Source organism: Mustelus asterias, chromosome 4 (assembly GCF_964213995.1).
Source record: "Mustelus asterias chromosome 4, sMusAst1.hap1.1, whole genome shotgun sequence".
Classification (NCBI taxonomy): Eukaryota; Metazoa; Chordata; class Chondrichthyes; order Carcharhiniformes; family Triakidae; genus Mustelus; species Mustelus asterias.
Window position 1 is genome coordinate 33,578,206 of NC_135804.1, and position 110,746 is coordinate 33,688,951.

At 41.7% G+C, this 110,746-nt stretch overlaps 1 protein-coding gene across 2 annotated transcripts; it reads right to left on the bottom strand.

The window, feature by feature from the left end:
* Positions 1-49,856: 49,856 nt before the first annotated feature.
* Positions 49,857-108,553, bottom strand: uri1 (URI1 prefoldin like chaperone). Of its 2 annotated transcripts, none has more exons than XM_078210788.1 (11): positions 108,121-108,553; positions 98,760-98,794; positions 96,448-96,526; positions 92,183-92,318; positions 74,543-74,625; positions 69,564-69,639; positions 68,464-68,644; positions 60,531-61,563; positions 58,607-58,749; positions 58,254-58,500; positions 49,857-50,658 (listed from the first exon to the last, which is right to left on the bottom strand). In XM_078210788.1, the coding sequence occupies exons 1-11, from the start codon at positions 108,205-108,207 to the stop codon at positions 50,464-50,466; spliced, it is 2,295 nt and encodes a 764-aa protein (XP_078066914.1). In that variant the 5' UTR covers positions 108,208-108,553; the 3' UTR covers positions 49,857-50,463. The 2 variants fall into 2 exon arrangements, with proteins under 2 accessions (XP_078066914.1, XP_078066915.1); XM_078210789.1 differs by having other exon boundaries at positions 98,760-98,856; positions 108,121-108,521.
* Between the last annotated feature and the right edge of the window lie 2,193 nt (positions 108,554-110,746).

Below are 110,746 nucleotides of genomic sequence, written 5' to 3' on the forward strand. Positions count from 1 at the left end.
TCATCTGGCATCGTAAGAATTTAAAAATAAGAAAGCCACAGATCCCTGTTGATTTTTAGTCTTTCAGCATATGTTTATGCACAAACATAGTTGCTGTGTTAAATCACCAAACTGAGAAGAGGAATTTTAAAAGCATTTAATCATTTTTTAAACAAATAAAATCCAAAACTTCACAGAACCATTGTGCCATTACAAAAATTATGTTATAATTTTAAAACACCTTTAAAAATAGACTTTGTTATGCATGAACCTCATAACTGTGTCACTGACTTTGGTGGTATTTTTTGCAAGGGTAAACCTGTGGGTCCACTAAATATGGGGGGAGGGGAGTCTAACTGTTTTTTTTTGCTGAACCTGTGTTTAACAATACAATAACCCTTTGCCTATTAACTTGTGCCATGATGAGAAAGACAACAAATGTGTCCGATTTTTATCAATAATTCCTTAATGCTGATGAGTTTTGGGTTTAACAGACATGTAGGCAGGACAGTCAATGCAGGAAGTAATTACCATTAACAGATCTTATTGGATTTTGGAGAAAATAATTCCGACTGCATTTGTTCTTTTTGTTTGTCCTTTGCAAACAGCCACCATTTTCTACCATAAAATATAATGATCCATTTTAGTTTTGACATGTATTTTATATATGTGCAAAAATATGTGTGACATCTTACATAAATACACACATTTTAATTCCGCTGAAGAAATGCACTTTGTATTCTTTCATGTAAAATGTCATTCTGTTCTACATTCCGTCCACACATAATTCATTTTCTAATGGAAATATTTATTTTGTAAATCAAATATGTACTATGCACAGAATGCAAAGCACAAACTACATTATGTTAATGAAATGGAAGAGATATGAAATGCATATTTCATGGACAAAACAAAAACCTTAGCACACATGCTTTTCTTGATAGCATCTTTAAACAAAATCTCATTTGGTGGGTAACATATTGCAGAGGCAGGCAGTACCTTATTAAAATAGTTTCCTTTAAGATTGCTGCATAGTATATAGAGGACTGTAAATAAGCACTGAGGAGGAGGAAACAGTAATGAAACACTGTATTATCTGAAGCTTGGCACTTATGTCAGCAGAAATTAGTGGTATTTGGATATTGGAAAAAGGGTGTACAAAAACAGGCAAAGGACTGTCAATGATTGCATACTTTTATAGACAAAGCAGGCAGCTGACTAAGGCAAAGGTGATATGGATAGTTGTTATAGTCAGGAAATTGTGCTGACCTTACAATAACTACAAAGACAATGCTTTTATATTGCATCTCAGTTACGTTTTAATGAATAATATATTCTGCAGGCGTTGTTTGCCTGATCACCATGCCAATGAAACTGTACGTAGGTGTCTTTTACCCTACCATCTGACAAATAAGACAACTTATGGGTAGCTCTAAGATGACTTCTGTGTACATACAGGCCGATGCTATTTGCCAATCAATTTGCCTCACTTTATGCCTTTAATTCTCACATCAAGCTTATAGTCCATCATGAACCAATTGAGATGATGTAGGAAAATCATTTTCTGTTAACTTCAGAAAACCTGAAAAGAAGTCTGAAATGCAATTGAGTTAACCATCTTAGTTTCCTGAGGATTACTGCTAAACTAGAGAGAGGCCAGGTCCATTTGCCTGGGTATAATGAAACCCCAGTAAATCACACCCAATTTAAAAGATATTGCTGAGCAAATATTTTATTAAAAGGAACAAAATGTATAAGTGTTGTTGGTCGCCGAATACCCTCAAGCAATTGAGCTCTTTCACTGACAAGCAGGTCAAGTGTTTTGAGTCCCTGGGCTGCCTATCACTCAGAGCTGCTTATTTCAGACTGGTGAGCATTGTCAGTTTTCAGGCAGGCTGAGAGATGGAGTGACTCTTGTACTAAGGTGAACCAAAGCTTACCTCACTTGACCTACGTCTTAATGAAAGACCTACGTCTTAATGAAAGACCTACGTCTTAATGAAAGACCTACGTCTTAATGACCTACGTCTTAATGAAAGACCTACGTCTTAATGGCGGCACGGTAGCACAGTGGTTAGCACTGCTGCTTCACAGCTCCAGGGTCCCGGGTTCGATTCCCGGCTCGGGTCACTGTCTGTGTGGAGTTTGCACATTCTCCTCGTGTCTGCGTGGGTTTCCTCCGGGTGCTCCGGTTTCCTCCCACAGTCCAAAGATGTGCGGGTTAGGTTGATTGGCCAGGTTAAAAAATGCCCATTAGAGTCCTGGGATGTGTAGGTTAGAGGGATTAGCGGGTAAATATGTGGGGGTCGGGCCTGGGTGGGATTGTGGTCGGTGCAGACTCGATGGGCCGAATGGCCTCCTTCTGCACTGTAGGGTTTCTATGATTCTTTCTATGATTCTACGTGAGTGCCTCCTGCCAGTTGCTCTCCAAGTGGCACAAATGCTGATCATGGTACCATTTGTGGCTTAGACGTCTTAGTTCCTTGACTGAAGGAGGATTGTGTAGTGTTTAAGATTCCCAATAAAAAAAAACACAAAAAAGCATCACATACCTATCAGGCTGATCCCAACTGCTGTAATTAAATTATTTTCATTGTCTTATTGTCATTCCCTGCTATCCCACCCAGTGTGTTAAATGTTCTTAGTCCTTCAAGTAAAGCAAGTTACAAGTGAAGTCACAATACCAAATAAATCACAGATCCTACACTTAAAACATCTCCAGAACTGAGGCTATTCTTTCAGCTGTGGCAGCCTGCACCAAACATCAGCCTTCCCTGATTGTTGCAATGTGCCTTTATCCAGCTTTAGTTTTGCTACACACACATCTCTGCAACCCGAGTGTCTTCAAGCTTTATATCCATCTTTTCATTTGCCTTGTTTCAATAAATGAACAGACAGTGTCCGGAATTTTACCGTCCCGCCCGCCACAGGAATCGGAGCGGGTGAGGGGTGGAGCATGGGAAGGCCATTTACCTCAGGTGGGATTTTACGGTTTCAGGACGAGCGAGGCCATAAGATTCTGCCCAATGTGTTCACCCAATCCCTTATGAGTGATTTGTGCCTTTATAGCATCATGATAAAATGCCACCGATCACTCTTAACAATGGTTACAACCTTCCAACAGTCTACAGCTTCTTCCCTAGACCACTGCTCTCACTAAACACATCTGCAAAAGACCCACATTAACCTCCCTTGATCTTCTCCGATTCAGTTCCTCATCAGCCAATAACCCTGTTTTGGTCAACGTCATTGCAGATGTCTCAAATTGCTCCCTCTACTCATTTTTGGCCCCTTCACTCCTTCAAATCTGCTGTAATCACTGTGTTCCTAAAATTGCTCTCTTGACTCTTTGTACTTCTGCAACTAGCACCTGCCTCCTCTTCCAGGTAAGGTTCTGGAAAATGTCATTATCATCTAATTTGTCCATATCAAGCTATCGATAGGCAGATAGGCATCTCTGTCCACAATACCAAAGCTAGGAGTGAAAACCATACAGTCTCATCACCAGAGTGAAGAATTTCTCCGTTTTGTAGTGTGACACTAACACCATGTGAAGGGAACAGACTAAAAATAGATTTAGCATCCAAAGCTGGGCATCCTCGAGGTACTATGGGCCTTCAGCAGCAATATTGTAAATCACGCAATCTGCAAGCTCATGGCTCATGATGTGGAGATGCCGGCGTTGGACTGGGGTAAACACAGTAAGAAGTTTAACAACACCAGGTTAAAGTCCAACAGGTTTATTTGGTAGCGAAAGCCACACAAGCTTTCGGAGTCTTAAGCCCCTTCTTCAGGTGAGTGGGAATTCTGTTCACAAACATTTTGAGTCCTTTCTACTCTTCTACAGAACTGAAGAGAGGTAGAAATGTAAAGAATCATATAGATGGAGAGGTGGGCGGAGGACGTGAGGCCGAATAGAAGGATAGGGGTAGATCGGAGCAAAGGTGTCATTGGACATAAAACAAAGGGGTGTGTTAATGATGCCATTAAGGTGCTTTTCTGGTTGGCAGATGGAAACTAGTGGCGTGCCGCAGGGATCGGTACTGGGGCCTCAACTATTTACCATTTATATAGACGATCTGGAGGAGGGGACTGAGTGTAGGGTAACAAAGTTTGCAGACGACACAAAGATAAGTGGAAAAGTGAATAGTGTGGAGGGCATAGAAGGTCTGCAGAGAGATTTGGACAGGCTGAGTGAGTGGGCGAGGATCTGGCAGATGGAGTATAACGTTAACAAATGCGAGGTTATTCACTTTGGAAGAAATAATAGCAAATTGGATTATTATCTAAATGGAAAGAAATTACAACATGCTGCTGTGCAGAGGGACCTGGGGGTCCTTGTGCATGAGATGCAAAAACCCAGTCTGCAGGTGCAACAGGTGATCAAGAAGGCAAATGGGATGTTGGCCTATATCGCAAGGGGGATAGAATATAAAAGCAGAGATGTCTTGCTGCATCTGTACAGGGCATTGGTGAGGCCGCAGCTGGAATACTGTGTGCAGTATTGGTCCCCTTATTTGCAGAAGGATATATTGGCCTTGGAGGGAGTGCAGAGTAGGTTCACCAGGTTGATACGAGAGATGAGGGGTGTTGATTATGAGGAGAGACTGAGCAGATTGGGTTTGTATAAGAAGGCTGAGGGGGGATCTTATAGAGACCTATAAGATAATGAAGGGGCTGGATAGGGTAGAGATGGCGAGATTCTTTCCACTTAGAAAGGAAACTAGAACTAGAGGGCAGAGCCTCAAAATAAAGGGGGGTCGGTTTAGGACAGAGTTGAGAAGGAACTTCTTCTCTCAGAGGGTGGTGAATCTCTGGAATTCTCTGCCCACTGAAGTGGTGGAGGCTACCTCGTTGAATATGTTTAAATCACGGATAGATGGATTCCTGATCGGTAAGGGAATTAGGGGTTATAGGGATCAGGCGGGTAAGTGGAACTGATTCACTTCAGCTCAGCCATGATCTTATTGAATGGCGGGGCAGGCTCGAGGGGCTAGATGGCCTACTCCTGCTCCTATTTCTTATGTTCTTATGTTCTTATGTTCTTAAGGACTGAAGAGTGCAGATAGTACATGGCTGGATCGGATGTTCTTTGCCTGCCCATTCTTGCAGGTATGTTAAGTTTTGAAAAGGCTTTTCCAATTTATAGTATTTTTATCAGGAAAGTCTTAATTTTTCTCTTTTCTCACATTGAAGGAGAATGGAAAACCTTGGCACAAATGTCAAATATCTACAAGTCAGATGGAGTGCGGACAGTTACAGAATAGAATTCCTTGAACTGGTCAACCTTCGCCATAGCTGACCCATGTAAATATTTTCATTTCCAGTAATCCGTAGAAGCTTCGTGACATTGTCAATCAGGGTGGTTTTATGTACAATCCTAAATCAAGGCAATGCATTTCACCAATGAACCTTACAATTGGCAGAGACAGCAGCCAGAAGTTTACCGACACGCCCGCCCTGGAATCGGGGCAGGCGAGGCTCGCAGAATGGCATTCTCCGTTGGCCTTGGGTGGGATCTTACGAGTCTCAGCTGGGTGAGGCAGTAAAATTCTGGCAAGGAAGTTTTGTTATTAGCCTGGCTGTATTTGAACCCAGGTCACAGAGGTTAAAAAAAAAAAGAGATGGGGCTGGATTTTCCGGCTGCGCTCGCCCCAAGGCCGGAAATTCCTGGTCAGCGGACCTTTGCGTGGTCTGCCGAATTTTCTGTCCTGCCCGCTATGATTCCCGTGGCAGGTGGGATGGGAAAATTCCACCCCATCATGTGAACCATTAGGTTACCCAATGTCATTATAATTTAATTTCACAAAAATGTAATTACGTGATTTCTGCTAAATGATTCAGACCAGGAGATTGAAGATTTAATCCCAAGTTTGTGCAAAACTTGGTACTGCATTTGGCCTCAATACCCTTTGGTGAGGGAGGGAAAAATCTGTCATGATTCCAGCTTCTAATTGTTAAAGCCCATTGGAAGAATGCATGTACAGATCTCAGCTCAGGATTCCCTTCACAGTCAAAAAGCTGCTCATATTTCAAAGTACATGAATAATGAGCGTTTTGTGTCTGTGGAACAGGGGGAGGAGGGAAGTGAAGAAAATTTGTAGGAAAAATATATGTAATTCCCTCTAAACACTAAGTGCTATGTCGCTATATAAAATTCACCCGTCCTCTACAAAAAATGTATGCTATGAAGTGAATAATCTCTATCTTCCACTGCCAAATAATTTGAATATGCAAATAGTTTTGTTTTTAAAAAGAGAAAATTTGCATGAAATATTTAGAACAGATATGATACAATGCAATTTGTTTGAATTATTGTGTGGTATCCCTGTTTGACAAGGACAAATTTGGTAGATAAAAAAAGAATGAAGAAAGCTGATTCCTAGATAGGAATTATATAGGACAAACATAGCATATAAAACAGGTAATTTTAATCTTGGCTGAAACATAAAAACAAAACAATTCTTAATTTAAGATAAAAATACACACTGGAGCTGAATAGTTTGCAGGTGCTGTAATACTTACTGCTGAAGGTCTGTTGAAGGACTTGCATTCCATTAAAGTTTGTTACTTCTTAGTAAGATTTCTTGACTTGTCACCAAATTATCTCTTTGTTCGATATTCTTCAAATGTATTTCATGTTTTCAATGAATGGCCTACATTAAACCAGGCTGAGGTATATGCAGGAATTTTACCACCTCGCCTGCCCGAGGCTCGTAAGATCCCGCCCGAGGTCAAAGGAGAATGCCATTCTGCGAGCCTCACCCACCCCGATTCTGGGTGTGCCGGTAAAATTCCGACCTTAATCTTGATCGTTCTTCAATCATATTGGAGGGGAGGGTGAGTATCGCATCAGCATGGTCCGTCTTGGGAACAACATCATAGGGCAGAGTTTCCATTTGGAGAATTACAGGAACTGGGAGCTAAATTACAGAACAGAGTCGTAAGGATTATAATCGTTGGATTATTACCTGAGAAATGTGCAAATTAGTGTCGGGACTGACAGATTTATGGAGGTGAAGATGTGGCTGAAGGAGTGATGTAGGAAAGAGAAATTCCATTTCTTGAGTCACGACACCAGTACAGGGACATGAAGGAACTGTACCAGTGGGACAGGCTCCACCTAAATTGGGCTAGGACTGAATCCTAGCAGAAAGGATAAATAGGACAGTCAAAATAATTACTAAATGGGGGTGGATGCGATGGGGAGTCCATGTTTAGGCATAAATGGTATAAATAATAGTTCAACAACAAGCAAAAGGGAGAAGGGTAACAGTCAGAAATTGTAGTCCCGACACTATGGGTGGAGGGAAAACCAAAAGATTTGAAGTAATTAAACCAAGACAGAGAAATAAGAAAGGCAGAAATAAAACATTAGTCAGAAGGGCAGGTTAGAGTGTGTGATCCAAGCAGCTTTTATATGAATGCACACAGTACAGGGAACAAATTAAATGAATTGCTGGTCCAAATTCAACTTCGAGAGTATGACATGGTGGCCATGACTGATTGAGCTGCAAGATAGTCAGGACTGGGAATGAAATATACTAGGTTCTAAGATCTGTAGGCAAGACAGGAAAATTGGGAGTGGGGGAGTTGTGCTTCATGATTATGGATGAAATCACTTCAATGATGAGAGGTAAGCTGGCAGTAAAGATTTCATGGGTAGAATTAAGAAATAGAAGCGGAATTAAACTGCAGTTGGAGTTGTGTATGGGTCCCTTGGAGTAGCTGTGAAGGGATAGAATGTATAAATGAAGAGAATAGACAAACATGTAATGGGAGATTATAACATGCATAAATATTATAAGTATAGGTTATGAATCATGGAATCGTACAGCGCAGAAGAGACCCTTCAGCCCATCACGTCCGCACCAACACATTAGAAACACTTGAACTCCCACCTAATCCCATCTGCCAGCACTTGGCCCATAGCCCTGAATGTTATGATATGCCAAGTGCTCATCCAGATACTTTTTAAAGGATGTGAGGCAACCCGCCTCCACCACCTACCTAGGCAGCACATTCCAGACTGTCACCGTCCTCTGGGTAAAACATTTTTTCCTCACATCCCCCCTAAACCTCCTGCCCCTCACCTTTAACCGATGTCCCCTTGTGACTGACCTTTCAACTAAGGGGAATAGCTAGCTGCTCCTTATCCACTCTGTCCATGTCTCTCATAATCTTGTACACCTCGATCAGGTCACCACCCCCCCCTCAGTCTTCTCTGCTCCAACAAAGACAACCCAAGCCTATACAACCTCTCCTTATAACTTAAATGTTCCATCCCAGGCAGCATCCTGGTGAATTTCCTCTGCACCCCCTCCAGTGCAATCACATCCTTCCGACAGTGTGGTAACCAGAACTGCACAGTACTCTAGCTGTTCCACAGAACTTCCTTGTGTCCTACCATTCACTGAGTGCTTTCTTGTCAAATTACTACTTTCAAAGTGTACCAACTCACACTTTTCAGGGTTAAGTTCCATCTGCCACTTATCTGCCCATTTGACTATTCCATCTATATCTTCTTGTAGCCCAAGACACTCTGCCCCACTGTTAACCACCCGTCCAATCTTTGTGTCATCTGCAAACTTACTAATTCTACCCTCCCACATAGTCATCAATGTCATTTATACAAATGACGAATAATAGGGGGCCCAACACAAATCCCTGTGGTTCGCTATTAGACACTGGCTTCCAGGCACTATAGCAGCCTTCCATCATTACCCTCTGTGTCCTACAACTGAACCAATTTTGAATCCACTTTATCAAATTATCTTGTATCCCATGTGAACTTACCTTCTTCACAAGCCTCCCATGTGAGACCTTGTCAGCGGCTTTGCTGAAATCCATATAAACTACATTGACTGCACTAGCCTCGTCTACACAACTGGTCACCTCCTCAAAAAATTCAGTCAAATTTGTGAGGCATGACCTCCCTCTGATGAAGCAATACTTATTATCCCTGATCCCTGGAAACGTAGTGAATTTCTGGAGTATGTGCAGGGTAGTTTTCTGTAATAATGAGTTATTGAACCAACAAGGGGGCATATTAGAATTAATAATGAGTTTGAGATAGATGTGGTTAGCAGCATAACAGTGCGCTATCATTTATCTAATAGCAATCACAATATGATCAAGTTCAACATAAGCTAATAAGGTTTTAGATATATGTGAGTCTGACAACAATGTGATGAGCCTGTCTCTAGTAGACTGGGCAAATCTGTTATTTGGTAAAATGGCAGAAGATGAGTGGGAAGTGTCCTAAAATAATTAAATGTGACACAGAATCCGTTTGTACCACTAAGTAGCAAGGGCCCTACTTGCTAAAAACAGACATGGGTGACTAAAGAGGTCAGAAACAGCGTAAAACTAAAATAAAAAATGAACAAGAATACAAACAATAGCACAGTTCTTGATAAATGGGAGAGATAAAAAAAATACGAAACAGAACATGCTGCAAAAAGGGAGAATTGCAAGGGATGTCACAACAACACAATATTTTCCAATTATATTAGGAAAAAGAGGATGGTCAGGAGAACTGCAGGCCCGTTGGGAACTGGTGACAGTGCTGTTGTCATTGGAAATAAAGAAATGGCGGACATAATGAATAATTACTTTGCACCAATATTTACAACAACTGAAGGTGCCAGACATTCCAGGGAAACTAATCTGTCATTATTAACATAAGAAAAATAACAGTAATGAAGGAAATAATGGCACTAAAGAATGACCAACCCCAAGACATGGTGAACTGGGAAATGCTCCTTTCGATTAGAAAATTTTGCCTGTCACTTTGCTATTTAGGAAAGGTGAGAGGGGGAAATCAGGTGGTTATTGTCCATTCAGCCTAGCATCCATCCTCAGGAATTTACTAGAGTCTATAATCAAGGAGAGAGTGACAGAACACCTTAACATTTGCAGCTGACCAGAGACAGTCAGCCTGTATTATAAAGAGTTCATCATGTCTGATAAACCTGACTGAGTGTTGTGAAGAGGTGACTGGAGTTGAGTAGAGGTCAATGTCTGTGGCTGTTTTTATATGGACTTGCAGAAGGCATTTGATCTGATTTGATAAGAAACTAGTTGAAGCTCATAGAATTGACAACATGGTTAGGAAATTGGCTGAGTGACAGGAGGCAGTGAATAGGAATACTGGTTGGGTACTCTAACAGGCAATTTGTGACGAGTGGCAACTCCCAAGGATCTGTGCTGGACCCTCAACTATTCACCATTTTTCATAATGATTTGGATAATGAGATAGAAAATTACATATCCCAGTTTCAATGACACAAATATTGGCGTGTAGATGGAAGTATAACATTTCAAAGAGATATCAATAGATTAAACTGTAGCAAATGGGTTTCAAAGTTGGTAAATGTAAGGTCATCCACTTTAGACCTAAAAAAATAGAACAACTTGAAAAGGTGGAAGTCCAATAGGTAATGTGTACTAATTTTTGCAGAAGTTGGTTTTAAAAATAATAAAGCAAATTTATTCTATATCGGAGAAAGTCGATCTGTTTTTGTAAAGGCAAATTAATCTGACATTAGAATGAGCATTCATTTAACTCATACATTAACTCTGTAAGGTTTTTCACGGGATGGAAATGCAAATTCCATGAAAAGTATCCCAAAGCACACCATAGGCCAGGAAATTATGTCAATTTTACTTTTACTATTATTTCTTTTGAATGAAGGGAATTTTTTGGCCCTAGGAAAGTCTATATTATACACATGTGGTTTGTGTGTTTCAGTATATTTACCACAACACTTGGCGTCAAATATACTTATTTAATTTTCTTCCTGAATTTAATGCTGACAGATTCAATAGACCAGAGTGTCTTTTCCAGTCCTTTCTTATCTGTATGTCTGTATCTCATTTAGACTTTCCCATATCCCAAACTTCCCCTTCCTAAAAATAATTTCGAGCAGAAAGTGAAATTAACCTGGCTGGGATCTTCCAGTCCCACCAAAAGTCAATGGCTGGCTCGCTGTATACCCTGCAACTGGTTCTGCCATGGCGGGCCTGGGAAAACCCGACCATAGTTTCTTGGGTTGTAGCATGTAATATATGATACTTTTCATGCAGTTTGCATATACATATTTTGAAGGATTTTATGGAGTTAGCACTAGGAATTGGGGACTTATGGGGTCAAGGTGCACTTTATTGGACAAAGGTTTGGGATAGGCGAGTATGGTGAGTCAATAGTCTGGATGATCAATGAATGAAAGCAGAATTTGCACATTGCATTCCTTTTTGGGGATGCTGATGTGTGCAGTGGGAAGTTGGAACCTAATGGGTGGGATTGTGGTCAGTGCATACTCAATGATCAGATGTATGTGGCTGAGCCAGTGCAGATGTAATTGGCTTAGCAATCAGTGTATGCTGATGGAATTAGAATGCTCCAGGACTTCTGAGGTGGTGACCTTGTCCTATCAGGAGAAGTGAAGAGACCGCAAAGATGGAAATTGTTCAGCCTTTTCTCCGGCTTAGCACATGTTGTCCAGGTCACATTGCAGTAAAGGAGTGCACTGAAGACTCAGGTTTGATAGATTCATGGTTTGGTGTTCTCAGTCAGGTTACTCTTGAAAAAGAAATGTAAACATTTGTTGCGATGAACTGAGGCTAAGTAGAGAGGAGCCTGTTCAACCCTTCTCACTTGGTCATTAGCAACCATGACATTTGTCTTCCTGATGCTGATGGCTAAACAAAACTCTTTACAGGTGTGAGAGAATCTGTGCCATTGAAGGTGTTCCTTGGTATGAAGTTTTAGAGCGAGATGATTGGCATAGAGTAAGTCTCTGGTGAGGACTTGACGTAATTTAGTTTTAGGGTGGCACGGTGGCATAGTGATTAGCACAGTTGCCTCACAGCGCCCAGAGACCCGGGTTCGATTCCTGGCTTGGGTCACTGTCTGTGTGGAGTTTGTACGTTCTCTCAGTGTCTGCTTGGGTTTCCTCAGTGTGCTCCGGTTTCCTCCCACAGTCCAAAGATGTGTGGGTTCGTTGCATTGGCCATGCTAAATTGCCCCTTAATGTCCCGGGATGCATAGGTTAAAGGGATTAACGGGGTAAATATGTGGGGTTAGGGGGATAGGGCCTAGGTGGGATTATTGTCGGTGCAGACTCAATGGGCCGAAAGGCCTCCTTCTGCACTGTAGGATTTCGATGTGGGATGGGGTAAATGCAAAATACTGCAGATATCGGAATCTGGAACAAAAACAGAAAAATGCTGGAAAATCTCAGCAGGTCTGACAGCATCTGTGGAGAGAGAGTAGAGCCAACATTTTGAGTCTGGATGCCCCTTCATCAGAGAAGGGGTGTTCCATTTAAGTTGCTGAAGAAAATTGGCTGCCCTCTAAAGCTGTTTAGTGTCAACTTCTCTATTTGTACAATATGATGGGTAAGGTTAGCTACGGCATTGTGGGTTCAATATCCAGCTCTGGCATGACAGGCAGGTTTTCCATGGTCCCCAGAGCTTCCTCAGTGACTGTGTCTTAGATCCCTCTGAGCATGCATCGGGCAGGCCTATGGATGTTTTAGTAGGTATTGTGCTTGGATAGAGATAAATTGTCATTGAGGTAAATCCTGTAGAGTGTTACAATCCCAGGTTAAAGTCCAACAGGTTTATTTGGTAGCACAAGCTTTCGGAGCACTGCCCCTTCATCAGGTGGCAGCGTTCCGAAAGCTTGTGCTACCAAATAAACCTGTTGGACTTTAACCTGGTGTTGTGAGACTTCTTACTGTGCCGACTCCAGTCCAACGCCAGCATCTCCACATCATGAGTGTTACAATCTCAGCTGATAATATTGGAAAGTCAGATCCCAGAGTGAAATCTGGTTTGATAGATCCTAACTTTTATTTCTTTTGTAAGGAACCATGGAGGTGAGTAACTGGACAATTTCACACGAGTCTACTGATGAACTTTTAACACAAAGAATAATATATTTATTAAACAAGAACAATGAACTATTTTACACCAGACAAATAATTTGGAAAGATCTCAATACAAACACAAGAAAATGATTCAAATATTCACTATTCCTTCACCCAGCTATACTTTCATTGACATACTAATCCTGAAAGATAGAACAATTCACAGTATCTATCTCATACCCTAATATTATGATATGCAACTGATGAGCTGTGGTCAGACACACCACGCTCTGAAGTAAATGACAGATGTGACCAAAGCAGATTCTATGGATTTCTCAACAACCCACCCAGAAGCTTGTCACATTGTGAGCCAACTATTATCACTGAAACTATATCTTTCTCATGAAGGTTTCGAACCTCCCAGTTGAAGAACTCACCTTGGAAATTTCTCCAAATATCACACCCACTTGGATAGCTTTGACAAGAATCCACCTCCAGAGTTTCAATCTCACCTCTGAGATTCCTTTCCTGTGGATTTCTACATTCCTTTACTTCACCTTCCAAGCACGATTTCAGATCTTTGGCTGTGCCAAGCAGAGCAGCATTGCTCCAAAAGGGTACCTTTTTCCTTGTAGTTCACAACACGGAGTCACCAACCTTCAGTTGCCTTCTCGGATCTTCAGGAATTCTCTTGAGCCCTCTTTGCTTCAGGTCTGCTCCCCGCAGCTTTCTCTCTTTAATTCAGGGTCTATTGCTCTGCTTCTTTCTCTCAGCTTTGCTTAACAGTAAAGCTGATTGCTGACTGTATCCATTACCTGGGATTGTCTTCTGGGACCTGTTTCTGCTTCACTCCCTGGGGTTTGGGATTTTTTTTTGTTTGGGACTGCTCCCTGTCCTGCTCCATGGGACACCTCTCAAATGATTCTCCTCTTCAGGTCACCTGACCTCCAGTTTTGCAGCATTACACTTTTCCTCTTTTTCTTCTGTACATGTGCACAGGCCAATTCCCATACTGAGTGCAGAAGTGGAAGAACTGCACATGTGTGACCCTATCCAGCTGGCGCACACACAAAACAATGAACTGGGCATGTGTGGCCATTCCCCTGCTGGCACAGGTGCAAGAAGCCTGATGCCCACTGGGAACTGTAGTCCCCAAATTCCAAACTCCCAAATGAGTGAAGTATTCTTGGGTTTCCTAACACAAGGCATTGTTTCTCCTCTAGTAGTTTCTGGATCACCTCATATTTTTTCATTGAACCAATCTTAATTCTTCTGAGAGATTGGGCCAAGGGCCTCTAGAGCAGTGGAGGACAATATATCCCTGACAGTCACTCAGTCATCCTCAGTGCAGTGAGTGTTCATTTTTGCCACACTCTGGCAACTCTTGAGTTCTGATGTGGAGATGCCGGCGTTGGACTGGGGTAAACACAGTAAGAAGTTTAACAACACCAGGTTAAAGTCCAACAGGTTTATTTGGTCGCAAAAGCCACAAGCTTGTGGCTTTTACTACCAAATAAACCTGTTGGACTTTAACCTGGTGTTGTTAAACTTCTTACTAACTCTTGAGTTCCTCAGAGAGATTCCTTCAGGACTGCCAGTTTGAGCCTTGAGATATTGAGATGCTTCTGGACCTTCGTGTCCTGGTGGCATCTAGGGGGAATAGATCCCGATGTTTAATTTTGAAACGGTAAGACCATGGTCTGTCCAGCAGTTAGCATCACACATGGCTTTTGGTACAAGCACGTTCTGCCCAATGCAAGCTCAGAAGGAAGATGAACTTCAGTCATGGACCACAAAGACTGGAAAGGATTCTATGATGCTGTGTAATTTATCCACAGGCCCCGGCCTACTGGTTCACCAGAATCCTTGGTGCCAGCAAGTCAAAACTGCTCACAGAAAATGTCCAAAATCTAGAAAGATACGCATAATATTTTAAACACATTCTCAATCAGCCTTTGTTCATCAATAACAAAGCAATCAACTGGCTGGAAGAGGTTGGCATCAATTGCTCTCTTGGTTGACTCTATCACATTATTGGGAAAAACAAATGTAATCAAGCTCTTATCCCAGCTGAGGCCTACAAGGCTGGAGGTCAATGCCTGGTTAAGAAGCTCACTGAACTCTTTCAGTCTATGTAGAAGCAAGGAACATCTCACAAGAATACAAAATGCCTCCACTGTCCACCTGTACAAGCAGAAAGGAACGGGCTAATACTGCGAGAATCATAGAGGAATCTCACTCCTCTCCATCGCTGGCAAAACCTTTTCCAGAACCCTTCAGAAGCACTTAGTGACAGATCCCGAGTAGGATCTGCTGCCAGAGAGTCTGTACGATTTCAGAAAAGAATGAGGAACCACTGATACGGTGGTGTGTTCAGCGAGACAACTCCAGGGGAAATGTCAGGAGCAGAACATGGGCTTCTACACCAAAGCTGACCAAGGCCTTTGATGCAGTCAGCTGTGAGGGCCTTTGGAAGGTAATGAAGAAACTCAGCTGCCCTGAGAAATTCACCACAATAGTTTGACGATTGCATAAAGGCGTGCCTCCATACGTCCTGGATGATGGTGTACCTTCTGACCCGCCCCCATTAACGGATTGAAACAGGGCTGCTTGCTAGTGCCAATACTCTTCAGCATGTGTTTCTTCGCCATGCTGTCTGAAACTTTCCATGTTGATGAACCTGACATAGCAATCAGAAATTGCAGGAAGCTGCTCACTCTGAGATGACTCCAGGCAAATAACAAGATCTCCGAGGACATACTTCATGATTTCCTGTTTGCTAACTGCATTCTAGCTGTTGGTTCAGAGCTGGACATGGCTATGTGGTGTTAACTTGTTCTCCAAACACGTCAACTTCAGCCTCACGATTAGCATTATGAAAACTGAAGTAATGTACCAGCCTACTCCAGGAAAGTCCTATCCTGAGCACAAGATTTCAGTCCATGACCAGAGCATATCCACATAAGTTTACCGATCTCAGCAGCGCACTCTCTCAAAGTAGTATTGTTGTGTTATTATGAGGTTTAAAAGATTATAGATTTTTGTACTGTAGCTTTAAATTTATGATAAATGAAGAGGATCTGGTGGTCTGTTCTACAGTCTACCCAACAGTAAGCCTGGGTGTTTTGATTATTAAAGATCAAAGCCTTAGATTGTTTTTCTGAGAAGGTGAGATGTGAAGCAGGTTACACTTGACCACAATGGTGGCAGTTTCTGAGTTTCTAATGAGTAGCTTCTGAGTTCTCCCACAGTAACAGTTTTAACAACACCAGGTTAAAGTCCAACAGGTTTATTTGGTAGCAAATACCATTAGCTTTCGGAGCGCTGCTCCTTCGTCAGATGGAGTGGAAACCTGCTCTCAAACAGGGCACAGAGACACAAAATCAAGTTACAGAATACTGATTAGAATGCAAATCTCTACAGCCAACCAGTTCTTAAAGATACAGACAATGTGAGTGGAGGAGGGAGCATTAAGCGCAGGTTAAAGAGATGTGTATTGTCTCCAGACAGGACAGGAGGCAAGCTGTGGGGGTTACTGATAGTGTGACATAAAGCCAACATCTCGGTTTAGGCCGTTCTCATGTGTGCAGAACTTGGCTATCACCCTTCTCCCACAGTGCCAGGAAATTATTGAAGGCACTGAATTGTAAACAGTTGTGCTACAAATAGTCTCCATTTACTTCTAAGATGAAAGGAAGTTCACATCAAGAATAGCTCATCAGCATTTCTACCAATGTTTCACATTGCCGTGGGGAGAGGGCAGAGGAATCTGTATTTTAGATCAGGTTACAGGCTTCCTTACAAATCAGTGAAAATCACAGGTAGCAGAGGTTGTCGGTAGTCAGAAAAACAGCCACTTGGCTTTGTGAACTACCACAGCCAGATGCGAGAGGGAGATGGTCTCTACTTGAAGATATGCATTTTGCAGCTTTCTAAGGATTCCAGGAGATGTGTATGGCCAGAGGGAAGAACAATCAACAGAACAGGGTTTATTGCTGGTGGTGGATTTTAAAAACTCCAAAAACTAAGGACAGTGCCTAGAGAAAGGAACCCAAAGTTACTACTCGGTGAAAGAGGGATACAGGAACTCACTGGAAGCTGGGAGCAACTAATTGTGAAAAATTCGAGTAATATTGAGGCTGAGACACATGCAAGAATTGCCAAAGCAAGCATAGCCTTCAGCAGACTTTGAACATCAGTCTGGGAATGAAAAAGAGTAAGTCAGCCTCCAAACTGTGAATTTGTGGATCTGTACTGCTGCCCACGCTGTTCCCCACATGCAAGACCAGTGTGTACCAGTGTCATGCCAAAAAACTCAACCACTTTCACTTGAACAACCTTCAGAAGCTTCTGAAGATCAGATAGCAGGACGAAATACCAGACACTGCAGAACTCACCCTAGCACACACCCACACCATATCAAGACAGTCACAACAGAGTTGGGTTAGTCATATGGTCAGAATGCCTGACACTCACTCATCAAAATGAATCATCCATAGAGAGCTTGAGTCTGGGATGTGCATTCATGCAGTCAAAGGAAATGCTACAAGAATATTCTGAAGGCTTCACTTTGATATTAGTTTTGATATCAACCCCAAGTTCTCGGGGAGGTTCACCCAGGATCGGTGAGCATGATGCGACTAAATAAAAAACGTGAGGCAGCCCCTTTCAAAAGAAAGTGCATATCAGAGGTGAAAGAAAACTGAAGGAGAGGAAATCCTGAGCCAGCAACTTGCCCAAACCTCCTTCATCTGGTATCCTGTCCTATTTGCAGTGGAACCTTCCAGAAGCAGATTGGCCTTAGCGGTCACCTATATACCTAACCAGAACCATAACAAACATCCCAGCTGATCAACATTGTCATCTTTGCCTCAAAGGACAAACATGATTTCTTTGATTAACCTGTTGCCTTTTTGATCTCATTATACATGCCCCAATGGATTACCCATGTTAGAGGGTATCTGGATATTCAGGAAAATTTGTAACCAATAGTCATTAGTGCAGTGCCTAGCATTTGTTGGACTTCACCGCAAGCAGATCTTAGTGTATTTGGAGTCTTCTCACTTGAGTCCCATAATTAATGAGTGGATTGTTTGACTTCATTGTCAGGTTCCATTATGGTGATGCTAGCCTAGAACCAGTCATCATTTTTCACTCGAGTTTCCTATATGTTGAGAACACATTATTGCAAATGGTATCTCCCAAGGTGTTACATTTCACTTCTACATTTTGTGGGAATGTAGGCGAACGCCTGTTCAATTGAGTCAAGGAACGGTCAGTTCTTATCCGGGGCAGGCAGTATGGTTGACGTGGATACAAGGACAGCATTTCTGCTTTGAATTAAAAAGCTTTAAGGGTTGCATCCTAATCCTGGTGTACACCAGTGAGTGTTCTGTTTCGCAGTCAGTAGCTGTTGGTGTTGAGAATGCTGCTGAGAGAATCACATCAGTGATGATCAGGTTCAGCCTGTGTCGCCAGGACACCTTGTGGCAGGGTTTGATCTGAAAAAAGATGTTAGTTGTACAAAACGTGTGGTAGCAACAAAGCTCAAGTAATCTCTGCCTGTTCTTATTTATCTTTCCCAGGCCGTGGCGTCTGAGGATTTAGGGCCATGCCTCATTTTTATTTTATTCTTTCATGGGATTACTGGCATTGCTGGCAAGGCCAATATTTATTGTTCATCCTTAATTCATAGAAACCCTACAGTGCAGAAGGAGGCCATTCGGCCCATCGAGTCTGCACCGACCACAATCCCACCCAGGCCCCACCCCCACATATTTTACCCGCTAATCCCTCTAACCTACGCATCCCAGGACTCTAAGGGGCAATTTTTTTAACCTAGCCAATCAACCTAACCTGCACATCAATTGCCTTTGAGAAGGTGGTGATGACTTGCTTTCTTGAATCAATGCAGTCCATTCTGGTTTAGGTACATCTACAGTGTTGTTAGGAAGGTATTTCCATGATTTTGACTAAGCGATAGTGATGGAATAGCAAGATAGTTTCCAAGTCAGGATGGTGAGTGGTTTAGAGGGGGACTTGCAGGTGATGATGTCACCCTTGTCCTCTGAGGTGGTAGAGGTCCTGGGTTTGGAAGATGCTGTCGAAGGCACCTTAGTGAGTTGCTGCAGTGCATCTTCAATATGGTACACATTGTTGCCTCTGCACATCGGTGATAGAGGAAGTGAATGTTTACATTGGTACTGGGTGCCAATCAAATGGGCTGATTTGTCCTGCGTTGTGTCGAACTTCTTGAGTGTTGTTGGAGCCACACTCATCCAGGAAATTGCAGAATATTTGATTATATTCCTGACTTGTGCCACGTGGACAGGCTTTGGAGAGTCAGGAATGAATTACTCACTGTGAACTACCCAGCCTCTGATTTGTTATTGCAGTGTTTATATGGCTGGTCAAGTTCAGTTTTGGTTCAATAATAAGCTCTAGGATGTTGACTGTGGGTAATTCAGTGATGGTAATGCCATTGAATGTCAAGGGAAGATGATTATATTCTCTCTTGTCAAAAATGGTTTTTGCCTGCCACTTACATGACACACATGTTACCTGCCACATATCAGACCAAGACTGAACGTTAACAGGTCTTGTTGCATATGAGCACTGACTGGATCCATATCTGAAGAGTCACAAATGGTACTGAACATTGTGCAATCATCCCCAAACATCCCCACTTCTGACTTTAAGAAGCAAGGAAGATCATTGATGAAACAACTGCACATGGTTTATTCTTGGACACTAACCTGAGGAACTCTTTCAGCACTGTTATGGGGCTGAGATGTTTGGATTCCCAAAACACAACTGTGGTGAACCATAGATGGTTACCACTATGGGTACTTGTACATATGCTACTCTTGTTACTGTTGGGGTTAGGGTTTGGGTGTTCCACCTGTTATCATTGTTTATGTGATACACTCCGTTCGGCTCCGCCTTCTTACTGGAGTATAAAGGTCACTGCTACTTCCTAGTAGCCCTTAGTCTGGGATAGTATTGTTAAGTAGTGTGCCATCCAATCTTGTTGTGAATAAAAGCCTTTATTCCCGGGTACGTCCTAGCCTCCCGTGTGAATCAATCGCGTATCAACAACCATTTTCCATTCTGATAGATATGACTCCAGTCTTTTGTTATGATCTCAGTTGATATTATAATTGGACAGGAAGATCCCAGAATGGAAACCTGGCTCAAAAGACCGTGACTTTTGCTTTTTAAAAATCAAATGTTGATTTCCATTGAGTTAAATTTTGCTTGGGCCATGCTGAATTTGTCCTACTTTTTATGGATAGGCAATTTTTCACATTGTCAGGTAAATGCCAGTTTTGTAGTTGTACTGGAATAACTTGGTTAAGGGTGTGGCTAGCTCTGGAGCACAAGTCTTCAGTACTACTGCCAGGATGTTGTGAGGGCCCATAGCCTTTGCATCCTGTGCCTTCAGCCATTTCTTGACATCGCATTGACTAAAGATTGGCTGGCAGGAGGAGGCTGAGATGAATCATCCGCTCGTGGGTTGTCCCCATTATTGCGTTGAAATCCCTCAGTTGATAAACTGTTCTGACTTATGGATTCTGCTGATAATAATGTCAAACGTCTCATAGAACTCGTCTTTCAACTCTTTAGTGCAGCAGAGCGTTGAGGCATAGATATTCATGAGGTTAACTGGCTCTGTTTGAGTTGAAAGGTATATGGAGAGAACACATGTTGAACTATCTGTATTTGGGGTGGGTGGGTGGAGGTTCTATCATTAAGAGCAGTGAGATTCTTACAGCAAAGCCCACAGCGTGCTGACCCATTTCCTCTGAATCTTCCCATCAGATGAACATCTTAAGCTTTTCTTTCAGTAACCTGCTCTCAGTAAGTCTGGTCTTCTGTCAGGAGACTATGTCAAGGTTCAGCCTATCAGCTTCCATGCTGCCTTGCATGAGTTGTTAATCAGCTGCAAATCATCTGCCAGTCCTGTGCCCATGACTCATGCCAATCGAAGAGCTGGCATCTTCTTTCATCTATTTATCTGGTGCAATGAATTCTGCCACTTGTTGAGTAGACATTCTAAACTACAAGCATTTATTGAAGCAGGTGGACTGTGGCAGGTCAGCACCTTACTAGACAGGGGCAGCCCGAATTCAGGTGGGCCGTGGATGACCAGTGGGACATGCTGATCCCTCCCATTCTCGGAGACAGCCCGTAGCACCTGTTCTCTATGCAAACTGAGTTGGGCTTAAAACTTGTAAGTGTCGTCTCCCGTGTTGTTAAGTCTTGTTAACATTCTTCAGCGAGAGTGAAGCTGGAGTGTCCTCTCCAGGCGGAAAGCCTGGGCAAAATGTATGGATGTCCCAGCCTGCCCAAACATCAGGATCCCCCTCTTGACTTTCCTGGTTGATACCAAAGGAATTCAGAGCTGGCAAGGTTCAATATTTAGACATCAGTCTGTCTTTGGGCTGCACTCTGGGGATTTTTGTCAGAGTTTACTCCCTTAGCCTACAACCTCTCCCCCACCCAAAGAGCTCTCCACAAGGACAGTGGAGCTATTTGGCCATAGCTGGGAGTTTGAAAGATCAATGTCAGGGCATGTTCACATGCCAGTACCAGTGGGCCTACACACTGCATGTCTGGGAGCCAAGCATCCTCCGAGTTCCTCAGATGTTTTAGCCTGAGGAGTTAGAGGTGAGGACTTGCTGATGGAGAGGCTACATACTGACGGGGAAAGACTTGCACATTTGGCTCTCCTTTCCACATTACTGCTCGCCAGCAGTATAGGCTGAAAATGAAAAGCAAACGAACAGAGGGAAATATGCCAATTCTCTGTATCCACACAACTAGACACATCGCATTGACCTACTGGACAAACTTGGTTGCATGTTGCAAATAAATCATAGATGTGTTTATGGAGAAAGTTAAATAACAGTAGAAACATGAAGGGTGTGAAACTTTGTTTCTATTCTTCTACTCTCTTCCAAAAACTTTAATTCAAACTATGAGATTCTGAATTGCTTGACTTACCAAATAAAGTAATTAACCAGAGGTATTCCAGTCACACTAGTGACACCACATGGCCGTCCTTTGTAAAGCAAATGCAGAAAATGGAAGCAAAATTAATTTTGATGTTTATGGTAGACTTGCATACTTTCAAGGTTGATATGCAGGTCAGGACTTCTAAAAATGCATCATTGATCAATCACAGGAGAATACTGGCTGCTGTAGAGAAATAAATTATTGTTCACATCTTCATGGCAGTGAGGGTGTTAGACTGGAAGAATTTTGATTTGACATCCTCTGGCTCTTTTGAGAGGAATAAATAATTTAATTTTACAGGATTTATTGAGAAATAATCTCAATTTTATGTTCTAATTAGTGTTTTGCAGTTTGTTCCCCAGGTCTAAAGTGAAGCTGTTTATAATAAGAACCAATGTTCCTCATGCTTACAACCATTGAAAGTTTAGCATTCCAACAACAACTTTGCTTTGACTAAATTCAATGTACTAAACAGAACTATGTTTCCTTGTTCTTACCCATGTGTCTTCTTTATAGTTTTGGGAAGATATAATCTACAATGTGTTAATGCAGCATCCCAACAATACCAATAGAATTTTACTGTAGAGGTAAGCATGAGCAATCAGAAAAACAGTCGCACACAACTGTAGAATATTAGCCTTAAACCTTTAAAAGTGCAATATAACCTTTGAATTAAAAACATGTATATGCTTCACATGACTGTAATAGATGCCCAAACATTTGAAAAGCATTTCCTTTTCGTTTTTGCATGAAGAAATAGTCAAATCATTTGTAGGGCCCAAAAATGCTTTTTTTTGTGTGTCCAACACAGCTCCAGATTTCCATCAAGCCAATACAAAATTATGGCAGTATGGATTTTAATAAGTTCAGCAATATTTGTTCCTGCTTTGTATTAATAAACAAAATAGACAAAATAGCATCTCAGTTGTAGTTCTGAAGATTTGTGCTTCAGAACTAGCCACACCCTTAGCCAAGCAAACAAACAGGGGCCTGACAATATACCTTACAGTATGGAAAATTGTCCGGATTGGTCTGTCCTCAAAATGGAGGTCAATTCCCCCCCTCCCTTCCCCCCAACCATCATTCTATTCTTGATCATCATCAAAGTATTGGAAGGTATCATTGTGCGGTGAATTGGCACTTACTCACCAATGCCTAGTTTTGGTTCAGTAAGAAGTCTCACAACACCAGGTTAAAGTCCAACAGGTTTATTTGGTAGCACAAACCACTAGCTTTCGGAGCGCTGCCCCTTCATCAGGTAAGTCCCTTACCTGATGAAGGGGCAGCGCTCCAAAAGCTAGTGGCCTGTGCTACCAAATGAACCTGTTGGACTTTAACCTGGTGTTGTGAGACTTCTTACTGTGTTTACCCCAGTCCAACGCCGGCATCTCCACAGTTTTGGTTCTGCCAGGGCCAGTCAGATCCAGACCTCATTACAGCCTTAGCCAAAACATCATCAAAAGTGCTGAATTCCAAGGTGAGGTGAGAGTGACTGCCTGTGACTTCAAGGCAGAATTTGACCAAGTGTGGCATCAAGGTGCCTGAGCAAAATTGAGGTGAATGGAGATCGGGGGGGAAACTCTCCACCGGTTGGAGTCACATTTAGCATGAAAGCAAATGATTATGATTATTAGAGGTTAATCACCTCAGCCCCTGGACATCACCATACATGTTCCTCAGGGTAGAGACCTTGGCCCAACCATGACCTTCCCTCCATAATAAAGACAGAAACAGGGATTTTCACGGATGATTGAACAGTGTTCAGTACCAGTCACAACCCTTCAGATATTGAATTAGTTTGCGCCTGCAGGATACAGGACCTGGACAACATTCAGGCTTGGACTGACAAGTGGCTAGTGACATCAATGTCACATAAGTGCCAGGCAATGACCATTCATAACAAAAGAGAATATAACCATCTCCCACTGAAAATCAATGCCATTGCCACTGTTGAGTTCACCACCCTCAACAACCTGGGGGTTAACATTGACCAGAAACATAACTGTATCACTATACATTCACAGCCATTGGGTCAAAATCCCGAAACTCCCACTCTCACAGCACTCTGGGTGGACCTACACTGTATGAACCGTAGTGTTTAAGAAGGCAACTCAGCACCACTTTCTCAAGGGCAATTAGGGATGGGCAATAAATGTTCATCTTGCCAGCCATCTTCACATTCCAAGAATTTAAAAAAATGGAAAACGGGACCAAAATATTTACACTCATGTCAGCACACGGAGAATTTGAATACAGCTTTATTTTTTATAATAATCCAATTAATATTTCACAGAATTACAGCATTGAAGAGGGCCATTCGGCCCATCGCATGTGTATTAGCTCTCTAAATGAACAATTCAACTAGTACCATTCCCCCATCTTCTCCCAGTAGCCCCATACATTTCTCCTTTTCAGACAACTATCTAATTCCCTTTTGAATGCCTCGATTAAACCTGCCTCCACCACACTCCCTGGCAGTACATTCCAGATCATAAACACTTGCTGCGTGAAAATGTTTTTCCTCATGTCGCCATTGCTTCTTCTGGCAATTATCTTAAACCTGTACCCTCTCATTCTCAATCTTTTCACAAGTGGAACCAGATTTTCTCTAACTACCCTGTCTAGACCCCTAATGATTTTGGATACATCTACCAAATCTCCTCTCAGCCTTCTCTTCTCCAAGGAAAGCAATTGCAGCTCCTTCAATCTGTCTTCGTAACTGAAGTTTCTCATCCCAGGAACCACTCCCATGAATCTTTTCTGGACCCTCTGTAATGCCTTTCCTAAAGTGTGGGGTCGAGAACTAGACGCAACGCTTCAGTTGAAGCCGAACAGTGCTTTGTACAAGTGAAACATAACATCCTCCTTGCTCTTGTATTCAGCTATACAAAGCCTGCTGCTTATTTCAAGCTAGCTTGGTCTTTTAAAGCTGAGGTCAAAAATAGTATTTATTCTAACATAATGTCCCAGGCATTCAATTCATGCTGCAAAAACTGAATTCTTCCTTATTCAAAACCAAATAGATTAAGCTCACTTTTGCGAGCTACGATTCCCAGATATGGTTTGATCATCACAAACTCAGAATATATTATAGTACATGACCTATTATAAAGATGAGTAATCTCATTCTGCCTCCTGCAACTGATAGTGAATGAAAGATGTAAAATACTTTGCTTGCATGAAATCAGAACTCTGTTAAAGAGAAACCTTTCGAATGTAACGCAGGAGATATTAAATATACATTAAAATCAATAACTATCTAATCTTTCTGTAATGTACAGCCTGTGCTATTTATTTTTAAAACATCCCCAAACACTCTAAACGCTAATGTATTAAGAAATGTATACAGGTTCTAAGATTAACACCACACTATTGTCTTTATGTATCGAATGAAGGTCAATTGGGATGTGATTGTTTGGCACAGCAACAATGAGTTATGCCATCAAGGCAGCCATTTAACCCCACGCTTTTACTCTTATGGGAACCTGCAAGGATCTGCCCTCTTTTAACAGTTCTGCATTGAAGAGGATTCAATCATTCTAGTGAACTGAGGACCAGCCAGCAATTTAGTGGTGAAAGAATTTCAAAGAGGTTATAGAATTTTATATAAAATGTTTAACTCACGGGTGTAAATGGTTGTGTGGGTGAATCAATTATTCAAGGACACTGTAGTCATAACATTTACTATATGTCATTTTCAGGTAGAATAAAGCTTGCTGCTTTTTTTCAAACTAGCTTGGTCTTTGAAAGCTGAGGTCAAAAATAGTATTTATTCTGACATATTATCCCAGGCATTCTATTCAGGCTGCAAAAACTGAAATTTTCCTTGCTCAAAACCAGATATTAAGCTCACTTTTGCGAGCTACGATTCCCAGATATGGTTTGATCATCACAAATTCAGAATATATTATAATACATGACCTATTATAAAGATGAGTAATCTCATTCTGCCTCCTGCAACTGATAGTGAATGAAAGATGTAAAATACTTTGCTTGAATGAAATCAAAGCTCTGTTAAAGAAAAACCTTTTTAATGTAACACAGGGGATATTAAATATACATTAAAATCGGGAATTATCTTATCTTTCTGAAAGTGTAATGTAAAAAATAGACTAAAACCCATATTAAACTTAGTCACTCAGAAGATATAGCAGCCATATAATAGCAGCATTGTGTGCCCTGATAGGCTGAAGTACGTTATGCATGACTAACCCATCTCTCTGTATTTTATTCATTCTATTCACTTTACACCTTTGATATTTTAAGTAGTTTTCTCTACTCAGTAAAGATAAGTAAATGTGATATCAAGCTATTTCAAAAGTTTTAAAGGCCTACTGAGAAACGACAGTCAAAAAGGATTTTTATAATTCTTTACTTGGAAAGAAATATCATAGTAAAAGAAAGTCAAAAGAATAGTTGTCCTTCTTTCATTTAAGGCATAGAATATTTTTAAATTCTAATCATGGAAAGCGATATCGCTGTTGAACCCTTACATTATTTCTCTGACAACACATTAAAAATCAAGGATCCCAACAATGTCCTCGTGGGGCTGATATAAATGTTTACCAAATTGGGAGTTCCAATATAAATAATAATTAATACTGTCTTGGTATTATTGCTGACAATGATAGGATTGCATCCTTGAACTTCCTAATCATACTCCTGGGATTCTTGACCTGGTACCAGACATTTACTCTGGTGACAGCATTTGATAGAAGTAGCCACATCCTTTCACGAGTCTTGGTTTACAAATATAAGAAACACCCATTTTTTTTCCCTTTTCTGAAGGGGTTTGCTATTTCGGCAGCTCAATCCAGAAACATTTCTATTTCTGACAGCTTTTGTATTTATGTATAGTGTGAGTGGATACTTTTAATAGAGCGACTTAATTAAAAATATGAATGCTTAAAGTCAAGCCTGTGCAATGAGAAATATAAAAGTATGACTTTGCCAGTCAACATATGTATACTGCAGTTTTAATTTTGGCATTTTTAGCTTCTAGTTTCTATTTCATTGATTTTATTTCTGCTATCAAGCTGAAGAATCCAACTTGACACATCAAAGACATCTTAACAGCTTCATTGCACTTTCAATGATTCCCAGTTACCCAATAATATTCTCATGTTTATAAGTCAGGATTAACTACTAGGACAAAGTTTAACTAGAAAAAAAAGAACTAATAATAATATGTTGTAACAATATTTTATAAATCTGTAATGTATTTAAAATTGGAGGCCTAAAGAGCTAAAATGAAATGAGCAGGCATGGCATCTACCATTAAAAGCAATGAAATGGGAAACACACAACTTCATTTACAAGATAATGAATAACTGAGTTACTAATTGTCAAAACTATTTTGCACTCATCTGACTATCATGTGATGTTTTGGTTTGGAGATTGTGTTTGTGTTGTTGAAACTTCCTGGACAATGAAGTATTTCCCACAGTTGTCATCCATCATGGTGCCCACCCAACACAAGTGTAAAAGGAATCAGATACAAACTAAAGGTCATCCCCCTCTAGTTCACCAGATGAGAAAGAACTGCTTCATTTGCTCTACCTAGTAAAATTGTAAAAACATTGGGGTGGACCTTCAACCTTTCACCCAGGCATAAAACTGGCATTGTGGACCAGTACCAATCATAGGAACCATCCTATATTAATTTCCATTTAAATTAATCAGGCAGTTTCTATAACATGCAGCTGTTTAAACTTTACTTATTAGTGTCACAAGTAGGCTTACATTAACACTGCAATGAAATTACTGTGAAAATTCCCTGGTCGCCACATTCCTGTTTAGGTACACGGAGAGAGAATTTAGCATGACCAATGCACCTAACCAGCAAGTCTTTTGGACCATGGAAGGAAATCAGTGGGAACTCACGCAGACACGGACAGAACATGCAGACTCTGCATAGACGGTGATCCAAGCCGGGAATTGAATCCGAGTCCCTGGTGCTGTGAGGCAGCAGTGCTAATGACTGTGCCACCGTGCCACTTCTGATCAGTATGGTCAGTTTTATGTTGAAAACCTACCTCCTCCTTTGGGAATCTATTTATATAACAATCTTACGCACAATGATCAGACCAATGTTTTCTCCAATGTGCATTAATCCCAATCTCTAGAAGGTACCATGATGATTTTAGTTCCCATTTCTTACATTAGCCATCTTTGAGTTTATATAAATGTCTTTGGTAGCCCAGTGGTTTTGGTATTTCATAGTTTGTGAGTTCAAATCCATGGCAAGTTGGGAAACTGAATTCATTCACACCTGGCGATTTGTAGACTGGCATTAGATGAAATGTCCGAGAAATCTGCTATATTGTTGTAAACATCCAAATGCTTCACTAATGTCCTTTTGGTGACTACAGCCACCTCTACACAGCCTTGATGTGGAGATGCCAGCGTTGGATTGGGGTAAACACAGTAAGAGGTCTGACAACACCAAGTTAAAGTCCAACAGGTTTATTTGGAATCACGAGCTTTTGGAGCGTTGCTCCTTCATCGGGTGATGAAGGAGCAGCACTCTGAAAGGTTGTGATTCCAATTAAACCTGTTGGACTTTAACCTGGTGTTGTGAGGCTTCTTACTCTACACAACCTGGCTGACATAACACTCCAGTGTCAAGCTGAATGATAGATTTAATAATTTGGGGGTAACTTGGGAGGATTATAAACATGTCCTCAACCATATCCTGAGAACAGCTATAAAGAAGTATCAATTTGTGTCAAATTACCATCACTTTTGTGCTATAATATCAATTCAACAAATAACTGGCAAAGGCCAGCCAAGTACATTTCATACCCTTGCAACTGCCCATCAACTGGGCAGGTTTTAGGACAAGGTCCAACAGATAAAAGGTGAGATAAACATCAGTGGATGTTCTCTATGTGTTCGATCCAGACAGCAGAATGGGTGGAGACCTGGGAGGACAATTAAGAGTGGGCAAAACTCAAAGAATAATTGGAGGACAATGTACCTTCAAGAAAAGTCGATTGCCTGGAGTAACGTTTTATATGTTTTCTCCAGAGCTAACGCTTTCCCTGTACCCTGATCATGCCGCAGCAATATCTATTATGTGACTTGTTTTTGATTTAAAATAAAAACAAAAAAAGATAATGCTTGTGATCACATGATCTAGAGGGGAATAATATCAAGCTAGAATGTGAGCAGTGCGGAAACTAATATGTGATTGCTTTCAAATTTAATTTAGCCAGCTTCCACTTCCATATTTCAAAAGCTAAATTTGATTACTTTTTTGTTTGTTGCAGCTACCTTTTTGAAACAAATCTTGATTTCTGAAGAAAACACTATGCAGTTTCAAACTTTAGGCCTGTGCTTAATGGTTGTTTTAATCAGAGAGAAAGCACTGGGTACGTTAGTCAGTCTATAACATTTAAAAGTTTAGATGATGGGATTTTATCTCCTAGCTTCAATTTAATTGATTTTTTTGGTACTAGGCTATAAAAATAATCTGACTCAATGCTGCTATGACGCTGGACAAAAACCTAAAAGTACATACCGACGTACCGAGCTTTGAAATAAGACATGTGTTTATTAAAGTGGATATGCAAGTTGATGATGGCTGAGGATGTAAATTCTGAGAATGTAAATTCAGTCACTGTCTGAATTGCTCCGGTTTGGATGTTAATGAGAGAGAGGCAATGGAATATCACACCCTTTGTTTCAGACAAACATTTGAAAGGAAAAAGCTATGAAAAGAAAATGTACTGCCACCTCCTCTGGAGATAATGGAAGCTGATTATCATCTCAGCAGGAACTAAATCCTGTCGGTTATGTCCTAGACTGGTTTGTGGATCTTTGCCTTCCAGGAATATACAAGTGACTGGGATAAAAGCCTATTGCAAACCTGGTTAGTGTGGACTAGTCCTGGGTGTGTCGAAGTGTGTGACACAGAAACAAAAGATAGCAGAGCCTCTCCCTTTGTGAGGTAAAAATACAAGTCTCACTCTCTCTCTGTCTCTGTGATTGTTGAAGCAAGCCTAGGCAGAAAAGCCATAGCTGAAAAGGAAGCAGCACAACTTCTCAGCTAAACTGCAGGACCCGGGAATCTCGAAACCAACTACTCAACTGGTGGGGTCAGCACTATCAGAATCATGAATCTCAAATGGCTGTAACATTTCACCATCTATTCCTCACAGACAAATCAAAGACTGATTTGAATATCTTTTCTAAATTTATTTTTGGACTCACTCCTCATTTCTAATCTGTGTAAATGTACGTATATGTGTTTTATTATATTCCTCATGTTTAATAGCCAAAAAACTCAGTCCTTAACTCAAGAAAGCCTGGTTAAATTGGCTCCTTTTAAAATATAAATGTACTGGAACTGGTAAAATGGTATCCACAAAGGAATGGGCCCTTGTCGAGGTAACCTTGTTGTGGGCAATTGTGGGGTTTGAATAAATAAAGGGAGCCAGTTCATCCTTCCTCACTCAAGGACATAATAATTCAATGGGGCAGGGGGAGGGTGGGTGTGGCCCAGTATCCCATCCAGAATTTAACAAATTGGGGCTCATGCTGAGACCCTTCCCGCAGAGGGGGCGGAGGGTAACAAATTTGAGGACCTCATCTGGAGACCTCAGGCAATAATCCCTAAAAGACAGTTCATTAGCTTCATCGCTTCCTTGTGGGTGACCCAACTCTGCCCAATATCACCTACAGAGAGGGAAATGAGCTAACTGAGAAATTGACATGTGTTCCACTATTCTGTGGTGCCATCCATTTATGCTCAGGCAGTTGCATAACGTAGTATTAGAACCCAGTAATATATAGCACATTTGATGCATTAGTAGCCTGTGTAGTTTGCAGTAAACTGACTGGTCCAGTGTCATGACGTTGCAAAAAGAAAGAATAACTTTGTCATGGGGAGTTACACAGGAAAATCCGAAAGTGATGGGTGGTATTCCCAGAACATACAATTTGAAATGTCAAAACTCACAGATTGGAAAGCGTGGAAAAGGATGGATCCCCCACCCCGTTCCTCAGAAGATTATAAATGAGGCTATGGAAGTAGTTTGGAACGGGTTCTAGAGCATACTGAAGGCATTTGCACAGTATTCCTAACAAACCTATGTTTTGCTGTAATTTGTGACATCGAAGTATCACAGTTTTTTCAACACTGATCTGTTATTCTCTATAGGTATGTTAGATTTGAAGATTTTTGCTATTTACCATCCTTACAAACATTAAACTTTCTGGTTGAAGAATGGAAATCTGATCATTGCAGCTTTAAGAATAAAATAAACTAAAAACTTATCTGTGATTCTGTTGGAAACCTCACGTAAAACAGATGCAAAAAGAAGTGACCCCAGGATGTCCCAGTCTCACAAGTGAATGTCATCTCCCTTAGATTTTAGAATGTAATCATGCTAACATCTGACCAAATAAACTGCATTCAACAGCATAGACTGAAATTTTAAAAATTCAAACACCCTAATTTGTGTGAAAAGAGAGTATCAATGTGGTGGAATCCAAATCAAAGAATCCCAACAAAACACTCTACTAAACATTTGCATCGAAGGTGAGATTGTCAGGGGATGTTTTTCCCAAAAAGAAACTAAGTGCCCAACGGGTGGGAAAACGGGAGATTTTCATGGGGATCAGCTTCAATCCCCGTTGGTGGGAACCTCTCCTGGCGAGCAAACGTTAGCGAGCATGGACGATACCGTCCCAGGCTTGCGAATGATATTGAGATGCCAATTTCGATATGATAATCAACCTCGCGCTATTTTCCGGTGCGAGGCTGATTATGCCATCAAAAAATGGCCCGGGAAAGTCATGAACAGCTGGACGCCAGTTGTGAATCCTGTTACAGCACTCGAGCAGCGCAGCAGGCTGGGAAAATCTCGCCCTCAGTCTCATGTGGTCATCTGCAGGAGGGAAAGAAAATTGTTAAGAGGGATCTTCGCACATTTCAAAGGTTATACATGAGTTAAATCGATAAGATACAGATATGTTTAGAGAAATCTATAGGTTGGACCATCCCTCATTCTATTTGCAGAGAGTCATAAAAATGTGTTCACTTTGAAGGAAAAGGTTAATGCATTCATTTTTGCATAAGCTCTGCCACATAATCTTCAGCAGCAGAAAACAGCCCCCTTGATTTGTAAAAAAAAATTAGTACCATTGGTGCTGTACGTTGTAATTGTGAAAAACTACACAAGTAAAGCATATCCAATACAAAAACTGAATGCTGATTTTCAAAGTCATTCAGATTTCTTTATCCAGATATCAAATATTTCCTAATTATTCATGTGTTGATGATCGGCACAACAAATAAGGGTCACTCATGCATCTTACCTTTTTTTTTGCACATTAATAACTATTTTGAGAAGAGATTATTTTGCACAATGGTGTTTTCTTTGAGATTCGGTTAAAGCATGATTGATTAAATGAGTTGAGGCACATATTACAAACCTGATTCATGGCATATGCAATGGCACAGTTCAATGCATTGTGCCACACAGTGGAGATGTATGGGTTTGCAGTCATTTAATCTCTAAAGAGCGAGTTTACATTCTCAGGGGTACAGTGAGGAGGACAAGCCTTTGCACACAGAGAAAATCAGTTTGTGGCAAATTATGGCTAATTCTTGTATGTAGCAACCGGTTATGGAGCAAGCAAATCCTGACTGCTTGCTTCTCAAACTGAGGAGTGCTGCATTTTAAATGGCTCAGCCTTTTTCTATTTACGTAGACTATTTCTATAATTAACTAAAGGATCCCTTTATTAGAATTCATCTGTATGACAAAGAAAGGCTTATATTTATATAGTACCTTTCACCGACCATCAGATGTCCCAAAGCACTTTGTATCCAATGACATTCTGAGGAAAAGTACTAGCCAGGATACTGGGGACATCTCCCCTGCTCGTGTTTAAAATTGTGCCATGGGATCTTTTATATCTATCCATTACCAAGGACAGTTTAACTTTTCACTTAAAATTGGCACCTTTTGACAGTGCAGCACTCCCTCAGCTCCAAAGGTTGCACGCCACCAGTTGATTCGGAGGTGACGATCACGAGGGGTCACGGGCTCAAGGTGAGAGGGGCGAGGTATAACTCAGATATCAGAGGGACGTACTTTACACAGAGAGTGGTGGGGGCGTGGAATGCGCTGCCAAGTAGGGTGGTGGAGGCAGACACGCTGGCATCGTTTAAGACTTACCTGGATAGTCACATGAGCAGTCTGGGAATGGAGGCATATAAACGAATGGTCTAGTTGGACCAATGAGCGGCACAGGCTTGGAGGGCCGAAGGGCCTGTTTCCTGTGCCGTACTGTTCTTTGTTTGTTTGATTCCATATGTTACTTTAAAACCTACAATCTAATTAGAACGTACTGATATAGTATACCAAGAAAAGGTCAAATCACTTTTTAAAATAATATTCTAAAAATCCACTTACTTGATCTGCAAGTCTCTCTCTGAAAAGGTCAGTTGGAAGATTGCAATTGGATAAAGGATGGCATAGTGGCACAGTGGTTAGCACTGCTGCCACACAGTGCCAGGGACCTGGGTTCGATTCCCAGCTTGGGTCACTGTCTATGCAGAGTCTGCACATTCTACCCGTGTCTGCATGTGCCTAGTTTCCTCCCACAAGTCCAAAAAGACATGCTGGTTCGTTGCATCGGCCATGCTAAATTCTCCCTCAGTGTACCCGAACAGGCGCCGGAGTGTGGCGACTAGGGGACTTTCAGAGTAACTTCATTGCAGTGTTAATGTAAGCTTATTTGTGACACTAATTAATAAACTTTTAAAAAACTGCTGCTGGCTAAATTCTCAGCTGCAGATGTGCAAATTGGCTTACCTACAAACGGTAAATAAAAGGCAGGTAGAGGGATAGGTAGTATTGAGGAAAGTGTGAGGTTATGCACTTTTGGAACGAGGAATGGAGGTATAGACTATTTTCTAAATGAGGAAATGCTTAGGAAATCAGAAGCACAAAGGGACTTGGGAGTCATTGTTCAAGACTCTCTTAAGGTTAAAGTGCAGGTTCAGTCAGCAGTTAGGAAAGCAAATGCAATGTTAACATTCATGTCGAGAGGGCTAGAATACAAGAGCAGGAATGTACTTCTGAGGCTGTATAAGGCTTTGGTCAGACCCCATTTGGAGTATTGTGAGCAATTTTGGGCCCCGTATCTAAGGAAGGATGTGCTGACCTTGGAAAGGGTCCAGAGGAGGTTCACAAGAATGATCCCTGAAATGAAGAGCTTGTCGTATGAGGAAGGGTTGAGGACTCTGGGTCTGTATTCATTGGAGTTTAGAAGGATGTGGGGGGATCTTATTGAAACTTACAGGATACTGTGAGGCCTGGATAGAGTGGGCGTGGAGAGGATGGTTCCACTAGTAAGAAAAACTAGAACGAGAGGGCACAACCTCAGGCTAAAGGGACGATCCTTTAAAACAGAGATGAGGAGGAATTTCTTTAGCCAGAGAGCGGTGAGTCTATGGAACTCTTTGCCGCAGAAGGCTGTGGAGGCCAGGTCATTGAGTGTCTTTAAGACAGAGATAGATAGGTTCTTGATTAATAAGGGGATCAGGGGTTATGGGGAAAAGCCAGGAGAATGGGGATGAGAAAAAAATCAGCCATGATTGAATGGCGGAGCAGACTTGATGGGCCGAATGGCTTAATTCTGTTTCCATGTCTTATGGTCTTATGTGTACATGGCCTGCATAGCTAAATGAATTTGACAACATGGTTTGTGCAGACACCCAGTTATCAATGTCCATCATATTGCACAATTATGTGTAGCTAATCAAATGAATCTGTATCAGTATATTATCAATAATTAGCACATTTGAAAAGAGACAAAACAGAATCGACTTGGTTGCACTAAGAACAAGTCCAGTTTAAGGGGCTAATGTTAATGAAGCTTAACAGCCTCCACAAATGTGTTTACTGACTTCCTAAGCGTTTGAACACAAAGGCAAGTATGCACAAATATTTAGACTGCAGCAATAATCTCAACCATTAACAGTCGAGGCAATATTCTTGCAAAAGGTTTAATTTAGTTGTTGATTATGAAAATTTTCTAGAACGTTACCGTGCAATTTTTCAGACCAGAACCACGTCAAGGAATCATACAATGCTTTGAAAACACAAAATTAAAAATTAGGAAATTGAGTAGATAATGAGCAAGCAAAATCATGGCTGCTTTCTTCAGGATTCTGTTGCCTTCAACTGACTATTAGAATGCACTCTGTCATGCTGTGTACCTAATTTCACCCTCTGTCAATAATGTGAAAATATTGCAGAAATGCACATTCCCTGGCCTTTCGTTTCAGATTGGAGGTGCGAAGTAAAACAGTGATTGGGTGGTGCCAAAATGCACTCTCGTGCCAGCCTTAGCCTTTTACGCTGGAGTGCATGTTATAATGTTGTCACAAACCTCAAACTTGCAGCAGCAGCAGCAAGGCAACAAAACCTCAGAATACAATGGTTACGTTTTACGGGAGTACAATCAAGACGAGTATGAATGAGGCAAGAAAGGTTGCCTAGGAAACAAATCAGACTAGACAATTATTACAGTATTACATTCACATATCATGCCTAGACTAGAAATGGACATTGAATTGTCTCACTGACTGGTATCTGTTGACGGTGCAGTTACCCACTGCTGCCACCTAGCAGCAAAAGGCAGAACCTGCAGCATTTTTTTAAAAATAGCAGATTAATAATCTTCAATAGAAATGTGTGTAAAAGGACGCCGAATTGATTTTAACGTACTGGTAGATTTAAATATGGGAAATAAGTATCACCCACAGTTTCGCAATGTGTTTCATTTACAGAATGCAAAAATGCCACAAACTACATAAGTGAAATATGCACCCTTGTTACATCTCTGAGATGTGATGTTGCTGTGGAACACATTGCACAGTGTGACATTTCTTATTATACATATCTGAGGATTTATCTGACTAGTTTCCATCTTTTTTCTGTGGTAAATATCATGGCTGACAGATATAGAAAACCCCCCATAATTGAATTACGTGACTTGACAAAAAGTAATACTGTGCTACACGGTGCAGATCTTGGAAGGCTAGTAGCAGTTCCATGGAAGACTTTCTTGGATGGCACAGTGGCAAGCACGGTTGCCTCACAGCACCAGGGACCTGGGTAAGGTCACTCTCTGTGCAGAGTCTGCACATTCTCCCTGTGTCTGCGTGGGTTTCCACCAGGTGCTCCAGTTTCCTCCCACAGTCTGAAAGACGTGCTGGTTAGGTGCATTGGCCAAGCTAAATTTTCCTTCAGTGTACCCAAACAGGTGCTGGAGTGTGGCGACTAGGGGATTTTTTTACAGTAACTTCATTATAGTGTTAATATAAGCCTACTTGTGACACTAATAAATAAACTTTAGCTTAAACATGTAAATATGGAAAGATTGACATCCGAAGTGAAAAATGCACGATGGCAAAGTCTGGACATTTTATAAGAGAATTGTACATATTGAAAAAGAGAGATCCTTCATTTCTGTTTTTCGGCTGAAGTTTGCATGATGAGGGAGTCACCAGCATTTATCCTCCTAATTACTCTTGATGGCTCATCTTCTCAATCCGCTGCGATCTGTGTGGTGAAGATGCTCCCACAATGCTGTTAGTCAGGGAGTTTCTAAGGTTCTGGTCCAATGACAATGAAGGAATGGTGTGAATTGTCTGACTCAGAATGCTGTGGAACTTGGAAGTGATGGTTTTCACTTGAGTCCTTCTAGTTGGTGGAGGTTGTGGGATTGGGAGCTGCTGCAGTGCAAGCCAGAGTGCAGCGATGGTAGAGGGAATGAATGTTAAAACCAATGGATGGGGTGCTAATCAAAAGGATCTATTGCTTTATCCTGGATAGTAATGAGCTTGATGTTTGTTATTGGAACTGCAAACATCGAGGCAGCTGCAGAGGTGGTGGCTAGTGATATTGTCATTGGACTAGTCACCCAGAAACCCAGGGTTCAAATCCCACCATAACAGCACAGTTCTATTTAGATTAGCTGTACAATCGGGCAGACAAATAGCAACTAAAATTTAACATGGAGAAATGTCTAAATAGAAATCACTGCACTTCAAAGATATTTGTGCCTAAAAAAGTGTTTATTTTTGTGTAAAACACCCTGAGATACTTAAATGTAATAAGGTACCAAATCAATGAAAGTATTCCTGATTAAAGGCAAAGAACATACAGCAGTAGGCAGACCATGTGGTCTCTCAAGCTTGCCCCCGCATTTAGTAAAACCATAGTGGATCTTTTACCTCAGTTCTATTTTCCTGCCCTATCTGTAAATTCCTTGATCGACAGGTTCTCCACTCTGAATAGATGCACTAACTGAGCACCCACAGCTCTCTGGGGAAGAAAATTCCAAATATTCACAAAAGAAGTTTCCCCTCATCTCAGTCCAAAATAGCCAACACATGATTCTGAGACAGTGGGCCTGATTTTACCATTTTCATTCTAAGTGCTGAATCTGGGCGCAATTCAGGCGTCCCCATTAGCACTCAGCCTGAAAAAAAAATCGCGAGTCTGAATCGTGCTGTGGGTGGGGCTTAGCGCGCCCGAAACGATCGGAGCTCTGAACTGCGCATGCGCAGTTAGTAAAAATTTGAAAAAGCACGCTGCTGTCAGATCGCTCCCAGCAGCGAAAAGCGGGAGCGATGGCCCCCACAGACATCACTGTCCCCCTTATCCACCCACCTCCACGTTACCCAGAACAATCGCGACCCTCTGCCCCCTTCCCCCCCACTGATCGCCTGCAGAGTGGCAGTGGGCCCCCTGACCCCCCTGTCCCCCCCACCAGAGAATGATTCAGCTTGCCCCCCCCAACCAGAGATACATCTGACCCGCCTCTCTCCTCCCACCACCCCAAGAGAATGATTTGGCCTCACTCACTCCCCCCTCCCCGCCCCACCCCAGAGAATGATCTGGCCTCACTCCCCCCCTCCCCCCACCCCAGAGAATGATCTGGCCTCATTCCCCCCAAGAGAATGATCTGGCCTCACTCCCCCCCCCACCCCCTCCCCAGAGAATGATCTGGCCTCATTCCCCCCAAGAGAATGATCTGGCCTCACACCCCCCCACTCCCTCCCCAGAGAATGATCTGGCCTCACCACCCCCCCCCCCCCCCCCACCAAGAGAACGATCTGGGCTCACTCCCTCACCTCCCCCCCAGAGAATGAACTGGCCTCACTCCCCCCCAGAGAATGATCTGGCCTCACTCCTCCCCCCTCCCCCGCAAGAGAATGATCTGGCCTCACTCTCCCCCCCCCCAAGAGAATGATCTGGCCTCACTCTGCCCCACTCCCCACCGAGGTACACCTGGCCCAAATCCCTCCCCCCACAACCAAACAACGATCGCCTCTCCCCCACGCCCCCCCACCAGACAACGATTGGGCCTCCCTCCTCCTTCCCTCCCCACCAGAGAATGATCTGACCCAGTTCCCCTTCCCCCCTCCACTACGATCTGAGTCAGAGAGCTATTGGAAGCTCTGAACTCACCTCTTCAACAGCTGGAGCGCCCGATTCAGACTTTTATTCAGCAGGTCCGTTTCGGTGCGATTCCGGATCAGCGAACGCGGTGGTAAAGGGGGAAATGCTGATAAAGTTGGGCAAGTGCATGCATTTAAATTGCCTGTTAAATTGCCTGTTAAAGTGCCCATTTCAGGCGCGAATCGGATCATGGCCATTCCCAGGTCTCAGTAAAGTGGCCATCTGCGCGGGCGCGGATTGCATTAATGGCTCACACTCGACTTGACCACGTTTTCATGCCCGGTTGACGCAATGGTAAAATCGGGCCCAATGACTCCGGCATGGTGGCACAGTGGTGAGCACTGCTGCTTCACAGCGCCAGGGACCCGGGTTCAAATCCTGACTTGGATCACTGTCTGTGAGGAGTCTGCACATCCTCCCCGTGTCTGCTTGGGTTTCCTCCGGGTGCTCTGGTTTCCTCCCACAGTCCAATAATGTGCAGGTTAGGTTGATTGGCCAGGCTAAATTGACCCTAGTTTCAGGGGGATTAGCGGGGTAAATATGTGGGGTTACGGGGATAGGGCCTGGGTGGGATTGTGGTCAATGCAGACTCGATGGGCTCTCTGTACTGCAGGGAGTCTATGATTCTATTTCCAGGTGCTCCAGTAGGGGGAAACAACATCTCACCATCTACAGTACCTAGCCCCGAATAATTTTATGTTTTAATGAAATCATTTCCCATTCTTCCAAACTTTACAGACTAAAGGCCCATCCTTACACAGAATCACATAGCATACACATAGAAACAAGCCACTCAGCTAACCCAGTCCATGCTGGTATTTAGGTTTCACTTGAACTTCCTCCCACCTAACTCTATTCGCATAACTCTCACTTCCCTCTCCCTCTTATGCTTATCCACCTTCCCCTGTTTGAGAATAGCAAAACAGTGCTGTCCCATTCTACTCATCCTTAATCACTCTCTATAGTAGAAAATTTCACATTCTCATCACTCCCTAGTTAGAAGTTCTCCTGAATTCTCTATTTGATTTCCTGCTGGCCATTTTATATTGATGGCCCCTAATTGTGTTCTTTCCTTCAACTGCAAACACTCTCTGAATCTACTCTCTCGAAACCTTCCATAATTTTAAAGACCTCTGAACCAGATCACCAATCTGCCTTCAAGACAAACGAGGTCCGGCATTCATCCGTTCACACTCAACCTCTTCAACTTAGGTTGCCCTCATAGAATCCCTGCAGTGCAGAAGCCGACCATTCGGCCCATCGAGCCTGCACCAACTACAATCGCACCCAGGCCCTATCCCCATAACCCTATGTATTTACCCTACCTAGTCCCCCTAACACTAAGGGTCAATTTAGCATTGCCAATCAACCTAACCTGCACATCCTTGGAGCGTGGGAGGAAACTGGAGCACCCGGAGAAAACCCACACAGACACAGGGAGAATGTGCAAACTCCACACAGAGAGTCACCTGAGGCCAGAATTGAACTTGGGTCCCTGGCATTGTGAGGCAGCAGTGCTAACCACAATGCCACCGTGTTGCCTCCCCCAATCAATCAAATGAACATCTTTGCTCCCTGTCTAATGCAACTTTATCCTTCCTTCGACCTGGAGGGCAAAATTGTGCACAGTACTCTAGGTGTGGTCTCATCAAAGTCCTGTACAATTACAGCAAGGTTTCCTTAAGCTTATGTTCCCACCCTCTTCCAATGAAGGCTAAAAAACCACTTGCCTTCCTAATCGCTTGTTCGCCCTGCATGCTAAGTGTGGGAGAAGAGAGTGGGACAAAGCCTGACTGTGACAAGGTACTTTGTGCATATGGGAATCTTTCTCAAGATTTTTCTCAAGCTATAGTTTAGATCAGCAGTCAGACTCTGACTTCAAACTTTAGTTAAGGAGCCGAGTAAACATAAATTGCCTGACAATTAGCTGTCAATCAAATGAAAGTGGATAGGTGTTAATCGGTGTAGCAGGAAGCAGATTGAGTGAGGCATCAGCTCGCTGTAACTGTAGACAAGCTTTGCTATCACACAGAGTGTGATGAGGTATGAGTGCTAACTCAGGAACTTGGTGCACATGATGCGATTTATATTTCTTTTTAAATCAGCCTGCAGAGGCTTTAAGAAGGTGAGCAGGAAGGTAATTGTTTAGTGATTTAAGATTTTATCCCCCGATTTCTAGGCAGTAGTTTAAACGGGCACAAGGGAGATAGAACATTGCAGTAACTTTATAGCTTATCCAGTTAAAAGACATGATGTAATTACAGTCAAGCGTTGAGTGATATTTTCTAAACTCAAAATTTAGTTAGTTAAATTGAAAACCGTAGAGATGATAAAGTAGGTAATGTGTTCTAGCTGTAGCATGTGGGAACAGGTGGACACTAGTGTGATCCACAACAACCATATCTGCAGCTTGAGGAACTTCATCTCCAGGTTGATGAACAGAAGATTGAGCTTCCAACAGTGTGATGCATCTGGGAGGATGAAAGTTACCAGGACACTTTGTTCCAGGAGACATTCACACACCTCTTAGGCTGAGTACTTCTGATTTAGTTTGTGGTCAGACAGTTGGTTGTCAGTACAAGTGAGGCAGGTATAAGAATCAAGAAGGTAAAAATAGAAGAACCTCAGCTCTTGCACTTGTCCAAGAGGTTTGAGGATCTTTCAACTAATGTAGTTGAAAGCAGGGAAGATGAGCAAGCTCACCGCTAGATGGTAATGGACAAGACGATGAGGATCATCTCAAGAACTTGGATGCCATCTGTTATAAAGGGGAGGTTAATCCTCTCTCTGAGAGCTAACACCTAACCACTCAAAGAGGAGTACCTCGCTTTATAATCTGTTAAAAGTGTGTGAGAAGTCGTACGATCTGCTCCTCAGCAACTTTTAGTGGTCAAATCAAAATAACTACCTGAGACTCCGTAAAATCAACAAGGAACACTATTTATCTAACCGACGGTAAACAGAATAAATAAATAATTAACAAACCAAATAAAACACTACTCTAATGGAATGCTGTTTAGGTAAATACAATTCCCACTTATGAATCAAAAAAACATAGAATTTTTAGTCACTCTCAAAATTTCAACCAGGTTTGTTCATCTCCCAGAATCTTCTGTCTTTCTTCTGTCTGGAACTTCTGTCTTGTTTTGCTATCTTCACTAGCAAGATGAGGCTTTCTTTTAAGACATAAGTGAGCTAAAAGCTATTAGCTGCGGCAGAGAGCAGTTGCTGCCTCTCTCTGGAGCTGAGAGCTGTCTCTTATACCCCTGATGACATACCAACATCCCCCACAATAGGGTCGATTCTCAGGTTACCAAAACATCAAATTTAAATCTATTAGGTTGCTGTTATCCAAGTGCCTAACTTAAATCGATTGGCTAAAATTTAAAAACAGCCTGTTGTCTTGGCAACAATACTGTTTGGCCTTTGATACAGTGTTTCAGCCTGTGTACAGCATATGCACTTACACCTCTTTTTTTAAACTCCAAATACCGAAAAAGCACTGTCTTTTTAAAAGACAATTTTACAAACACCAACGTTGCAACACACCCCACAAAGGCTAGAGTGGAATGGCCTACAGGGTCACAAAGACAAATGTGAGTTCTTTCAGACTTCATATGAGGAGAGACTAAGTTGGCTAGGCTTGTATTCATTGGAGTTTAGAAGAGTGAGAGGGTTATCTCATAGAAAGTTATAAAATTCGAACTGGGTTAGACAGGGTAGATTCAGAAAGAATGTTCCCGATGGTAGGGGAATCCAGAACTAGGGGTCATAGTTTGAGGATAAGGGCTAAACCTTTTAGAAGTGACGTGAGGAGAAGTTTCCTCACCCAGAGAGTGGTGAATGTGTGGAATTGACTGCCACAGAAGGTAGTTGAGGCCAAAACGTTGTCTGATTTCAAGAACAAACCAGATATAGCTCTTGGGACTAAAGGGATCAAGGGATATGGGGGGAAGGGAGGATCAGGATATTGAATTAGATGATCAGCCATGATCATAATGAATGGCAGAGCAGGCACAATGGGCCGAATGGCCTGCTCCTGCTTTCAGTTTCTACGTTTCTACCTGGTTTTACAAAGCACCATTCAAGGTCAAGGCTATTGTGGATGTTCCAGCTCCTCGGAATATTAACAAGCTTCACAGACTTTCAATACAGAGAGTCAGTGTGCTCAAATCAAGCGTGAAGCACTGGGGACCATCCAGAAATCTCACCAGTACCTGTTTGATCTGGAAATTCACACTCTAACTGATCAACCACTCACTTCAATATTCGGTTTACACACAGGTATCCCTTCTTTAGCTGCAAGCAGGATGCAGTGTTGAGCATTGTTCACACATATGACATGCAATATTGAAAAGATACAGTGGATGGCAATGCAGATGGTCTTGAGGCTGCTCTACCAGTCAATCATAGGGACGCTATTCAGAAAGATACCTTTGACTTTGCACACGTGGTGAATGCACCTGTCACTTCAGTCCAAATCAAGAATGCCATTCGAGTGGGCCCAACATTGTCCAAAGTCATAGATCTTGTGATGCATGGCAACTCTTCCTCAGACTTCCAAGTCTCACCTGACCTTCATCCTTAGGTTTCCAGGAGGATGGAGTTATCAGTCATTTCAGGATGCTTGCTTTGGGGCATGAGAGTTATTATTCCACCACAATTGAGGAAACCAGTGTGGACCAACTGAATTAAGGACAATGTGGAATAGTTTGCATGAACGAGGTGGCAGGAGCTACTTTTAATAGCTTGGTGTGGACTAAGACATTTAAGTCAAGGCAAGATCTCATTCTTCATGTCAGTGTGCGAGAAACACGGCCCAATTGGAACCCCTCCATCCATGGGATAATCTGGCAAACACTTGGTAGCAAAACCTCATCAAGTTTGCTGTCCACTTGAAAGAACAATGTTTATGGTGGTTGTGGGTGCACATTCCAAATGGCCAGAAGTTTCAGTGATGTCCTCTATTACTGCTGAGAGTACAATTCAAAGTTTAAGAGAAATGTACATTCATTACGGGTTACTGGAACAACTTGTGTCAGACTATGGACCTGAAATTTGTCTTGCAGGAGTTTGGGAGTTTTCTTGAGATGTAACAGAATTCATCACATCACCTCAGCACTGTGTCACCCATCCACCAATGGAGTAGCAGAGAGATTTGTCCAAACCATGAAACATGCATTAAGGTCATTGCAAGGACATTCCTCTATTTGAAAATGTGAGAACACGTTTCTGCTAACATATCAAAACACACCACATACAACAACTAAAGCATCTCCAGCATTCCTACTAATACACAGTTGCTTTGATCTGCTGAAACCAACGAAAACGCAACAAGCTGTGTTAGGTCAGCAGTATGACCAAGTGGAGAGAAGAGCACAAAAATCAAAGCCAAGAATTTTCTGTTTGAGACAAGAAGTTCCAGCTCGTAATTATGTTACTGGAGCTAAATGGGTTCCTGCTACAGTGATTACTCAAGCATTACAACACAGGATTACGTGCATGCTAAACAGTGGAAGCAGAATGCTAGACAGAGCTAAGCAATGCCACAACCAACTGATCAGATCAATCATTTGATCATTGATCAGATCAATGCTTTGCAGTCCTGCCACATCCAGTCATAAATGGTTGTGGGCAATTTAACAATTAACTGGAGGAGGTGACTCTGCCAACATCCCCATCCCCAATGATGGAGTCTAACATGTCAGCATAAAAGACAAAGCTGAAGCATTTGCAGTCATCTTCAGAAGCGTCAAGTGAATGATCCAGCTCAGCCTACTCCTGAGGTCCCCAACATAGATATCTGTCATTAGACAAATTAATTCACTTTGTGCTGAAATGGCTGAAAACAGTGGATTACAACAATGTCTGTACTGAAGACTTATGCTCCAGAGCTACCTTTGCTCTTAACTAAACTGGTCCACTACAACTACAACACTGGCATTTACCCAACAATGCTGAAAATTACTCGGGTATGCCCTCTCCAGAAAAAGCAGGACAAATCCAACCTAGCCAATGACCTCCCCATTGGTCTACTCTCAATCAAGTAATGAAGGGTATCGCTGAGAGTGCTATCAAATGGCACTTACACAGCAATAGCTCATTCCCCAATACGCAGTTTCAGTTTTGCCAGGGACACTCAGCTGCTGACTTCATTACATCCTTATCTAAACGCAAACAGGAGAGGTGAAGCAACTGTCCTTGCAACACTTGACCAAGTGTGGCATTAAGGAGCCCACACAACATTGAAGTTTATAGGAATAAGGTGGAAAGCTCCTAGGCCCAACCATTTTCAACTATTTCATGAATTACTTCCCTTCCTCCTCTTGCCCCCACCACTCACCCAGATAAGAAGTGGGCATGTTTGCTGATGACTAAACAGTAGTCGCTACCAGTTGCATCTCCTGAGATAGTGAAGCAGGCGGTTCCCTCCTACAGCAAGACCTGGACAACATTCAAGCTTGGGCTGATAACTGGCAAGCAACATTCATGCCACACAAGGGCCTGACAACAACCATATCCAACAAGAGAACCTAACTATCTCCCCATGATACTTCCATTGCATAGCAACCCCCATCAATACTGAACTGCAACAACTCATCAATAGTCCTTCAACGCCACCTTCTAAACCTACAACTTCTACCACAAAGGCATGGGAACACCTCCACTTGCAAGGTCCAGTCCAAGTCACTCACCATTATGACTTGGAACTATATTGCCATTCGTTCACTGTCGCTGGGTCAAAATCCTAGAACTGCATAACTGACAGCAAAGTGGTGTATCTACAGGATAGGAATGACAGTGGTTGAAGAAAGTGACTCTCCATCGTTTTCTCACGGGAAATAAACATTGGCCTTGCCAAAAGTGTCCATTTCCCAAGAACAAATTAAATTTATTCCATGTGTTTGGAATACTTTTATAAGCTGGACATCTCAAAACATCTTCATTAGCTAATTAATACCCAAGTTGATTATTACCCATCTACTGGAGCGTTCTCATCAATAAAGTTATTTCTTGAAAGAAATTCCAATATATTGAGGCATCAATTAGTGCAAGGCCTCTACTGGTTACTTCAAAACAGTTTTATACATAGAGAACATTGAACCACCTAGCCTACTTCTTGCAAAAAATCTTGAAATGCAGTTCCCTCTATCCCAATAGAAATTTATTGTTTTACTATAATGAAACTTTCATTTCCACCACTTAATTATTGCACAATTGTCATTTTCTTGTTTAAAAAAAAAGTTGCCTAAATTTCCTTTTTTCTCTTGACATCCTTTGCTGTCTCTTCTATTCCTGTAACCAATGCCTGACATAGCTAAGTCTTGGATTCAAATTGTCCATACGTGCAAAAATTTTGAAACTCTCCCAAGTGTCCTCTCCTCCAGAGATTAAATTCCAATGTAGATAACCCAACTTCACAACTCGTCACCTCCAGCAGGCCTCCTACACAGTTCCTCTAATAATTCTTCACCTTTTCCATATTAAGGAGACCAAAGTGAATGGTCCTCCAAAATCAGATCTATCAAGGCCATTTCAATATCACTTACTTAGCTAAGAAGGGAATATTTTTGGAGTTCTGAGCTGTAATGAGGTTTCTAACCAGCTGTGAATGTGAATTAGAAATTCAAGAATGTATGATCTACCCTATAAATCATACTCTTAGCTATATGGCCAAATGTTTTACCTAGTTCCTTACCAGGAACTACATTAAACACTGCAAACATTACACTGATGTTGCAAACATTAAAGGTTTGAATACCCAATCCTCCCTAAACTCGGATCTTTTCGTTGCCATTACCTCAAGTAAATTACCAGAGTAAAACAGAATGTGCATGGCCTATCTACCACCTTTGCCCAAAAAACTATCCTGTACAATTCTCTTTTGATGCTTATATCTTGGTCATCATTAATACTGCATCCAATTAGACGTCATCCAAAAACATACCCCAGATAATGTTTCATCTTGATCATTTAAAAAAAACCTCCTCTAACCCTTCATCTAACTCCATCAGATTCCCTTTAAAGGCAGCTATCCTATTTGTCACAACTGCTCTTTGTTGTAGTGAGTTACACATTTTAAAAATTGCCAATCCCTAATTTTCCTCAAGGTGGTGATAATGAGCCATCTTCTTGAACTACTGCAATCCATGTGATGTCAGTACACAGTGATGTCAGGGAGGGTGTGCCAAGATTTGGACTCACTCACTGGGTAGTTTTCCTTGAATTTCTGATTGGATTTATCAGTGACCATCTTATATTTATGACTTTAGCTTTGGTCTCCCGCACAAGTGGAGCCATCTTTTCAGGTTGGAATGCCAGCAGAACATCAATGGCCATTCAGAGCTGTCAAGGTCAGAATATTGCATTCAAACCCACTTCAGCCTCACTACTCTCAATAATCCCCACCCCCCACTTTCTTTCACTGTCCTATAATCACCATAGGGCACCTCACTCTACCTCTATTTCCTTAAACTCATTATTCCAACTCTCACTTCCCTACAACCTGCATCTTAAACACTGCATACCAACTATTTCACTACAGGACAATTCTCTGAACACCTTGCTAGGTTGTCACTAACACGTTCCCTTCTTTCTTGCAGCTGATGATCACTTAATAGGAGGCCACTGAAGGAGGCTAAGCCAACTACCTATCCTTACCACTATAGAAGAGTACATGCTGGCCATCATGAACAGGTGAGTATGTCATGGCCGTATGAGGCTTAATATGTAAACCAAACATCTAAAATGTGTAAGTGGATTTTAAAATGTAACAGTCCAAGAATTCTGCTCTGGGTTTCTTCACACCCTCATCCTCTTACTTATTTCTATCAGGTGGCAAATTACATGCTGCAGGATCTCTTGCCTCTTGACGATAATACAGCTAGTCCAGCTGTATTGGTAATCTCCAGGCTGTTGATAGTGAGGGATTCAACGATGTTAATGCCATTGAACATCAAGGGGTGATGATTACATTCACTTGTAGATGGTCATTGCCTGGCACAAATGTTACTTGCCATTTGTCTAAGCCTGAATATTGTCCAGGTCTTGTTGCATTTGGATATGGACTGCTTCAGTACGAGTTGTCGCAATTGGTGCTGAACATTGGCAAACATCCCCACTACTGACCTTACAATGGAAGGAAGATCATTGATGAAATAGCTGATGATGGTTGAGCCTAGGACACTGCACGGAAGAACTTCTGCAGTGATGACTGATCTCTTCTAGTTATGGGTCCAACCAGCAGAATTTCCCCCAATTACTTCAGCTTTGCTACGCTATAAAGGCTGATATGCACTTGGCAGCTTGCAGGTGAGTTTGCACGTAATGATTCAACAAAGTGGTGTATCCAGTTTCAATTTATATCATGGATCTATTCTCATCAACATGGAGGTCAGTTCTAGGAACATCACAGTGGCACCCACCATCATGAAACCATCACAGCAGCTTTCACTTGTTGCCCAGATAGTTGCCATTTGGGCAGTGAAAGCTAGCCACATCACTGTTACTCATGTAGCTCTGCGCAAAAGCATGGTGCAAGAGACAGACCCACCAAAGTGGCCTTGGTTTCCCTCATTAGGCACCTGCTTTTCTCTCGCACAAGGTACTTGTTGGAAGGTCAATTTTGGTAGCTTTCATTGCTAGATAATCTAGGAGCAAAAATTACAACCAGCCAGTGGATTTTGTGCTCAACCTGATGGAGTTTTGAAAAAGATGCAAATATAGGGGAAAACATAGATGGTATACATCTTCAACATAGGAAATAGTGAGCTTTAAGACTTAAAAGGAGAGATGCAATGGCAGATTGTGATGCTTAAGATAGCTGTCTTAGGTGGGGATTAAGGAAAGACAACAAGTTCAGCCTCGTCAATAATCGAACTGTAGGAAATTGAAGCTCACCCAGGATTAAATGTCAGAAGTCATATCTCAGAACACAGCTGCAGTGGAGTACTGGAGAAGGTGTTGGGCTTGCTTGGGCCAAATGTTCTCTTTCTGCATTATAATTTCCAAGTAATTCTCTGCTACTTTACCGAGACAGGCCACACTAGTACACAGGAGGTGGAATTGCTTACTGCATTGATCTTTAACGAGAAATATCTGGCACAATTTGAAAATCAAAAGCAGACATCTTATTAAATCATGTTGACATCAGCAAATGTGAAAGCACAAGTTGCCAGAGAATGATGGTATCATTAGTATGTGAAATCAATCTGGTCATGGGATGAAAACAGTCTTCCACAAATGTGAACTTCAACTTTGGTCGATACAAAAAAGTGCCATGAAAAATAAAATTCAATCTGTACAGAAAGGACATGCATACAAAATTGCAACATTTTCTCTATTACGGGGTGGGGGGGGAACCTACCATTTCAGTGGCCATTTTTGTCCTGAATGAGAATGTTCCAGCCATATTAACATCACACCTTAGAGGAATTGTTGAGACTTTTGTACCGAAATGTGCTTACTAGTGGAACCAATTGTGGTACAGTATTCCTGGAATGAATTTCTATTTCTAAATATACCATGTAGAATGTCCACTGACAACCACAGAACCGGCAGTAGCTGCTGTTTTCATAATTCCTCTGTTACCCACCAAAGTTTGAAGGGGTGAATGGAGAATTCTTGCAAAAAGGCTATTCCACTGTTTCCATTGCAAAGGTTTCCTTCATAATTAACACTTCTGGTTCCCACAACCAAAAGTGGCCTTCAGTCGTAGCATTATTTCCCAATGCCTTGTTTGCCCATAGGAGCATATCCTGGCTGATTGGGAAACAAATCACTGAATTCCCAAATGATGGAATAAATCTCTGACAGCAGCATGCCAGTGAATATTAAACAATATAATTTCTAAAGATGCACCGAATCTAAAGCAGGCATTTTTGAGAACCATAAAATAGTAAAACACTTATCTTCATTCTAGTTCCAAAACAAGAGAAGCTACACAAAAATGAATATCAAAGCAAAGTTGCTATATATGCATAATACATAGCAACACAATTTCCTTGGGGTTACTATAGGTTTACCAAGACAATTTGCAGTCAATGATATCACAATCAATTAGTGCTGCATTATTCATTAACATTTTGTTGCAGGCCATAATTCCAATCAGCGTGTTGCTTTAGGGGGTGTTGAGGAATTCAATGTATTACCAAGATGCAGCATAGGTAAGTACCTGATTTGAAATGTGACATCCAACTACTCGTTAGGTGGCAGACACTTCACCACCACATGGTAAAACAAAACTGGACTTAAGATTCGATTATGATGCAGTTGTCTGTGACATTCCATAGCTATGTGGTTGTGAAAGGAGAGATGCATGAAACAGCAGCAAAAATTGGGTCTTAGGGAAGTGGATAGGGGTAGCATTTTTGCTGCATTTAGAGTCTACCACTACTGTCATAATGTGAATATCCAGATGCACTCATGTCCAGAAAGTTGGCAACTCACTGATATTCACTACTGGTACAAAAAACAAAACCCCAGATAAAATTGGGAAGAGGTACAATTGTTTTTTTTTATACAGCGTAACAAATCATGTCCAAGTATTCAATGTGGTCTGTTTCACATCAACAAATTAAAATCCATTTTTTAATGTACAAAGGTATACTTTGCCATGCAAAATTTATTAAAATGAGACTAATGCGCACACAATTTTACAAATGCTTTTGAAGATGTAAGCTTGTCATTTCCAGTGAACATTTTACAAAGACCTTTAAGAATTGTACACAAAATAAGACATTTGCTTGAGAACACAGTTGCAGCAGTTTTTTTAAAATCTATTCAGTACATCAAAATAAACACAGCTAAGTGTAGCAGATTAAATTTATAAAGAAACATGGATGTAACTTGACTTTATGGGCCAACTAACAAAACCTAAAAAACGCTGGAAAATGTTGTACTGTGGAGGTTTTAGAAAATCAATTCCACATTTTTGAAAACAAACATTCAACTTATTAATGTATGAAAAAATCACAGTTTTAGAAGATGCTTCAACAGGAACTTAAACAGGACTTTGTGTAAACCTGAATTGTGCAAAGATCCCGTTCATCAAGTTCTAGTTCAGTCACAAAACATGAAACAGACAGTATTGAAAAAAAGGTTCATTTTCTCTGCTGCATCCTGGCAGCTTTAAATTTCGAAACTCTCTTTGGAGGTTCTTGTGAAGTTTCAACAAAACCTTCCTCTTCAGACACTTTCTTCTCCGGAATTGTGGGTAGGACAGGATGAGCAATGGTACAGTGGGGAATTAACGTAGGCGAGATAGGTTCCTTTTCCACTACTGTGCCTGAAAATGCCTATCAAAAGTAATAAATGCTGAATTAATTATCTTTACAATTAACAAGATATTTTGATTAAGATTTGAAATTACAACTCAACAACTTAAGAGCAAAATACTCCAGTTATTAATTGCTTTCATTTTCTGGTCACAAATCTTCACTTGTACTGAGCAGCAACACAAAAGTAGACAGGTGAATTCTGTGCCTAACCTATTTTTAAAAATTAATTTATGAAATATGGGTGTCGCTGGCTAGGCCAGCATTATTTGCCTATCCCCAATTGTCCTCAAGATAGTGGTGGTGGGCTGTTTTCTTGAACTGCTGCAGTCCTTGTGGTATAGGTTCATCCAGTGTGCTGGTAGAGAGGGAGTTCCAGGATTTTGACCGACTGTCAGCGAAGGAACAGTGATATATTTCCAAGTCAGGATGAGGAGTGGCTTAGAGGGTGTTATAGTGTGTTTTGGTAAGCATCTTCCTATTTGAATGTATACACTGATGTCTTTAGAGTGTACGAGCATGTGCGAGTGAAGTCATCACTAACATGGGCTTTCGCAGATGTAGTCTTACCACGAGGGGCCTCCATAGCTGCCTCCAGTTGTCTATGCTGTACTGTATTTTGATATTTTTATAAGATTTAATGCATTTAACTATCTTTTCATGGCCAAGTTACCACACCTTTTTGGCAAAGAGGAGAAAGTGGCAAAATAAAAGAAAAAAGTTGAGTTTCAGCTTGGCGACACCAAGATTTGCAGTGAGTAGCTAGTTTGCAACATGAAGAGCAGTTAACAGCTCCGATCAGCAAGTTTGACAGTCGGTTTGCAGCATGATGACCATGTTCAGGACTATCAATGAGCTTGTGGAAGACAAGGGGACTGAACTACGTGGAAAGGTTGGAACACTTGGCAAATGGTAATGCAGATTAGGCCAAAGGTGCTCAATTCTCCTGTGCGTGTATGGGGGACAGATTTGCAAGCTAGTGAGGAATTTAGCAACACCACAGAAACCAGGGGACATTTGGTTTGTGGAACCACCACAACCCTAAGCCCTCAGCCATCATTTTTGTAAGGCGGCACAGTCTGTAGGTAAAATTAAAACATCTCTGACCATTGAGAATTTGGAGAGTATTGGAAGATGTGCTCCTAGACATACTAGTCTGTGGCATTAATGAGGACAGCATTCAGTGTCATGTGTCAGGAGAAGCCACACTGACTTACAAGATGGCTCTAAAAATTTCTCAGGGCATGAAAATGGCTGCCAGAAATGTAAAAGATATTCAAAAGGCCAATGGCACTGCACAGGGAGGTGCAGTGCATCAAGTAAGGAAAGAGGCTACAAGAAAGCAGTGGAATGTTTCAGGTATGGAGGGACACACTATGCGTATCATTGCAAATTTATGGATACTGCACATCACCGCTGCAACAAAAAGGATAATTGAACAAAAAATGTATGGGTGCCATGAGCAAGTCGAAGGCTGAGCAGGGAAATTCAGATTCAAAAAGGTCTCAGTCAGCTGTGCATCACCTGAAAAGCACAGTAAGAAGTCTCCAACACCAGGTTAAAGTCCAACAGGTTTATTTGGCAGCACAAGCTTAACGAGTCTCGATCCTTCATCAGATGAGTGAGGACTCGTGTTTACAAACAGGCCATATATAGACACAAACTCAATTTACAAGATAATGGTTGGAATGTGTCTTTACAGGTAAACAATCCTGCCTGGTGATTGTCGAGTGGTGGTTCAGTCATCCGTTGTCATAGCGTCTGCATGGTCTCCCCGATGTACCATGCCTCGGGACATCCTTTCCTGCAGCGTATCCTGAGGCATGGTACATTCCCTTCCAGTCGGGGAACACTTCAGCAGTCATGGGCATTCAACCTCTGATCTTCAGGTAAGCGTTCTCCAAGGCAGCCTTCATGACACATGACAATGCCGAATCGCTGAGCAGAAACTGATAGCCAAGTTCTGCACACATACGGATGGCCTCAACCGGGATCTACTATCTGTAGCCTCCACAACTTGCCTGGGCTAGCAAAATCTCACTAACTGTCCTGGCTGGAGACAATACACACCTCTTTAACTTGTGCTTGGCCCCCTCTCCACTCACATTGTCTGTATCTTTAAGACTTGATTACCTGTAAACACTCGCATTCCAACCATTATCTTGTAAATTGAGTTTGTGTCTGTATATGCCCTGTTTGTGAACACAAGTCCTCACTCACCTGATGGAGTGAGACTCCGAAAGCTTGTGCTGCCAAATAAACCTGTTGGACTTTAACCTGGTGTTGAGATTTCTTACTGTGCTTACCCCAGTCTAACGCTGGCATCTCCACATCATGGTCACCTGGAAAGCTCAGAGGAGCACTCAGTATATTTAACGTGAGTGAAGGGCCACAGAGCCTACCTTTGCTACATTGAAGGTCGATGGAAAACAGATAAAGATGGAGGTGGACACAGGAGCCTCTGCATCACTAACTAATGAGGAGACCCAAGACTTGGGGCTCTAAGCAGACACCAGCCTTCACTCAGGCAGGGACCCAACTTGGGACATATATCTGAGAGACTATACCATTGCTTGGAGCATTAGAGATGGACATTGCATTCAACAGCCAAGGAGCAAGAGCATGGTTCCTAGTGTACAAGGGCCTAGTTTACATGACTGGCTCAGTAAAATTCAGTTGAATTGGGGCAAGATTAAGCACACAAAAGGTGACAAAGGATGTCATTCAGAAATATCCTGAGGTTTTAATGCAGGACACTACAGTTAAGTTCATAGATCCTCAGGCTACTCACTTTTTCCAAGCCCAAAAAAGTACCCTACACCATGAAAGGCAAGTGGAGAAGTTGAAGCAGTTGCAGAGGCTTGAATCATTGAGCCCATTCAGTTCTCACATTAGCTCCAATTGTTCCCGTCCTTACAAGTGATGGTACTGTGCACATACGCGTGGATTACAAACTTATCATTAATCAGGTCTCCAAGTTGACCGCTTACCCATTGCTGCAGGTGGATGATCTGTTTCCAATCCTTGCAGGAGGCAAGACATTCGCAAAACTTGACATGAGCCATGCCTACCAGCAGCTTTTGTTAGGGGACAGCTCAAACAGTATGCTACAATCAACACTGAAGGGTTTGTTCAAATACAACTGTCTGGTTTTCAGGGTATCCTCTTGTCCTGTGATTTTTCAGAGGACAATGGACAATCTGTTGCAGGGGATTCCTCATGTAGCAGTTTACTTGAAAGACATTCTAATCACAGGGAAACCTGAGAAGGGACACTTCAGCAACTTGGGTCAATTGTTAAAGAGATTTTCAGAGGCTGGGTTGCACCTGAAGTGCAGCAAGTGAATCGTCCAGGCAGAGTGTGCAGAATATTTGGGTCACAAAATCACAGTGCAAGGTCCGTCCCATCTGGAAGACAAAGTCAGAGCTACCAAGGAAGCTCCAAATTCCAGAAATGTCTGAGCTCTGGTCATTTTTGGGCATGACAAATTACTACACAAGTTTCTGCCAGGCCTTTTAACAGTGTTGGCACCACTGTATTGAAACCAAAAGGAAGTGGGGACCAGCACAAAAGAAAGCTTTCAAGGATGTGAAAGCGCTGTTACAATCAGCTAATCTGCTGGTTCACTTTGATTAAGACAAATAACTTATTCTGTCATGCAATGCTTTGCCTCCGGTGTTAGGGCAGTACTCTCTCATCTGATGGAGGATGGGTCAGAAAAACCCATTGATATTGCATCAAGTATGCTGAAACAGCTGGGAAAGGATAGTCACAGTTAGACAAGGAAGGTCTAGTCATTATCTTTGCTTCGAAACAGTTTCATCAGTATCTTTATGGCCATTCATTCACCATATGTCCCCCAACCGCAAGCCATTGATGAGTCCTTTCAGAGAATATAAGTGCATTCGGCCTACCAGTAGAACATGTATAGGTCAGGGAAGGACAATATAAACACAGATATGTTGAATCATCTTCCCTTATCAGACATAACCACCAAGACATTTATTCCAAAGACAATTTTCTTGCTTGAAAGATCTTTACATTCTCCAAGGAATGCTAAACAGATTCAGTAGATGGTCCAGCACCCTGTGCTATCCCAGGTGAAGAGATTCCTTATGGAGGGATGGCCTACCACTTGTTTTAGGGGATGATGAATTGAGACCATATGCAAAGTGCAAAGATGAGCAGAGTGTGCAGGACACTTGTATACTTTGGGGGTCCAGAGTGGTTGTCCGACCCCCTGGTCATTCACAACTCTTGGATGAAGTTCATGCAGCTCACCCGAGTGCTTCCCGAATGAAACGTTTAGCCATTCATTTGGTGACCTAATATAGATCAGGATTTGGAGAACAAGGTGAAATCCTATTCTGCATCTCAACTCAAACAGAAGATGATGCAACCTGCACCACGACATCCATGGGAGGGGCCTGGGCTTCATGTGGACTTTGCAGAACCTTTTATGGGTCATATTTCCAGTCATCATCAATGCGCATTCAAATAGTTAAAAGTGCACATCATGAGCAACATCACAACTCCCATTACAATAGAGAAGCTATGCCAAGTTTTTGCAACTTGTGGTTTACCACATTTTCTTATTTCTGATAACGGCACATTTACAAGTGGTTTGTTCCAAGAGTTTATGCAAAGGAATGGAATACGCAATGTGCGTACCGTGTCTTTTCATTCAGCTTCAAATGGTTTAGCACAGCGAGCTGTTTAGACACTGAAGGAATGATCTGAGGAGTATGGCAGGTGATACTCTCATGGTTGTTCCAGTACAGTATTACACCACAAACAAAAGGACTCTCACCAACTGAATTACTAGGAAGCCAAAGTCTCACCTGGATCTCCAGACGTCAAAGCGAGTGGGAAGGAAACAGGAAAGTCAGGAGAGACATGACTCCCATGCTAAGGACTGACATTTCAACCCGAATGATTGTGACTACGTAAGGAATTTGGGAGGTAACCTTGGAGCTATTCTCAACTGAAGTGGTCCAGTATCTTTGGCAGAGGAACTGACCAATGGGAGAGTCGTTTGCAGGTACCAGATCACTTTTGTCTATTCCATAACTTGGAGACAGTAAAAGTTACAGATAACATGGGAGAAGTAAATGCTGCTGTGGACATTGAACAGGAAATGGTTCTGTTTAACAAGGATTTCCAGTGGACTCAACTCCAGGGACATTCATTCACAGATATTCAACCTACTCCTGTGCCCAAGTCCAGGTCCACTGAAACAAGCCTCACCAGTGTCTACTGAGTCACCAGTGGTACTGCGCAGGTCAGTGTCATTGCAAAGCTCCTGAAAGACCGATGTATAGTTAAGACACGAGTTTCACTATGTTTCTTTCCTTATGAAGAATTGAAATGAGGGAGGGAGGGGTGGTGGAGTGTAGTGTAGTGTTAAGAGTGTTATAGTAAGAATCTTCCCATTTGAATGTAGACACTGATTTGAGGGTATGGGCATGTGCGAGTATCATTGGTAGCACGGGTTTAGTCTTACCACAAGGGAACTGAGTAATTAGCTACCTCCAGTTCTGAGTCCATGCTGTACTGTATTTAAATATTTTTATAAGATTGAATATCACAATATATTCAACTATCCTTTTGTAGCCAAGTTACAACAGAGGGGAACTTGCAGATGATGGTATTCGCACGTGTCTGCTGCCCTTGTCCTTCTGGATGGTAGTGGTTGTAGGTTTGGAAGACGCTGTTTAAGGAGCCTTGGCAAGTTCCTGCAATGCATCTTGTAGATGGGACAAATTGCTGCCACTGTGCATCGGTGGTGGAGTCAGAGGTTTACAGCATGGAAACAGGCCCTTTAGCCCAACTTGTCCATGCTGCCCTTTTTTTTTAAAACCCCTAAACTAATCCCAATTGCCCACATTTGGCCCATATCCCTCTATATCCATCGTACCCATGTAACTATCTAAATGCTTTTTAAAAGACAAAATTGTACCCACCTCTACTACTACCACCTCTGGCAGCTTGTTCCAGACACTCACCATCCTCTGAAAAAATTGCCCCTCTGGACACTTTTGTATCTCTCCCCTCTCACCTTAAACCTATGCCCTCTAGTTTTAGACTCCCCTACCTTTGGGAAAAGATATTGACTATCTACCTTGTCTATGCCCCTCATTATTTTATAGACCTCTATAAGGTCACCCCTCAGCCTCCTACACTCGAGAAAAAAGTCCCAGTCTATCCAGCCTCTCCTTATAACTCAATCCATCAAGTCCCGGTAGCATCCTAGTAAATCTTTTCTGCATTCTTTCTAGTTTAATAATATCCTTTCTATAACAGGGTGACCAGAATGGCACACAGTATTCCAAGTGTGGCCTTACCAATGTCTTGTACAACTTCAACAAGATGTCCCAACTCCTGTAGTCAATGTTCTGACCGATGAAACCAAGCATGCCGAATGCCTTCTACACCACTCTGTCCACCTGTGACTCCACTTTCAAGGAGCTATGAACATGCACCCCCAGATCTCTGTTCTGTAACTCTCCCCAACGCCCCCCCATTAACTGAGTAAGTCCTGCCCTGGTTCAATCTACCAAAATGCAACGCCTCGCATTTATCTAAATTAAACTCCACCTGCCATTCGTCAGTGAGTGGATGTTTGTGTATGGGGTGCCAATCAGGTGGGCTGCTTTGTCCTGGATGGTGTCAAGCTTCTTGAGTGTTGGAGGTGCACACATCCAGCCAAGTGGAGAGTATTCCATCACACTCCTGAGTTACATCTTGTGGATGGTGAATAGGCTTTGGAAAGTCAGGTGGTGTTACTCGCCACAGAATTCCTATCCTCCTGACCATTTCTTGTAGCCACAACATTAACATGGCTAGTCCAGTTTAGTTTCTGGTCAATGGTAACTCCCACGATGTTGACAGTGGGGGATTCAGCGAGCATACCCACTTCTGGCAAAATCAGTCATTGATGATGCAGCTGAAGATAGTTGGGCCTGGGACACTACCCTGACGAATTCCTGCAGTGATGTCCTGGAACTGAGATGATTGGCCTCCAACAACCACAACTATCTTCCTTAATGTTAGGTACGACTCCAACCAGTAGAGTCTCTTCCCCCACCGCCTGCTCCCCCCCTGCCTCCATGTCAACTTTGACTCTTTTGCCAATGTCCTTAAATCTGTGTCCCCTGGTTTCTGACCTTGCCAACTAACAACAACTTCCCCTCATTTACTCAAAACCCTTCATGATTATTAACATCTCCATTAAATTTCCCTCTAATTTAGGGACCTAAATTTGGGATCCAGCTGGGAGCTAATCAGTGCTTTATAAATGTTTAGCATAACTGCCTTGCTTTGGTACTCAATTTGTCCATTTTTATAACCAATGATCCCCCAATGCCTTTTTAAACACACATTGGCGACAGTTATTAGACAAGTAATGTTGTTTGTGAGGAAGACCATAACATGACCAGATCTTTACTTATCCAAAGCACCTTCTGAAATGATCCAGTACCTAGGGTATACACGTTTTCAGATGAGAGATTTATTGTACTAATTAAGTAGCAGGCAAGGGCTAAAGCAGAGCACAAGTCCTTCAAGAAAATTGAAATCACAAAAACAAAATACAAAAAACCAGTATGACCTCTTACCTCAAAGGAGCTAGGCAAAGGGAAAGGTTTACTAAAGCTGTTTTCCTCTTCTTCCAAAATGCTGCATTCACTAGCATCACTGTGTATAGCTTCTTCATGACTCAGAGATCGTAAGGTGCACCACCTGTCTTCAAATTCTGTTGTGCTACTCTCACTTGTATCACTGCATACACTGTTCTCTCGACTCCTTGACTTCAGAATGGATTTACGAGGAATGTATTCTCCATTTACAACATCAACAAAAAGTCTACAACAAAAATATAGCAACTGAGCTACAATATAAAAATGGCATTACAAATTGAGAAAAATTAAGCTTTGAGAACTTGGCATTGAGAAATTTGGCATATGAGTACCTGTAAATATCTGCAGGAGTTTTGATATTTGGCAGCTCTGGAGTGGTGTTTCCATTGCCAGTGCTGTTTCTCCTTTTGCGTTTGGCTTCTTCCTTCTTTTCGCTGAATTTTAAGGTTGTGTTCTTGCCTGTGTTTATTCTGACCTAAAAATATACAAATTCAAAAACTTAGAAATCATAGTAAAAGATCTCACGACAAAACCAAATAACAGGGGGAGATTCCTCCAGCCCGCTGTGCTGCTTCTGTAGTGCAGCGGGCTGGGAGACTCAAGTGGAGGCCGTTTCGTGGGCTCCTTGCTGGGCACCACGGTCTCTGCTAGTCTCCCGCAGCCAGATTTCCAGCATCATCGGCTCAGCGCCAGAAACCAGTGCAGAGCTGCATTATTTATATGTTAATTTGAATCTATTTTAAATATTAGCAGGCCCGGGACTAAATTTACGAGCCCGCTAGCCTCTCCTCCCACCGCCAGGAGTGGTTCACTCCAGTGGGTTTACTATAGCTCCCCACTTGCAATGCCCCAGGGGCACCTTGGCACTGCCCACCTGGTAAGCTGCCAGCCTCTCCAGTGGGAATAGGGCCCACCCACTGATTTTTTGCAAGATTTACACTAGTGCACTCTGCAGTAAACAGTGTGGGGGAGATTCATTTTGAAAGTCCTGCTGGAAAAAAAGCAGGGATTTACTCCAATTTTTACGCGAATTCGACACTTACAATTTTTTTGGGGAGAATTGCTCCCAACGTCTCCACATGATTAATGTTTCTGTATTTCCATTTAACTTCCCAAATACTGATTCTATCTGCAAATATTATGGCGATAATTGTAAAGGTAATCTGTATATAATAGTTGTGTTTTAAAAATCCAATAAAAGTTACAACAATCCTCAAAGCATTAAATTTAAATAACTGCTATTTCATCTCAGGCCAAAACACACTTCTTACTGGCTTGACCAGTAAGAGTTTTAACAACACCAGGTTAAAGTCCAACAGGTTTGTAAGGACATACAGAGTATACTACAGAGTAATGACTCTATAGTAAAGACAATAAACACATGTGGACTATGTCATATTACTTTCAAGGCTTCTGCTCCCCCTTCCCTGGTCTAAAAGTTAAAATCACAGCAATAAATCACTGGACAGAAAGGAAGTAAAAATCTACAAATTATATGGAAGGTGGGTTAGCACTAGCACTGGCTAAATTAGCACAATTTGAACTTAAGATTGTGTACATACTTTTATAAAAAAAGAGCAAGGAAACAACACAGGATCCGGGTCTGAAGTTTTCAACTTTTAGCCAAAAGACCAGTGTTTTTGCATCTTTGGAGAAGGAACTGTCATAAAATCAAAACTAAAACAAACATATTCAAGAAAGAATTAAACGGCACGGTACCACAGTGGTTAGCACTGCTGCTTCACAGCTCCAGGGATCTGGGTTCGAATCCCGGCTCGGGTCACTGTCTGTGTGGAGTTTGCACATTCTCCTCGTGTCTGCGTGGGTTTCCTCCAGGTGCTCCGGTTTCCTCCCACAGTCCAAAGATGTGCGGGTTAGGTGGATTGGCTATGCTAAAATTGCCCCTTAGTGCCCTGAGATGTATAGGTTAGAGGGATTAGTGGGTAAAATATGTAGGGATATGGGGGTAGGGCCTGGGTAGGATTGTGGTCGGTGCAGACTCGATGGGCCGAATGGCCTCTTTCTGTGCTGTAGGGTTTCTATGATTCTATGAGGGAGGCACATTTAAGTTTTTCAGGCCATTGAAAACTGCTGGCTCAAGTTGGCCTGCCCATGAACTATGTGGAAATCTGTAACTGCAGCTCCATAGCTTAGAAAATTCCCAGATATTCCTGGGGAAGCATCAAAAGTAGTGAAGACCGATCAACTCAGGACTCTGTCCCTTATTTGAAAGGCTAAAAAATTATGAATACTAACCCTTTTTGGTTCCACTGTGTGTAAGAAGTGTATGGTTGGAACATTGTCATCATCTCCAGTAACTTCCTCTTCACCATAGTCATGACTATGCTTATGTTCCAAGCCATTAACATGGGTACTCAATGCAATCAACTCTGATGCCTCTTTATGCTCATTGTTTGCATGTTCAGCTGCGTCACAGACATGGTTCGCATGTTCAGCTGCGTCACAAACATGGTTCGCATGTTCAGCTGCGTCACAAACATGGTTCGCATGTTCAGCTGCGTCACAAACATGGTTCGCATGTTCAGCTGCGTCACAAACATGGTTCGCATGTTCAGCTGCGTCACAAACATGGTTCGCATGTTCAGCTGCGTCACAAACATGGTTCGCATGTTCAGCTGCGTCACAAACATGGTTCGCATGTTCAGCTGCGTCACAAACATGGTTCGCGTGTTCAGCTGCGTCACAAACATGGTTCGCGTGTTCAGCTGCGTCACAAACATGGTTCGCGTGTTCAGCTGCGTCACAGACATGGTTCGCGTGTTCAGCTGCGTCACAGACATGGTTCGCGTGTTCAGCTGCGTCACAGACATGGTTCGCATGTTCAGCTGCGTCACAGACATGGTTCGCATGTTCAGCTGCGTCACAGACATGGTTCGCATGTTCAGCTGCGTCACAGACATGGTTCGCATGTTCAGCTGCGTCACGAACATAGTTCACATGTTCAGCTGCGTCACAGACATGGTTCACATGTTCAGCTGCGTCACAGATATGGTTCACATGTTCAGCTGCGTCACAGACATGGTTCACATGTTCAGCTGCGTCACGGACATGGTTCGCATGTTCAGCTGCGTCACGGACATGGTTCGCATGTTCAGCTGCGTCACGGACATGGTTCGCATGTTCAGCTTCTTCATGGTCATGGTTCTCATGTTCAGCAAGAAGATTCTTCCAATCAGGCGCCTCATCTATGTTGGGCTTTACGTTTTTTTCTTTGTCTTCTTCAGAGGAGCTACTTTCTTCACTATTTCCATCAACTGTGTAAGACAATCTGAAATAAATAATCACAGATTTCAAGAGGGGGTTCTTCTATAGAGTTAATTTATTCAAAACTTTTGCCACAGTATTGTAATAGACAGTATAGTTGACAGTACTCTAGTTACTTACTATGTACAAAAATAATCTCAAATCAACTAGAGGAACATGTGCCTGGAGTGAGAATACAAAGACTGAAGAAAAAGTACTTTTTAAAAATTCATTCATGGGGCATGGGTGTCACTGGCTGGCCAGCTTTTATTGCCCATCCCGAGTTGCCGTTGAGACAGTGGTGGTGAGCTACCTCCTTGAATCATTGCAGTCCACATGCTGTGGGCTAGCCCACAATACTGTTAGGGAGGGAATTCCAGGATTTTGACCTAGCGACTGCGAAGAAACAGCAATATATTTCCAAGTCAGGATGGTGAATGGCTTGGTGGGGAACTTGCAGGTTATGGTGTTCCCATGTATCTGCTGCCCTTGTCCTTCTAGATGGAAATGGTCATGGCTATAGATAGGCCTAGAGGTGGGGATGTGATCGGCGCAACTTGTGGGCCGAAGGGCCTGTTTGTGCTGTGGCTTTCTATGTTCTATGTAAGGAAGGTGCTGTCTAAGGATCTTTGGTGAATGGCTGCAATGCATCTTGTAGATAGTACACATTGCTGCTACTGAACGTCAGTGGTGGAGGGAGTGGATGTGGTGCCAATCAAGCGGGCCGCTTTGTCCTGAATGGTGTCAAGCTTCTTGAATGTTGTTGGAGCTGCAGCTATCCAGCAAAGTAGGGAATATTCCATCACACTCCTGACTTGTGCCTTGTAGGTGTTGAAGTCAGGGGGAGTCAGGAGATGAGTTACTGCAAGCATTTGCAATTGCACCAATACTGTCAAAAATACTATAAATTCAATACTGACACATTAGTCTTCAAGCCCTAAGAAATTGGGCAGTGTTACATTAAATATTTGCACTTTATAACTGTGATTAGATCAATGAGTCATTTTAAAGCAGGGAGTGGTCAGAAAATAATTATCTCATACTTAAATCACTCAACTTTGCATAAGCTAAGACTCCCTTGAATCTAATGATGCGTTTCTTCCACATTTTACATCAACTTTGGAAACTTTGCTGATCCATATATTTATAAAATTGTGTTAACATTACAACTTTGTACCCTGGAAGTCTTATTGTAATGAAAAATCATTGTCCAATGAAGCGTGTGAAAACCATCGAGACTTAAACTCTTGTGTTCAACTAATGGCATTTTTCTGGACAAAGTCAAGAGATAAGAGGATAAGGTAGCAGAGTGGAATCAAGGTATCACATGAATGATGGTCTTACTGAAGCGCAGCAGATTCGAGGAGCTGCATAACTTATTCCTCATCCTACATCTTATGTTTTAGCATTTCAAGACCTTCAGCAGTTTCCGTGAAATAATTCTCTGTAATGTGATTTGGATTTATTATATCCTATACAATGTAGTATCTTGTTAATTTCGGTCCAGAACTTGATGAGAATTGTATGATAACCTTAGCTACGTTTACTATACGACTTTTCACAATTGCATTCAACTTTTACAAAATGCATATTGCTTCAAAACCAAAATAAAATAAACAAAATTACCTTATCTAATGACTGACCACTTAATATTGCTGCATTTTTCACTATTGCTCAAAAGGAACTAATACTTGCATTTGACCAATTAAACACCAGAGCAACTGAACAAAAAAAAAATCGTAATTCTTAATCATGGTTTCCCACCACTGTGGTTGACAGGGCTGAATTGTGCCCGAACCATCTCCCACACCACTGTTCTCACCGCTCTCCCCTCCCAGAACCAGGAAAGGGTCCTGAGTGACCGCTTTGCAGAACACCTTTGGTCCGTCTGCAAACAGGACTCAGGCCTTCCAATTGCTTCCCATTTCAGCACACCATCCTGCTCTCATCTCCACATGCCCATCCTTGGCCTGTTGCAACATTTCAGTGAAGCCCAACACAAACTGGAGGAACACCACCTCATTTTCCAATCAAGCACGTTACAGCTTTCCAGACTGAACATCGAGTTCAACAACTTTAGAGCATGAACTCTCTCCTCAACCTTCACCCTATTTCAATTCATCTTATTTATAGATTAAAAATAAGATTTTAATTTTCCATTGCTTCATTTTTCCACCTTTTAAAATTCTCACTTTCCATCTTTCCCCCCGACGAATCTCCGCTCCCCCCTCGATTAGGGCCATTTGTTACACGTCTTTGCTCTGCCATTTACACATACTGATCTCTTAATGGGCCTTCTTAGCCATGATCACCACAATTTATGCTTCCTTTGTCTTTTTGTCTATGACATCTTTGTCAAACCAACCCTGCCCCCCCAACAATATAAATACCACCCTATTTTCTATTGACTTCAGAGTCATCCAGACTTGAAACGTTAGTTCTATTCTCCAAGTAAAACTAATTTTACAAACCAGACGAAATCTGGGTACAGTAAACAGATGGAATATATGTTCCTCATATAAAAATGAAAAGCTGGTTTGTCTCATAATTGACTAATTCCTATCTATTAATTTAAATTTATGGCCATGCCAATTTTAGAATTAACAATTGAAGGCTGTCATTTCATCTACACATTTCAACAGCTTCATAAACCAAAAACAAGCTTCATAAAACATCAAAAATCAAAGGGTCTGTAAAATGAAATTTGACCAATTTTAAAGCTGTGAATTTCTCCATTTTCTTTTATGTAACGTGCAACCAAGTTTTGTTTTAAAAAAAATTTCTACACTGCTCTAAGCTAGCCAGCTGGGAAACAAAATTGGTAGAGGATTACAATTTTTTCTGGCCATATACATGCTCTTATGTATAATATCATATCAATGCACCAGTTTTCAACATCAATTTTATTTCTAATCTAGAAGGATATTCACTTGCAGTATTCATGTGGATAATGGGGTGTTAGACATCACAGTGGCAGGATGTGGGTTGGTAATTGAGACCCTCCATTCACACAGCCATCATTCAGCAAGATCAAGGAAATACTGACTATAAGATTGGCAGTTCCCCTGACTACAGGAAAGGGAACTTGATTCTAGGTTTTTCTCATGTACCTTCACATGGCTGGTTTCAAAGTGCTAGCCTGGCTGCAGGTGACACATTGCAGGTAAAGATATTTTTGGGTGAAGTAGTAATAGATGAAATTTTGCTGACAGTAATTTCAATTAGTAATATTGCATATTTTATCTCCTTTGAGGAGTTTAACTAAGCTATCACAGGCTAAATATTAGTCAATTGACACTATACTAGGCCTCAATTGCTTTGGAATGAACGGAAAGATAGTTGAATTACGCAAGGATTTTACACATTATTTAACTGCTGTGAACATTTGTCAACTATTCCTTATTTCAGAACATTTGTCTAAGAATTCCATGCTACAAAATATGAAGAAATACTGCAATTGTATATACTAGATGTAGCAAGATTTCAAGCTAATTTTTGTGCCTCTTTTATTGCAAGAGGTGTCGAAAACGAATTTGGGAGTTCGATATGCAGACACGCAAATGTATCACAACTAGACCTTTTGGAATGTGGTCTCAATTACAGTTAAATGGCACAAGTGAAAATGATCAAGGGCGGCTAGCACTGCTGTCTCAGCTCCAGGGACCTGGGTTCAATTCTGACCTTGGGTGACTGTGACATTTGCACATTCTCCCCATGTCTGCATTGAGTTTCCTCCCACAGACCAAAGATGGGCAGTTTAAGTAGATTGGTCGTGCTAAATTGCCCCCTAGTGTCCCAACACGTGTAGGTTAGATGGATTAGCCATGGTAAATGTGTGAGATTATACAAGATAGAGCAGGGGAAAGTGCCTGGGTAAGATAGTCTGTCAGAATCGGTGCAGATTCAATGGGCCGACTGGCCTCATCTGGACTGTAGGGATTCTATGATTCTATTTTTTTTCTCTCCATAGAGATGCTGCCAGTCCTGCTGAGATTTTCCAGCATTTTCTCTTTGGGTTTCAGATTCCAGCATCCGCAGTAATTTACTTTAATTCTATGATTTTAAGTTTCTTGATATGACAGCAGTGGCAAATCCATGCCTCAAATCCATTAGAATGCTGGGGACAACAAACCTTTGTGGGCAACTAATTTGTTTGCACCAGAGTTCCTGCAATGCCACAGTAACAACTTGTATTATATTGCATCTTTAATGCAATACAAAATATCAAGGCACTTCACAACAGCCTTGTAAATGAACCGCTTATGGCCCTAGTTAGGTTTTAAGGAGCAGCTTAAAAGAAAGGAAGGCAGAGAGATGGAGAAGTTTAGCTTAGATTCTAGCCAGTTGAAGACACAACCATTGGTGGCGCAACTAAAATCAGGGGTTGCTCAAGCCAGAATTGAGTGCAAATATTTCAAAGCTGTGGGGTTGGAGATTACAGGTATAGGGAGATGGGAGGCTATGGTGGGATTTGTAAACAACAATGAGAATTTTTAAACTCCAGTCACTGTTTGATTGGGAGCCAATGAAGATCAACGAGCAGAGGGGTGAATGGGACTTTTTGAGAATGACAGTACAGGCAGCAGAGTTTTGAATAGCTCCAAGTTAACAGAGGGTAGAATGTAGGAAGCCATCCAAAAGTTCACTGGAAGAGGCATGGGTGGTTGCAGCAGATGATTGGGGCAGTGGGAGGGTGATGTTACATTGGTGGAAATAGACAGTTTTAATAATGGTGGTGGTGGAAATAATCAGTCTTGGTGATAGTATAGGTATATAGTCAGAAGCTCATTTCATGATCAACTATGACACCAAGGTTGCTCCTGGTCTAGTTCAACTTCAGTTGAAGGAGTTTGGAGTGAGGACCAAAAATAATGCCGTCAATCTTCCCCATATTTAATTGGAGTAAATTTATGTTCATTCAGTACTGAATGTTGGGCCAGGCATCTAATCTAGAGACAGAGTTGAAGTTGAACAAGGTGATGGTGAGCTCGAGCTGGATGTTGTACACTTCAGTTCACATTTGAAAACAAATGCTGTGGTTTCAGATGAAGTTGTGGGGTGAGGAGTGTGGAGATGAGAAATAGGAAGGAGACCACAGATAGATCTTTGGGGGCACATCAGAAGGAATGGTGCAGGAGCAAGTAGTAAAGCCACTGCATGTGATACACTGGTTACATTGAGGTAAGAATGGAATCATGCAAGCTCAACAACAGTGGAGAGGCATGGAGGAGAATGCTGTGAACAACTATTGAAAAGAATGAGGAAGGATAGATTACTTTGAACATCATCGTATAGGATTTAATTAATGACTTTAACAAAAGCCATTTGGTACTTGCAGGGGTAGAAACTTGATGGGATGAATTCAAACTTGAAGTTGCCAGAAAGATGGGTATATATTTGAGACATGACAGGACCATTAGAAAGGCAGGCTGATGGAGTTTGCAAAGAAGCTGGAGTCAAGGGTTGTTTTTTGTGAAGGTATAATGATGATTTAATGTTCAAGTTAAAAGTTAAAGTTAATTCATTAGCCACAAGTAAGGCTTACATTAACACTGCAATGAAGTTACTGTGAAATCCCCTAGTCACCACACTCTGGCGCCTGTTCAGGTCAATGCATTTAATGCACAGGAAGAGAAAATCTGTCAGGAGTTGCTCCTCCAATCAAAGATTCTGCCTACCTAAAGTCGCTGCTCCAGCTCCTCCAAAGACACGGGCGGCACGTGGGCACAGTGGTTAGCACTGCTGCCTCACAGGTCCAGGGACCTAGGTTCGATTCTCGGCTTGGGTCACTGCCTGTGTGGAGTCTGAACGTTCTCCCCGTGTCTGCGTGGGTTTCCTCCCACAGTCCAAAGATAAGCAGGGTTAGGTGGATTGACTGTGCTAAAATGCACCTTAGTGTCTCAGGATGTGTAGGTGAGAGGGATTAGTGGAGTAAATGTGTGGGATTGGCAGGGATGGGGCCTGGGTGGAATTGTTGTCAGTGCAGACTCGTGGGACCGAATGGCCTCCTTCTGCACTGTAAGGTTTCTATGGTTTCACATCTTGTGGCTGTGACATTTGCATATCCATGGCATCACCCCTTATCCAAAGAGGATTGTTGCCATGCCTTGAAATTTGCAACAATAGGAAAGATCGGATAGACTAGGGTTGTTTTCCTTAGGAGGCCGAGTGATCCAATCGAGCTGTCCAAAATTATGAGCGGCCTAGATGAGACCGACAGGAAAGGCCTGTTTCCTCTAGCTGAGAGGTCAATTACCGGGAACATAGATTTGTGGAGTTTGGTAGAAGAATTAGAGGGGATGAGGAAAATTTTCTTTACCCAGGAGGGTGGTGGGCATCTGGGATTCACCGGTCCAATTGTGGTGCATTTTCAAGCATATTTTCAACATTTTCCTTTGTATCCTAGGCTTTATAAATGTTGGACGAAAAATTAGCTTCATATTGAAGCATAATTGTTAACAGCTACATAAATAAATGCAAAACGGTACTTGACCTGAAAATATTAGGAACACTCCCATAATACTATGCAGTAAACTTACACTATCAGTAACAGAGAACATATTAGACATTTCATGCAATAAACATGTCTGACAATGAGGTAATGGCACAGACAATCCACTAATAAAAAGGATAAAGTTTGGGAGTTAATGTACACTGGTTCACTATTTCATGAAATAAAAAGGTGGCATCCACAGTCTTTGTCCCTGTATAGCAGACACTATGAAGTTGAGCTACAGGTCACAATAGAATGATTTAACCTGCCATTCCAGGAGATCAGCAGCATTAACGGGACAGTATGAAATATTCAATAATGAAAACTGTGCTAATTATATGTGACAAAGAAATGACCATGACATTAATGCCCTCGTTTTAAGAAAAATCCAACTGCTTTAAAATGCGAGTCACCAAGCTCTGAGCAAATTACCTATCAATTTCATCCTGCATCTCCTCTTGTTGTTCCAGCTCATCCAACCTGGCCCACAATTCCTCTTCAGTTAGGATACTTGACCTGTGGTCACCAGCACCGTCACCATCCTCCAATTCTGCCACAAAAACCTCTTTGGGTTTTGAATTTTCTTTTGGCTTATGAGCTTGCCTGTGTTTCCCTGTAATTTTAAGGTTTTTTTAGAATACATTTACCAAAATTAGAGTCAAGCATCGACTTAAAAACACTAAATGCTTCTTCACTGCAATGCACTTCAAGCATCATAAAGGCTTCAGTGTTTTAAGGCTTGCACATAGACTTTGAAATCACAAAGTAACAACAAACATACAGGAATGAAAGGTCAGCCATTTTTAAAGTCAGTTCCATTTCAAAATAGCTTAAAGAGATGGTTATAATCAATGCATCAACAGACAAAAATAGATTGTTGAGCTATCCAAATACACAGGAAACTATTCCAATGATAATTCAGTGTGCAAAATTTTTATGCAGCACTGTACACATTAAAAATTAAAGGATGCCAGCTGTAATTTAATTTTAACCAGATATCCTTAATTGGAAGGTTGCTCTTCCCTCAATTCAGAAATCTGATACTTTCATTGTTTTCAAATAGGAAATTTATAAAGTAGAAAGCCATTATTGAAAGTTTTTGTGATACAAGAACTTAAGTATATAAACTTTGGGAAAAAAGTGTTAAAAAGCTAAAATCTCAAGAAAGAAAAGATGTTGCAGAGACAGTTTAAAAAACTAATTTAACTTTGTGAATTTGTCAATTGGTGCTTCAGATGCACTTCCTCTAATTGGTAGTGACACCATAAGAGTTGTCGCTCCAATACATTTTTAGATAACATTTGAGTTTTCGGGGTAGGGGTGATTAAGATTAGGAAAATCAAATTTGGCATTGCACCAATTAAAAAAACCTTCAACAGTTCATGTTGTCCAAGCATATGATTGTGACCATCGTCTAGTACAAAGTACAAAAATGAGGATAAAAGGCTTCTCCCTCGCCTCAAGAACATTTGGAGTCCTAGTTATTTATGAGCTTTAGTTTAGCATGAGAAAAGCCAGAAATAGTTAAGTACCTTCAGACTTTAAATCTTTAATTTCTAGGTCTTCATTCTGAAATTCCTCGTGTATTTCTACAATACTTTCCTTTCCCTAATTAGAAAAGAATGCAGTATGTAGTAAAAGTTTAATTTGATTGTGTTCATTTTAACTCTAAATATTTTAAAATAAATTATATTAAAGATTAATTGTAGCCCATTTATACATTCCCCTTCAGTGGTTCTAGCCACGACATGCTAGCAGCAACACAGTCACGACTGCGTCTCTCCACATATAGCAGCAATTTTATGTCGCAACCTTCCACCTCATGAGACAATGATTTGTTGCGTCTTGGTGGGCAACTCTGTAAACATTGCTTGATGGGGCACAGGAGCCCCATTCTGGTAAGGCAGCCCCCTCAAAAGGAAGAAAGTAGGCTGAGAAGGTGCACAATTTGCTGACCTGTTTATTCTGGACCCTCCTCTTGGCCAGCTAAGCTTATTGTCTCTACTCAAACTGCCTCAGTCAGCCTCCTGAGGCCACGGCCATCAATGGCTGGCGCCGAGTGTCAAGATCCACCATCTTCATGTCTCATTTTGCAGGCTTCCTTGCAGTGGAGGTATAGATATTCAGGAGGTCATGATCCAGTGACTAATTCAACAAACAGGCAGTCATGGGGTATACAGCTTTCCTTTCGATGAACATGGCTGAGCCAGCATTAACTTAGTTGGTTTAACGTGTGTGCAGATTGAACTAGCATGCTCCAGGACGTCAGAGTGCATAACCTTGCCAAGAGATGCCGAGGATATGTTTGAGACAGTGAAATTGGAAACTATTCAGCCTTTTCATGTCTTGCACATGTCTCCAATGTAGTGGAGTCAAAATTGCTTTTCCACACACTCTTCCTCAGCTTAGACGTAACAGCTGCAGCTTTTATGATGTGCTTGTTTATTTCAATATCAAGTGACAGATTGATAATCATGGAGCCTAGATTGGTGAAGCTATGAACAGCCTGAGGGTCAGTGTCAATGCTGATAGATGGTGGGATGGCAACACTAGTCCTTTGCCTTCCCAATGCGAATAAACAAATCAAACTTTTACAGGCACAAGAAAGTCTGCCAATTTGCATAGAGAACAACGCTGGGGAGGACCTGGTGGACTTTGATCTTGAAGCAAGGTGGAACAGTTTTTTGTCAGTTCTGGTGTCGAAGCAGACACTCCTCTCTAGATGACAAGAAGATACGAGAGCAGCAAAGAAAAGAATAGGCAAAAAAAAAGTGCACCAACACAGAACCATTTGACCCCACTGCAGGGCTGAAAGGGTTCTAATGTTGCCCCTTCATGACTGAACTTAGCAATGTCATGCAGCGAGGTGGTCAAATTGAGCAGCTTTGGAGGACAGACAATTTTCACAAGCAGCCTCTGTTCACATGGTTAAATGCTTGAGATCTAAGGCGGCAATATATACCAGCCTCCTTTGTTCACGACATTTCTGTTGCAGCTGCCAGACCAAGATTGCATCAATTGTAGGTCTTTCAGTTCTGAAACCACACTGGGATTTGGGATAGATGCGTTAAGCCAAAATCTGCAGCCTGACAAGGGCAACACAGGCAAATAACGTTCAGAGAGATGCCTCAATAGTTGCTGCAATCACTGTGGTTGCTGTTGTTCTTGCACAGGGTCAGGATCTTTGCATTATGCATTTCCTGTGGCACTGCCCTCTTCCACCAGAGAAAGGTGTGGGGCAAGGGAGTCAGTAACTTTGCTAAGCTCCTCTACTGTAGGCTTGATATCCAGCTTTGCCATTACAGGCAGGCTCTCTATGGTGTCTAGAGTTTCCTCAGTGACTGTGCTCTTCCTACAGTACAACTCAAGATAATGTTCCACCCAGCTCTGCAACTGTTTATTGCAATTGTTGATGACTTCTACAATTTGGTTTTCAGTTAAACCATTTTCTTTGCTAACTGAACTTTTGCTTTTTGATTCCTTCATAAATGCTGCTAACATCCCTTGTGTCGAAAGGACATCTGGATATTCTGGCCTTGTTGTAACCAATTGTCATTCATGCACCACATACCAGTCTGTTGGGAATTACTTCAAGCAGCTTAGTACATTTGAGATTACTCATTCGGATTTCTCTTGTAATTAATGAGAGCAGGCCGCAAGTTCAATCACAGTGATGTTAGCCACGCATATTTTCATTCTTGCTTCCCATATTTTGAGTGCAATATTGTAGACGGTGTGTCAAAGTATGTTCCATTTTGCTTCTAGATCCTGTGTGGGAATGCAGTAGTGTCTATTCAATTAAATCGCAGGACTGTGTTCAGTGTCATTTCTAGTAATGATCAGATCTAGCTGATGCCAATGCCCTGATCTCGGATATCTCCAAGAGGCCAAGATGTTGGTCTCACACACTTTTCAAGCCATGTCGTCAGAGGCAGGAGGGCCATGCCTTATGGTTAGTGCCCCCACTTGCATTGGAATCTCCCAGATAAAGATGTTCCGACTAAGCAAATCTGCTGATAGTGTCGTGCTCCTAACTGAACTGATATTTCTCTCTAGTGGAGATACACTGTTGGAGCATAGATACAAGATTAAGTGTCCCTGTTTGAGCTGGGGCTGATGGAGGGAACACATTCTGAACAATTTGCAGGTTTGGGAGTGAGCAGATGCTATCCAGAGTAGACATTTCCTTACAGTACAGCCAATACCTTGCTTATGGATTTCCTCTGAATTCTTCTCCTTCCAGATGAACACGCAACGTTTTCCTTTGTAATTTGCTCTCGACAAATTTGGTCTCTTGCGGGAAAGCTACGTCGATGTTCAGCTTACCGAGTTCTATGTTGATTATAGCTGCCTTGTGCACATTATCGATCAGCTGCCAACCGTGTGCCTATGATCCTGGCATTCCACCTTGCCAATTGAAGAGCTGCCATCTCCATTTTTTTGTTTATCTGATGTGATGGATTCTGCCCACTTGAGTAGGGATTCTAAACTCCAAGCACTTACCAAAGCAGGTGGACTGTGGTGGGTCAGCACCTTACTAGACAGAGGTTGCCCGACTCAAGGTGGGCCCTCCCACTGTTGGTGACAGCCTGTAGCACATGTTCTCTATGTGAACTGAGTTGGGCTTGTCTTGCATGTTGCGTTAGAACTCAGCAAGTGTGAAGCTGGAGCGTCCTCCCAGGATCTCCCTTCCAGCCTCCCTGGGTGAGGCCAGAGGGATGCAACTGGTTTAGTTGTAAGAGTTGCCAGATGACATATTTAAACACCAGTCTGTGTTTGAGATGCACTCCAGATTGGTCAATATATACTCCCTTAGCCTTCAACTCCTCAGGGAGCCAAAAATCCTCAGTTCCTCTGAAGCTTTAACCCAGATCCATGAAGGACCCAGTTTCCATTTGTCTCCACGAAGAGGCTCAGCTGAGGAATCATAGAACCATAGAATCCCTACACTGCAGAGGCCATTCAGCCCGTCGAGTCTGCTCCAACTTTCTAAAACAGCATCCCACCCAGAGGAAACCAAAGCACCCAGAGGAAATCCACACAGACATGGTGCGAATCTACAAACTCCACAGAGTCACCCAAGGCTGGAATTGAGCCGGGATCCCTGGCGCTGCGAGGCAGCAGTGCTAACCACTGCACCGCTCATAATTGGACTTGCCAATGGAGCAGCTTGTGTGCTGACAGGGAGAGACTTACACATTTGGTTCTCACTGCTACTAGCCAACTATATACATCAAAATGAGAATTAGTATCAATAGCAGAATAAACAGTTCATAAACTCATTTTACAAGCAAATGTGACTCAAATCTAAAATGAGGTACAGCAGTTATGCGGTATATAGAAAACATTGGCAGTACAGGTGCAAGCAAGTTGTATGCTTTTCTACAAGAACAACTTAATAATGTTGTGGACATCAGTGCACAGTTCTATCAAGAACAATATTTTCAACTATGAATCATCAGAGATTGCCAAAAGCAAAAAAGATTGCGTTTTTCTCATTTGTATCCATAGGATGAAGGCACAAGTTAATTACATTTTAGCATTCAGCAACACTTGCCCTGGAATAGGCATACTTAGGATTGTGACAGTAAGTTACAAGTGGTTACATAAATCACCTTAGTGGTCGAACTATTTCTGGAAATTGTTATATTTTTCAAAGCCTGAGCTCAGTGAAAATCTTGGATGACATGTTTGTGAAAAACACACGTTTAGATGCCGAGTTCTGAACCAAAGCCACACAAGGAAAAAAAAATGAAAGCCTTCTCCAAACATGTGTATAAGGAAAGTTTCACAACACATACTTCGTACAGTTCCTGGTGTAAAATACAGGAGGGGAAAATGCTATTTAAATATATGGTGCATGATTGCAACTTTAAAATCTACACAACTACAATGTATCAGCAGAAATGTAATATTTCTAATATTAGAATGGACAATATGCGTCTACAGTGTTCCAAGTGAATTTATCCGAAATTATAATCCCTTGTTTATTCCTGAAATGTTTTCCCACAAAGGACTTGGTAGAATATTTTTTAAAAATTGAGTCACAAGGTCAGTACACCCATCTTGCTAACCTCAATTTAGACAAGCAATTTCAGACCTCAACCTTAAATCTCAACCCCATACTCCTTTTTTGATTCAGGATCTATTAATTTTTTTTCAATATTCACATTCATCATGAAACTTCAAATTAGTTTCCTTTTTGGATTTGAGAGCTAATCATTACACATCATTATTGCTATGTTAGATGATGATTAATATTGTACTGAATATACTTTACCAGTTTAGGTGTACATGCACAGGTTCTCTCAGGCCAGGCCATCGGAGATTAATACATGAACACACTCAGTAACCTTGCTCTAAAACACCCACTGTAATTTACTTTCATTTTTCAGAGCTGGCCACAACACTATTTATAACATCTTACAATGCAGTATATATTGTAGACAGGATCAACAATATATTTGTGGTTAACTGGACTAACAAAAAAAAAGGCAAAAACATTGCATACCAGTTTCTCCATTTCAATGAACTCAACCTTGGATTCAAAACTGTTCATAACTTTGTGAAGATCATCCAGTGCCTTCTGTACATCTGAAAAGAAAGATGAATATGTTTTATTTAGTGATGAAAACAACCTATTGCAGTTTACAGAGTAGTTCATGAAAAAGATTAAAGAAATGCTGCTGAGACTTCAAGGTCAGCATGTTACAAAGTCAGTCGCTCCAAGGGTTGTCGGTACACCACTTGCCAATTACACAAAATTGTACAGAATGTACACAGGAAACAGGTCACTTGGCCCAACTGGTTCACTCCAGTCTTCAAGCTTCACACGAGCCTCCTCCCACCTCAGCTTAATCTTGATCTTTTATTTATTTCCCTCTTTTATTCATCTAGCTTCAATTTAAATGCATTTAAGTGATTTACGTCCAGGTTGTATTAGCAGGGACCACATTCTAATTACTGACTGAAAAAAAGCAGTTATCCGGATTTCTTTATTGGATTTAATGACTGTTAACAGTTATTCCTCCTTGTTTGGTCTCCCTCACAAATGGAAACATATAAATCCACCATTCCCTACCAAACCCCTTTTTAGAATTCTAAAAATCGCCATCAGATCACCCGAGTCCCAGCCTGTTCTATCTTTCCTGATAAGTATAACACCTCATATTTCTGCCTGTTGCTTCCATAAATCAATTATTTATGCTGATCATTTCAGGAACATTTTCTGAACAATGTAGGTTATTGAAAACCTCAAAGTAATTTGATGTTTATGTTTGAAAAGGATAAATTTTCACCTTTACCTCGGTTATATCAGCCTTGTGGATTTTTTGCACATTTTCTTTATAACATGGAGAATTGATCACAGCACTCTGTGCAATCTAAACAAGGTTCTATTCAAGTTCAACATAACTTCACTACTTTTCTATTTTATCCCTCTAAAGATTGTTTTAAAATAGCCTCATTTCATTGCTTACCAAATTCTAAGTCAGAGTACAGCATTTTCAACAACAGGAATATCTTCAGTGGTCTATCTTTTGAGGAATAAATCTGTTATTACTATCATTTTAATAGGGCATGGTGAGTAACAAGAACGAGTGGGCCAGTCTCTCAAGTCTCTTCTAATAGGCAATTAGATCTTGGCTGATATGTTTCTCAACTCAATTTACCCACCTTTCTTCCATGTCCCTTGAAACTCTTGACTAACAAAAATCTATCGATCTAAGTTTCAAATGACCAATATCTGCTGCCTTTTTTGAGAACAAGTTCGAGTTCCATTACCCTTTGTGAAAAAGTGCTTCCTGATTTAATTCCTACATGGCACACTAATATTTAAATTAGAGCCTCTTGTTCAGAATTCCAATAGATAGAAGAGTTTCAGTATCCAATCAAATCCCTTGATTTTAAATACCTCAATTAGATTACACAACCTTCTAAACACAAGCCAAGTTGATGCAATGCGTCCTCAATTTAACCATTTAAGTTCCTCATTCTGGTGAATCTGTGCGAGATTCTTGTTAAGTCCAATATCTCTTCCTTTTTTTTGTCTCAAGGTACAATCAGTACTGCTCAACTTTGAATTCCAATTCCAAATCCCCCTCCACCCACGAGAAAGGCCACATCCAACTAGTCATTTGATTTTTTTTTGCTGATGTGCATTTGCTTCCATTAAAAATCAGTTCCATGTCAACATCAAGCCAGCACTGCTCATTCGTAGTTGCCTTTGAGAGGTTGTGGTGATCTTTCTTAATGAAGCATTGTGGTCCATGTGGTGGAGGATCAGCCAAAGCAACAATGAAGAAATAATCAATAATATGCCCGTCAAGAATCATGTATGAGACAAGAAGCCATGTTGAGCTACTGCAGTGCATCTTGTAGATAATAAATGCTGCAATCCAGTGTGCAGATGGTAGATATTTAAGGTAGTGGATGGATACCAATGCGGTCAAGATTCTTCAATATTGTTGCAGTTGTACTAATTCAGCTACACAGAGAACATCCTACAGCACTCCTGACTCGCGCCTTGTATATGGTGAGATGAGTTTGTGGAGTCAGGTCATGACCACTTGCTTCAGAATACCCATCTTCTGATGTCATGGCATTTATGTGGTTAGTCCAGTTGAGCTTTGAGAGATTCAGCAATAATAATGACATTGAATGTCATGTGGAGGTGCTTAGATTCTCTCGGTATGAAATGTCATTACCTGACATTTGTGTGGTATGATCATGACTCATGACTGAAGTGAATTGAGTACATGAATACCTAAAGTTATCAACTGCTTTCCACAATCTACAGCCAGTCAAGTTATATTAAAAGTCTAAGCTTAAGCTATGTCCACTACTCTGCAGTGAGGGTCTGCTTCAGAAGTACACATAGCTCCATTATTTATTCAACAATGCCTCATGGGAGTGAATTTAACTCTACTAGATAAAACACCAATAGAGACAATCCCATATTAGATAGAAAGTCAAACTACTTAAATCTTCATTTCTACAGGTTGATATTAGAAATCGTACGTCTGGGTTAAACAGGTAATTAAGAGTCAAGAGTTGTACATAGTATAATGTACACATTGAAGTCAAGCTGAGTGGACTGTCAGAACCCAAAACTGAATGTCAGTAGGGACTCGAACAGGCGCCAGAATGTGGCCACTAGGGGAATTTCACAGTAACTTCATTGCAATGTTAATGTAAGCCTTACTTGTGACTATTAAACAAACATTAACTTTGCTTTAAAACCTCAGCTTCTCATTAGCCTTTGTTCAAACCTGGGCAAAAGAGCTGAATTCCAGAAATGAGGCAAGAGCGACTGCCCTTTACATCAAGGCAGCATTTAACAAGAGTGTGGCATGAAGGAGCAAAGCAGAAGTTAATGCTTGGTTCGCGTCATACCTAGCACAAAGGAAGATGGTTGTAATTGTTGGAGGACAAGCATCTCAGTCCCAGGACACTACTGCAGGAGTTCCCCAGGCTGACCTTCCATCATATGATCAGGCTTGCCAATGATTGCATACTATTCAGTGCATTCACATCTCCTCAGATACTGAAACAGTCCATATCAATATGCAGCGAGACTGGGATAGCATTCAGTTTTGAGCTGGTGCGTGGCACAAATGTTACTTGCCACATAAGTGCCAGGCAATGACCATCCCCAACCAAAGAGAATCTAACCATCTCTCCTTGACATTAGCACGCCGAATCTTCCACTAACAACATTCTATAGGTTACCGTTGACAAAGAATTGAATTGGACTAGCCACATAAATACTGTGGCCACAAGAGTAAGTCCAACATGGGAGACTTAAAAAGGCAAATGCACATGGGATACAGGGTGATCTGATCAGATGGATTCATAATTGGCTTAGTGGTAGGAGATAGAGGGTGATGACAGAGAGCTGCTTTAGTGACCAGTGGCGTACCACAGGGATCTGTGCTGGGCCCCCTATTCTTCGTCATTTATATAAATGACCTAGATGACTAAGTGGGGGTAGGATCAGTAAGTTTGCCGATGACAATAATTGGCTGGGTGGTTAACAGTGAGGCTGTGTGTCTTGGGTTACAGGAAGATACATATGGAACGGTCAAATGGGCAGATAAGTGGCAGATGGAATTTAACCCTGAAAAGTGAGAGGTGATACACTTTAAAAGGAGTAATTTGACAAAGAAGTATACAATGAAAGGTCTGACACTCAGAAGTTCCAAAGAACAAAGGGAACTTGGCGTGTTTGTCCATAGGTCTCTGAAAGCAAAAAGGCAGGTTAATAGGGTGGTGAAGAAAGCATATGGCACTCTCGCCTTTATCAGAGTATAGGTTACAAGAGCAGCGAGGCCATGATGGAGTTGTATATAACTTTGGTGAGGCTACAGCTGGAGTACCGTGTACAGTTCTGGTCGCCGCATTATAGGATGGATGCGAATGCACAGGAAGGGGTGCAGAGGAGATTCACCAGGATGTTGCCTGGGATGCAATATTTAAGTTATAAAGAGAGGTTGGATAGGCTTGGGTTGTTTTCTCTGGAGCAGAGAAGACAGGGGGGGGGGGGGGGGGGGGAGAACCTGATTAAGATGTTCAAGATTATGAGGGGCATGGACAGGACGGAGAGAAGGGTCAGTTACGGGGGGGATACAAGTTAAAAGGGAGGGATGGGAGGTTTATCATAGAAATCATAGAAACCCTACAGTACAGAAGGAGGCCATTCGGCCCATCGAGTCTGCACCGACCACAATCCCACCCAGGCCCTACCCCCACATATTTTACCCACTAATCCCTCTAACCTACGCATCCCAAGACTCTAAGGGGCAATTTTTTTAACCTGGCCAATCAACCTAACCCGCACATCTTTGGACTGGGACATCTTTAGGAGGGAGTTGAGGAAAAATGTTTTTACCCAGCGCATGGTGATTGTTTGGAATGCACTGCCTGGGAGGGTGGAGGAAGTGGGATGCCTGCCTCGCATCCTTTAAAAAGTAGCTGGATGAGTATTTGGCACACCATAACATTCAAGGCTATGGACCAAGTGCTGGAAAATGGGATTAGATGGACAGGTCAGAGCCATTCATGTGTCAGTGCAGACGCAATGGGCCGAAGGACCTCTTCTGCACTGTAGTATTCTGTGATTCTGCAAAGGTTGGAAATTCTGTGGCAAGTAACTCAACTCCTGACTCTCCCAAAATCCTGCCCACCATCTACAAGGCAAAAGTCAGGTGTGACAGAATACTCTCCATTTGCCTGGATGTGTGCAGCTCCACCAATACTCAAGCAGCTTGACACCATCCAGGATATAGCAGCCTGCTTGACTGACACGCCATCCACTAACTTAAACATTCAGTCCCTCCACCAATGCACAGAGGCTGCAGTGTTCACCATATAAAAGCAGCACTGTGGCAGCTCACCAAGGCTCCTTTGGCAGCATCTTCCAAGTCTGTGATCTCCAACACCTCAAAGGCAAGCACAGCAGATGCTTGTGAACACCAACACCAGCAAGTTCCCCGTCAAGCCACACACCATCCTGATTTGGAACTATACAGCCATTCTTTCATGGTCACTGGATTAAAATTCTGCTCTGGGGTACCGCAAGAATCGGTACTTGGGCCTTTTACAGTAACTTCATTGCAGCGTTAATGTAAGCCTTACTTGTGACTAATAAATAAATTTTTAAAACTTTAAACTATTCACAATCTATATCAATGAGTTGGATATGGGGACCAAATGCAATACTCCCAAGTCTGACGGTGACACAAAGCTAGGTGGGACTGTGTTTTACAGATGATGGTAAGCTTCAAGGGGACTTGGACCAGTTTAGTTAGCGTGCAAGAACATGGCGGATGGAATGAAGGAAAATGTGAATCAAAATCCTGACAGTACTGAAAGAGCCCATTCGGCCCATCAAGTCTGCACTGACTCTCCGAAAGAGCATCCAACACAAGGCCATCTCCAAGGCTCTAACCTATAACCATATGCATTTACCATGGCTAGTCCATGGCACTGTGATGCAGCAGTGCCACCATGCCACCCATGAAGTTGTCCACTTTTGTAGGAAAAACAGAAATGCAGAGTATTTCCTAAATGGTGAAAGACTGGGAACTGTTGACACCCAAAAGAGATCTACATTTCTTTATTCATAAGTCACTGAATGCTAGCACGCAGGATGCAGCAAGCAATTAGGAAGGCAAATGGCATTTTGAGCTTAAGTCCAGGAGTAAAGAAGTCTCACTACAATTGTATAGAGTTTGGTGAGCGTGCACCTGGAGTGGTGTGTATATTTTTGGTCTCCTTACCTAACAAATGGCATACTTTCCATGCAGGGAGTGCAAAGGTTCAACAAACTGAAGAGACAGCACCTTGTCTATGAAGAGACAGCACCTGTATTCTCTATCATTTAAGAGGATGAAAGTTGATCTCATTGAAGCATACAAAATTCTTAGGGCTCAACAGGGCAGATGCAGAAATAATATTTCCCGTGACTCAGGAGTCATGGCCAGGGACACAGAATAAAAAGGTAGGCCATTTAGAACGGAGATGAGTAGGAATTCTATGCGATAAATTACTTTGATGCCAAAGTGCACAATTTTCGTCTGTCTTTAAAGCAGAAGGTACAACTGTAGTACCTTGGAAAACCTAATATGTAAACCCCAAAATTAGTAAGCATTTATTGTTGCTGAGTTTTCCATGCATTGAATAACTGACTTGCTCCTTAAATTTGCATACATACCATGACTAACAGTTCGTCTCAAAACCATACAAAGAAAGCGCAAAGGCTCTCCCCTAGCAAGGAGCACAGATGAGTCAGGTATTATGGTCCAGTTAACATTTAAAAAGATATCCCAAACCCAGTAATCAAACAACAGGACTATGCCATACGAGTTCACATTTTTAAAATAAAATAACAAACTTTATTGTATTGAATTTTAAAGGATAGCACCATGGGGTATAATTACTTGTACTATGAATTCAGTTTTACTTTTTACTTCCCTCCCAAGAATTCCCTCTGATAATCTTGAAAGTTCATTCACTTCTTTTGGTATTAACTGAAAGATATGCCACAGCCCTCCCAAATTCACTTCAATTCTCTTCAGTGAGAATTGAACTGAATTTGGGAGGGCCGTGGCATATTCTATGGTAATATTTTATGGAGATCCTTCCATTAGCTTTTTGGATAAGCAAATTCCAACTTTTGTTTAATACCTCATAACTGTGGATGCCCCCCCCACCACCACCACATGAATTCTAAACTGAGCTCCAAGCTCCCCACACCCCCTCCAAACATTCCATGTAATGAACTATAAGGCTAGTACTTTATCTGCGCAAGTGCAGGTCTGACTAACCTTCATTTCCTTTGGCTCTCCCTCTTTTAGAGCAAAAACAAACAAACTAACTCAAATGAACTCCGGGACAAAGTAAAAGGGGCAGCTCCCCAAAAGGAGGGGGAACAGCCTGAACAGAACCAAAGTACAAAGGAAACTTAAAACATTAAATCATAATGTGGTTATCGGGGTCTATAATGCACCCCAGCCCCTGCGGTGCCCAATGGGCGTGGAAGGCGTCAACTGCGCCCGTGGACACCGCATGCTCCCTCTCCAGGGACACCTGACTGCGAACGTAGCCGTAGTAGAGGGGCAGACAGTCAGGACGGATGTCCTGCCTGGACCTGTTAATGGCACGTCTCGCCAGACCCAGGAGCAGGTTCACGAGGAGGTCGCCATCTCGACCCGCCCCTCTCCGCATCAGGTGTCCATAGATCAGGAGTGTGGGACTGAAGTGCAAACAAAACATCAATAAAAGGTTTTTCAGTAAAACAAAAACCTAAGACACAAAAAGTAGACATGGTCCACGGACTCCACAAGGCCACAGAAGGGGCAAGCTTGGGAGCCCGTGAGCCTATATAACTTACGGTTGTGCGGAACCGCTGCGTGCGACACCCTCCACCCCAGGTCCCCAAGATAATTGGGGGAGATCCCTCCATAGAGGGACCTCCGCCGCCCAGCGGCAACAAGGCCCGCTCCTTTGGCTCTCCCCGCTGAGTGACAGCCTATGCAAGACCAATTGCCTCTGTCTGCTCTCAAATTGAACTGGTTGTCAGGAAACATACTCATACCTTAAAGAACCTTCCAACAGGCCATCTCTATGACAACTTGGCATGATTCAGTAAGCAAGGTACTGTGGGTATTGAAATCTGATACAAAAAGAGTGCTGGAAAATCTCAGCAAGTCTGGCAGCATCGTAGGGAGATAGAACAGCTAATGCTTTAAGTCAGTTTGGCTCATCAGAACTAAGAGGGGGGGAAAACTTGCTAGATATTTTACTGTGGCTGGAAGAGACTGCAACAGAAGTGTAATAAGAACAAGAGATCGATGACCATAGGGGCATGGTGGCACAGCGGTTAGAACTGCTGCCTCAGAGCCAGAGACCCAGGTTCAATTCCAGCCTTGGGTCTCTGTGGAGTTTGCACGTTCTCCCCATGTCCCCTGAGTTTCCTCCAGGTGCTCCAGTTTCCTCCCACAGTCCAAAAGATGTGCAGGTTAGATTGATTGGCCATGCTAAATTGCTCCTTTATGTCAGAGGAAATACATGGGGATAGGGCCTGGGTGGGATTGTTGTTGGTATAGGCTCAATGGGCCGAATGGCCTCTTTCTGCACTGTAGGATTCTATGATTTTATGACCAGGTGTTGGGTGCAGGGAACAAGTGTTTTTGCATGGAGACATGTATGGAATATAAAAGGGGTTAAGATAGAGTTGAACTGTCTAAAGTTGCTGAACTCAATGTTGCATCCAGAGGGCTGTAATGTGCTTAACTGGAAGATGAGATGCTACTCCTCCAGCTTGTGCTGGACTCTACTGGAGGATTGCAACAGACGAAGGATGGACATGTGGGCATCAGAGCAGGGTGCAGAGTTAAAACGGCAAGCAACAGGACGGCTGCGTCATGCTTGCAGACTGAGCAAAGATGCTCCATAAAGCAGTCACCAAGTAGGTGGGAGTAGTGAATACAATAAACCAAATTTGAAGGAAGTGCAAGTGAAAACTGCTTAACTGAAACGAGTATTTGGGGCATTGGATGCTCCTTGCAACATTACACTGGTAGATCTCAAATAAAATGATTGATTGGATTGCTCAGTTTTGTCCTGATTAATAATTTCTCATTGGTACATTTGATCCAAAATTTAACCAACAAGTTCTAATATCAGCTCTGGAACCTGAACATATGTTACACAGAGACATAAAAATGGAACTGCTAAATAGCTAACATTTCTGTCTAAAGTAGTCATGGCCTTGTTCAAACAAAACAAAGGGTGTAAAAATCCTATTTCTAGCAATTAAAGCAACTCAAGAAAACAAAAATTCATTTCAAATCACAAAATTGAAAATGCAGCATTTTATGACTGCATTCACAAGGAAAGACAGGGCAAACATTTCATAAAATCATACAGCCTTGAAGTTTGCTCTAGATCATTAGATTTCTGCAACCATTAGGCCTTTTTACACAGCAGCAAATTGGTATGGTTACCAAGCCTGAACCTTGAAGCCATAGATCTTAGATTTTGGAAAGGTCAGACATAGACAGTCTAATAACTCAAGAGCTGTTTGACAGATTTCAACCAAGCATGGTCAAATAATAACATAAAACCATGTCTGTGGTTGTTAAACGCCAGAGGTGAGAGAAAAGGTTATGGTTCTGGAATATTTTTGCTTAACTCAAAAGATAATATGAATTACTACATCTGGATCTAAAGGAAAGCTTTAGGTGGGAGGTTGAAGTTATTGGAAAATACTATGCCTTTAATAAATAATAAACAGTCAGGCAGCCAAATCACTGACAATAGTGTTCTTTTAAGGCAAATCTGAACATGAAAAAAAATAAAATTGACTGGACATTTGATTAAAATATAAACTAGAAAAATGCTGAAATTTTAGATGAACTAACAATTGTCTTATGGCAAAAGACGCCTATGGTACTTGCGCATTACGACTAATTATGCCACACAAGTTATTTCTAAAAGCACTTCATTTTTCAGAAATTGGGGACAGTTGTTTAAGAAAGCTCTATATTTCTGAATGTTGCAATATATATGGAAGACCATAAATAGTATGCCCTTGTACACAATAGAACATCTGCACACAGGGACGGCCATAAGTGATCCAGGTGCAAAATTTATCTGATTTCAATATGGATGGTTAATCTTTATCCCAACTCAGCTTACCCACATTTTCTCCATTTTCCCGTTACGCATACTTACCCAAATCTACTGACCTCAGACATGAGCATTTCAATTAGCCAAGAATCCACTGGCTTTCTGGGCATGAAATTCCTGATTCCATTACTGTATTCGTGGAAAGATGCTTCCTGATTTCACTCCGAACTGGTTCAGTTTCACATTGAAAGTATGCCCCTTATTCTAGATTTTCCCAAACAGTTTTTACCTACCCTATTAACATTTATCATTTTAAACATCTTGATTAGATCCATATCTCAACCTTCTAAACTCAAATGAATACAAGCCAGGTTTATGCCACCTGTCCTCATAATTTAACCTTTTAAACCGAAGTGTGAATCTTGTGAATCTGGCTGCATCTTCAGGGGAAGGAGACAGCAAAGACAATTTCGGGAATAAGGAAGTGTGAAAGGTGGTCATTCTGATTTTAATTCAATTTTTTGCTTTAATTTCAATGGTTCAGTTCCCAAAAATGAATACAGTAATCCAGATATGGTCTGATCAAGACTCTGTACAACTGAAGCTTTTTTTTTCTGCGCACCTCCATGCTTGAATTACAATTATTCAAGATGCAAGCTATTTTTGAATAATCTTTCCACTTGTGCATGAGTTTTTAGCAATTTGCATTTGTGAACATCTAAGTCCGTTACCATTGAGAATATTCTGATTTGTCTCTCAGAACCCAAGTGTATAACCTCAAACCTCCCCCACCATAAGCAGTCTCAAATTTGCCCATTCATTTAGTTTATACTCTTTCCTAACTTCTTGCTTCCATCTGCACAACTTACTACCTAACTCGTGTCCTCTGCAAACTTTTATGCTGAACACAATGCTCAATCCAAAAATTCATCAAAGCTATTAATAAGTGGATCTTGAAATTTGAGGCCCTGGTTTAGATCCATGGGAATCACATCCCGCCAGAACATTCTATTTGTACTGTTTCCTGCCTCCCAACCAATTGCCAACCCATGTCACAATTGTAATGTCCTAATCATGTTAGGGGTTGTGGGTTTTGAAAAGGAAAAAGGAGGTGCGATTTGCACGTGGATTCAAACTAACAACAGATATATTCTCGGACTTCTTGCCAGAACAGTACAAACTGAAACAAAAACTAGGAGTCTCTGAAACACCTCAATGACATCACCATCAAATCATGTGATCAGCTCTTAAAGCAATCATGCAACTACTTAACTATAACATCCTTCCCACTTTGCTTGTGGTGATGCCAACAAATTACTCCAATGTTATACATAGGGTCAATAATACTCTAGACAGTACTATGCACCATTAGTCATTTACACAGTCAATAAGAATGTTGATCAGAAGGATGTTTATTCCTCTTTGGCGATATATGATGTTCTGGAATTTGGCTGTCCTTGGGCCCTGAAGTAGGATTTGAAAATGCAGTTCACACTCCTTGGAACTAATTCTGTATCATTCTAAATCGATATAGTAACATTGACACATCTGGCAACTAGTATTCACAACATTAGGGACTAAAGAAGTTGGTACTTCTGGAGATTGAGAAATCATTTTGAGATCACAATAATTGGTTAACATGGCCAATTTCTCACTCAGCACCCATTTCCCACTCATGGCATAATTATGGGCTACAATCGATCGCCAGAGTGAAAATAGTATGGCTTTGCCCTCCCTTCTTGTCAAGCAACTTGAAATTGTTGACAGTCCACTATCTCTGAAGTTTCTAGAAGTAACAAATCAAATGTAGTTCTCAACTTTCTCTTCAAGAGGAGTAATGCAGGTGGATTGTGTAGTTGCATGTGTCGTGTTTCTATAAGGTGCCAAAAATATTCACACGACAGGATAATGAACCTTGCTCTTTTGAAGCTTTTAAAGAATATTTCTAAGATTGTATGAACTTTCAGCTAATCCTATTGGTTGATGGATGATAAGGTGTGGATTCATGTGCTGAATACGATTTACTTCCAGATAATCCTCAAACTCGTGAAGTAAACTGCGAACCATTATCACTAACAATCTGTTCTAGTTCACCAAATCTTTACAATTTTTTCCAATGGTTTGTTCAGACGTACTAGATCTCAACTTCTGGTCAGTGTGCATCAATTATGGCCAACATGTAACCCTCAAACAAACCAGCAAAATCTACATGCAATTGTTGCCATAACATTTTAAGCCACTCCCAAGAGTGTAAAGGAGACGACGGAGGTGTATTTCTTATTCACACACAAGATTGACACTGTCCAATGTTTTTTCAACCCGAGTATCCAGACCCAGCCACCAAAATAACTACATGCCAATTCCTTCACCCACATGTCCTTCATGTAGTTGCTCAAGAACTCTTCCATGCAGGCAAGGAGGAATGATCTCTCAGATTCCCCACAATTGACACCCACTTTGGACAGTCAACTCAAGTCCAAAGATATGCAGATTGGGTGGATTAGGTGAAATGCATGGAGCTGGGGATTGGGCGGACGGAAGGGCCCAAGTGGGACACTCTTTTGGAGAACTGGTGCAGACTCCATAGACCAAATGGCCTCTTTCTGCACTCTTAGGAATTCTATGGTTCTAAGGTTCTTGACACACATGGTTTCAGATCAGGATGCATTTGATGCTTCCCAGCTACCGTTCCTTTCAATACCGCATCCATTACCTTCCCCAAAACAGGATCATTTCTGGTATGATGGCAACTAGGGAATTTTCACAGTAACTTCATTGCAGAGTTAATGTAAGCCGACTTGTGACACTCGTAAATAAACTTAAACATGTCTCCGAACGTCAAACTGTCACAGGAAATGATCTACTAGCAAAAAATAAAGAATATTAGCAACGCTAGCTGATGGCATCTGCTCAATAGGTAAAGGTAAGTGAGACAATGCGTCTGCATTAGCATGGCACTCCTAGTGATTATATATTATAGGAACGTGCAAGTAGGATCAGTGGCCATCTTTGCAATCAGCTAGCAGCTAACGATGATATGCCTTGATACAGCCCAAAAATAGTTAAGGGGCGATGATCAATGATGGAAATGACAACTGTATAAATGATGAAACTTCTGTATGCCAAAAATGATACTCAATGCTTCCTTTTCTAGCTGAGCACTGTTTATTCCAAGCTCTTGGTTGTTCTTCTTCTAAAGGCATAGTATGTGAAACTATTGTCCTATTCCATAAGGTGAAGCATCACAAGCAAGCAATAAAGGTACATTCGGATTAAAATGAAATAATTGTTTAGACTTCTGTAAAGTATCTTGTGACATCTTCGTATGCTCTCATTTTGGCCAGTCCCATGGCTGTTACACACCCAGTAAATTATACAATGGCTTCAATAGTTAGCAGAACACATTTGCCATAATTGATTAATCCTAGAAAGGACTGCTTCACATTCGGACAATGTACTTCTAAGTAGGGTCCATCTTTTTAGATGTTTTAAGTTGTCCTTTACTGTCAATAATACTCAAATACTGGACTGGCCTCTGGAAAAGTCACTTTTCTTTCTTAACAAATAGACCATGTGCTTGATGTTCTAATGTTGCTTCTAAATTATTCTCTTGTTCACTGGACTCTGTAAACATCAATCAGGTAACATTGTACACCAGAGAGACCACTTAAAATCTGATCCATTGATCTTTGATATAGAACTGACGTGCATGTTATTCCAAAAGGCAATCTGATCACAAAAAAGATCTTTGAGTAACAATGGTAAGCAACGGTTGCAATCCAGCAGTTACATTAATCTGTAAATATGGTTAAAGATCAATCTTGCCGAGTTTCTGCTCATTTTATATCCCAGCAAACAAATCTTCAATTAAAGGAAGTGGATATCGGCACAACACTGGATTTATGGTTGTTTTACAATCAACAAATAAGAACTGAACCATCTGGTTCCATAACACATACAAAAGGGGGTAAAGCTCAGTCACTCACTGTAACCAGCGTTAACAAATTCTACTAATTTTCCTTCGACCTTGGAATGAATTGCATTTGGCACCACTCCTGCTTTGAGACTTTTGGTTCACTCTTCAGCTTTATTTTGAGTTTCACCGGAACTGCCTTCATTCAGCCAAGTGTCTCTTCGAATATACTAATTTATTAAGAAGCTGTAGGTCCGTTTTGGCATTGAACAATCTGTTGACAGCACTCCAGTTAAGCTTTATATTCTCCAACCATGATCTCTCACAGAGCGGGAAAATTACCATGGACCACATGCAGAGGCAATGCTTGTTTGTCCATTCAACTCTGTGCTGACCATGATGTAACCTCTCAATAGCACAGCCTCTTCCACGCATCTTTTTAAAATCACATCAGCTGGTTTTAAAGGAAAATATTTCAGCTTTTGTTGTAGTTTCAGGAATTAAAAATACAGCAGCACCAGTATCAACCCCCCCCCCCCATCTGAATAGGTTATCTACATAGATTCTGGGTGATTCTGAAGTTACATGATTCAGCCTGTCTAGATAAGACATCCAGTTGGAGTTCATCATCATATTTCTGGACCTTCTCTTCAGTCATAATTCTTTTCTTTCATGTTCCAAATTATTTTTGAAGAATACAACTTATGCTTCTTCTTTAAGGTACCCACATTCTTCTGAATATTCTTCTTAGGGAAGCTAGTCCAGCCCAACAAACATTTGTAATCTGACCCATTTTGCCATAATTCTTGCATTGACTATCCCTGCTCCTGCATTCACTTGTTGAATGGCCCATTTTGGCACATCTGCGGCATGCTTTTGCCTTCTTATGGGCAGTTGCTAACTTGTAGATCTTCATTTCTGCACTAAATTGAGAAGCCTCTTCAGTGGCCAGTTCTGTCGACACTGCAATTTCTACTGCTGTCTTCAAAATCAAAGCATACTCAGTGAGCAATCTTCTTTGGATAGGCTCAATTTGGAGACCACAAACTAGACAATCTCGAAGAGTATCTTCTGATGATGCACTAAATTCTCAACGTTGTGCCAGCCTTTTTAAAGTTGCCACAAACTTTCACCATCCATTTGAGTTCTTCAGTGGAACTTGAACTGTTCCACGATGACCAATGGCTTTGCAGGGTGATGCTCATCAAGGACCTTTGTCAAGTCATCGTAAGTTTTGGTTCCTTGTTTTGCTGGATAAACCACTTTTTGGAACAAATTAATTGTACTAAGCTGGATGAGCAACACATTTGCAATTTTATTCAATGCACAAAGTACTAAAATGCCCTGCTTAGGAACTCCATGATTCATTTTCTTCATTGAAAGGACTCATGGATGCCAGTTGACCCGCCATTCCTCTAGCAAACCCAAGACTGCTCAGTATAATTTGTATTAGCTTCCCAGTACTCCCCTTAGCCCTGGAGACACTTAACTTGATGTTTCTTTGTCCAAATGGCCCCGGCCACACAGCAAAATATTCCTTTATTTTTAAATATGCCAGATGCTGCTTGAAATCTTCCCTGCCCTGGCATTTCAATTTTTAATCCTGTTGTTGCTTTGCCTTGCCTTCAAAATATTCAAAGTGAGAACACAATGTTTTTCTTCTACTTATGATCTTTCTCTATGTTCTCAATGAAACAAAATCATAATTCCACCAATTTTCTTTTTGTAGTATCCTGCCAGGGGTTGTGGATTTTTTTTTTTAAAAAAGTGCTTTGCAAAGATTCAAACCAACAATAGATTTATTCTAGGACCTCTTGCCTGCAAGTACTGAAACTCAAAGGAACTGAATATCACCATTAAATCATATGACTAGTTCTTAAAGCAATCATGCAACTACTTAACTATATGAATATTAACTACTTAAATATATGCACTTTTACTAATAATTTTATGTGCAACCTTAACAAATGTTTTCACAAGTCCATAAAACATCCACAAGCATCATGCTGGTGACCCCCTCAAGAAAGTCAACTAGATTAGTCAGATATGACGTATTTTCAACACATTTATGCTAACTCTGACCAGCTCATACTTGCGCAAGGATTCAGTCACTCTGTCCCTAATGAAAGTTTCCAGTAATTCCGCAACTGATGCCTGACAATTTTAGTTGCCTGGTTTTGTTCTCACTTTTAGAAAAGTACTAATAGAATCCCTACAGTGCAGAACGAGACCAACCAACCCATCAGGTCAGCACAAACTCACCTAAAGAGCATCCCACCCCTGCAAACCCACACACTTACCAATGGCTAATCCACCTAACCTACAATCCTTGGACACCAAGGGACTTTCAACATGGCCAATCTAGCTAACCTGCACAGCTTTGGACTGTGGGAGAAAACCAGAGCACACGGAGGAAACCCACAGACACAGAGAATGTGCAAACTCCACACTGATAGTCACCCATGGCCAGAGTTGAACCCAGGTCCCTGTTGCTGTGTGGCAGCAATGCTAACTGCTGTGCCATCCTGCCACCCATTTTCTTGAATAACGGATTGTATTTTTAATTCTAAATTTTCAATTTAATTAGAACTAAAATGTAATTAGAAAATAATGTATAATCAATTAAATTCCATTTCCCTCAGAATTAGCTCAACTTATTCATCCCTTCAACCAGATATTAAAAAATATGTCCATGGTTTGCAAATTCTTCACTGGCATGACCATTTCATTGTCCTATAACTAAACTCTGACTTCATCCTCCTTCGTCAAAGTCCCCTGCAAATGATCTGAGCGAATTGTGCAATGTACAACTGAGTGAACCAAGTGCATTGTGGATGCACGGGGATAAAGATCCAGGTGCAGTGCTTCAATGTTTTGCACAGAATGTTTTTTGCTTCACATCTGTGTCCCTGTTACTTCAAAACAATATACTCTGGCGGAACATCCAAGCATGTTCAGCAGATAGTTCCTCTTTCAGAAGAAAAATGATTTGAGCAAAACCTCGGTCAGGTCCCAGGGAATGGTGGAACTATCCTGTGTAGCAATGTACGTGGATTGTTTATTTGGGATGAGGTACCGGTTATAGTTGAGATTCCGTTGTTTTAAAACAAAGCTCACCAATCGGTGCAGACTCGATGGGCCAAATGGCCTCCTTCTGCACTGCAGGGATTCAATGACTGTATGAATCACAGTGTGAAAAACATGGTCTGAATTATATTTTTTCACAACTTGTATTTGGACACTTTATAGGGGTGTTATCAAACAAAACCTGAAAACAAGCATTATAGGATGAGGCCAAAGCTTGGTCAGAGGTTTTTTTAAAGGAGCATCTTGGAGGGGGAGAGAGGGAGGAAGAGATTTAGAGGGGAAATTTCAGAGTTTAAAGACATGGACAACTGAAGGCACAGGCACCAATGCTAGAGCAATTAAAATTGGGAATGTTCCAGAAGCCAGAATTGGTGAAGCAATGTGATCCAAGGGAATGTAGGGGAGGGTTTCTTGGGCTGGAGGAGATTAGAGATAGGGAACATCAGACCTTGGATGGAGTTAATATACGTCAATTAGCCTAAGTAAGATGGTGAGCGAGACAATGCAAGTTAGGTCATGGCAGTAGAGTTGCCTCAAGTTTGAGGCAACTCTACATGGCAATGAATTGCCTCAAGTTTGCGGTGGGTAAACCTGTGATGGCTGTCCAGGAACTGTAGGAATAATTAAATCAAGAGGCAAAGGCATGGTTTCAGCAGCAAGGGCAAGGTCCAGTGATATCACTGAGGTGGCAATAGGCGGTCTTTGCAATGGCATCAATATGTGGTAGGATCCTCATTTCAGGGTCAAATAAAAGGGCCAAAAACCTTGTGGTTCAGCCTCAGACAACTGCCAGCGAGAGGAATGGAGTCACTGGCAAAGAAACAGTTTGTGACGGGGTCCAAAGACGATAGCTTCTGTCTTCCCAATATTTAGTTGGGGAATGTTTCTGCTAATTCAGAAAAATGTCTGACACTTTCGAGGCAGTGAAGTGAATTAACAGAGTTGGGGGAAAGCCTAGTATTAAATTTCAACTCCTTGTCTACAGAATATAGTCAAGCTTTAAATTTTAAAGTAACTCACGTGTTTTCCTGTGTTCCACCAGGCCAATAGCTTGCTTTGCAGAGCACTTTGCAAACCAGTTGTCACCTAGTAAAACGGTGACTTCATTTGTGTGGATTAGCTGTCCTGGCATAAATGCAAGTGAGCCAAATGGCACCTGTTAATTATGAAATGAAAAAAATCAAGTCCATATTGAGTTGAATGCTCTCTATTTCAACTTGCTAAAAAAGTAAAACAAAACTGCAATTTAAATACTTAATTACAATGACCACTTAAAAAACCTTTACCTACCAGAATTTTCTGGAAAAAAATCTAATTTTAGAAGGATTGGTAACTTGACAAGGACGCAGCCATTTGAATATTTAATTGCCTTTACTTGCAGAAATACAAAACAGTACACCATGCATATAGCCTAGCAGCAGCGATGAACAGGTCACTCTGAGCACGAATCCATGCAAGCCCATACCACCGATGACGTCACCTGCACATACACTGATGGCGTCAGTATTTATATTCAGTAGGAAATTGCTTAGTGTACATTTTATAATATTTCTCCTCCCTTAATTTGAATCCCCCTTAAAGAAAGTAATGGTTAAGTAATAACACACATGATACTGAAGGCCTGTGGAAACAACATTTTTTAACCCCTTTTAGGCTGTCATTCAAACTCTAACACAATGACATTCGTGTCTCAACTGTACTTCAGTCTTTCAGGAGTTTGGCGACTACTCTGTGACCTGAACAATGCACCTCATGTCTCAGGAGACACTGATGAGGCTGACCCCAGTTGAACTGGGCTTGTAGACGCAAGAATGGGGTGGGTGATTGTAAATGAATGTCCCTTATCCTCTCCTGGAGCAGAAACCATTGGATGCCCCTGTACATCAGGAACCATTTCCTGCTGGGTTTCCACTCACATTTCCTTCTGCCGTGTGGTCCGGAAATGTTATCGTTTCAGAGTCTTGGCACAGACAAAAGTGATCCTTGTGTCTGCGGATGACTCTTCCATTAGTTAGTTTCACCACTAAAGATAATGGAAGCCAGTACTGGTTACCGCCAAATTTTCTCAGCCACAGCCATTTGGATTGAAATGCTTCTCTCTAGTATGGTGGTCGCGTCTCTCCTTCTGTTTTTCCTATCTCCTTCCCACTCTCACTTGGATATCTGGATGCAGCAGATCCAAGTGAGATTTTGGCTTCTTGCCCATCAGCATTTCAGCTGCTGAGTGTCCCATCATTGCTTGTGGCATGATGCGGTACTGAAACAAGAACCAAGAGAGCTTAGTTCTCAAGGGTTCCATGTCATTCATTTGTGCCTGCACAGCTCAGGCCGCTAAACCGTTTGAGGCAGGATGAAAAAGAGCAGTACATGGTGTATTCAATTTCTCTGCATGAACGTCTGGAAGAACTAGTAAATAAAAAGTTGATCAGAGATGAGAAAATCCAGTGAGCCACGAGTAGCAAAAACTTGGCACAGCTTTTCTATCACAATGGGAGCTGTGATGTTGCGCGCTTCCAGCCAGTTAGAGTGCATGCTCACATTGACTAGAAAACGCAAAGCCCACAAATAGCATAGACCAGAGACAAGCAGACCACTCCCACGGTGATGCTGGTGTTGCCATCTTTTGGTTGACCTAACACTCCAAAAAGGATTTCACCTTGTTCTCCAAGTCCTGATCCAGATGCACGACATTGTTAAACATTTCATTCAGGAGACATCCCAGGGAGCCTCATGGACTTCATTCAGAGTCGTACAGCACACAAAAGGCCATTTGGCCCACTTGAGTGCCCACCGACATTACCACTAAAATCACACTAATCCCATTTTTCAGCACTTGGCCCAAATCCCTGAATGTTATGATATTTCAAGTACTCATCCAAATACTTGAAGGTTTACAACTTCCACTATCTCTCCAGGCTGTGCATTCCAGATTCTTATCATCCTGCGAAAATTATTTTTCTCAAGTGCGTCTTCTGGTTGACCCCTAAACCAAGGGGAACAGCTACTTCCTATTCAGCCTATCCATACCCCTCAATCTTATACACTTCAGTCATTTGTCTTCGCTAACCCCCCCCACCAGCCTTCACTATTCTAAAGAAAATAATCCAAGCCAATCCTCTCCTTTATCTTCCATCGACCTCCACTGTGGCACAGACTAGCTCCGCACACATCTCACTCACATTGAATCATAGATTTCCCAGAGTGCAGGAGGCCGCCATTTGGCCCATCGAGCCTGCACCGACTACAATCCCACGCAGGCCCTAATCGGTTGGAGCACTCCTCTTCCTGTTCTGTGCTTTCCAGGTGTTGCGCAGCTGACTCAAGCTTCTTTGAACTTGAATTTCCTTGCCCAGCTTTGATTTGCTCTTAGGACCCCTGCAACTTTTAGCCAGTTGCCCCTTCTTGTTGCAATTGTGACAAGTGTCCATAAATTTGTAATTATTTGCAGTATGCATCGCCCCACACCTAAAATATCCCACTGCTTTTGCCTTTTTGCTGACTGCCTCTCTTCTCACTTGATACACCGCACTCATCTGTGCGCCACAATGGCCTTTTGAATGTATTTTGCATTGTTGTTGCCATTTCCATTCCTTGAGAAATTTCTAGTGCTTCCTTGAAAGTGTGGCTTCTCCCAGCAGGTGGCACTGTATGCTGTCCTCATTAATTCCACAGAATAACCTGCCCCAAACACTCAATGTTCAGAGTTGACATAAGACAGCAAAGTTAGCTAAAGACTGCCCCACCTTACAAAAATGACTAAGGAATGTAAACCACTGGGCATCTCTCAGGGCCTAGGCTTGTAGTGACTCTGAATGAGTGCAACTAAATTCACAAGTAAAACGTCCCCCTTTTTCCATGGTGTTGCTAAATTTCTCATTAGCCCCCCACACTCAGGAACATTGAGCACTTTTTAGCCTCATATGCAATTCCATTTGCCAAGAAAAAGTGTTTCAACCTTTCCACACATTCAGTGCAGTTCCTGCTCTCCTCCACAAACTCAATGATAGTCCCGAGCCCGCTGGTTTGTACGCTGCCGGCATACTCTCGGAGCTGTCAGTCGGAGCCTTCGACCCTTCACTGATAACCACCAAGCACTCTAGCTACTCACTGTTCCAGTTAGTTGAGTAGCAAAACTGTGCGTCGTCAAGCTGAAGCTTGAATATTACCTCGTTGTCAAAAGGATGTGGTAACTTAATTGTGATGCGTGCATTTGAATCTTTACTTGCAGAAATACAAGATAAAATGGTACAGCATGCACATAGCCTGGTGGCAACAATGAACAGGTCCCTCGTAGCAACAATAACAATGCACGCAAGCCCCTGCTTCTGATGCCATCACCTGCTCATGCTCACACTTATTGATATTCAATAGGATTTTGCTTACTGCACATTCTATAATAACCTATACACTATATGCAAGTCTTGAGTGCATCCATGACAATTCAAAGTGTAAGTATTACAGATAGTGTTTTTTTTCTAACTTGGAGTTGAAACTTCAGGACATTTCTGATGCTTGTAATGACCTGTCCCTCCCGTCAGATTTAAGTTACTGAAACTAAGCAACCAAAACTAACACTAACAATCCAGCGGCCACACACATATAGAGCAAAGGACATAGACAGCATTGTGTTGAACTGTGACATATTCTATAGTTGAATAGCTTGAGGTAACTCACCATCCATGCTCATGCATTAATAATTTCCACCTAGATGAAGCACATGATAAAACCATAACTCAGCAAGGAGCTTCCATCTAAAGCGGGGCAAATAAAATTTGCCATTGAAGTGGAAGGAACAATGCAGCCAGCTCGTACCCAAAACTTTACTGTGCCAAAATACTACAAATGATGTCAACATAAAGCTATGGCTCAAGTCTGCTTAAAAGTAGGAGGGGGAGGAAAGAAAATCAGAAGGATAGAAAGTCGATTCTGCAATGTGACGTTAAATATTTTATAGCAACCAAAAAATTGCTTTATCTGTGGCTGGAAGTCTCCAAATGGAAATGTCTTTTTCGCTGGTGATGTTCGCCCTCTGTACCCAAAGAGATCCTCCACCCTGCTGCTGCCCACACTGCCCACCACCACACCCTCCTCCTCCCATAATAACATTTTAATCACTGGCAAAATCAACAATGGTTTGTTAGCTCTAACTTGAAAAGATTAGCGTGTCAAAGAGGAGCTCTCAAAGAAACAGGTGTTTCAATTGTTGAGAAGGAAATAAAAGGCACACTTACATAATTTTGCAAATGAAAGAAAATAAAACTTTTACAGGAAGATTTCATACTCACCATAACATCGTAAGACACTTTGTCAGGCAAAGTTTTAAGCCTGCTTTGAAGTGCTTCATAGTCATTTTGCACTTTAACCCTAAAAGTTAACATTTAAATTTTCAAATTACTCAAACGATTTATGCATGTACAAATATAAATTGTATCCCATAAAATGCTATTTGCTTTCAAGATGTGTGCCATTCTTGACTTTCAATATTACACCAATTTAGAGATCCCTAACAGAGCTTGTGCAATGTGTCTTCATGAAGTATATTGAGTAAACTGTAACCGTGCTTCAATGGCAATAATTATTTGAAACAGCTAATAACAGCATTTACACAATTCTCAAGTTCCTACATAAAGTTGGTTAACAATGTGCACAAAAAGCACTATTCCAATTATATAAAATCATATGACAACAAATTTCCAATCTGTCAAAACATGATCACACACACCTCATATAACTTAGATCAGTTAGCAACTTGGGACAACACAAAATATAATTATCTGGTCTGCAAAAGGAGACAATGTAATCCCTAGTTTCCAATGGATCAGTGGGTAAGCAAATTGCACATCAGGTGAGAAATCAGGTTTAATTGCTGTTGTGTCAAGGTGGCCAATCGCAATTAGGTTGGTGAAGGCACAAATAAGCTCAGTCCTCTTGCTCTACACAAGGGCTGGAGAATAATCAAGTAATAAATCAGGGCAAGTGCAGAGAAATCAACAGCAGAATCTTGACCACTTCCCATCCCAATCCTAAAAGTGTGAAGGCTAATTATAGCTTTGGGTGGGAGCAGTTAACCAAGTACTTGGAATATTTCTGGCCAATGATGCATTACTCTGCATTTAAAAGGAAGGAGGAATTTGCAATTAAACAGTGCTGTTTATATCCACAAATGCCCTAAAGTGCTTCACAGGCAATGGATTACTTTTATAGCACTATAACTGTTGAAATGCAGGCAAATGTGTCAGTCAATTTGCAAACTGCAAGGAACAACAATCAGCACCGGAATAAATGATCAGACAAACTGTTTCAATGATGTTGGTTGAAGCATGAGTTGACCAGGGAATGATTCTGCTCTTCAAATGTGACAATGGAGTTGAAATTGGTCAATGCCAGTAATACAAAATGGCCCATTAGTGCACTGCAGCCTATTGGGCACAGTGTAAAACAAGCTGATTTGCTTTCAACCCATCTTGCATCGTTATCACAGACTAATTTCTTTCAGTTTCCATTAGGGAGACGCACTGTGATTTAATGTCTCATCTGAAAAATGTTCCTAAAGTGCAGTACTCCTCTAGTAGCAGTCAAACTTCAGCCTAAATAATTTGTTCAAGTCTGCATTGGAGCTTGAATACATGACTTGTGAAAGTAAAGGTGAGAATTCTACCAGAGCCACCTGGGAGGTGATAAATTCAACAATATCTCAAGTTTTTCCTTCATCGTGAGAAAACTAGCCTTTTCATAAATTTTGGGGGGTCAAAAAACTTTGACAAGACCAAGTATACTTATGGCATTATCACCAATAGAATAACTCATCTTCCCCACATATAACTATTCAATATATTAGAGAGTAATACTAACCTCACTGGTATGATGAGCACATGACACTGTTAAGCTGGCCATTTTTTTGCAGTATGGTTATGCATCCTTTCTAGAATACTTGGATCATTTTTCCCAGTAAATCTTGTCAGAGTGAAGTTAATGGTTTTCTTAAAGCTAACTCGTGCCTGTACAAGTATCTGCTAGTAACTTAATGTTCTGACTCTTAGGAGTGTAGAAAGGGCTTGTATAAACAGATAAACCTTGTACACATAGATAGACAGGGAATAGTCACCAGTATGATAACCAAGTGAGACTCTGTGGTGCTGATTAGGCCAGGCCACCAATGTAATGCGAAGATGGACAGAACAAACCTAAAAAGCACAACATCTGTTCTCCAGGTCAAGGTTAATATTCCTTGGTCTACAAATAAATATTTTTGAACTTAACCTGAGTGGATTTATTTCTGGAGTCTAAAGTGCAAAACTCCTCATCTGTATGAAGTCTTTGAAATTGACAAAGCATAGGACATTAGACCAAGTTGTGGTAATTAAAAAAGTTATATATTCTATATTGACATCACTTGTTTACCGCAAACTACAGCAAAGTAAACAAATTACTTTAACCAGTGCAAAGCTGGCACAAAATGTACAATTAAAAAAATATCTATGTATTGTTTCATCATATTTTACAATTTCTATTGACAAGATATAATTTTTAACAATTGACAAGCAAAGTTAGAGATCTTAATAGAGCAAGTGTGTCCCAGAGAAATGTTTGGACTTACCAGTGCTGGATTTTTTCCTTGCAGCTTGCGACCACCTGTTATTAAAATAGACAACTGCTCATGAAAAGCAATGTCAAGAATTCCAAGACTGTTCATACTGTAAACAAAAATACAGCAAACAACTGCAACTTAATTGACCAAAAAATAAGAGGTACCTGAAATAAATCCACCTTGCTACGAGACTTCATTGTTTGATGACAAACACTATTACGTCTCAAGGTAATACAAATGGATTGTTTTTCTTGCTGTTTTTACAAACATTCACTATGAACTTTAGTATATCTTCTGAATTACTTTAAAAAATTTTTGCTTGCCTCAGGTCGAATATACAAATCGACCCTTAATTGCATATATTTAGCATGCATGACCAAATCAAAAACCTATATTAAAAAATACTGTATGCTAGGAATCTGAAAAAAGAGATGAAAAAATACTCAGTAGATCAACCAGCATCTATGGAGAGAAACAAAATTGATGTTTCAGGCCGAGATGACCTTTGATCAAAGCTGAAGAAAGTTTGAAATGCAAGAGTTTTTAGGTCAAACTATAATTCTTTACTATACCCATTAACAATCTTTGGCACCTTGAAATCTTGTTATTTAATCTCCCCGCCCTCCACCCAATTACAGACCTTCACTTTTGTTCATCCACCCGCTCTCCCCATTCATTGGTTTAAAACCTCTTACATTTCCAAGTTAACAAATTAAATGCCTGCCCATTTTCCTCAGGCACTGAAAATTACTTGAATCCAGAACCGATTTCTCCTTTCTCTTCATTACACATGAAAGCTATTAACACCACTTTAAGTACAATTTAAAGCAAACAATTTAGGTCATTAGTTACAGTAAACAAACAACCTTTAGTGATAAACACAATCACATTAACACATACAATAATTTGTAATGCAATTTCCCCCTCCCCAATAAAAAATATTTCCATTTAATGTACTTTATAGACAACCCCAAGAGGAAAAGAATCATTGAAAAGGTGACTGCCGAAGCAAATGAATTCTTTATAAGTTGCAGCAAATCTGAAAAAGTAGAACAGAGAAGAAATATGCTGCTCCGTAAATAATGTGAAAACATACACCACATACGTGCTCTGTTAAAAAAAAGAACGACATACTGTCTTAGTCAGTCATTGGTCTGTTGAGCGTTAACTGACTCAGCTAAAACAATAGAGTTATAATTGGCCTCAACACCCTTGGAGGGGGAAAAGAAAAATTAAGCCCAGTTCTGATCACTATACAATAAAACCTATAAACATTACGCAATTAGAAATATCAGGTTCAACAATTTCTATGGCTGAATAGCACACTTCGCTGAATACATTTGTGTATGAAGATTGGCTACTTGGGCAAGGACCTGGTAATCATCTCCAACAAGCAATTTCTTGGAGATAGTAAGACAATGGAATCATAGAACCTTATGGTAGCAAGGCGGATAGCACTGCTGCCTCAGTGCCAGAGACCCGAGTTTGATGCCCAGCTTGGATGACTGTGCAGAGTCTGCACGAGTTTCCTCCAGGTGCTCAGGTTGCCTCCCACAGTCCGAAAGACATGCTGGTAAGGTGCATTGGCCATGCTAAATTCTCCCTCGGTGTACCCGAACAGGTGCTGGAATGTAACTACTAGGGGATTTTCACTAACTTCATTGCAGTGTTAATGTAAGCCTACTTGTGACACACAAACTTTACAGTGCAGGTGGTGATTCGATCTATCGAGCCTGCACTGGCAACAATCCCACCGAGGCCCTATTCCCATAACCCCACGTTTTTACGCTGCTAACCCACCTGACACCAAGGGTAATTTACCATGGCCAATCCACCTAACCTACACATATTTGGACTGTGGGAGGAAACCCACACAGACACGGGCAGAATGTGCAAACACCACAGTCACCCAAGGTCAGAACTGAACCCAGGTCCCTGGCGCTGAGACAGCGGTGCTAGCCACTGTGCCACCATGCTGCCCTAAGAATGCCAGTAATTTCAATACTGATTATACTTGGAATTTCACAAAGATAAATATCCTCAAAGTTCTCCACTCCCCACTCTTAAAAGCTGTTTTAAAGAAACGTACTTCCATGCACCTCCCCAACCCCTCCCCTCAGTCCACTTTGCTAATATTCTCCCTTCTCTCTTGAAGAGTAGACCAGTGGCCTGCATTCACTTGGAGTATGTTGGCTACCACAGTGGAATGCAGAATCCCTCGCTTTCCCAATTAGCCATGCATAGGTCTCTACCCCAAATCAAATATGAAATAAAGACAACAATCCAGTAAAACAAGTATCAAAATTCAGTCATGGCATTTCACTTCAAAATGTACTTCTTCGATTGTGGAGTTCTTTGGTACGGTTTGGTGGTTGTGAAAGTTACTATACCAATGCATTTTTTAAAAAATTCATTTGTGGGACATGGGTGTCACTGGTTGGCCAGCATTTATTGCCCATCCCTAGTTGCCTGAGGGCAGTTGAGAGTCAACCACATTGCTGTGGCTCTGGAATCACATGTAGGCCAGATCAGGCAAGGACAGCAGATTTCCTTCCCTTAAGGACATTAGTAAACCAGACAGATTTTTCCAACAATCGACAATGGTTTCATGGTCATCGGTAGATTCTTAATTCCAGATATTGTTTATTGAATTCAAATTCCACCACCTGCCATGGCAGGGTTAGAACCCGGGTCCTCAGAACATTTGCTGAGTTTCTGGATTAACAATCTAGCGATAATACCACTAAGCCATCACCTCCCCTATTATAATTGAATCGGAAAAGAAGCATTATTAACACAAGTTGCCATAAGAATGGAGGGCGATAGGGAATGGGCAAAGTTTATCAAAACTTACAATAAACAGGGATGGTTTATTGCAACTTTCACAAACCTGATTCCTGCTGTGGCATATATAACCATCTTACTGCAATGTCGTATTATTTGTAGTTTCAATTTACTATTTTCTATGCCACTTTTTAAAAATTCTAACACTTTCCTCTGAGGTGCACCAATGGACAAAGTTTTGAGGCATTATTTCGCAATGTTTTCTTGTTATTTGCAAATTCCAATTCAGTAATAACTTTATATAAAGACAATATGAAGTCCACAGTATCAGTGAAAACCAGGACTCTTTCTGCATTAACACAAGTAAATAAAGTTGCATTTACATTATAAACAGTGCCACTTTTGATCATGAATTTAAGAGTTAAATTCCTGAGGATACTGTTGGTCTCACAAATGTATTCTAATAAACAGTCTTTCATTCTGGTTCATTTGACACGTTTTTGAAACTTACACCATGGAAGTCTATTAACATCTGCCAGCCAGTACTGCTATTTCAAGGAGCAACCATCTATGTTGCAGATATGGACATGGCTTTGCTACTGCAAAGCTTGTGGAAGTACTGAAGTGTTTTTGGGGATGTTGCAATGAGTTGATGGATTTGGTCAGGAGTGTTACTGCATTTTCACAGGTAAGACAGAGGATTTGATGACCTGTTTACACAAAGGCTGCAACAGATATGGGGGCTGTAACATCTCTGGATCTGCAGCAGGACAGACAAGTGGAGCAGAGGTTGCAGAAACAGGTGCTCTGTGCTGAAGGGGAGCAGGGCAGCGAGCACAGACAGTCCTACCCACCACAGGGTTTTGGAGAGCACCCCTCTCAGACTCACTTCAGCCAGAAACAATGTAGCTTGTGATTCTTTAAGGTGGCCATCACAGAACAAGTATGAGGATTTTAGAATTCAAAAGAACTAAAAATTTGAGAGAAAGGAGAATGAGTAGACTGGCAAAAGACAAAAACAGATTTCAATATATAGTCAACCTTGTTATCCAGCACTGCACTAACCAGAATTTTCGACGAACTGGAATTTCTGACAGGCTAATTCTTTTTTTTTTAAAAGCCAGAAATTACCAGTGTTTTAAATAAACTACTAATAATTTGTTCTTGGGGGTGAAAACCAGAGCAATAGATCAACAAGTGAAATGACTGAGTTGAGAGACTAAGGCCAGTAAGGTTAAGTGGAAGAACAGGTGGAGACAGGCGGGACTGAAATGTATTTGTTTTAATGTGAGGAATATGTCAGATAAGACAGATGAACTTAAGCATGGATTAGCACACATAGCTATGTTTCAGCTATTATAGAGATTCAATAAGGACAAGACTGGCAGCTTAAGGTTCCGGGATTTAAACGTTTCAGGCATGACAGAGAAGGATGTAAAAGAGATGAGGGAGTTGCATCACTGATTGGGGAAAATATCACAGCTGTACAGAGGGAGGGCACCTTGGAGCCAAAGCTCAGGAATAGGGAGAGTGAAATCACTTTGATGGTATAGTACTCTAGGCCTCCCAGTGGATGGTGAGAAGATCGCCAGAGGATACAGCAGGGTATAGATAGGCTGGAGAATTGGGCAGAGAAATGGCAAATGGAGTTTAATCCAGACAAATGCAAGGTGGCGCCTTTTGGAAAGTCTAATGCAGAAGGGAAGTATGCAGTAAATGGCAGAATCCTCAGAAGTATTAACACAGTGGGATCTAGGAGTACAGGTCCACAGTTCCCTGAAAGTGGCAACATAAGTGGATAAGGTGGTCAAGGTGGCGTATGGCGTGCTTGCCTTCATCGGTCAGGGCATCAAGTATAAATACTGACAAGTCATGTTGGCAGCTGTATAGAACTTTGGTTAGGGTACATTTGGAACAGTACGTACAGTTCTGGTCACCACACTACCAGAAGGATGTGGAGGTTTTCAAGCAGAGACAGAAAAGGTTTACCAGTATGCTACCTGCTTTGAAGGGTATTAGCTACGAGGAGAGATTGGACTTGGATTATACTTGAATGTCAGAGGCTGAGGGGCGACCTGATAGAGGTTTACAAAATTATGAGGAATGGATAGAATGGATAGTCAAGAGTCTTTTTCCCAGGGTAGAAATATCAATTACTTACAATAGGTTTAAGGTAAAGGGGGGAAGTTTAAATGAGATATGAGAAGTGTTTTTTTTTTAAAAAAGCGGGTGGGTGGTGAGTGCTTGAAATGCACTACCAGAGGAGGAGGTAAAAATGGTATCTATAGCAACTTAAGAGGTATCTTGACAGATACATGAATTGGCAGGGAACAGAGGGATATAGATAGCATAGAGGCAAAACGTCCATAGTTTAGAAAGGGGTAGTGAGTCAGTGCAGACTTGGTGAGCCGAAGGGCCTGTTCCTGTACTTTGTTTAAACCTCATTCCCGTAACCGCTAACAATTGTCAAACACGTGGGTCGCTGTTACCTGCAGCCTGCCCTCGCTCAGGTTTCAACCTCCCACTGTTCTGCACACAAATCCCCTCAGTGTTACTGATTAAATATGTGCACTCCCATGCCTCTCACGAGGCTCCAACGCCCACAGCACCACAAAATCACCCAGGGTTGGCTGAAAACGTGGAACTCAAGCAACCAGCATTTTTGATTAACTGGTACCAACTATTCTCCACGCATGCTGGATAATAAAGGTTCGTCTCTGTACATAAATAGGAAGAGATTAGTCAAAGTAAACATGAGCACATTGGAGACAGAAACTATAACAGGAAATAAGGAAATGGCAGAGAAGTAAATAAATACATGCATCAGCTTTCATGGTTGAAGATACAAAAACATTCCGTGTATAATGGGGAATAAAGGGTCCAGCCAGAAAGAACTTAGAGAAATCAACATAAGCAAAGAAATATTACAGCAGAAATTAACAAGGACTAAGTGGCGACAAATGCTCTGACCTTGACTTGCATTCTAGGGTTTGAAAAGAAGCAGCTGCAGAGCTGGTACAGTAATTGATTTTGATCTTCCAGAATTCCTTAGATTCCAGAACAGTTCCCAAGGATGAGGATGCAAGGGGCGGCACGGTAGCACAGTGGTTAGCACTGCTGCTTCACAGCTCCAGGGTCCCAGGTTCGATTCCTGGCTTGGGTCACTGTCTGTGTGGAGTTTGCACATTCTCCTCGTGTCTGCATGGGTTTCCTCCGGGTGCTCCGGTTTCCTCCCACAGTCCAAAGATGTGCGGGTTAGGTTGATTGGCCAGGTTAAAAATTGCCCCTTGGAGTCCTGAGGTGTGTAGGTTAGAGGGATTAGCGGGTAAAATATGTGTGGGGGTAGGGCCTGGGTGGGATTGTGGTCGGTGCAGACTCGATGGGCCGAATGGCCTCCTTCTGCACTGTAGGGTTTCTATGATTCTATGACTGGAAGGTAGCAAACAGAACCTCAATACTTAATGAAAAAAATGGAGAGAAAACACGAACTGGAGGCCAGTTAGTCTATTGATAGTAGGCAAAATAATAGAATTGATTATTAAGGACAATGTAACAAAGTACTTTGAAAATCATATGTCTAAGGGATAGCCAGAGGGTAGAGTGCACTCGGGTTTTCAAAACACATTTGATAACATGCCAAGAGTTTATTATACAAAATTAGAACTTGTGGGATTGGCATAACATGTGGCATGGATTGGGGATTGATAATTGGCCTGAAGGAAGTAGGAACAGATCAGACATTTTTGAGTTAGCAGGATATAACTAGTGAAGTACAATAAAGAAGTACCTGACCCTCAACATAAATCAGTACCTGACTCTCAGCTAGTTAAAATATATACTTAGGTCAGTGAATGATGGTAATGTATCCAAGTTTGCCGAGGATGCAAAGTTAGATGGCAAGATAAGCTGTAACAAACATAAAGAAACTGCAGAGGGATATTGACAGATTGCAGAAGTAGGTAAGAATGTGGCAGATGGAATAAAATGTGCCAAAATGTAAAATTAACTGCAGTCGGTAAAATAAAAATGCAGAATTTTTTTGAAAGGCGAGATACTGGGAAGCGTTTGCAGTAAAGCATGATCTTACAAAATATCAACTGGTCATTCATTTCCACGTTTTGAATCTACTGCTTTAGTGAACTCCTACCATATAATTTTGACGCGGCTACATTCGCGGCCAGGTGTCTCTGGAGAGGGAGCATGCGGTGTCCACGGGCGCGGTTGACGCCTTCCGCGACCGCTGGGCGCCGCAGGGGCTGGGGTGTATTATCGACCCCGATAATCACCTTTTGGTTTGACGTTTTAAGTTTCCTTTCGACTTTGATTTTGGTTCGGGCTGTTCCCCCCTTCCTTTTGGGGAGCCGCCCCTTTTACTTTGTCCCTAAGTTAATTTGAGTTCGTTTACTTGATTGGTATCGAAAGAAATACCATATAATTTTGATAGCAAATCAGCCAAATAAGAATTACTAGACACATTAGTTGAAGAATTAAAGTCTCCCCCGTGTTTGAGAGTTTATCCAGTCATTAGTTTAATCGTTCAAATTAGGACATACCCAGGTTTGGGTACACAGTTAACTAAGCTCAATGGGACAGTGGAAGCTATGAAGTGTAAAATCTACTGATACACAGCTCCTGGTTGCTAGCCAGCATTCCCTACTGAACATAAGCGCATCAGGAGAAAAACAGTGGTGGTTCCTCCAACTGAACAGTGTGTGAACAGTCAGGCTTATAGATATTTTACCAAGGATAACTGCAACCTGAAGCACAATATTATAGGAGTCAGATTTTGTTATGAACCCATATTGACGCTTCAGATGATCACAGATGCAGTTAACTGTGGAAACATAGAAGCTGCTGTCCAAGAGGAGACATTCCTCAATAAGCTCTCTGAAAATGGCATTGCACCATTTGGATCAACGCTTAAATGTATTGAACAGAGCCACAATCCAGTATTTACCTCACGGCCAAGGACAAAACATTAAAAAAGTTTGGGATTGCCTATTCCAGCCCAAGTATAAATTTAACCACATGGTCAGGCTTAATTACTGTCAAACAACCTCTGGAATTGAAAATTAACTTGTGTGTCTTGTTGTTGCAGTTCTTTTTGGTGGAGATTAAATACCTTTTCTACTTTGTAATCCCTTTAATTTACTTGCTGTACCTGATTTAACATAGAATTAAATAACCTAATGTTTTCCGCTTCCAAATCTGCACTTCTGCAATTGATAGGTTAAACAAACAGTGATTTGTCCTGTTTATATGGGTTCCAGATTCCCTGCACAGAGCTGGCATTTTGCTGTATGAAACGCCACAGCAAGTATAAGTTGAACAAATGAAATTCACAGTAAAATCCAGCACAACAAATCTGGAAAGTTAAAACGAGCAAGGGAATTGGAGGGAACAAATATGAACTTTTGCAGGAAAAAAAAATCACATGATAGTCAACAGCGCCTCAAGTTTAACATTTAACAGAAAAACATAAATAATAGAATACAGGGCCCCTTGAGCCTTCTCCTCCATTCAATAAGGTTGTGGCTCGTCTTTGACCTCAACTCCACCTTCCCACCCGATTTCCATATCGGTCGATTTCCCTACAATCTTTTTTCACATTTGTTCTTTGTGTATTTGTAATTGTTTTGTATTAACGTATTTGTAATAAACAAAAAGAAACCAAAAATCTATTTTAGCCTTCAACATGCTCATCAACTGTGCATGCCCTGGCGCCGAGGATACAGAATTCCAAACACTTGTAATTCACAGAGAGGAAGTTCCTCAAAACAATTTGAAACGATTGATTCATTAACCTGAGACCGTACTGCCCAGTTGTAGCCTCTTCAACACTAACAAATACCCTCAAGATCTTAAGTTTTAATGATACATAAACTTAGATCTAATATTTAAACTTCCTGAAGCAAATTGTGCAATACAACTTTTTGGATAGAGAGCGATTCGATCATTGCAACATACAACTGTTTTGATTAGCCAGGAAAGTGTTTAGGTTATTTTTGGAAAATTAAGTAACATGTTGTTCATCTCACTTGATGGGGGAGGCCGAATTCGAGAAAGCCCTAGAAGGATTTAAGCAGCGTGACGTCAGATGTAAAGGTGCAACCGAATACAAGTGTTTATTTTCTGTTTCGATTGCATTTAATTCGAAACTCTCAGTTGCACCTTCACTGTTACGCACGCTGCTTTTAAAGTGCCCTGGTTGATTTTACTCTCTTGGAAAATGTGCTCGCCACGCTGCAGGGAGATTTCTAACCGAGAGACCGAAGTCCCTCCATCCAGAGGCAGAACTAAGGGTCAAAGTCCAGCAGCAAAGTCCCCGCTGTATCTGGGGGTAGTCTGCTGCTGGCTGATCCGCCGGGAAGCAGGTTTTACACCGGGCTGGGGCTCGATGTTGAGGGGGGGACCCGATACATTTAAATCGTCGCTTTAAAGAGAAACCCTGGGCTCAGGGGGAGGGCAGGAGGCCGAGAAAAGCCCGATTCCAGCCGCGGCTCCGTCTCCTCGTTCTTCAAACTCTCCGCCTGATTTTAACACAACGGCCGCCGCCGCCGCCCGCCCGCTTATTCACGGCCTTTACCTTTCCGTGCTCTTCCCGGAGCCGTGAGAGCGGCTGCGAGCGGGCCGCTTTGCCGGCGGAGCAGGGCCGATGCTGCGAGTCTGCCATTTCCTTCAGAGCGGAGGCCCGAGCGTCAGTTTGACAAACACTCAGGAACTGGGAGTCCTAAAGAAATGTTTATGTGGGTGATAACTGCAGCCGCACAGCTCCTCACTCCTCGTCCGCATAGAGGGAGCAGGCCTTGTCATCCACAGCGTCGGCGCGGCAAACATTTCACACTCGCATTATCGGCCCAAACAGCGCTTCAAGGCCGGCTTCTCCTTCCCCCCCAGCACCACCACCGGAGCCGCTCCGCTCTCAGCAACGCCCGCTGCCCCGCGCCATCTTCCTCAGCCCGGAGCGCAGCACACTGGGGCGGGGCCACGGAGGGAGCATGTGACACACTGGGGGCGGGGCTGCGGAGGGAGCACGTGACACAATAGGGCTGCGGCCGCCCAGGGAGCACGTGACACTGGGTCCATTGCCGTGTCGGGAGCGTGGGGGTGGGGGAGACCAGTTGGTTGGAGTACGTGATGCATTGGGAGCACGTGACAAAGGTGTCGGACCATGTCAGGAGCACGAGGCACTGGGTGGACGGGCGGGCGTGGCTATTGAGTGGAGCACGTGATGCCTGGACTAGCCGAGCTCTATAGAGTTATTGACAGGACTGGGGAAGGCAGTTAACACCTGAATGCTTGCATTGGCGTAAACCATAGAAAACATTCTTTCTGGTTGTATCACAGCTTGGAATGGCTCCTGCTCTGCCCAAGACAGCAAAAGGTTGTGAATGTAGCCCAGTCCACCACGCAAACCAGCCTCCCATCCATTAACTCTGTCTACACTTCCCACTGCCTTGGCAAAGCAGCCAGTATAATTAAGGACTCCACAGACCCCAGACATTTTCTCTTCCACCTTCTTCCGTTGGGAAAAAGATACAAAAGTCTGAGGTCACATACCAACCGACTCAAGAACAGCTTCTTCCCAGCTGCTGTCAGACTTTTGAATAGACCTACCTTGCATTAAGTTGATCTTTCTCTACACCCTAGCTATGACTGTAACACTACATTCTGCACTCTCGTTTCCTTCTCTATAAACAGGATGCTTTGTCTGTATAGCACACAAGGAACAATTCTTTTCACTGTATTCTAATACATGTGACAATAATAAATCAAATCAAACTGTTCACCAATTGTCACACCCCCGCCATCTCCCCACATACCTTGCATGTTCTTCCTTTTTTACTTGATTTATTATTGTCACATGCATTGGGATACAGTGAAAAGTATTGTTGCTTGTGCACGATGCAGTCAAAACATACACTTCATAGAGTACCTGGGGAGAAGGAAAGAAGTGGGTGCAGAATATAGTGTTAAAGTCATAGCTAGGGTGTAGAAAAAGATCAACTTAATATATGATAGGTCCATTCAAAAGTCTGATGGCAGCAGGGAAGAAACTGTGCATGAGTCGGTTGGTACATAATCTCAGACTTTTGTATCTTTTTCCTGACAGAAGAAGGTGGAAGGAAGTAATTCCCTTCTGAATGCCTCAATAGAGTCTGCCTTCACCACTCTCTCAGGCAGTGCATTACACACCTTAACCACTTGCTGCATGGCAACGTTTTTCCTCATGGCATACTTCTTTGTCAATTACTTTGAATCTGTAACCTCTCATTCTTGATCATTTCACAAGTGGGAAAAGCTTTTCCTTGTCTACTCTGTGCAGACCCCAGCCCCCTGTGACTTTGAATTCCTCTATCTAAGCCATTTCCTCCAAGGAAATCAGTCCCAACTTCTCCAATCCAACTTCGTAACTGAAGTTCCTCATCTCTGGAACCATTCTTGTCAATCTCTTCTGCACTCTCTCCAATGCCTTCACATCTTTTTGAAAGTGCGGCATCCAGAACTGGATCCAATATTCCAGCTGAGGCTGAACTAGTGTCTCAAACAATTCAACATAACCTTCTTGCGCTTGTAATCTCTGTCCTTATTAATATAAATATTTTTCTCCCCTGATATATTAGGTTAAAACTATTTTAAAGTGCCACTGTTTCACATTGCACATTATTTTCCTTGTTATAACTTGACATCTGCTGCATAAGTTTGGCATAGTACCAGAGAAGCGTTGCACAAATGCAAGTTGAATGATTAAGTCTTGCGAGAGGACTGTCTGCTACACTGGAGTGTGACTTCAATAAGAACATAAGAAACAGGAGCAGGAGTAGGCCATCTAGCCCCTCAAGCCTGCTCCGCCATTCAATAAGATCATGGCTGATCTGATAGTGGGTTCAGTTCCACTTACCCGCCCGTTCCCCATAACCCTTAATTCCCTTAATGGTTAAAAATCTATCTATCTGTGACTTAAACACATTTAACGAGGTAGCCTCTACTGCTTCATTGGGCAGAGAATTCTAAAGATTCACTACCCTCTGGGAGAAGAAGTTCCTCCTCAACTCTGTTCTAAATTGACTCCCCCTAAGTGTGTTGAGCTGAGGGAAACTTAAATAGTTTCCTAAATCTCTAATATTGTTTGTATTTAACACTTAATTGCAAGTACTGCTTAAATTCTAAATTCCATCCTGGGGCCGAAGGAGCACTGGCAGCAGTTGAAA

Coding starts and splice junctions, on each gene's coding strand:
- uri1 (XM_078210788.1), bottom strand. CDS start 108,207: ATGGCAGACTCGCAGCATCGGCCCTGCTCCGCCGGCAAAGCGGCCCGC. Junction 68,645..69,563: donor TAAAGATTTAAAGTCTGAAG/GTACTTAACTAT, acceptor TTAAAATTACAG/GGAAACACAGGCAAGCTCAT. Junction 50,659..58,253: donor CTTTGCCTAGCTCCTTTGAG/GTAAGAGGTCAT, acceptor TACTTTTGATAG/GCATTTTCAGGCACAGTAGT.